Source organism: Papaver somniferum, chromosome 8 (assembly GCF_003573695.1).
Source record: "Papaver somniferum cultivar HN1 chromosome 8, ASM357369v1, whole genome shotgun sequence".
NCBI classification, from domain to species: Eukaryota; Viridiplantae; Streptophyta; class Magnoliopsida; order Ranunculales; family Papaveraceae; genus Papaver; species Papaver somniferum.
In genome coordinates, this window is record NC_039365.1 from 159,072,637 (window position 1) to 159,216,095 (window position 143,459).

The 143,459-nt window shown below is 35.3% G+C and overlaps 7 protein-coding genes, 1 long non-coding RNA gene and 2 pseudogenes across 10 annotated transcripts; 4 read left to right on the plus strand and 6 right to left on the minus strand.

Annotated features, from left to right (window-relative positions):
* Nucleotides 1-4,874, plus strand: part of LOC113306656 — a 5,951-nt pseudogene extending 1,077 nt beyond the window's left edge.
* A 6,495-nt stretch (nucleotides 4,875-11,369) lies between these two features.
* On the minus strand, nucleotides 11,370-13,214 carry LOC113301235. 2 transcript variants are annotated; one of them, XM_026549994.1, is made up of 2 exons: nucleotides 12,582-13,212; nucleotides 11,370-11,765 (listed from the first exon to the last, which is right to left on the minus strand). In XM_026549994.1, exons 1-2 carry the CDS (start codon nucleotides 12,975-12,977, stop codon nucleotides 11,745-11,747), a joined length of 417 nt encoding a protein of 138 aa, XP_026405779.1. In that variant the 5' UTR covers nucleotides 12,978-13,212; the 3' UTR covers nucleotides 11,370-11,744. The 2 variants fall into 2 exon arrangements, with proteins under 2 accessions (XP_026405779.1, XP_026405778.1); XM_026549993.1 differs by having other exon boundaries at nucleotides 11,731-11,868; nucleotides 12,582-13,214.
* An 11,637-nt stretch (nucleotides 13,215-24,851) lies between these two features.
* Nucleotides 24,852-26,156, minus strand: LOC113306300. Its single transcript, XM_026555253.1, has one exon. The coding sequence runs from the start codon at nucleotides 26,154-26,156 to the stop codon at nucleotides 24,852-24,854; it is 1,305 nt and encodes a 434-aa protein (XP_026411038.1).
* A 595-nt stretch (nucleotides 26,157-26,751) lies between these two features.
* On the minus strand, nucleotides 26,752-27,462 carry LOC113306301. Its single transcript, XM_026555254.1, has one exon. It carries the CDS (start codon nucleotides 27,460-27,462, stop codon nucleotides 26,752-26,754), a length of 711 nt encoding a protein of 236 aa, XP_026411039.1.
* Nucleotides 27,463-38,583: 11,121 nt separating this feature from the next.
* On the plus strand, nucleotides 38,584-38,683 carry LOC113307132 (annotated as a pseudogene).
* A 22,625-nt stretch (nucleotides 38,684-61,308) lies between these two features.
* On the plus strand, nucleotides 61,309-64,898 carry LOC113303702 (cell division control protein 2 homolog A). Its single transcript, XM_026552760.1, has 9 exons — nucleotides 61,309-61,469; nucleotides 61,576-61,629; nucleotides 61,740-61,924; nucleotides 62,483-62,603; nucleotides 62,982-63,155; nucleotides 63,624-63,787; nucleotides 63,887-63,974; nucleotides 64,072-64,125; nucleotides 64,484-64,898. The coding sequence occupies exons 2-9, from the start codon at nucleotides 61,621-61,623 to the stop codon at nucleotides 64,565-64,567; spliced, it is 879 nt and encodes a 292-aa protein (XP_026408545.1). The 5' UTR covers nucleotides 61,309-61,469; nucleotides 61,576-61,620; the 3' UTR covers nucleotides 64,568-64,898.
* A 671-nt stretch (nucleotides 64,899-65,569) lies between these two features.
* Nucleotides 65,570-68,590, minus strand: LOC113303703 (trihelix transcription factor ASIL1-like). Of its 2 annotated transcripts, XR_003337705.1 has the most exons (3): nucleotides 67,025-68,590; nucleotides 65,902-65,955; nucleotides 65,570-65,795 (listed from the first exon to the last, which is right to left on the minus strand). XR_003337705.1 is itself a non-coding variant. In XM_026552761.1 (2 exons), exon 1 carries the CDS (start codon nucleotides 68,244-68,246, stop codon nucleotides 67,026-67,028), a length of 1,221 nt encoding a protein of 406 aa, XP_026408546.1. In that variant the 5' UTR covers nucleotides 68,247-68,590; the 3' UTR covers nucleotides 65,570-65,795; nucleotide 67,025. The 2 variants fall into 2 exon arrangements, 1 of the variants encoding a protein (XP_026408546.1); XM_026552761.1 differs by lacking the exon at nucleotides 65,902-65,955.
* A 31,458-nt stretch (nucleotides 68,591-100,048) lies between these two features.
* On the minus strand, nucleotides 100,049-101,002 carry LOC113306302. Its single transcript, XM_026555255.1, has one exon. It carries the CDS (start codon nucleotides 101,000-101,002, stop codon nucleotides 100,049-100,051), a length of 954 nt encoding a protein of 317 aa, XP_026411040.1.
* A 28,732-nt stretch (nucleotides 101,003-129,734) lies between these two features.
* Nucleotides 129,735-131,889, minus strand: LOC113304577. The gene is made up of 3 exons (XR_003338246.1): nucleotides 131,022-131,889; nucleotides 130,687-130,905; nucleotides 129,735-130,043 (listed from the first exon to the last, which is right to left on the minus strand). It is a non-coding gene; the product is annotated as an uncharacterized LOC113304577 (long non-coding RNA).
* A 6,196-nt stretch (nucleotides 131,890-138,085) lies between these two features.
* Nucleotides 138,086-138,712, plus strand: LOC113306303. The gene has a single exon (XM_026555256.1). It carries the CDS (start codon nucleotides 138,086-138,088, stop codon nucleotides 138,710-138,712), a length of 627 nt encoding a protein of 208 aa, XP_026411041.1.
* The last annotated feature ends 4,747 nt before the right edge of the window (nucleotides 138,713-143,459 follow it).

Consider the following 143,459-nt stretch of genomic DNA (forward strand, 5'->3'; position numbering starts at 1 on the left):
TGTCAGTATGAGTTATCAATGGAATAAGTAGACAGCTAGCTTGACCTTTCGATAGTGACATAATCATAATTCCTTGGTATAATCTGAACAGAGTTGGTCCTAAGTTATGCTGCAATTTCTAAGTGTAGTTCTTTTGAATTTTGTTGAAACAGGTACATTGTCAGGTTAGGGTTTATAATGGACGTGGCATCAACCTTGCCATTTCAACAGCTGTACGGACTCTTCAGAGGTCGTACAAACAGAAGTGCTGTTTTCGGTTTCCTCAATCTCCTTCGTTTGTGGCGGCTTCGCCGTGCTAGCAAGCTTTTCTCAAGGTCTGAATAATGTTTCTGTTAGACTAACTAATACAGCATATGAGCTTCAAACCAACCATAACATGACAAAGTAGTGGCACAAAGCTTCTCCGTCTAATTGGCTTTCTCTGTTTTTTTCTATTCATGCCTCAGGATGGAGAAAGACACGCGTTTCAGCTACCACTGGATAAGGATAGTTAAACTCATTTTTGTAAGCTTTTCTGCAGTAAAATAGGATTACAGATGCTTCACTAGAATTTAAGTGCAGAAGCAGAATATATGCCATCAGTTTACCTAAGCTGGAACTAGGAATATACTCATGTATGGTTTGTTTGCAGGTGACCCTATTTGTAGTACACTCGGTAGGTTGTTTACAGTATTGGATGGCTATACATTACCATGATAAACACAAAACATGGCTTGGTGCTCAAATAGGGAATTTCGAGGACATAAGTATTTGGAAACGCTATAATTATTCTTTGTATTGGACTATTACCACTCTTACAACAGTTGGTTATGGAGACCTGCACGCTGTGAACACTACGGAGAAGATTGCCAACACATTTTTTATGTTTTTTAACATCGGTCTTACTGCTTACCTTATCGGTAATATGACCAATCTCATTGTTCGCCGTGCCATTGGAACTTTCGCCATGGTAAGAATCAAATTTCCTTCTCCTTTGATCATTCTAATTGCGTAACATAAGCCATCTGAGCCACGCTCCTGTGCACCTTTATGAAGTCCACGTATGTCAGTAAATACTACTTACGATTTTCTGTCTATATGAACTAATCTAACAGCTAAATATCCTCAAGACTGCTTTACTGCAGTTTAGTTCGGTACAGTATCCTTTCAAAGAATCTACTTTCTTCCGATGTCCCTAGGAAGAAACACAACTAGACAACCTAAATTTCAGCACTCTGCTGTATAGAAATATTGTCACACATTATTCATTTCATGAGTTCCATGCTCTTCTAAAAGTAGAGCTCAATGTACTACTTAAACTACAAATAAATAAATAAACCAAGCAAGAGGTATGTTAGTAGTATTCTTTCTTATGAGCTGCTTTAACCTAAGAAACTGTTTTACAGAGAGATGAAGAGCATCACATAGAAAGATTTGCTAGCACGAATAGACTTCCAGAGGCCTTACAAGAGCAAATGCTAGCGCACATTCACCATAAATATGAGATGCTGGAGTGGCAGCAAGGTGAAGAGTTACAAAATCTGCCCAAAGCATTAAGATCCAGTATAGGTCAACATCTTTTCAAAAAAACTCTTCAGAGAGCTTACTTTTTTTCAAAGAAGTTTCTGATAGCCTTATTGTCCATTTGGTAAGCACTTCTATATGATTACACTGTCATCATTTTATTGCAACTTTACCTATAGCAGTAACAGAAATAAATCTTTTCACAGATTACTGAAGTAAAAGCAGAATATTTTCCGCCAAAAGTTGATATCATTTTACAAAATGAGATGCCAAAAGACTTCTATATCATTGTTTATGGACAAGTGGTAATATATACTATCTCCCTCTTAGAAACCTAAAACATGGCAAACTTTCCCTGAGTGCCAACTTTAACTAATGTCTCTTAATGTGCAGGACTTGTTAATTTACAAGGATGGAACAGAACAGGTAAGCTTTAGCATTTTCTGATAGTTCTTTCCACATGAAAGTATACATATACCTATACTAGATGCATGCAATTGTTTCAAATACCTTAAATTAGGTATAGAAATAAAGGTTTTAAATGTTAAATTGGTGAACCAACCTTGCACAACAACCTTTCATAGAGTAACTACAGGAAACTCGTCTTTGTGAGGTTGTTATATACTTAAGTCACACATATTAAATCTTAACAATGAAAGAGTATCCACAAGGAAAGAAAAACAATAACAGCATTTATACTGACTCACTATTGAGATAGTCTTACCATTATAGTGCGATAAGCTTTCACCACCAAGTAAGTTTGTAACACCAAAAAAGTACACGAAGAATCAGAGTCACGGGAAATGGAATTTGATTCGAAGTTTATACCTTCCCTTGTGAAAAGAGCACAACCTTAAGAGAACTTAGTTAAGTAAAATCTGTACAATAGTACTCCCTCCTTCCTCTTCTGAGTGCAAAACATAGTAAAATATGGAAGATTACGTCTGAACCGCATATTAATGGCTGCAGTCTATATCATTCAGCTATAACAGAGTTCTGGAACAAAGGATGGATAAAAAAAAATGATGAGTGATTTAATAATAGGTCTCAACAAGTATGCTAAAGTTGTGTAATATATAGAAATGTATGCAAAGATCTATACTTAGAGCAGCAAAAGCGCAAAAAAAAGAAAAAAAAAAAAAAGGAAGAGTTTGTATCTGTATAGTATTGCTACTGAAGCAGGGAAACATAAGTTTAGATTCAAGCAAAAGAACTGGGAGACGGATATTTCTACTAGAATGATTATGAGTTCCATTTTATGTTAACTTTGAGTTGTTTTGCTTTTTACAGATTTTGTCAAAATTAGGCCATTATGAAATGGCAGGAGAAATTGCAGTGCTTTTCAATATCCCACAGCCGTTTACAGTGAGAACCAAGAGGTGTACCCAAGTTCTTCGAATAAGTCATCAAGATTTCAAGGAAATTGTGCGGCAACATGACGATGATGGACAAACAATCATCTCAAATGTCACTGAGGTTTGATATTCATAGAAGAAACATGATACATAAGTACACGAGTATCTTTACCTAGTTCACAGAAATAGAGCATATATTCGAACATAATAATTTTATTATAATGGTTTCAAATTGTACAATTGCGGAAATAGTTAACATTGTCCAGATTTATCATCTTATAATCTAATTCCTCCATGTTCAGCATTTGAAGGACTTGGAAACAGAAATACGAGATGAAATTCCATTTGTAACAGAACTGCTTGGTGACCTGAATCATGCAACTGAGGTAACATAGGCAAATCAGTCTACAGTATATATGACACTTCAGAATTTTGGGAAGAATTTATGTGCATTCTTTTGATATTCATAGTTCTCTCTTACCTTGCTTCACGGCATTGGAACATAAAAGTTAAAACATCTAGCTCGTATAGTGACAAATGTTAATTATATTTGATTGTAGCAAAGCATTTCAAAGGACAAAGTACATGAGCCTGACGCATCATCAGTAGTTCATGATGGAAGCGCCAAAGGTAAAGGTTTCATACTAAAACCTAGTAATATAGTGATGTAATTATGCCAACTCATATGGTACAAAAGATATGTACATCCCATGTCATACATTGACAACCACCTGAAGAATTGAATTGATTAGTTATAACCGTCAAACACAAGTTCCCACTGGCCTCATAATACCACATAGTACCCACTACTCATTAAGTGAAGATGTTGTGAATTTGAATTACTAACTGGGAAACTTAACTACTCAAACAACGGATAACTGCAACATTCAGTTTGGCTTCACCTAGGATATTGGTTTTTAACCTAAAGGTGAAGATAGTACCCGCAGTTCTGAAAAGTTTAGGACTCTAGCCAATACAAGATAAAACCAAGTATGTGAACATCTTTTAAGCATGATTACCTTGACCATAATGGATATAGCTCCAAGGAAAGGCCAACTAAAACCTAATTCATAAAGCTCCTGACACGGAAAACCTACTATCAGAAACTATTCTTACTAGTTGTTCCACAATTTCTAATTGTACAAGTTGAGGTACAGTAATTCAAAATGAATTTTACATGGAATGATAGTGTGTGTATACACATATATCTGGTTCAGATTGTGTTTCTGACTTACAGTTAAATTGTAAGGCACGGCCTCATGAGCCACACTTCCATATATTAAGCTTGAAATATCTAAACTATATTGTAACATTATGCAGGAGCATCATTATGTTCTACTAGGCCACGTTCACTCATGAGGTTGGTAATCCATGGGCATCATCCTAACAAAACAGATACAGCAGAAAGCAGCAAGCCTGGAAAACTTATTCACTTGCCAGAAACAATTGAAGATCTTTTACAATTGGCAGGTAAAGCAGATTCAATAAACTTTCAAGAGATTCTCAATGGCCAATTTTACACACAAATAGGGAAGTACAGAATTTTCGTCAAGTAAAAACCTATTTCAACACATATTTAAGCAACTGTTCACAGTGATATTGAGAAAGGACTGCATTTCTAGCTCATTCGCATAAGCATCACAAAAGCAAACACAAAGCCATATAAGACTATGGAGATGCTAAACGGCCAGCATTGCAGTTTCATAACTGAAAGGCCTAGTGTGCAGGTTATGCATATCTAGAATGAAACATGTTCATTATAATACTTTGAAATCAGCACCTCAAAAATGTCTTTTCATTTGCATTAATGATGGAATATAAAACTAACCAGTTGCATAATTCAGTGAATACCTAGAAAGTTTAACCATGTTTACTGGTTGCAGAGAAAAAATTCGGTAAAACTGGGAGCCAGATTATAATGAATGATGGATCAGAGGTGGAAGAGTTGAGCGTTTTAAGGGAGAATGATCATCTGTTTTACTGTTAAGAGACAAATTATTATGCTTTGTATTATTCCACATGTATAATTTCTTTGCTGGAGTCAGGAATGTATATTAGTGTAACTAACCATAATACTACTACTTGTCGTGAAACACTTCACTACAATAAAATGTAATTCTTCGCAGCAAAGGATAATAGAAATGATGAGAAATGTAACTTACAGTGTTGTTCAGCATATCTAAAGCCATGTAAGCAGCTTTCTGGAAACGTTCTTTTTCTTCGTCCAACATCTTCTTCTTCTCGGTAGCAGAATCCTTGCACTTCTCAATCTCTTCCATTATTCCACTTGAGCTTTGATCTATTTCACTGTTTTTAAGTTACGTCAAAAATCTAATCTAAAATTTTAAAACTGTTAAGTATAAAGCTCTCGTTACATTCGACTTAAACTGAGCCTCTACGATTCAGAGTCTGTGACAATAAAGTATAATCTGAAACTTTTGATTATGCAATTGGAATATTAGATAACGGAAGGACCAAGGATACAAATCATACAGTTACATGCAAGTATGATATCTGACTTACTTAGTCATCTTAAGCATGCTCTCCATTGCTACTTGCACTTGTTGTGAGACATCTGCAATCATCAAAACAAAGCAAACAAAATAACATCAAACACTACACCAGTCACCAAAAGTAGATTAAGAAACTCAGGGAATACATACTAGATACTTGTCTAATTTATCTTCTATATTATAAGGGACAAAATGGTTTTTTTTACTAATAGACGGAGATCTACAGTTTGCACACATAAAGAATAGCCAAAATTGAGATACATATTTAAGTTATTCAACTGCATTTCTGGCATATAAAGAATGGTCCAGATTAAGCTAAATATTTAAGATTTTCAATCCACATTTTAGGCATATAAAGAATGGTCCGGATTAATTCACATATTAATTTTCCACATTTTAGGCATATAAAAAATGGTCCAGATTAATTTACATATTAATTTTATTTAAGACAATGAATGTAGATTTTTAATGTCATTTATTTGGGAGTTATACCTCACATTTAATGTCAAACCATTTCTTTTATTCTAAATTAACAACTATATTCATCCTTTGCACAACTCTACTCTCAAGGTATGATTCTTTTTTGTTTTGGTTGATTGAGATAATTTTTGTTAGCTTTTCTCTTTAATTTTTGTTAATTTTTGTTAGCTTTTCATCCTTTGCACAACTCTATTTCCAAGGTATGATTCTCTGTTATTTTGCTTGAATTGGATAATTTTTTTTAGCTTTTTTCTTTAATATTTTGTTTAACATCAATGGATTCATGGTACCTCGCGCCTAATATTTGTGTCATTTATGCAGTTTAATTTCTCTAGATAATTTTTGTTAGCTTTTCTCTTTAATTTTTGTTAGCTTTTCATCATTTGCACAACTCTATTCTCAAGGTATGATTCTTTGTTGTTTTTCTTGATTTAGATAATTTTTGTTAACTTTTCTCTTATTTTTTTTTAAACATCAATGGATTAGGGGAGCCTCGCGCCTAATATTTATGTCATTTATGCAATTTAATTTCTCTTTGTTACTCTTCGTTAATATTGTATTTTGTTATCTCGAATTTTTATTTTATTTGTAGTCAAAAGATACTGATCAGATACAATTGCTATCTATTCATTTTTATTTTTATGTTAGGTTCTTTTTAATACCATACCACTTAATTTCTATTTTTTTACACTAAATTTTTTATTTTTCCCTGGATAGGAAATTGTCCAATTAGACTTTGACTTCTTCCGGCCAAAATCATAGGATTTACATGGAGTGAAAATAAATGACGAAGAAAACGATGGTTCCATTGTTATGTACTTAACTTGGGTCGGTAAATAGCATTTTTTAACTGTATTGCTACTGTTGTTAGAGAGTTCGTACTCTTTGTTGGATTAGAGCCGTGTACATGTTCGTATCAAATGGATTAAAGTTTCTTGATTATGTGTGTGTGTTATTCTTCAAAAATTTTGTATTTTGTGAAACTTTAAATTACATTTCTTCATATTTATAACCTTTTGATGGTTTACAAAATGAGTATTTTTTTTATCTTAAAGTCTTCCTGCATAGTCAAATAATGATCTTTCATTTTCTAATTTCAAGAGATTATTTTTAAGCAATGAAGAAAGCGGTTTAGAGAGCAATACAATAATACAATTTTTTTTTGTGTGATGTGTCACTATATCTATATGTGTCGGGACTACACAAATTTTCATTGCATGCATTTTATCATTGATGCAAATGAAGAAGTTTTGGTATTCTAGAAAGGTACAAGTCTAATTTTTGCTAGAAGACGTGGTTCATATGCACATATGCGATTGCGATGACTAAATTGTCGAGTTTTTTAAAGATTATCTTGGTTTAAGAGAGCTTAGTGCATAGGAACTCATCTACATTTTTCATCTAAAGATACCAGGACTAATACTTGATCCATTACCTATCTTTTACTATGTGGATATCATCTAATACTTAAGCTTCTTTTATTTCATTGAAGATACCAAGTAACCAAAGTCGGTACAAATATCTTACACTTTATAGAAGTTGATTTAAAAAATATCTTAATATTCAATTATATTTTCATGTTCATTTATGCTAGCAAATTATAAAATTATGGATGTTTTAGGTCTCTTATGTACTCTTAGGTTAAGGTGTAATATCAGTTCCATTTCCAAGTTTTCATACCATTCATATTTATACAGGGTCTCTTATTTACTTCTAGATATTAAACGCATATGCTGATAAAGAGCAACTCTCTTATACATGTATCATATTAGAGGGGGAAATTTCTTTTGTTTGGATATGCAATTTTATTTAATGCGAGTCTTTCACTACTAAGTTAAGACAATAAGATTGTATTATTAATTTGCAAGGAAAATCATATTTGGCATATGATATATGCAATATCATCACGCGCGTCATTTTTCACCGCTAAGAAAGATTCAAGGACGCTTCGTATCACAAATATCCAAGGGAATGTTGTAGGATTTAATGTTTTACATTTTTTTTATTTTTTTGTGACGTTGTAAGCTGAGCGTTTTTCATATGTTAGTTTAAATCATAAATGTATAGTTATCATTCTTTATCAAGAGATTTCATATTACAGTATGACTTCTCTCAAACCTAGAATATTGTAGGGAATGCTGACGTTTAATGGCCGTAAATTATATTTACCCAACTGATTAATTTTTTTTACCATGAGTTCAAGTATTACTAATGTGTAACCATGCCAATTATACATTTATACAAGCACAAAGTCAATATTCGTATTTTAAAACAGTTAGAGGTTCCAAAAATTAATGTAGATATAACACTTTTTAAGGATATGAAAGAAGGATTCCCAACTCAGATTCAACTTTTTGAATTTCAAAAAAAAAATTACTAATTTTTTTCGCACAAAATGACAATCTATCTAAATGATGACTGAACTGCATTTGTAATTTGGAATGCAATCGACAAGCTACTTTTATTCAAACCTGGAATTTCTACGTGTTCCCTCTTGGGACATTAGGTTTTCAAGTTTGTTGGTATTATTTGCAACAACTATGAATGGATGGTTATCTCAATTACCATAAATGAAAATGGGTGAAGATCCCAGTGTACACACTTATATTGGATATCTTAATCACCAAAAAAATATTTTTTGTTGTATATATCTCAGTGTACATCCATGTGGACATCCTAACAAGAAACCGGTCTGGTTAATGTTAATAGTATCGATCAAAGCTTCGAATTCAGTTTGAGAAAGATTATAGTTCCCCCAGGGTTCCCACGGTCAGCTCTTGGTAGTCTCACAAGAAAAAAAATATCTAACCAACACAAAAGAACTCATAGCCCCGTGCCGTTACGGAACGGGTAACATCACTAGTAGAAAACATAGACCAATTAACTAATAAATCCAACCATATTTGGCAGGAATATCAATATTTCAGGAGTTTATAAATGCACTTCTGTGTTGAATCTCGAAATCTATGTACATCGACAATCTAATGACATTATTTCTAAGCAAACACATTGAATTTTCTTCATTTATTAACAAAATCCTCACAAATCTAAGTAAAAGAAGTAACTATCACTATTACATATCAGATTTCAACCATAAATTTATAAATCTGATACAGAGCACAAAATCCTCCTTAATTTGACGAACTTGGGGGTGAAATTTTCAAAATCTAAAGCAAAGTTCATCAATGGTTCCCTGATTTGTTGAATCGTTTGAACTTTTCAAGATCAACCACTTCACTCTCGACCGTAAAAAAATTGAGCAAGACTTCGTACAATTTAAAGAACTTTTAACGATAATCACCAGAAATTGAAACATCAAACGAGAGTAATGCGAGGTTTTTTGAATAGGATGGTTTACCATAGATGAGAGATGAGAGATGAGTATCAGCTGCTTCTCTTTCTTATGTAACTACTAGAGCTAGGGTTTGTGAAGGAGACGACATGATTGGTCAAGATTTCCAAGGATTTTTGGAGAGAAAAAAAAAATGACAGGAACTGAGAGATGAGAGATGAGAATTCCCAAAAATGGATGTGCAGGTACGATTCTGCTTTTTCTTTTCTTTTTTGGAGGAAAATTAAATGTGTGGTGGGGGTTAATGTGCAGGTACGATTCTGCTTTTTCTTTTCTTTTTTGGAGGAAAATTAAATAGAAGTTTGTAGATGTTTCGCGTGAGCAGAAGAGTCCGGGAAGGGAAAACAGTAAAGTCGAGTGAGATGTTACAGTATTAAATTTGTTAACTAATATGGATCTTGATAGATTTTTAGATCTTCTCCAATGGCACATCCGTGTCCTACATGGATGGGTAAAATAAACATCCTTTGGATTGAAACTTTCCTTAAATATAGGAAATTCAAGAATATCATCTCCAACCGTGGAAGTTTATGAGAAAGTGGTGTTATCGTTGTCTTATATTGATAGGATGGGCAGTTTTCTTTCTCTTTCGCAGGTAAAATAAAACTCAGTCCCGCCAGATTGTGAATAGATCTTCTCTATAAAATCAGGGTGGTTCTTTTCTTCTTCTCCATTCACTACCAGAACTGCAAGTTTTAGGTTTGGTAAGTTTTTCCTTTTTTTTTAATGGGCGTTATTGTAGTATATTTGTTACCAGATGTTGTAGTCCCTACTTATCTTTATTCTTTCTATATCAATCAGATTGTTTTTGATTCAAGTATACATCTTAGATGCTTGGGATTTTGATTGTATGGAGTTCTAATGAGTTTTACTTTGGTATGCCGGATTTCAAAGTATGATGAGTGTTGTTGTTTCTTCGACACAACCACAAAAATTTCCTCCTCCACAAGCACAGAGTCTTGTTTCCCCTTCACAAGCATCGGACGTTGGCAATCGGTCCAAAAAGAAGCGAAAAAGTAATCCTTCAACAACTCGATCATCCAATCCTCCTCGCCGGATTTGGAAAACTGATGAAGACACTGCACTAGCCAATACATATCTCTACATTAGTGTGGATGCAATAATAGGAAGGGACCAGTCAGGTGATATAATGTGGAAGCGCATCTTGAAAGTTTGGAGAGAAAATATGGAAACTTATGATGAGGACCGCAATCCTAATGATCTATCCTGCTGATGGGGTATCATACAAGCTGTAGTTAATAAGTTTCATGGATTGTATGAATCACTCGACAAAAATCCGCAAAGCGGAACTTCAATCGAACTAATGGTTTGAATTTTTAAACCTTTTTTTATACTGTTGTCACAATTACTGCTCATTACTGCCCATGATGTTTACGGTGACATTCTTTATGTTCGAAAAAGTATACAGCAACTGCCTTCACAGTGACACTTGTTTTGGTTTTAATGAGCTATTTAATCCCGTCAAGCATTTTATCAAACAGTTAGGAGTAAGGCTTAGTGAATCTGTTCCAAACTTGATTACAATAGATCAACAGCCAGAACAAACAAATTCCTTGCAACATTGAGAATACATCATAAAAAAATCCCATCCAAGTTAAACATTTACGTTATTGTGGGTTTGGATGTAGAATTTTAAAGGCGGAATTTATGGGTCCATGGGATTTGGTGGAATTACGTTTCCTTCGGTATGTTTGGTTGCCCAAATCCCTGGAATCACATTTCCCATGGGATTCAGTTTTCCAACAAATCCTCCATATGGAGTCCGACTCCTCCCCCCTAAGATTTGTTGGGAAACTTATCGTGGGATTTATGGACCCACTTTTTTAACTTTAAATCTCATATATATACAATTTTTAGATTCTAAGGGTAATTCCAAACAATATATGAACTTTAAAACAAGATAATTCTATGAATCATAGGAATTTTAAATGAGTTACCAAACACACGGGAAATTTACATGAATCCTAGAATTTGTAATCCCATGGAATTGTAAATCCTGGAAATCTTGAATTCTGCAAACAAACTTACCATTAATGTATTGTTGATTTGGGAAGAATCGCACACAATTAGGAAAAAAATTAAAAACCATTATTCACCAATTCAACAAAATAATCTAGTAACAAAATATTGCAAATATTAGGGAAATCGAGAAACTTACATTGCATGAACATCGGGTATCTCGAATTGGGTATAAACTATCCTAGATTATACTAACACAATTTCATCTACTGATTTTGATTGATATGACAGAGAAACCCTTCTTCTTCTACTGATCTTCTTCATGTTATGCTCTCGTTATGTAAACCCATTATAGATGGGATTTACTTACAGAGAATTGCAAACTCGAGTTTGGCTAATTTGGAGAACAGAAAATTTCATAAACAAATATGAAACAAATCCGTTAAAAATAAATTTGAATTTATATTATCGATGACATGAAATGATTAAATCCTGTATTAGAACCTCTGAATCTAGAGGATGGGCTAGATGATTTAAGCCAAACCGCCCGCCACGTAATCTTCACATATTCTCTTCAAGTTCCTGTTGGAGATAATTTTTAGGGAAAAGTATCACAAGCCGTAGAAAAGGAACCTAACATCCTCCCGTTGGAGATGCTCTTAGTCGAGAGACTTTCCAAGAATTTCTAGAGAGAGAAAGCGAATGAGCAACTAAGAGACGAGAAACAAAGTGGAGTGCAGGTTATGTTTGGAATCGATCACTAGCTTCTACAATTATATAAGGAAAGCATATGGTAGCTTGTAGCTATGGTTAATTATGCACTTGTAAACGGGGACGGAGCTAGGAATTCGAAATACGGAGGCCAAGTGAAAAACATAAATTCAAGAGGGGTAATAATGAATTCTTTCTTAGAAACAGTGGTAAATGTACAGGATATTTAAGCAAATACAAAGCATTTAGGGGGCCGGGAGCCACCCTTGGCATCTGCATAACTTCGTCCCTACTTATATATGGGTATAAGGCCAAGCATGATCAGTTATTTCGCTTAACTATAGATTACTTGGAGCAAAACATAAGTATTGCGGAGCATCACTTCGCCTTAATGTGGCGAATGTGTTTGGCTAGGGGTGCACATACCCTACCCATATTCGTCAATCCTACCCTACCCGCCAGTGTTTTAACCGTATCCTATCCTACCCACTATTTGGCGGGTAGGATAACGGGTAAAGATTTTCTTAACCGCCGTTAGATAGGTAGGGTGACGGGTAAAGCTCGAAATTATCCTACCCTACCCGCCTACCCGCCTATTTATCTAACAGCCGTATAGATAAACATGTCCTTCTAGCTTATAAGCTGAAATGATAAACATGTAAAAAAAAATGAAGGGAATTTGCAGACCTCGTTGTCTTCTGCATAAATCTGGAATCTGAATTTTTGATTCTGCTGATGATGTTTTTTTCTGTTTCCTATAATGAAAATATAGATAGTAGCTGCAGTGATTCCTAGAGAACAGAGAGCTCCAATTCCAGTTATCCTCCACTTCCAAATATGCAAACCACCACCGTTGTTCCTTTCTTGTAAGTTTCTTTGATCTTTTTTCATACCCAAATCCGAACAATTCTTCTTCGACGCCTCTTGATCATCATCAATTTTCTTATTCTCTATGAAATCTTCTTCTTTATCCTCAAATTGAATTGATCCTCCTGATTCAATTCTTGGTGTCTTAATTCCTGTAGACCCAGCAGACTTTGTGGGGGAGTCTAATTTCATTTCCACGAATTCGTTCTCCTTCATTTTCTTAAAAAAGACTTTTGAAATCTTCTCCAACTAGTACCAACTTTGGAGTTTTGATCTAAACAACAGGAACTTGAATCATCTCTCTTATTATTATCCGTTCCTCCTCTGTTTTTTCTCCTCCTTACGGGTAGTAGTAATAAAAAAGAAAACGGTTATACCCGCCACCCTACCCTATCCGACCCGCCAGAGAATGGGTTTGGTAGGATCTTACCCGTTTAATGGCGGGTAGGGTGGCGGGTAAAAATTTTCTTAACCGCCAGTAAACGGATAGGATGGCGGGTATAGGCCATATCCTACCCACTCTACCCTTTGTGCAGCCCTATGTTTGGCATCGCTAAAGAGTAGAACAGATTTGTTCCTCGTTGAAGCTAAGCGATGAGTCACAAAAATACTTTATAGAATGTATGGTTAAATAAGAAAGTGCAATTGGGGGATACTTTTACTAATTGGGGAATATAGGAAAAAGATAAAAACGGGATTTAAATAGTAAATCAAAGTCGCCCATTATCCATGTATTTTAACTAATTCCTAATATACTCCTCATTAATCATGTTTAGTGCTTAATTATAATTAGCTAAGTTAAAAGATTAGTTTGATAATGTATTTTAATAATGATTAGTTTGATAAGAAAATTTTTTAAGGTAATAGGAATTCGGTTAAAAAATGAATACTCACAACTTACAAAATGCCGACAAACTCAATGCCAAAAAATGGGTACTCCAAAATTACAGTCGGCATTGTAAGTTATTTATCGAGCACGCCGACATCATTTTTAGGCATGGTCTTCAGCACTTCCGCCATGGTCTCCATTACTTCCGGCATGATCTGCATCACTAATACAATACCGGCGATGTAAAAAAAACAAATCATTTTCGGCATGATCTTCATCACTTCCGAATGTAAAAAAAAAAATTATATCCAAAATAAGGAGCCGACATAGAAGGAGAAGAGAATTTGAAAGGGAGTAGAGAATATATAGAATTTAAAAGGACGTGGGGTATGGTTAGGTTTGATTTATTTTTTATTTTTTTTAAATGTTAGTTTCATATCCCTCATTGTGCGTCCTTAAATAATTCCTAATTTTAGGGATTAAAAACATTATAGGGTAAATCGAATTTATCTTTTTGTAAGTCGATCCCCTCTCTGATAGTGAGGTGGAATGTCAACCTCATTACGCTTGGCTATATTTAAGCTATATCCAAGCGAAATGCCCAACAATGCTTGGCCTAAAAGAAAATCCATCTCTTATGGGATATGTAATTCTTTTAATCCTTATTCCCTATCCCATAGGGAAGATGAGAGGTGACGCATTAACTGACCGGTGAACCACTCATCGATCCATTTTATCTCTAATATTATAAATCGACCAAACTTTTAATCGGTGTGCATTAACCGATTGGTGAGTCATTCACCATTCACCAATGACTTATATTTAATAAATTGTCAAATTTCTACCATTCACTAATAAATCGTTATTTTTAACTTTTTTGTTCTTAACCGACAGAAGAGAGAAAAATATTACTTTGTTCATAACTGGCGAGTAAGTTTGTTAATATCCAAAGAAAATACTTTTTTTGTGATTAGAGTAACGATTGCTCATGTTGTTATTTCGGGAACGACATTAAATGGGGAAGAGTTCTTTTGAACTTGTGCTTAAACGTAATATCTTTGTGTGGAGAGCGGAGATGGAATTGTAGGAGATTCTTGTACTTATACGTCTCCTTGGCGCAAACCTATTTTTCTTGGTGAAATGGTCTAAACTAAAAGTTGGTATATGTTATCTAGTCTTGACACTCTTTTAATTTAATTCATTATGATCCATGTTTTTTGCTTTTGACAATTTTTTTGACAAAAATGGGGAGAATTATGTTATGGGCATCCCTTATCGTGATAGGGCCATAATAGTGAGCGACTCTCGCACCACTTCCAAATACATGGTGCCCCTTAACAGCTTTGAGGAAATTCTGATGCATGTGAAAGAAAGAAAATCTGTTAAAATACATCCCGTTAAAAATTTCCATGTGGCAGCCTCAGGGACTAGGAAACTTAATTTGGAGGCGAAATATCGTCTTGGAAAACATTTGGAAAAATCGGAAATTGAACTCAAACCGTATGAAGCTGCTGGTAGATTCAAAACGATTATGACATAACTGCAAAATGAATGGAGTGCAGGCAGAGAGCGGGAAGAGGTTAAACGGCAAATGGAACTGGATTTCAAAGCTGACAGAGATATTAAGAAACATCGAAAGTTATTAAAAACAAGTCTTCTCTTAAATATAGTCCACACATTTATTATCTATATATAACGCATTTAAAATAAGTATTTAAGATAACCAAACAGACCTTTATAATCATTGGACATAGCCCACGAAATTATGTATAGTTATTATATATATAGCCCATAATAAAAAGATAATCATCAAATCCCTAAATCAACATCAAAAAAAAAAATATCATGATTGAGAAAAAAAGTAAATTATGTAAGATATTTAACATAGTTAATGTTTTTTTAAAGAATAATCAACACACTCAATTAATTTTAGTTTAATTATGATTGAGAAAAAAAAATCATCTTTTAGATTATTTTTTTTATATATATTATGTTTATGGAGTTCTAGAAGAATGGTCCTAGGAAAAGATTCGATTGCGTTGTGGTGGAACTTTTTTAAGGGAACAAATAGAGTATACACCCCGATCACTTTTGATGTAATGATGATTAAGATAAATTTATTTTAGAGAAAATAATAATTAGGGTTTATTTTGTTTTTGGTAAAAAGTAAGAATTGGGGTTTATATATAATTGTTCAATTTGTGAGAATACTAAAAGAACAATTATAATTAACTTTAAGTATGATTAAGAAAAAAAAAGTTAGGGTTTATTTTGATTTTGAGTAAGAAGGACTTACGTTTAATTGTTAGAAGAAAACTAAGACTTGTTTGATTTTTCATTTTAACTTAAACTTTTTGGATTATGGTTAATAAAAGTGTGGACTATATTTAAGAGAAGCCAAAAACAATAGAAGGGAAAGCCAAGAAAGATATAAACTCTTCCTTTATCACCGCAACTCTTGAAGGTGGAGTCCCCAAACTTCATCAATTCTCAATCACATAAGAAGATGTTAAGCCTGTCACTATGTTTGCTTTTTCTGGGAGTGTCATACCAGACAGTCGTACTCATCTCACCAATCATTTGAATACCCAACTCACTGATCAGATTTCTTTCTTAGATGCCGCAAAACTTGGTCAATACTGCCTGAGTCATGTAACTGAGGTTGCCGAAGACAACAAATCCGGTGACGCCTCCGTTGGAGGATGGAGCACGATGTGGACCCTTCAGAAGAAAGATAAGAGAATTGATCTTCCTGGTGTGAAAATGAGAAGCACACACAAAACACTTGCAAGTATACAAGGTCAAGATTTATAATATAGTGATGAGTGGGGGTTTGTCCACAGGGAGAGGAGCATATAAGAAGTCTTCCTAGGCTAACAATGGTGACAATGCACTATGGCAGTGAGCAAAGCAAGGGAAATGGCATGAACCAAAGATGCAAGGTAAAGCAATAAAGAAGCAGTTAAGAACCACAGCAGGGAAAGATAAGCAAAGAACCAAGGCTTGGAAGCCAAGGGCAAGGGCAGGATTGTGCACTGACTTCAGTGCACAGAAGCTACAAAGTGCAAGAAAATAAAAGGCAAGAAAATTAACTGAATTGCAAACACACAGGACTGAAAATGCAAGTTACTGAAAGGGAATTGGTGGGTAAGCCAAGGCTTATGATCCACCTTGTGTCCTAATCAAATGACATGTTTCTAGGTTATGTTTGTTCCTAAGCATACATCTAGAAATAGAAGAATACTAAATTGCTCACTAGTTTGCCCCTAGCATTGGCTGTCTTTTGACAGTACAGCCAATCACAGGCTCTATGAGCATTGGTATCTCCCATTTGCTCAAGCAAAACAGTGCATGGAAGTAACTATCCTAGCTTCTAGTCACTTGACAGTGCACAAGGCTTCAGCTGAGCCTTGGCCTGATGTTGTTTAGCTCATGCTAAACATGGATAAAGCAATAACATTCATCATATGTAATAATTCAAACACAACTAGCAACATTTGAGATAACTAAAAACATATGCAATTTTCAACTGTTAACTGATAAGCAACTGAAATTGAAATTCATTAAAATTTTGTGGCAAATTCTCTACTGGCTAGTCCAGAGAGATACACAGTGTCTTTCACACACTTCACACAACACCAATTTATACCCAATACACATTTTTTGGGTTTTCCCCCAATTTTCCCCCAAAATCAGTAGAACTAGGGTTTGGTGAAATTGATTTACCTACTGTTGATGAGATACTCGCTCCATCTCGTCGACCCACTCTTCTCCTGCTTCTTCTCGTTCCTCCCATGCTCCAATTGATGCTTTAATCATCACTTATATCCCCAATTTCTCACCTAGGGTTTCAGTGAGCAGAGAGATGAGAAATTGAGGTTATTAGTGATGCTAAAGAGATGGTACGTGATGGTGATGATGGGATTAGGTAGAATAGAGTTGGGGAGAAAATAGTGGAGTGATTTGGGGTGAGGTGGTGGTACGGGGTATGGTGGTTCTGCAGAGGGGGGTGATGGAGGAGATGGGTTCGATGGAGAAAGGGAAGGGTGCGTTTGTTTGAGGTGTAGGTGCTCGGTCACTAGGGTATGAGGCGGGTCCATCAAGAGATGATGTTTCGTGAGATGGGCCGTGGGATGTGAAGCTGGTAGGTGGATCGGATGGTTCCTCCTGAAGAGGTTGGTAGCGACCGTCAGATTTTTTGATACAACGAAGTTAACGGCTCTAGATGGGGTTAGGTGTTGTAGTGTAAGGCGGAGATATCAAACGTTGATGAACAGCAAGGGAGCGACCGTTGGATGCTTCTGAGAACTGATCTGATGGCTGAGAACGGAGGCGTTTTTGTGTGTAGAAAATGAGGTTGTGCGCACCATTCTTCGCGGCTTCCTTGCGTGATTTCTCCCGGCTTTTCACTACTTCTCTGCTCTTTTCGCTCCGCGACTCATCCGAACTTTATTTATTACCTAAAAATGCAAAATTAATTAATAAAAATATTTATTCTTGAAAACAATGAAAATACAGAATATGGGATAAAATGTAGAATTAATGCATAAAAGATGAGTTAAATGCCAACAAAAAGGGGTAAATATATACAATATTTGGCACTCATCACTTCCTTACAGAGTAATGAAGGAAATCGAAATGAGATATGATACTATATATGTATGCTATGATCTTGGAAAAATTCCTATTAGGTCTTGATTGCGAGAAGAGAGACGACTGTTCTGAAAAACTCATGACTGAAGACCATGTTTTCTTTTCTCTCTTTTGTTTTGATATCAGTTATATAGATTTTATTTTGATATCAGTTATAGCTTAACATTTTGCAACTTCCTTGTTGACAGCCTCGAAATTTCAGCACCATTGGAGTTATTTCCTCTATTATTCCACCATTCTAGGAAACAAAATATATTCAGAATTTCTTTTCTGTTTATAATCCCATTCGGTGGGCAATCATGGGAAAGGGCCTTCGAGATCTTTCCAAAGCAAAACATTGTTTCCATCTCTCAGTTTTATAGAGTTAGATGCTTTGGAATGTAAAACTAAGTTCACAAAATTGGTCAAATAGCCCCAAAACAATAATTTCTGGGAGAAAAAGACATGTAAAGTTTAATACTGTTTAGATTCTCAGGAATTAAAAAGATACTTTTCAATTATTCATTTTGGATATTACACCCAAGATTTTACAAATTAATATTTCATAATAGACTAAAACATCCTTATATAATTATTAATATAATACACAAAAATTAACATGATATAACTGAGATAAAATAAGCGAGGTTGTTGTAACTCAGTTGAACAAACATGTTTTTTTGAACTAAAAGACACAGTTGGAAATGGCTTGACATCTTGTAGACATAGGTTGGTCGTCGTTTTCATCTAAATAGAGAAAAGGAAAGAGATAAAAAGATCTAACTCGAAACTCAAATGATATGAATCAGTAAGAATAAATCGTATTCTTTTACAAGACAAACCACATGAAGATTACCACCATCAAAAGGATTGTAAAAAGACAATTAAGGAGGAAAAATGATCAAATCAGCAGGAGAAGGATAAGGGAAAAGTATTACTTCTCCAATGATACAATTTAGACTACACGCTGTCAGAAAAGTATAAGCAAGCATTAATGGGTGAATTTATATATTGATACAGTGAACAAATGACCAAGAAAAGAAAAACAATCGGAAAAGTAAAGTACAATTCTACAAAACGTTTAGACTACCACCAACTAATCTAAGATATTTGAACTTCTACCGCAAAACATCACCACTTTAATATTCACCATCGGACCCGGTTCGTGTCATCACCGGTCCTACTTTCACGACCATATAAAGATTTAATTTCAGAGTATTGAAATATAATGAGCTTTACAGTTCCTATAAAAATCTATGAAACATAGATATCAAACATGAACTATTTTAAACAAGATGAAGCCAATTTCAACTCAAATTAAGGTAGAATGAAACCAGTTTCAACCCAAATTAAGGCAGAATGAAAACCTTTTCATCCTCAAATCTAAAACAGGATGAAAATCGGTTTCATCCTAGTTTAAAAATAGAAAAAAAAATTCAATCCAATCTAAAACATGATGAAATTGGTTTCTTCCTAGTTTGAAAATACAAAACAAATTCAATCCAATCTAAAACAGGATGAATCGGTTTCATCCTAGTTTAAAAAAAAAATCAATACAATCTAAAACAAGATGAAACTGCTTTCATCCTAGTTTGAAAACGGATGAAACCAAATTAAACCTAATCTAAACCATACGTAGCAACAATAAGATGAAAACAAATCATGTAACCAATCAATTATTGACTCAATCAGTGATTATTGAAGACAAACCATACTCAACCAATTTTAAACAAGATTTTAAATTGGTCAGATTTGGGATTAAATTAAAAAAAAAAAACGAATATGTTTATGTTTCAACCTATAGGTTTGCTAAGCTATAGATCCACGAAATTCTCTAGCAGCAGTATCATACGCTTTAGATCCACGAAATTTTGTTAGCAATGGATTATCACAAGACGTCGTTAGATCCATAACTCATACCCCATTAGAAATCGGAAAATTAGTCTTAGCTTTAGATCCACGAAATTCTCTAGCAGCGGTATCATAAGCTTTAGCAGCTTCTTCAGCTGTATCAAAAATACCCAACCAAACTCTACTTTTCTTTCCAGGATCTCGAATTTCTGCTGCATATCTCCCCCATGCCCTCTTCCTCACTCCTCTGTAGTGTATTTCCTTAACAGTCTCTGTAGTTTTACTAACTCCGTCTTCCATTTTCTCTGATCTTGGTGCCATTTTTTCGAGATTTTCTTAAAGAGGTTTCCGTTTGATGTAGAAGAAGATGATGAGAGGAAAAGGGTCAAATTTGGTTGGTTTTATAGAGTTTTTGTTTGATTTAGAAGAAGATGATGAGAGGAAAAGGGTTCAGATGTCCAACATAACTTATATCTTATAGGTTGGATCGCACCAAACACTGATTTTTAGGTCTTTTCGTTTTTACCTCCTCTGATACCAATTGAAAAGACGAGGGTACCCAAATACACCACAATCTTTTTGTTTCAACCTATAAGTCCTCTTACCAAGTGCGACCGTATATGGACAAAGTGGATACAATACAACAACTTCGATATTCACACTTTGTGTGATTGTCTATGCATACGAGATCGAGAAAATACGACAACCAAAGTGTGATTACTTGATAATAGGTTCGGACTTAACCAAACTATATAAGATCACTGTCAAGTAAATCGGAGTTAACGTAAAGTGCAGTTTACTATAATTATAGTAAAACAATTATAATGCGGAAAGATAAAGTAAATAGCACAAAAAGATTTTGTTAACGAGGAAAACTGCAAATGCAGAAAAACCCCTAGACCTAATCCAGAATTGAATATATACTCTCAGAATTAAGCCGCTATACAAAATCTAAACCAACTTTGTATAGTTGAGACCAAGAAAGTACCCCTAGTTCACTCAATTTCCACAGTATCCATGCGCTTCCGACTTCGATGAGTCATGCACTGGTACAATTCCTTTGGATTGTATTCCAAACATTAAAGGAACAATGAATATGTATGGTAACAACAGTTAGATTCTTTTCAAGATAAAGATATCTTAGGTCATATGCAAAGGATCTTCCGTTTAATCTAATAAACTCCTTGGCCTGGTTAGATGAATCCAATCTCTATTACCGAAGTAATAAGATTCGTATTTACAAAAATCAAAATAGATCTCAAAGAGAACTATTAGTTGATGCCGATCTCACGCAACTAATCAATCGAATAAACCTGATTCTAGTTGGATCCCACCCGATCAAGGTTTGTGCACACACAAATATACGAAAACCAATAAAAAATCTTCTTCGTCTTCAAATATTTTTTAATCTTCAATTAAACCTGCACAACACCACTTGAATCTTTTGTGATCAATCACATACAGAACGGAGTCTGTTAACAATGGATTATCACAAGATGTATTTAGATCTAACAACAGTTCTAAAGATCCCGTCGATATTTCGATCTAGTTTGAGTGAATCTTATATCAGAAGAGAAGATTCTCAAGAATAAACAAACTAGGTGCAATCAAAGTTTCAACAACCGCTAGTCAATCAAATCAATCGAAAACTAATAACACTGCAATTATCTAGTTTCCCACCAACGGTACTCGTAGAGCTTCTTGATCCCACAAAATTCTTTAAACGAGCGGTCGTTAGAGATTCCACCTAAGTAGGATACTTTCCTCTCCGAATAGACGGCTCCACCAGAAACAACAATAAATGAAGTTTGTCTGGCTCTTAGGATGGTTTGCTAGATCCACGCAGTTTTTTTGATATGTTTTATTAAGCAAAAATATAGGATGGTTTGCTAGAAATACAAACTTAGGTATTTATAGACCAAGGAAATTTGGACACCAAGGAATTTCCAAAACCGAAAATATTCTCAAGATATGCAATGAATAGCAAGATTTGATTTTCATAATAAATGCTTATCAAATATTTCTGAAATCTCACTATAGAAAATCTCTAATTAGTAAATGCATATTTACTAACTTTTATTTTCTAGAGCTACACGTTAATTGCTAGTAACTAAAGTATATAAAACTAACAACCTTAATTAAAATATTCTTAATTTATTTCAGGATCCCCTTGAGTATTAAGGAATATATTTGAACAATAAATGATAAGAGTTATTGTTCGTGTTCAATGTATGTTGACATGTTTTTCATTGTAAATCCTTATTTCATATTCACATGGATTTACATTCTTGAAATCGGTCATACCACACTTCCAAACAAGTTTAGAATTGGTTTCCCTGTATTCCAAGACTATTATGTGATTGGTCAATTACCAAATCACATACATGGGTTCAATTGGTTCTACCAATCACTAGGATCGGTTATACCTACTTATGGAAATACTTGTGATCGGTCATGAAAATGCGGGGGTCTAACAACCACACCCAACAATTTGTTTGGAAATTTGAGAGGATTTACTCCAATATACTTTCTAGAGAATCAACTAGACAGCGAGACTCAATCTAGAGAATAGTATATCAAAGAGTTTAATATCTCTAACTCTTAATTCAATTCGCAATCAGCAAATAGAAATTTGCGAGCCCGATTGAATATAAGAGGAGTAACTTGAACGGTACCAAAGACCAATGTTCAAGTGTCAATCAACTTAAATCAACAACCCAAGATCGGATATTCTAATTGATTGAACTTAACGCACAACCCGTGATATTTCAATTATATAACAAAATATAATGCGGAAAAGAAATAACACAGACACCAGAATTTTGTTAACGAGAAAACCGCAATGCAGAAAAACCCCGGGACCTAGTCAGCGGTGAATCCATAATTTCAAGACAGGGGTAGCAAACATAACAATACACAACAAAAAGATCTATCAAAAAAAAATTCCACATAATAGATTGTGTGTTACTATATGTAATAATCCGGCCATTGTTAATCTTCATGATTAAACACAAATTTGAATAATAACTAATAACCTGGTGAAACCGGTAAATCGGCAATAACCTCATTTACTAATTTAACTCTTCTAAATTAGTTGGGGATGGTGATTTCAATTCTAATGTGCTTCATCAAAAGGTATCTCATAAAAATGATGTTGTTCAAGACAGTGTCTTTTGAAAACCAATATGGAAATATCTCTGTATTGTGTTTCTAATAACAGGTACAAGATGTCTTAATTGTGCAGTCACCTCTAATTTAAACCCCAATATAGTGCATATTCATAAGACATACTTGGATTACTTATCCAGCTACAATAATCAACATAAGAAAAAGCAGACAACCATGTTATAGTCTATTTAAGATTATGGTTCTTATATCCAAAATACAGCTGACATATGAATTGGTCTAACTCTTTGCAATGACACTGGAACATGCAAAAAAGATGAGGTTGGATACCCAATATATCAATTTTAATGCAAAACGTGATTATACTAAAACCCTCGAAATTTGATATGAACCTAATTTTAATTTAGATAGAAACTAAAAAATCAAATTGACAAAAGATGGTACTTGAAGTTGTGTAAGAAAAACACTAACAATCAACAACACTACCTCAAATATCATTGAATTTATCGGACTTACTTAATCAATTCATGGAATTGGAAAAGAAGAGAAAAGAATTAGTGGAGGCGTAAACTTTTCTGTGGGCTTGGATAACTAAGCCTATTAGTGGAGATTTGTGAAAGCAAGGGTTCGCAAATGCACACCCTTTCTTCACGATAGCTCCGCCACTGGACCTAGTCCAGATTGAACACCACACTGTATTAAGCCACTACAGACTCTAGCCTACTACCAATTAATTAACTTCGGACTGGACTGTAGTTGAACCCTAATCAATCTCACACTGATTCAAGGTACAGTTACGTTCCTTACGTCTCTGATCCCAACAGGATACTACGCACTTGATTCCCTTAGTTGATCTCACCCACAACCAAGAGTTGCTGCGATCCAAAGTCGAAGACTTGATAAACAAATTTGTCTCACACAGAAAAGTCTATAGATTGAATAAATTTGTCTCTCACAGAAATACCCAAGAGTTTTTGGTCTTTTGATAAACCAAGGTGAACATGAACCAATTGATAAACCGGTCTTATATTCCCGAAGAACAACCTAGTATTATCAATCACCTCACAATAATCTTAATTGACTAGCGAAACAAGATATTATAGAATCACAAACGATGAGACGAAGATGTTTGTGAAAAATTTTATCTTGCTTATCGGAGAAATTAATCTCTAGTCAATTATTTCAATTGAATTCAATACGATAGAATCGGGCAAGATTAGAACATGCAACTACAAAGAAAATAGTTGGGTATGGCTTCACAATCCCAATGAAATCTTTGAAGTCGTTAACCTACAGGGTCTCGATAGAAACCTAAGATTAAAGGAGAATCGACTCTAGTTTATGCAACTAGTAACACACAGGAGGTGTGGGGATTAGTTTTTCCAATTGCTAGAGTTTTCCTTTATATAATTTTCAAGTCAGGATTTGCAATCCAGGTTACCTTGGTAACAAAGCATTCAATATTCACCTTTTTTTTTGCTTAATAATCAATTTTATTAATATCCAAAGAAGTTAAAAGGGATTACAACCAAGGAAAGAAAAAGCAAATACAAAAAAGTAAACAAAAATGGAGCCATTAGTATGGCATATACTTAGCTAATCCTATAATATGTTTGATCTGGATTTTTCAGGCTACTTAAGAAGGTTGACTGTCAAAAATGATTTTTTTCTCCCCTGTTTAGGGTTGATCCTTTCTTTGTTGTTTTATCAGCTGAGAAGTTTACCTCCCTGTAGTTGTGTATAAAACTCCACTTTGTCATAACTGAGCATATCTTTCTCCACCTTGCTATTGCAAACCAAGGAAGTTTATGAGATGCAAAAGCCTGAATCACTGCCTTTGAGTCTGTTCTTAAAACAATATTGAAGAATTCATTATGTATAGCCCATTTCCCTGCTATGATAACTGCATAAATCTTTGCATAATAGTTTGTTGATATCCCCAGACCACCTGAGATTGCTATAATGAATTCACCAGTGCTATTTCTTCCAAAAATCCCATATCCAGATGCACCTGGGTTTTCTCTAGAAGCCCCATCACAACATAACAATAGTTGCCCCTGTGCTGGAAGTGAGAAGAAAACTTCTTTGACAGTCATTCTTTTAACTCTTCTTGATTTTAAACCAAAACTCCTTAGCACCTGCAGATCATATTGACTGTTCCACGTCACTGCCTTTATTCTTACTTCACTGTCTGAAATGGTATTCAATATTTTTCTTTTTATGACCAGTACATCACACTTTCCATTATCATATAAGCATTCATTTATTAGGAACCAGAGTTCTTTCATTGTTATAAATGAAGCCAATCTCCAGGTTTCTTTTATTGCATGACTTTTTTGGTTGGATAATTGCAATATATCTTCAAAAGATCTTGGATTTCTGAAACTAAAAATGCCTCCAAGCCACTTCCAGATTATTTCACTAAAATTACAGTACCAGAGTATATGTTCTCTTGTTTCCTCTTCATTTTTGCATAAAATGCACCTTGAAGCTATATTGAACTTTCTTTTCTTCATATTATCATCAGTTGCAGTTATATTTCTAGCTAACTTCCACAGATTACAAGATATACTTGGATGAAATGAGTTATCCCATACCTGTTTAGTCCAATGTATTTGATGAAATTTCTGTCTAATGACTTCTACTTCAGAAGATATTGTGAAGTCCCCTGTTACTGTACCAGTCCATATTCTTCTGTCTCTATCACCATTTAGAACACGTAATTCATTTACTCCAATCATCTCCAGAAGTTCAGTAGGTAAGATCCATTCTCCATCTAGTATAAAGTCTGAAACTTTCATGTCAGGAAATTGCTTTATGTAGTTATTTTCAGGATATATTTCTTTCGATGTTTTCTCCATCACCCATTTATCATTCCATGCAGATATGTCCTTTCCATTCCCAAATAACCATCTTGTATGCTCTTCCACTTCATTGAATATCCATTTTATACCCATCTATATTGAAGATTTCTTATAGTAAGTAAACCATTCCCCCTTTTTATTCTTGAATTTAGATTGAAAGAATTTAGACCAATCATCTGATTCATTTTGTATTTTCCAGCATAGCTTCATTAAAAGAGCTTTATTTATCACTTCTAATGTCCTCAACTCAAGTCCTCCTTCAACTATTGGAGCACAAGTATTATCCCACTTCAATGTTATTATTTTTTTGGTTGAAGGATCACCTGACCAAAAAAAATTTATTATTATTTTTTCACACTCTTTTATTACCCTCTTTGGCCATTTATACACTGACATTGAATAAATTGGCAAGCTGCAAAGAACAAATTTGACCAGAATGAGTCTTTCTTGGAACGATAGCAATTTTCCTTTCCATCCATCCAATCTTTCATGCATCATTTCTACCACATTCCATACATGATATGATTTAATATTACCTGGTACCAACATCACACCCAAGTGTTTGTCTGGGAAATCAACCAATGTTTTTTTGAGGAAAAAGGGTATATATTAAGAAAAAATATGTACAAAATATTTACATAGGAGTAAAAGACTCCTAACCCAAAAAAAGACAAGAGACTTATCACAGCTACATAATCTCATCCCAATGAAACAGAATCTGGTTCATAGAATAACCATTAAAAACTTCAGACGAAGAACTCCATAAGCATATATCTATCTTAACGGAATACTCCAAATCGTCATTTGATTTCGATCTTCCACCATGAACTCTTCGATTTCTTTCCAACCACAGTTCCCAGCAAAATGCAAAAGGAACTAGGTGCCAAACCTTTCTTAATCTCTTTGGAATTCTATTCAAACTCCAGCTTTTCATAAAACTTCTTAAGTCTTCATTGAAAACCCATCTCAGCTTCACAGAGTTAAGAAACATATCCCACAACCCCTTTGCCCAGCTATAATGCAAGAAAAGATGGTCCTGACTTTCTACGTGAGAATTACAGAACACACAGCTATCTGAATTGACAGTTACCCTCCTGCGCCGCAACATGTCTCTAGTCGGAATTGATTCATGCATAGCAGCCCACATTAGAAAAGTTACTTTAGGTGGATCACAATTGCTTCTTATAGTCATCTCATACTCCCAATTGTCTTCAACTTCATCCAGTTTGTTGTATAGAGCTTTAGCTGTACACAAGCCATCAGTAACGTCTTCTTCATCTGGTGACAACACAATGTTCCTCAGGTCGTGCTTGATCTCAAGAAGATCAATGCTTTCAGCCGGGTCTAACGCTTTTGAGAAATTGAAATTCCAAGAGTTTTCTTTTATCTCAGCTACCATGTTGAACTTCTGCCTACTGATTTTATATAACCTTAGATATTTATCCTTTAGATATCCTTTATAAGACCACCAGTCATGCCAAAATCTCACACTTCTTCCATTCTTTACACAGATGTTAACAACTTCATAGAAATCTTTGTTCCCTTAAGAATATCAAACCACATACTTATTTTTGTTGCTTCCTTAGTCTGTATAGGTACTATGCATAAGCCATCATAATGAGTTTTCTCACACAGAATTTGTCTCCACAGCGCCATTTTCGCAACAACATATCTCCCATGCTACTTATCCAGTAACGATCTGTTAATATGTCTTATATTTCTAATGCCTAAACCTCCCTTCCTCCTAGATTTACATATTTTTTTCCCATGAGACCCAGCTCATCTTCCTCTTATCATCATCTTCCCCCCAAAGAAATCTTCTCATGATATTATTCAGTTTCTTCTCCACTGACACAGGAAGATAAAAGACAGATAGAAAATAGATTACAATGTTCTGCAAAGAACTTTATACTAAAGTTACCCTTTCTACCTTGTTGAGGAATTTTCTTTTCCATGGAGCCAATTTCTTTTTCATCCTTTCAATAACTACATCCCATATTGCCACGTTTCTTTTACTAGCACCAATTGGTAATCCCAGATACGTAATAGGGAGAGCATCCATCCTACACCCCAATTCCATAGCTAACTACTGCGCCACATCATCTGCACCTATGCTTGTCATGGAGCTTTTCTCCAGATTTAGCTTTAACCCAGTCAACACTTCAAACAACACCAAGATAATTAAAAGTCTTTTTATCTCCAGTTTTGAAGCATTTAGCAATATGATTGTATCATCCACAAACTGCAGATGAGAAATCACAGTTCCGCCTTGTGCTACTTGGAATCCACCAATTCTGTTATCATTAACCGCCTCTGTCAGGAGCATAGAAAGAACTTCCACCACCAAAAGAAACAAAAAAGGTGAAAGGCTCACCTTGTCTAATTCCTTTAGATGGCTTAATTATATTTGTTGCTTCACCATTCACAAGGATTGGAAACTGCGCTCCTGTGACACACCAGCCAATCTAATTAATCCACTTCTCACCAAAGCCATTTTCCCTAAGAATAGCAAATAGAAAAGGCCAATTGACATTTTCAAAGGCTTTTTCCATGTCTATTTTACATAGAATTCCTGGCTTATTCTGTCGTAATCTACTATCAATGCATTCGTTAGCTATCAAAATGCCATCCAAGATTTGTTTATTCTTCATGAACGCTCCTCGAGCCTTGGAAAATAGTTGAGGCATCACCAACTTCAATCTCTCTGCTAGAAGTTTGGAGATGATCTTATAGAAGCTGCTAATCAAACTCAAAGGTCTGAAATCTTTAACTGTAGTTGAATCTTCTTTTTTCGATATCAACTTCAAGAAGGCCATATTTAATCTCCAATCTAGTTTTTCTTTACCATGAAATTCGTTAATGGCAGCCATTACATCGTGCTTAAGAAAACCCCAACAAACCTTGTAAAACTCCAAACTGTAGCCGTCTGGACCAGGTCCTTTGTTTGCACCACGTTTCTTAATAGCTTCACAAACTTCATCCTCATCAAAGGGTCTCTCCAACCAAGACTGCATACCTGTTTCAATTTTCTTGAAGTTCAAATTTTCAAAAGAAGGATTAACTGAAGAAGTAGCAGTAAACAAGTTTGTATAATAATGTTGTTTACTTTGCATTCCTCTGCAATCTGTAATCTTCTAGCTTCAATTTTACCTCCAATTAAACATTTACTCTTCTCCAAATTTACTAGTTGTCCAGAAGATGATATGCTTGCAGCAGCTTCATTAATTTCCTGACATTCCTTTTTCTGCATTGATGAAGAGGAAAATGTCATCTGCAAAAAAGATATGAGATGGTTGTATCCCCTCTCTGTTTACCATTGCCTTTAGTCTTCCATCTTTAATCATTGTAGAAATATTCCTACTAATAATATCTTCAGTTATGACAAATAAGAGAGGTGAGAGAGGATCACCCTGTCTCAATCCTCTCTCAACTTTAAAATAACCTTCCGGTCCTCCATTAACTAGCACAAAATTTTTAGTTGATTGTACTAAAACCTTTAACCAATGCAACATTTTATCCGTGAAGCCAAATATACTTAACACTTGAAACATGAACTTCCAGCTTAGTGAGTCATATGCTTGGGTGATGTCTAGCTTCAATCCAAAGTTTCCTCCCCTTATTTTGACTCCCATCTCATTAATAATATCAGATGCTAAGGAAATTTTCTCATGGATAGTTCTACCCTTTATAAAAGCTCCTTGCCGAGGTGACACTATCTTGTGTATAAATTTCCCCAATCTTGTTGCCAGAATTTTTGTGAATATTTTGAAACTAAAGTTCATAAAGCCAATTGGCCTGAACCGTTTTTTTTTTTTTTTTGCATTATTCACTTTAGGAAGAAGCTTCAGAAAGTTAGCATTTAAACCCGAGGGTATAAATCCTCTCCTCCAATAAAACTGAATAGCCTTTATTAAATCTGCACCAATGATATCCCATGAACATGTATAAAACCAACCTGCAAAACCATCTGGTCCAGGAGCACTTTCTGGATTTAGTTCAAATACAACTCTTTTTATTTCTTATGCAGAAGGAACAGAATCCATAATGCAGTTATCTTCATCAGTCACCACTTTTGGTATATTATCCATGATACCCTCTTCTATATTTACCTCCTGATTCTTGAACTTGTCTTCAAAATGATTAACTAGTTCCTCAGCAATTTCCTTTTGATCAGTTATAATATTACCAGTTGTATCTTCAAGTTCAGTTATCATATTTCGAGAATGTCTTATCCTCATATTAACATGAAAAAATCTAGTATTTGATGCTCCATCTTTCAACCACATCACTATTGATTTCTGCTGGATAATTTCTCTCTTCTGCTGCTCAAGGATTAACTGCTTACCTCTTGTAGTTACAAGTTTGTTAAGCAACAAAATATCCTCAAGATTATTATCAGATTCTATTGTTTCTTCATTAACTTCATCTTCAGCCAGCTTCAAATTTTTATTTACATCACCAAAAACTGACCAATTCCATTCTTTCAAATCAACCTTTATTCTCTTCACAAAAAAAAAGGATTTCCTTCCATGTATTGTTCCCAAGACTTTTTAATAACTTCCAAGAAATCAGGATGAGATTTCCAAACCTTTAAAGCTCTAAATAGAGTATTACTTGGTTTTGGAATACCAGCATTAGACCCATATAATGTATTATGATCAGAAATATTTCTTAATCCTAATTTGTATCCCCAACTTGGAAATTTCTCTAACCATTTCTCATTAAAAACTGCTCTATCAAGATTACACAAAATCCTTTTTTTTCCAGCTCTGTTATTGCACCAGAAGTAATCCAAACCTACTTTAGGAGCCTGTATTAAACCACGTTGATGTAGGAAGTTATTGAATTCTAACATAGCTATCCTTAATGGTCTTAAACCACCTTGTTTTTCTTCCTCTTTCATTATGGTGTTGAAATCCCCCATTGCTAAACATGTTTTGCTTATTATGCTAACATCCACCAATTCCTCCCCTAAGCTTCTTCTATATTTTGTTAAATTTTCAGCATGAATACCAGTAATCATTATATCTCCAACTTCCACTATTATAGCTTGATCAGATAAAGAAATAATATTAGGTTTCTGTAATGAAGAATTCTAAAAAATCCAGATGTTCCCTTTCCTGTCATCTCTTGAATTATGTATCACATCATAGTGCACTCCTGGTAACTTCAATTTTTTAACAAAATCAGCAGAATAATAAACTTTTGGTTCTGCAATAATTACTAAAGAAGGATTAAAAGACTGTACTAAATTCCTAAGTTTGTCTTTGGCCTTCATTCTTCTCAGGCCTCTGACATTCAAGAATATTACTTTCATTTAGAATTTAGAGAATGAGAAGTATTTCTTCTCAAAGTCTCTTTTTTACCACCATTAAGAACTAAATTTGCTGCTTGTTGTCTAGTAGTAACACTACCACCTTGTGGTAACTTCTGCTTTACTTTTGGCCCATTATCATTTTTAGCTCCTTGTCCCACATGTGGTACAATAGAACTGACATTATTAACAGAATGAGCACTTGATGCATTACTTAAAATGTTTTCTACTGGAAGAGCAGGAAATTCAACATGAGAGTTAAAAGACTCTTCAGTCAGGTCTTGTAACACATGAAATTTACCTGAGTTTTTATTTTGCCCTTGAGTTGTATCAGAAGTATGAATATCAGAAGTTATTTGCACTGGATTTGTATCAGTAGTATTATTAGCAGGTGTACTTGGTTCACCCATCTCATTTGTTGAGTAGCATATATCAAAACCAGAAGTATTTTGAGTCTGTCTCTTGGGGGTAACTTTTCTCCAAACTTTCTTTTGCTCTTTAGGAAACACTGCAGTGTCTTCACCTTTGTCTTGTTCTCTTTTTTTTTTCTACATTCTGCAGTAAGATGACCAACAATCTTGCAATGGTAACAAAATTTAGGTAGATTAGGAATGTTAACTGCTTGTTCAAACTTTGCATATTTAGATTCCACACAGATCTTGCTTGGAATTACCTTAGCCAAATCCAATTCTTCCAAGATACTTGCATAAAATCCTACTTCCTTCTTGAGAATATTTTCATCAACTTTAATTGGTTTCCCTAAAGCCTTTCCAATATGAAGTAAGATTTTCTCCTTCCAATATTCAATACTCAGACCTGGAAATTGAACTCATACATAAGCCATTGATGTTTTAAGTGATTCTGGTTGAAATTTGGTTCCCATTTCCTAATTTTGAGATTATGATCTTCCACCACCCAATCTCCATCCTAAATATACTTCATATCAGATTCATTCTCTAGTTTAATAATGAAAAAGCCTTTTACAATTGGAATTAATTGAAATTTACCTGAAGTACTCCATTGTCTTCTTAAAGATGATTTTGCTATAGAAAATTATAATTTCACCAAATCTAATCTGCCAATTAAATTGAATTTCCATTCTTTTAAGATTTCATCAATATCATCACCAGGAATGAAAGATAAAAATTCATCTACCTTATTTGTATCACGATTAAGAATTTCTTCAGATTTATCATCTGTTTTTGTTTGAGATCTAGAATCAGTTTCACCTGATCGGTTACCTCTTATTTCCGATATTGATACTTATTTATTTAATCGAAACATGGATTATTATTACCACCAATCATTGAAAAAACCTAGAAAACCACCTGAATTAATAATGAACCTTACGAAAATCGAAGAAAAACGAAGAAAAAAATTACCGAGTCAAACCGATTTTTTCTCCTGAGTCAAAACCGATTCGCAAAGAACTACAACATTCATTGAACCAACTCTTCCACTTTATTTTTTTTCAATATTCACCGTTATATGAAAAACCTGATTCAACCAAGATAATATCATTCAACCGTTAGATCGAACTTAGCTTGTTACACACAAATGAAATGTACCCTTATTTAGGTTTATGTAACTGTACCTAAACGTGTACACCATGTTGGTTCAAAAATAGTTAACCGAGGTTAGCCATATGATTACTCTCATATCAACCTTATTCATCTTAACCATAACTAGTTCAAATGACTCAAATGAAACTAGTTAAAAAGTTGTTCAATTGATATATTCCCATAGAATTATACAAGAACACAACTGAAGCAAAATTGGTTTGATTCACTCAAATCAATCATGAAAATTATAGCCACGGTTTGCAAAGATTGCGTTCTTTATTATATAAATGTTTATGTTCATGTTCATAACCGATTTTAGAACTTTAACCTTCAAGTATTCAAACGGGTACGCATACTTGAAATACCCGGACTAAGATTGGGTTTCGCCAGTACGCAAACGGGTACCTGATGTGATTTGTAGATAGTGGTAAAAGTGGTTCGATTCTCAGACTTGCGAAGGATAAAATATAGACTTAAATTCTAAAACTAAAATAGAAAACAAACTAAAAATTGTCACAAACTCAATCAAAGATGATATCAATATTAAAAGAACACTGAGGCTAAGATTCCACTATTTTCCAAGTTCAAAGTGATTTAATCCCAATATTTATATTTATGCAATTTTCTCGTTCAAGTTGATTCTAACTTATTGCAACTAGTAGATTCTCAAAATAACAAGTGTAAATCCAAAGCATAGAACATCAAAAACCTAGGTCCAAGTATGTTCTATCAAAAGAAATCACAATTGCTTAACAAGGATCATTCAAACAATTTTCAACCAAGGAAAATAATCATAAAATAATTGAAAATAAATAAATAAAATAGAATATACCACTTCTTGTTGGAAAAATAGCTTCCTTTATCGCCTCAGCAATGGGGTTTAGCTCCTCATATTAATCACTTGCTCAAAATAAATGTTTGTTGCTCAAAAGTTGATTAAAGATGAAAAACTATAACACTGGATGTTTGCAACGATGTATTGGCGTTGCAAGACAAAGGACTGACTGTTACAAAGAAGTCACTGTAGCAGCGTTACAAATTTGAGACACTGTTCTTATTTGCAGCGGATGTTCTTCAGCAGCAGCAGCAGCAGAATACGGTTTCCTGCAACTTGATCAATATGGCTCTGTAGGGTTTCTAACTCCTCTGCGACTGCTCCAATAACTTCGTTCTCTTTTCTGGGACTTAAACACACCTTTTATACTACTCAGAAACCTTAAAATAGCGATTAATTCTCACTTTTTCTTTACGTGCAAGTCACGGCAATAATCTCTTCTGCCGACTTCCCTAGCCAATTCTGAGCTTTCCCGATTGTCTTAAACTCTTCCTTAGATAGAATACTACCTTAGGAAAAAATTTCACGCGTTTAATCTCCCTGAATTACCAAAAATCAACCCAAACAGAGACCCGTACAAAACTCAAACTCTGTTTCCTTATTTTGGATTATCCAGCCCAATTTGATTGATTCCAGCGCACATACCAGGCTTGTTTAGTTGAATCACGTCTAGCCAATCAAATTTCAGCGATTGAATCTCACTCAAACATCTTCGAAATCCAAACGAAAATTTGGTTGCTCACTGGTTATTTCTCCCGCCAAAAAAATATTCGAATTTTGAGAAGAAAGTGACCTCCCCCTATCATGTGCTGGTATCCCTTTAGCAGCTGCCTGGAAATGGATGCCCCTTAATAATTAGGTCACCTCTTATCCAAAGTGAGAGTCCGTATAGTAATTTTCTCCCACGAGCGCAAAAACCACTTTTTTAGCCAATTTCGCCGCAAAAGCTTATTTCTCCAAAAATACCTACAGGGACATAAAAAGCCATAATAAATACAAAATCGGGCACTAATAATATATACAATTGAGATTATATAAGACACAAAAATGTGCCTATCAAATACCCCCAAACTTATTATTTGCTAGTCCTCGAGCAAATCAAATAGAAAATAAAATCCTAACTCACTGTCGCAGGCATCGTCGATTGCATTTAGCGTATGCAATAAGCCTTTAAACCCCTAGGTGGCCCTAGTGGCCGAGTTATAATCTCGGGAGGGCTTACAAGAGATATACCCACAAAACCTTTACTCCAGACCTTAGCTATCTACGCAGAACCTTTGAAGGCACTAAAGAATCTCCTTGGTTGGCATACTTATTGACTACAGGAGGAAGTACCCTGATGCGAAATTCCAATTGTTGTACACGAGTTTGCACTCAAGCATACTAAAATTCATATAAAGTGACAGAGCTCTACTCAAATAGTTGCACTATGGACATCAATATCCGGAGTCAAAACTAATCACATGGATAGATCAAGAAGATGGATATAGAAAAACATAGATGGTTTTGATGTTTACTAAGTGAACGGCGTTTCCCATATCTGTCTGAAGGCCTCCGCCAAAATGAACCTATCCTAATGGATTGAGATATTAGTCTGACTAATATCAACACACTGGCATATACAAGGGAACCAGTGGTCGATAACCTAACTCTAGGTCAACACAACTGGCATATACAAGGGTACCAGTGGTCGACTTTATTGAATTTGTTCCTTTTGGTCAAATGGTCTGGTCTCAATTTTTTTTTTCATGGTATCTCAATCACTCTAATTCACCCTAGCATTGGTAACAACTTGAATCGTGGGCCCCACCTATCACTTAGAGAAACATAGTTTAAAAAAAAAAATAGAAGTGAAAAGGACTCAACGAGATATGGTGAAACTATCATGTTATTTCTAACACCTGAGCTCTGTGCTTTTATGAATAGACTCTATAGATGTTTCCATCTAATCAGATTGGTTCCTCAACTCCTACAACCAAGATGCTTCCATCCACTTAGATTGGTTAGTGCCATCCTGAATACGCATAAATCTCTAGGTTCTGGAGTGTATTTATTTATTCTGCAACTAAAAAGTTTCTCCGATACCCCCAAACTTAAATCTAACATTGTCCTCAATGTTCTAAAGATGAAATTAAAAGCATGAACAAGGAGAAACAGTTACCATTGAAGCAAAAGAGTTAAGGAAAGATATTACAATGTTGCATGAGATTGGGTTACCTCCCAAGAAGTGCTAAGTTTAAAGTCTTCAGCCAGACATCAAGTTTCATAAAATGGATAATTACTTTTCAAATCATATATCAGTAGTCGAAATAACTGTGGGTCATCAAAACCAAATAAAACTGCCACTAATATGAAACAACTGCACAGGATCAGAAAAAATAACATAAGGAGCACAACCTCATTGAAAGTTTCTTGCAAGACAACTGGATTGGGCTTCATATGAATGTCTTGAAAAATAGATTCATCCGAAAAACGGGACTTTAATAGCTGGATTTCCTCCTGGATAGTATCAGGAGGATCGGTTGAGGAGTCTGAATAGACTCAAGTGATACCTCATATGCAGTAGGCTCGAGTCCCAAGTTAGGGACTTCTATTTGACGATCACTACCCCCAAACTTAGAATTTTGGGTGTCTCTAAATAGACTAGTCACAATATTCCTAACTTCTAGACCATCAGGTTCCTGAAAAAGGTCAATTGCTTTCTCTGAATTATAATGGGGTGGTTCATCCTCTAAATTCTTTTGAGGTATACTAGCTATAGGACTTATATGTTTCATATCTTGTATGGTCAACCCTAGAGTTTCTTTATTTTCTTGAAGCACGATTTCTGGCCTGCTGTCCTGATCGGATGCTATAATCACAAGCAAAGTCTTAGATGGCCATAAGAATGCAGATTTAGGGTCCAACTTAGGAGGCTCTTCTAAACAAGGGATTAAGGTAGACTCAAAAGCTTGTAATGGTTCGAACCTAGCTTTCCATTTATCAGTATCTAACATAGGAATAGAATCCAACATAGCATTCACTTGTTCAATGTTGCTATCTTCGTCGAAATCCATGTTAAAGTGGGCTAGACAACTCTCTAATGGATCTTCCGATGCGATATTTGGTAATGACTCCTGAACTAAGGTTCCTATCATGTTCACCTCTTCAATGCACGTGTCATCTAGCTCAGAATGCAGCTTATTGACATTAAAAATATTTAACTCAATAGTCATATTACCAAAAGATAGATTCATAATACCATTTCGACATTTTATGATCGCATTAGACGTAGCTAAAAATGGGCGACCTAAAATCACAGGTATCTGGTTCTCTGGGTCAGGGACAGGTTTGGTATCTAAGACCACGAAATCCACAGGATAAATAAACTTTTCGACCTCAATAAGAACATCCTCGATAACTCCTCGAGGAATTTTGACAGACCTATCAGCTAACTGCAGTGTTATCTGAGTAGGTTTCATTTTACCAAGACCTAGTTGTAAGTACACATGATACGGCAGTAAGTTCACACTGGCTCCTAAGTCAAGTAAAGATTTTTTTACCCGATGTTTACCTATTGTGCAAGCAATGGTTGGGGAACCTGGGTCTTTGTACTTTGGAGTGGTAGTGTTCTGAATGATTGAACTTACATGACTAGCTAAAAAGGCTTTCTTATGGACGCTAAGTTTTCGCTTTCGCGTACACATATCCTTAAGGAACTTGGCATAAGCAGGAATTTGCCTAATTGCATCTAATAAAGGAAGGTTTATGGTAACTTGCTTAAAAACCTCCAATATGTCATTAAAGTTCGATTCCTTCTTTGTTGGTGCTAACAGCTGGGGAAATGGGGATCTAGGCACAGGATCAGACCTCTCAGGAACTGAGTCAGCATCATTGGAAATTTTATCAGTCCCCTTAGTTAGCGGTCCTGAGGGATGAGATCCTGAGGGGTGAACTACAGTATGTTCACTATTGGGCATGTTTACCTGAATGTCTACTACTCTACCACTCTTAAGGGTTCTAATAGCATTCAACTGATTCGATGGTTTTGCACCTACTTCATGAGATCCTCTAGGGTTGGGTTGAGTTTGACTAGGAAACTTACCTCTTTCTCTTAAAGACTCATTTATATGACTAACCTGGGTTTTCAACTCGGAAATAGCCTGAGAGTTAGCCTGACCTGTTCTCTTATTTTCTTCTATACCTTGAGAAACAGATTGCTGAAACTGCATAGTGTCACGAGTTAACAAAGCAAGAGACTCTTCTAAACTCATAATCTTCTTATCCGGAGGGTTCTGAAACTGTGACGGGGCTGAAGGATTCTTAGTATATCCAAAACCTGGGGGAGCTTGAGAGTTACTAGACTGACCTTGATTCTGGCCCTTAGACCAAGAAAGGTTGGGATGGTTTCTCCAGCCAGGATTATAGGTTTCTGAATATGGGTCAAACTTCTGACGGTTATCGAATCTAGTGTTGTTATAAAGAGCATTGGCTTGCTCTTCAACAGTATTGCCTTCCCAAAAAGGCTCTATTCTACCACTAGTATGACCCACTTCTAAAGCTTCTAACCTTTTTGCTATAGCAGCAATTTTGGCATCTGATTCGTAGCTTTCTTCTACCCTATTAACGTTTCCTCTGCCTAGAAGAATTGTTTTCTGGGGTACCCTATTACTTTCCCATTGTTGGGTCTTTTCGGCGATTTCATGCAAGTATGTCATCGCATTATCAACTGTTTGGTTTTCAAACCCACCTGTACACATGGACTCTACTGTAGTTGTGGTGGGATAATCTAAACCCTCATAAAGGATCTGAACTAACCTAACCTTTTCTAAACCATGATGAGGACATTGGGCTAATAAATCATTGAACCTTTCCAAATACCTATACAAAGATTCTCCCTCCTGTTGTGTAAACGTGCAGATTTGCGTCCTAATAGACGAGGTTTTGTGCCTAGGGAAAAACTTGTTCAAAAAGGCGGATGTAAGTTGTTCATAGGTTTCAATTGATTCGGAAGCCAAACTATACAACCACGATTTGGCTTTATCTTTTAAGGAAAAGGGGAATAACCTGAGTTTTAAAGCATCATCATCAAGGTTTCTAATTTTCAGGGTACTACAAATTTCCTCAAAGTCCCTAACATGGAAATAGGGGTTTTCATTTTCTTTTCCTAAAAAGATTGGGAGCAACTGTAAGGTTCCAGGCTTAAGTTCATAATTTGCTTCAGTTTCAGGTAACTTGATACACGAGGGACGAGTAGTCCTAGTAGGATTCAACAAGGCTTTCAAAGTTGCCATTTCTGGCGCTATTGGACTATCAGGGATTTTCTCTTCAAACGGACGTTCAAAAACGGAATCTTCACGAATCGGACTCTCTAAATTGAGGTAATCAAGACGCTTAGAACTACTAGGTTTCTCTTTAACAAATCTACCTAGGGCGTCTCTTTTACGTTCAGGCATGCAACAGAATAAGGAAGGGAATTCTATGCAAACACAAAACAAGGCTGACTCAACCAAATCAAACCTAAATTTCTAGCAAACAAAAATCATGATGGCTCCACTTAGATTGTCACTAGACCAGCTTCTATTCTTTCGAAAAGGAACTCGTTACAATCTGAGCAAACCCCTCTGGAATCAATCCGAGTCAAAGTAAGTTGAATCAAGGCGAGGGAAGCTCAGTGGAGCTTTGATACCCAAGGCCTCACCGGTTACAAGGCGGCGCAGTCACGCATTCAACTCACAGAAACCGTCAAGAACTTCGAAGTATGCTCAAAAGAGTAACCAATATTCTTCGAACGACTTTCCTATTAAGATCGTTACCCTATAGGTCTCGTTCTAGTCAAAATTTTAGGCTTAGGTTCGCGTTTGGTTTCGTGTTCCTAAGGAGGGCAAGAAGAGAACGGTGATGAAATCTGAACCCTTATCTTGTACGGCCAGTCCTTGCCCTTTACTAGGAATTAAAAGAAACCGTATTCAAGTCCTCAGCATATATTCACCTTAAGGAATACAGTAAACCCGCTGACAGGGGATTCGCGGGTGTTTCGAAAAACTTACCTCCCGTACCAGACGGGCGAAGAACCGCTGAAGTTGATTCGGGACACAACTCCTATGTTATGTACGAACCCGAGGGGCCGAGGTGATATCGTAATCACCGTCCTTCCCTGCACACAGTTTGTATTTAAACCAACCCTTCCTTAGGGTTTAAAAATAATAATGTCCAAAGTCCAATGTCCAAGTGTCCAAAAAGAAAAGAAAAATTACAAAAATAGCAAACCCTAATACAGTTCTCTCTCTCTCTCTCTCTCTCTCTCTCTCTTTTTTTAATAAAGAAAAATAAACAAACCCTAAAAAAATAAAAAAAAAATCTAAAAAGAAATTGTCTTCTTCTTCGTTCTTTTCGCTTTAATCTTTCGCTCCAAGTCTTTATGCTTTAAGTTCCAGTCTTTACGAAATCACCAAACTCCTTGGCTCAATTCGCTTTATGATCCAAAACCTGTAGACAAAAGATAAATACCCAAAAACGTAAAAAAGAACAAAAATAATAAAAACCTAAAAAATTAAAAAAAAAAAAAAAAAAAAAAAAAAAAAAAAAAACTAAGTCTAAAAACCCTAAAGCAAATCCGCGTCGGCGGCGCCAAAAATTGATGTGATTTGTAGATAGTGGTAAAAGTGGTTCAAGGTTCGATTTGCGAAGGATAAAATATAGACTTAAATTCTAAAACTAAAATAGAAAACAACTAAAAATTGTCACAAACTCAATCAAAGATGATATCAATATTAAAAGAACACTGAGGCTAAGATTCCACTATTTTCCAAGTTCAAAGTGATTTAATCCCAATATTTATATTTATGCAATTTTCTCGTTCAAGTTGATTCTAACTTATTGCAACTAGTAGATTCTCAAAATAACAAGTGTAAATCCAAAGCATAGAACATCAAAAACCTAGGTCCAAGTATGTTCTATCAAAAGAAATCACAATTGCTTAACAAGGATCATTCAAACAATTTTCAACCAAGGAAAATAATCATAAAATAATTGCAAATAAATAAATAAAATAGAATATACCACTTCTTGTTGGAAAATAGCTTCCTCTATCGCCTCAGCAATGGGGTTTAGCTCCTCATATTAATCACTTGCTCAAAATACATGTTTGTTGCTCAAAAGTTGATTAAAGATGAAAAACTATAACACTGGATGTTTGCAACGATGTATTGGCGTTGCAAGACAAAGGACTGATGTTACAAAGAAGTCACTGTAGCAGCGTTACAAATTTGAGACATTGTTCTTATTTGCAGCGGATGTTCTTCAGCAGCAGCGGCAGCAGAATACGGTTTCCTGCAACTTGATCAATATGGCTCTGTAGGGTTTCTAACTCCTCTGCGACTGCTCCAATAACTTCGTTCTCTTTTCTGGGAATTAAACACACCTTTTATACTACTCAGAAACCTTAAAATAACGATTAATTCTCGCTTTTTCTTTACGTGCAAGTCACGGAAATTATCTCTTCTGCCGACTTCCCTAGCCAATTCTGAGCTTTCCCGATTGTCTTAAACTCTTCCTTAGATAGAATACTACCTTAGGAAACAATTTCACGCGTTTAGTCTCCCTGAATTACCAAAAATCAACCCAAACAGAGACCCGTACAAAACTCAAACTCTGTTTCCTTATTTTGGATTATCCAGCCCAATTCGATTGATTCCAGCGCACATACCAGGCTTGTTTAGTTGAATCACGTCTAGCCCAGCAAATTTCAGCCATTGAATCTCACTCAAACATCTTCGAAATCCAAACGAAAATTTGGTTGCTCACTGGTTATTTCTCCCGCCAAAAAAATATTCGAATTTTGAGAAGAAAGTGACCTCCCCCTATCCTGTGCTGGTCTCCCTTTAGCAGATGCCTGGAAATGGATGCCCCTTAGTAATTAGGTCACCCCTTATCCAAAGTGAGAGTCAGTGTAGTAATTTTCTCCCACGAGCGCAAAAACCACTTTTTTAGCCAATTTCGCCGCAAAAGCTTATTTCTCCAAAAATACCTACAGAGACATAAAAAGTCATAATAAATATAAAATAGAGCACTAATAATATATCCAATTGAGATTATATAAGACACAAAAATGTGCCTATCAAATACCGAACTTTCAATCCCAGCAGAAATTCTCGGACATCAACCTGTACGCCAGTACACAAACGGGTACGCATACTTAGGTTCCCAGATTTCTCAAACCAACAGGTACGCAAATGGGTGTGCATACTATGGTTCCCGGACATGGATTACATATGTGAAATAGTGTAACATGACATATCCAATAATGGTTAGGTGTTCTAAAATCTTATTTCAATCATTAAAACTTTCTTAGAGGATGACAATAGCGGTTTTCACACACTATTAGCATCAAAGCAATTTTCAAGTTATTGAAATAATCCTAACGAAATATTCCAAGACTACACCAAATGATTGTATCACACAAACCATGTAAGATGTTACTCGGCAATTTTCACATGATGTAAGATGAACTTGGTCGAAGCGGAAGCTTGCCAACACATATTTCGATAAATATATAAGCGAGATAAACTCAGCTCGAAATCTCAAATGTGTATATAAAAAACTATATCGTAATACGACTTATGTCTCAATATAGGAGATGGAGTAGAAATAGACTTTCCAAGTGATAGATGAGTTTAGGTCTCCACATACCTTTTGTCGATGAAGTTCCACAAGCTCCCCTTAGTAGTTCTTCGTCTTCAAATGATGAACGCCGTGATGTCTAATCTCAACTACGCAATCTATGTCCTAGTCTGAGACATCTATAAATATGCTAGAAATCAAGACTTATAGTTTTGATCACTAACATTGACAAACATGCTTGAGATAGCAACGCATGCGAGTTCGACCGAGCAATGCTCTAACAATCTCCTCCTTTGTCAATTTTAATGAAAAACTATCAATACATATGGATTACAAAATAAATAAATAAAATTAGCTTCTCATCCAAATGCTTGATCTCCTTGGATCTTCAACACGACTCGAAAACTTCGTCACTTCCAAGTACTCCATGATTCTAAACGTGTTCAACTCAACATCATAGTTGTTGAAGATCCGTAGCAGTAACAATGAGAAAACAAGTGCTCTTGATCATTGTTATACAGTGTCATAGTATTATTACACATCATAAAAGTTCAATTGTATCATAACTTTGACAACAATACTATGGTGATATGTATCACTCCCCCTTAGTCAATACTTCATCTCAAAATGAAAACCACTCCCCCTGACATAATGATCCGTAAACCATATGTTTTTGCAGTATGAAACTACACATTAATTCTCCCCCTTTTTGTCAGTATAAATTGGCAAAGGTACTAAAACTAGTGGGATCCTCATGAAATTTTCATAGAGATACTTCATGACCAAAAGAGAATAACATACCAACTTATTTTGATGTAATCATAAAACCGAAGCTAAATGCATTCATCAAGGAGTTTATAAAGATACAAGATAACCCTTATGTTATTCCAATACTGCACTCCCTACAAAGATTTGGTAATTAAGCACAAGTTCAATTAAGAACTCTTCCCCATAAAATGTCATTCCCGAAAGAACAACAAAGGCGACCTTGCTTTTACAAGAAAAGAAGGATTTCTAAAGAACACTCGGATACTTGACAAAAACACATCTATTAGAAAAAAATGCAAACATGAAGCAAAACCACTATGGGAATTCCAAACTCAATTGCCCAACAGATTGAGATAAAAGCAGGGGAAAGAGTTATGGAGAACTAATAAACTAGAACAACACCAATAGACTGCCGTAGGTGTTGAAATGTGGCAATGTCTAATGGTTTGGTGAGAATATCAGCCAATTGTTGTTCAGAAGGCACAAAATCCATAGTAATGATACCATTTTCATAAAGATCTCGAATAAAATGGTACCTTATGTCTATGTGCTTAGTCCTTGAGTGCTCAACATGATTCTCAGTGATGCAAATCCCACTTGAGCTATCATAAAAGATCTTCATTATTCCGAAATCAATTCCATAATCAGCAAGCATTTGTTTCATCCATAGGAGTTGAGTACAACATGAACCGGCATCAATGTATTATGTTTCACATGTTGAGAGAGATTGTGAATTTTGTTTCTTGCTATGCCAAGCTACAAGATTCATCCCTACATAGTAGAATCCCCTTGATGTACTTTTTTTTGTCTTCCACGCATCCTGCCCAATCAGCATCTGAATAGGCAGTAAGGTCAGTGTTAGTATCAAAAGTTTAGGAAAGACCATACCTGGCAGTGTGATTAATGTAACGTATGATCCTCTTTGTGGCGGCAAGATGAGATTCCTTTGGATTTTCCTGAAACCTATCACAGCAACCAACACTAAAAGCAATGTCAGGTCTCATGGAAGTGAGATATAAAAGACTTCCAATGATAGATCGATAAATTTTTTGATTCATATTTACACCTTTCTCATCTCTATGTAGTTTACCCGTGGTAGGCATAAGAGTAAGTTTTGGAGTTGACTTATCAAGACCGAATCTTGAAACACGAATTTTTGCATATTTTTCTTGAGATAAGTAAATTCCATCCTTGTGTTGTTGAATTTGTAAACCCAAAAAGAATTTTAATTCACCAACATTTCTCATCTCAAACTCCTTGCCAAGAGAGACTTGAAAATCTTTTGCAAGTTTCTCCGATGTTGATCCATAGATGATATCATCTACATAAACTTGAGCAATTACAACATATTTCCCACTCCATTTGGTAAACAAATTTTTATGAGCTTCACCTCTTGAACAACCTTTCCCAAGAAGGGAAGTAGTTAGTTTTTCAAACCAGGCACGAGGTGCTTGTTTTAACCCGTACAATGCCTTGTTGAGCTTAAGGACATGATCGAGAAAATCAGGGTTTTCAAATCCATTAGGTTGAGGGACATAGACTTCTTCCTTTAAGTTTCCATTTAGGAAAGCGTATTTAATGTCCATTTGAAACAGCTTAACCTTAAGAAAACAAGCATGAGCTAATAATAATTGAATGGACTCAAGGCGTGCCACAGGAGAAAAGGTTTCGTCAAAATCAATTCCTTCAATCTGTGAATATCCCTAAGCGACAAGTCTAGCTTTGTTTCTGACAATGGTGTCATATTCATCAGACTTGTTCTTAAATATCCATTTGGTACCAACAATATTTATATTGGGGGGGGGGGGGGAGACAAGGTACGAGTTTCCATACATCTTGTCTTTGGAATTCATTTAAATATTCATGCATTTCATTTACCCAAAAGGGATCACTAAGAGCTTCATCAATATTCCTAGGATCCACTTGCGATAGATAACGACCAAAATTGCAAATATTTTGAAGTTGACCTCTCCTCTTGGCAGTAGAATCCCTACCTCCAATGATATTGTTAGTATCATGATTCCTTTGAACCCAAAGGTGTCGTAGACTGACATGTTATTGTTCAAAAGGAATAGCCTGACTAGAGCTTTCCTCTTCATCACTAGAGACATCAGGATCAGAAACCGTTGGAACAACTTCTTCTGATTCTGACGTTTCTTTGATTTTCTCAATTCTTTCGGTTGGAGGCAATTCATCAGGAGAGTCATCATGAGGAAAATTACTTAGATCATCAATGATAACATTTTCCGATTCCATCATGACTTGGGTTATGAGATTAAAGACTCGGAAACCACGACTGTCAGATGCATAGCCAAGAAAAATACCCTCATTGCTTTTCGAATCAAACTTCCCTTTCTGTTCATGATCCTTTAGAATGTAACACTTACTGCTGAACACTCCGAGATAGTGTAAGTTGGGTTTCTTACCGTACCACAACTCACAGGGAGTGTTTAAGGTCTTTGACCGTAAGTAAACACGATTGATCAAATAGCAAGCCATAAAAACATCCTCACCCCAAAACCTTAACGGTAAGTTTTTGTTATGGAGCATTACCCTTGCCATTTCCTGAATATTTCTATTCTTCCTTTCTGCAACTCCATTTGCTTGCGGAGTGATAGGTGGAGAGTATTGTTGAATAATTCCCAAAGAGTCACAGTATTCAAATACTTTGGTGTCGTTGAATTCTATGCCACAATCGCTTCTAATTTTCTTTAGTTTACGACCTTGTTCATTATGGATTCTATTAACAATAATCTTGAACTCACTGGGTGTTTCATTCTTGTGAGCTAAAAATGCCACCCAGGTGAATCTGGTATAATCATCTACCATAAACAAAGCATACTTCTTCCCAATCACTGTAGTTTGTTGAATTAGGCCGAAAAGATCCAGATGAATTAAATCAAGTGGAGCTTTGGTGAGAATATTTCGAGATGATTTGTGTAGAACTTTCGTTTGTTTACCCTTTTGAAAGACACCACATACACCTTCAACCTTAGAATTGATTTTGGGAATGCCTCTAACAAGTTCTTTGTTAATGATTTTAGTTAGAAGACGATAATTGATGTGACCAAAACGCTCATGCCAAAGGTGTGTAGATTCTACCTTAGTCAAATTGCAACAATTACTGAACTGAGTATCTAGAAGATAACAGTTATTTTTTCCACGCGATACTTTAAAAATCACTTTTCCAGATTTGTCAACAATGTCACATCCTTTATCATTGAAGACAACTTTATGGCCTTTGTCACGGATTTGACTAATAGAAAGAATATTAGCAGTCATACCTTTAATGTATACGACATAATGAATTTCAGGAACGCTAGGTAACTTGATTGTCCCCTTCTTTCTTATCTAGCAGCAGCTATCATCTCCAAAAGTTACTGGTACACCATCAAAATCGCTTGAGTTGATAAACTATGAGATATCTCCAGTCATGTGCCTGCTACACCCACTATCAAGGAACCATTGAAAGGGTGATGTTGACTTGAGAGAAAAAGCTCCCATACTAGCACTACTAACCACTTTAGGATTTCTTGTTAGTATTGAATGTCTTTTAAGAGACGACAAAATTTATATAGCTTTCTTATGAAGATCACCAACAAACTTTAGTCTTTTCTTGAAAGACAAACACACATGATGAAAGTGATTACGAGAACCACAAAACAAACATGTACCAACATCATAAACCTTGTTCGAAGAGTTCTGAGCACTTTCAGGTTTCTCAAAGCCTAGACCTTGCTTATCACCTGACTTGCGGAAATTCTTCAAAGAAGAATTAGAGGCGTCATTTAAAACCTTTGAAAAAGACTTTACAGACTTCAAATCCTTAAGCTTTGCAATTTCTGCAGTAATATCAGAATTGATCTGGATTTATTTATCTAACTTTTTCTGGAGGTCAACAACCTCTTCAGAGCGTTCTCGAGGTTTAGGTTTTTTGATATAAACTTTGCAATGAGAACCATCAATTTCCCTTATCCATCGAAGTTTTTTGAGACACAAGAAATTGATGATTTTTCAAATCAGGATTCTCAACCTTGTCGATGGTTTCTAGAACACTCTCGATGTTGAGTTTATCCATTTTCGGTGAAGCGTTTTCAGAGACAATATTATCCATCATCAGATCGCTACAAACACATACTTATGAGGTCTTTAATGTGTTTGCATGCTCTGATACCAATTGAAAATGCGGGGGTCTAACAACCACACCCAACAATTCGTTTGATAATCTGAGAGGACTTACTCCAATATACTTTCTAGAGAACCAACTAGACAGTCAGACTCAATCTAGAGAATAGTATATCAAAGAGTTTAATATCTCTAACTCTTAATTCAATCCGCAATCAGCAAATAGAACTCTGCGAGACCGATTGAATATAAGGGGAGTAAGTTAAACGGTACCAAAGACCAATGTTCAAGTGTCAATGAATTTAAATCAACAACCCAAGGTCGGATATTCTAATTGATTGAACTTAATGCACAACTTGTGATATTTCAATTATATAACAAAATATAATGCGGAAAACAAATAACACAGACACCATAATCTTGTTAACGAGGAAAACGCAAATGCAGAAAAACCTCGGGACCTAGTCCAGATTGAACACCATACTGTATTAAGCCGCTACAGACTCTAGCCTACTACCAATTAACTTCGGACTGGACTGTAGTTGAACCCTAATTAATCTCACACTGATTCAAGGTACAATTACGTTCCTAACGTTTCTGATCCTAGCAGGATACTACACACTTGATTCCCTTAGTTGATCTCACCTACAACCAAGAGTTGCTACGACCCAAAGTCGAAGACTTGATAAAAAAATCTGTCTCACATAGAAAAGTCTATAGATTGAATAAATCTGCCTCCCACAGAAATACCCAAGAGTGTTTGTTCTGTCTTTTGATAAATCAAGGTGAACGGGAACCAATTGATAAACCGGTCTTATATTCCCAAAGAACAACCTATTATTATTAATCACCTCACAATAGTATTAATAGACTAGCGAAACAAGATACCGTGGAATCACAAATGATGAGACGAAGATGTTTGTGATTACTTTTATCTTGCATATCGGAGAAATTAATCTCTAGTTAATTATTTCAATTGAACTCAATACGATAGAATCGGGTAAGATTAGAACACGCAACTACAAAGAAAATAGTTGGGTCTGGCTTCACAATCCCGATGAAGTCTTTGAAGTCGTTAACCTACAGGGGCTCGATAGAAACCTAAGGTTAAAGGAGAATCGACTCTAGTTTATGCAACTAGTAACACACAGGGGGTGTGGGGATTAGTTTTCCCAGTTGCTAGAGTTCTCATTTATATAGTTTTCAAATCAGGGTTTCCAATCCCGGTTATCTTGGTAACGAAGCATTTAATATTCACCGTTAGATGAAAAACCCGATTCAACCAAGCTAATATCTTTCAACTGTTAGATCGAACTTAGCTTGTTATACACAAATGAAATGTACCCTTATTTATATTATGTAACCGTACCTAAACGTATACACCGTGTTGGTTCACAAATAGTTAACCGAGGTTAGCCATATGATTACTCTCATTCAACCTTATTTATCTTAACCATAACTAGTTCAAATGACTCAAATGAAACTACTTAAAGAGTTGTTCGAGTGCTATATTCTCATAGAACTATACAAGAATACAATTGAAGCAAAATCGGTTTGATTCACTCGAATCAATCATGAACATTATAGCCACGGTTTCCAAAGATTGCATTCCTTATTATATGAATGTTTATGTTCATAACCGATTTTAGAACTTTAACCTTCAAGTATGCAAACGAGTACGCATACTTGAAATACCCGGACTAAGATTGGGTTTCTCCAGTAAGCAAACGGGTACGCGAACTTTCAATCCCAGCAGAAATTCTTGGACATCAACTTGTAGGACAGTATGCAAATGGGTACGCATACTTAGGTTCCCGGATTTCTCAAACCAATAGGTATGTAAACGGGTGCGCATACTATGGTTCCCGGACATGGATTACATATGTGAAAGAGTGCACAACATGACATATCCAATAATGGTTAAGTGTTCTAAACTCTTATTTCAATCATTGAAACTTTCTTAGAGGATGACAATAGACGTTTTCACACATTATTAGCATCAAAGCAATTTTCAAGTTATTGAAATAATCATAAGGAAACATTCCAAGACTACACCAAATGATTGTATCACACAAACCATATAAGATGTTACTCGGCAATTTTCACATGATGTAAGATGAACTTGGTCGAAGCGAAAGCTTGCCAACACATATTTCGAGAAATATGTAAGTGAGATAAACTCAACTCGAAATCTCAAATGTGTATATAGAAAACTATATCGTAATACAACTTATGTCTCGATATAGGAGATAGAGTAGAAATAGACTTTCCAAGTGATTGATAAGTTTAAGTATCCACATACCTTTTGTCAATGAAGTTCCACAAGCTCCCCTTAGTAGTTCTTCGTCTTCAAATGATGAACACAGTGAAGTCTAAGCTCAACTACACAATCTATGTCCTAGTCCGAGACATCTATAAATAGGCTAGAAATCAAGACTTATAGTTTTGATCACTAACATTAACAAACATGCTTGAGATAGCAACGCATGCGAATTCGACCGAGCAACGCTTTAACAGGTCACACCAGTCACTAGGATCGGTTACACCAGTTACAATGATCGGTTCCATATTCTCGTGGTATTGCTTGTGATAGGTCACACCAGTTACCAGGACCGGTTAGCAATTACAAGGATCAATTACACAACTCTCTGTGATCGGTCACACCAATTACTAGGATCGGTTACACCAATTACGATGATCGTTCACACTAATTAAAAATATCGATCATACCATCACATGGTGATTACTTAAGATCGGTTACACCAAATAATAAAAACCAGTCATACCAAATTATAAGTCAGGCATTGTGATTAGTTATACCAAGATACATAACATAGACGATCTAGGCAACGACGTAAGGCCCCTAAATTTGTAGGTTTTGCAAATTTATTAACGTTTAATAAAAAAGGTTTCTTTAGATAGAAATTCTTCTGGTACAATGGAAAAACTCTTTTTGTCGGTATTTAAAATCCGAGTTCAACTCTTATGTTAGTTTTATTCAAGTTTTTCAATTCGGTATTTTTATCGGTAAATAATTCTTTAAATTATTTAATTTGCCTATGATACTCTAAGTTTTATGCAAGTCTCATAATTATCTAAATTTGAGGAGGTCCCCAAATCATATGCTGCGACCATATAACAACTGTGAAAGTTCTTAGAAATCTCAATCTCATTTCTTTTTGTTATCATGTTTCATTACGACTTTCTTGATTATTTTTGTGACTACAAATTAAACGAAATCCTATATGTGAGGATGTGATCTCCCCCTTTTTAATGTGAGCAAGAGAATATCAATTCTCCATCCTTCATAACCGTCAGATCTCCTACATTAATTTTGAACCATCAGATATAGGAATATTTCAAAAAAGACTTCCGTCACAAAATTGTTCTCCGCCGTTGGATTATTAAATTTCATCGTTTTTATCAACTGTTAGATTTTAAAAGAGTGATATAAAGAATATTTACAGGGACATAAGAGTAGATGCCCTTTTTATATATTTTAAAACTTCGTATCTTTCAAGTTACAGGTCGTATTTTGGTGAATTTTATATATTCAGAAAGCCTATTAAATTATCCACGCAACGAGCATAAATAATGATATCAAATTTTTGTTTTCAAACTTTTTTAAGTTTCTCCAAATTTTTATATGCTTTTTCCTCAAAAGTTAGACATGGTTTAAGAATAAATGAAAAAATTCTACAATTTTTTTTTATTGAACCGCAAGTACATAATAAAAAACAACGAATAATCTACGGGTGAAAAGTATAACATATGGTGTCGAAGCACCAACGTATTATTTGCAAAGTAAGAAAAAATAACATTGATGACGTGCAATGCACGTGCTTACTACTTGTCAGATACTCCCTTCATCCACGTCATATAGGCGGAGTTTTACTTTCTTTTTTTTTCTTCCATACATTACGCTTATTTATGATAATAGTATACTAAAACTAATCTTATTTTCCTAGTTTTCGCCATAAAAGTAAGGGACAACTTAAAAAAGCAGATGAATTTTTATAAAACTCATGTTTTTCTTAGTCTAAGGTATTTGATTTCTCAACCTATATAACTTGGACGGAGGGAGTATAAGACAAGAACAATTAACAAGTGCTTGGGCCTCTAAACGGTAAAATTAGAAACGACCATACCGCATAAAATAACAAATAAAGCGGCTTGGGGAAGCCTTGATTCGTTCTCTTTCCTATTTCTGCTCTGCAACTCTATCTTAAAACAAGCGATTACCAAACAATTATTTTCATGGGTTGCATTCATCTTCTTCATTGTTGTCTCAATAACTGTTGATTTTCTACCCAGATTTTAATTGAACTTAAAATCGGTTAGAGTAATATAGATTATGTATATATATATATTTAAATAAAACAAAATTGCATTATTAGCAATTAATGGCAGGTTTTCTCCTGTATTTTTATATTGCGATAGATATGGTATATCATTGCCATTATCATTTCTTATAACAGGCACATTACAAGGAAGATCAATTTTCGAACGTGTTGATCGAACCGGAAAAGATCAACAAAATTCAAAATCGATTGGAGCAATTCATGTATATTAGTTCTTCGTGAAATCATTTAAGTTCTACGGCGAACGTTTTATACAGTGATTTCAAACCATCAAGACATCAAATTCCTATCAAATTTCTTTTCGGATTATGAATATTCAGTATTTTTAACATTCTTTGTCTCTTTAATTTTCGAATCACGTAAATCTTGTACTTTATATTTTAATTTGTGTATTAATGTAATCGATGTTATTGTAAGCAAATTCTCATATTATTGAAAATTCGAAGCACTAACCTTAAAAAAAAAAGGAGGATTAATTGGAGGATATAAACTAAGTGAGAGATATTTTTACTGTAGCTGCCGGCACAGTTTTTCAATGAAATCGGCATGGTCGATAAATTATCGGCATTGAAAAACCATGCCGGCAGCTATAGTGAAATATCCCAATTAGTTTATATATCCCCAATTAATTGTTCAAATAAAACGCGAGACCATTTAAGCTACCGCAGGCAATAAAACAGACAACAGTTTTGCCCCCTAAAAATCCAAGTTAATGCGCAATAAGTCACGTATAAAAACAATCTAACCGGTCAAAAATATTAAAGACAAAATAAAAACATGTATTTAGCACGTGATCCATTAAAGAGGAAAAAACAACAAAAATATCATTTCTCTTATGAAGTGATATTACTAACCAAACTCACTATTATATATTAACTCACGATACTGATATAGTAAGGCTACGGTACGAATAGTGTATACACTACTAATTAATTAACACAAGCTACTGAACTAACTACTAACTTTGAAAATGAAGGTTGAAAGCAAAGGAAACATTTCATTTCTGAAGTTTTGTTTCTTCTTACATCCAAAAAGTACAAGCTGCTCGGCTATTTATAGCAAATATGAAGGGCTAATACATGGACACATGCTAGCAGTACTTAGAGCTCGGGCTATTGATACTTATCACAAGTTTAGGCGGTTTTATCTTAGCCGCAAAGTAATCCAGTAAAAACTGGAATGTTCACGATAATCAAAAGAGGTGAGGAGGTGAGGATTCTCTCGAATGCACTGGAGTAATTTTGGGTGGAGATAAAATGGTGGGCCATCCTTTATCTCATGCTTACATAAAAATTTCAGAAAATTAAAATAGAAAAGAAAAGAAAAGAAAAAAAGCCTTATTCACTCGTTTCCTTCATCTTTCTCCCATTCTCCCCCACTTGAGAGAAGAAGAAGAAGGAAACAACATCAACTAAGAACAGCACTAGCAGAAATATTTCTACTCATCTAGGTAAAACAATCTACCAATTGGTCGTCCACGCTTCAGGCGTGGCTTTGATGACTCGTTTGCTGCTGAGCTCCCAATTTGTCCCGTCGGTACATCGATCCGAGCTGGAGCATTTCTAGCAGGCACATAGGATTTTGTAATTCGACCAGTATCAGTAAATGCATTAGGCATTTGGTTTGCAATATTTTGCAGATGTATAATCTTTTGCACCTCAATTTCATATTGATTAGTGCAAGGGTCAAGATGAGACAGACTTGGTTTGTACCAAGATATTTCACGTCGTTCTTTTGACGGCTTATCATCTCCCCCTAACGGCGGGAAAAGTGTCTCATCAAAATGACAATCTGCAAATCTAGCTGTAAAGACATCGCCTGTTAAAGGCTCTAAATACCTTATAATAGACGGTGAATCAAAACCAATATAAATACCAAGGTGACGTTGTTGTTCGAATTTAGTGCGTTGTGGTGGTGCAATAGGCACATAAACAGCACAACCAAAGACACGTAAGTGCAAAATATCTGGTTGCTTTCCCAAGACAAGTTGTAAAGGGGAGTATTGATGGCTAGCAGTTGGTCGAAGTCGGACTAAAGCCGATGCGTTCTAAATAGCATGTCCCCATGAAGAAACTGGTAATTTAGTCCTCATAAGCATGGGTCGAGCAACCAACTGAAGATGCTTTATAAAAGACTCAGCTAATCAATTCTGAGTGTGCACATGTGCTACAGGATGCTCGACATCAATACCAACAGAAAGGCAATAAGCATCAAAAGCCTTAGATGTAAATTCACTAGCGCCATCAAGCCGAATGGACTTAATAGGAAAGTCCGGAAAATGGGCTCGCAACCGAATAATTTGGGCAAGCAGTCTGGCAAATGCAACATTACGTGTTGATAATAAGCAGACATGAGACCATCTAGAAGATGCGTCTATCAATACCATAAAGTATTGAAATGGTCCACAGTGTGGGTGGATAGGCCCACAAATGTCACCATGTATCCTCTGTAGGAATGTTGGTGACTCAATAATAACTTTGGTTAAGGATGGTTTTATAACCAGTTTTCCTAAATATAATAAAGCCCCTTTCAAGGTCAACGAGATAATCAGATACATCCAAGTGGGTATCACTGGTACTAGGTGCACTGGCTTCAATTAAATTTGTCTCTATGTCTTCGGCAGGTCGCTTCAGGGACGCCTGATAGAGCCTAACAAAATGTTCCGGCGTACGACAGGTACGCTGCCAGTGATCAGTTAAGCCACACCGATAGCAAACACTTTTCTGAGGAGGTTGACTAGAAGAACCCTTTCCCTTTTCTTTCTTCGGCTCCTTTGGTTCCGCAATTTTTAGCGGTCGTTGGTACGGCTGGTAACGGACACCCTTTCCTCGTTCATTTTTATGGCCCCCACGTTGGTTTCCTTTACCATTTCCATGTTTTCCTTTGTTACCATGATTATTTCCTCGTCTAAAATGCGTAGCAGCGTGTGCTTCAGGCACCGCTGCGGAACCAACAGGACGAGCTTCATGGTTTCTTAACAAAAGCTCATTATTCTGCTCTGGAATCAACAAACAGGAAATTAGCTCGGAATATTTTGTAAATTTATGCTCTCGATATTGCTGCTGCAGGAGCACATTCGAGGCATGAAAAGTTGTAAATGTTTTCTCTAACATTTGTTCGTCACTGACATTTTCCCCGCACAATTTTAATGTCGAGATAATTTAAACATAGCAGAATTATAAGCTGCCACTGATCGAAAATCTTACAGCCGCAAGTTCAACCAATCATTCCGAGCTTTTGGAAGTATGACCAACTTCAGGTGGTCAAACCGTTTTTCTGACAGTTCCATAAAGTAAATGGATCTTTAACTGTCAAATATTCCCTTTTCAAATCATCGTGGATATTATGGCGAAGGAAAATTAGAACCGTAGCGCGGTCCTGGTTGGACGCGTTGTTTCCTTCCGTAATGGTATGCCCGAGGCCTTTAGCTTCCAAATGAAGCTCGGTATCAAGTGCCCAAGAAATATAATTATTTCCTGAGATATCGAGACCTGTGAATTCGAGTTTAGTTAGATTTTCCATTTAAAGAAAGTAGTAAAAGAAACAACGACTACCTATACTCCCTTTAGTTTTAGTTGTTGAACGGCAGCAACTTGACCGTCGACCGGCGAGCGATTCGTGCTGATAACGTCTTATGAAGTGATATTACTAACCAAACTCACTATTATATATTAACTCACGATACTGATATAGTAAGGCTACGGTACGAATAGTGTATATACTACTAATTAATTAACACAAGCTACTGAACTAACTACTAACTTTGAAAGTGAAGGTTGAAAGCAAAGGAAACATTTCATTTCTGAAGTTTTGTTTCTTCTTACATCCAAAAAGTACAAGCTGCTCGGCTATTTATAGCAAATATGAAGGGCTAATACATGGACACGTGCTAGCAGTACTTAGAGATCAGGCTATTGATACTTATCACAAGTTTAGGCGGTTTTATCTTAGCCGCAAAGTAATCCAGTAAAAACTGGAATGTTCACGATAGTCAAAAGAGGTGAGGAGGTGAGAATTCTCTCGAATGCACTGGAGTAATTTTGGGTGGAGATAAAATGGTGGGCCATCCTTTATCTCATGCTTACATTACACTCCCCCTTGGACCACCATTTTTAAGATGTTGCCTCATTAAAACCTTGCATGTAAAACCCAGTAGGACAAAACCCGGACGAAGGAAAAAGAGTACAACAAAAGTCTTAGAACGGTGTTGGACACGCGTATGCTGCCTCGTTAAAACCTTGAAAAGGAAAACCCAGTGGGACAAAACCTTGGCGAAGGAAAAAGAGTACAGCGCGTTATAGTCCAAAACTCCCCCTGAATAAAACCTCCATTAATTTGTCTGCTTGTACATGTGGCGCATTCCAATTCCATATACCAACTTCCGAAAAACTTTAGTCGGCAGAGACTTGGTGAATAGATCAGCATAATTCTCACATGATTGTATCTTCTGGATATCAATCTCGTTATTTTTCTGGAGGTGGTGAGAATAAAATAATTTCGGTGAAATGTGCTTTATTCTATCACCCTTGATGTAGCCTTCCTTCATTTGTGCTATGCACACCGAGTTGTCCTCACAAATTGTTGTTGGCACACTGGTTATGGAAGCCAGACCGCAAGAGCTTCTGATGTGTTCGATTAATGACCGCAACCATACACATTCTCTACTTGTTTCGTGGAGAGCAAATATCTCGGAGTGATTCGAGGAAGTATCTGGGATGATCTGCTTACAGGAACGCCATGAGATTGCAGTACCGCCAACGGTAAAAAACGTACCATGTCTGAGAGATTCCTTTGTGCGGATCTGATAGATATCCAGCATCCGTATATCATGTTATCTGTGCACAGTCTAAATAATCTTTCGAGTAGAACAAACCCATGTCATTAGTACCACGAAGGTAACGGAAAATCTGTTTTACCCCTGTCCAATGTATTTTTGTTGGCGCAGAACTATACCTGGCTAGTAAATTTACTGCAAAAGAAATATCGGGCCTGGTACATTTAGCTAAATATAATAAAGCCCCAATTGCACTTAAGTATGGTACTTCCGTACCAAGAAGTGCTTCATCCTCCTCTTTAGGACGAAATGGATCTCTTTTAGGATCAAGAAATCTAACAACCATTGGGGTGCTAAGAGGATATGCTTCGTCCATCTTAAATCGTTTCAATATTTTCTCTGTGTAAGTGGATTGATGGACAAGAAATCCACTCTCATAATGCTCAAGTTGGAGGCCAAGACAAAATTTTGTTTTACCGAGATCTTTCATCTCGAACTCCTTCTTTAAGCATTCAATTGCTCTGGAGAGTTCATCAGGAGTTCCAATCAAATTGATGTCATCTACATATACAGCTATTATTGCAATTCCAGATTCTGTCTTTTTAATAAATACACATGGGCAAATAGGATTGTTTACATATCCCTCTTTTATTAGGTATTCACTGAGGCGATTATACCACATTCTCCCGGATTTTTTCAATCCATATAGAGCTTTATTTAATTTTAGTGAATACATATGACGTGTTTTCCCTTCAGGTAATTTGAATCCTTCCGGAAGTTTCATATAAATATCTGTATCTAGCTTGCCATATAGATACGCAGTGACCACGTCCATTAGATGCATGTCAAACCTTCCATAGACTGCCAGACTAATTAAATATCGAAAGGTAATTGCATCCATAACAGGGAAGTATGTCTCTTCATAGTCAATCCCAGGTTTTTGTAGGAAACCCTTTGCCACTAATCGTGCTTTATAGCGAACGACTTCATTTCTCTCATTACGCTTTCTTAAAAACACCCATTTGTAACCTACAGGATTCACATTTTCTGGTGTCTGTATTGGGCGCCCAAAAACGTTGCGTTTAGAGAGAGATTCCAATTCATCTTGGATTGCCACTTTCCATTTAGGCCAGTCGTCTCTTTGTCGACATTCTTCTATAGAGTGTGGTTCAATATCATCATTATCTGTGGCGATTTCAGTATCTACTGAGAATGAAAATATATCGTCGACAATTATTGTATTACGATCCCACACTTCTTTGTCGCATGCATAATTTATGGAAATTTCCTCATTCACAGGTACCTGTGTCTCAGCGGAGACTTTATTCTCTTCAGGAGGTTCATCAGAGAAAGTGGATCGTTCTTTGATTGTCTCTTCAGGAGCACTATCTGTAGCCTCTTCAGGAGCACTACCTTTGATTGAGACGGATTGGCTCTTCCTCTTTCGAGGGACAGAATCTTTTGAACCAATTGGTCGTCCACGCTTCAGGCGTGGCTTTGATGACTCGTTTGCCGCTGAGCTCCCAATTTGTCCCGTCGGTACATCAATCCGAGCTGGAGCATTTCTAGCAGGCACATAGGATTTTGTAATTCGACCAGTATCAGTAAATGCATCAGGCATTTGGTTTGCAATATTTTGCAGATGTATAATCTTTTGCACCTCAATTTCAGATTGATTAGTGCAAGGGTCAAGATGAGACAGACTTGGTGTGTACCAAGATATTTCACGTCGTTCTTTTGACGGCTTATCATCTCCCCCTAACGGCGGGAAAAGTGTCTCATCAAAATGACAATCTGCAAATCTAGCTGTAAAGACATCACCTGTTAAAGGCTCTAAATACCTTATAATAGACGGTGAATCAAAACCAACATAAATACCAAGGCGACATTGTTGACCTAATTTAGTGCGTTGTGGTGGTGCAATAGGCACATAAACATCACAACCAAAGACACGTAAGTGCGAAATATCTGGTTTCTTCCCCAAGACAAGTTGTAAAGGGGAGTATTGATGGCTAGAAGTTGGTCGAAGTCGGACTAAAGCCGATGCATTCTAAATAGCATGTCCCCATGAAGAAACTGGTAATTTAGTCCTCATAAGCATGGGTCGAGCAACCAACTGAAGATGCTTTATAAAAGACTCAGCTAATCAATTCTGAGTGTGCACATGTGCTACAGGATGCTCGACATCAATACCAACAGAAAGGCAATAAGCATCAAAAGCCTTAGATGTAAATTCACTAGCGCCATCAAGCCGAATGGACTTAATAGGAAAGTCCGGAAAATGGGCTCGCAACCGAATAATTGGGGCAAGCAGTCTGGCAAATGCAACATTACGTGTTGATAATAAGCAGACATGAGACCATCTAGCATATGCGTCTATCAATACCATAAAGTATTGAAATGGTCCACAGTGTGGGTGGATAGGCCCACAAATGTCACCATGTATCCTCTGTAGGAATGTTGGTGACTCAATAATAACTTTGGTTAAGGATGGTTTTATAACCAGTTTTCATAGGGAACAAGCAACACAATTCATATCCTTACTTAACAAAAGTTTCTGGTTTTGTAACGGATGCCCATGAGCATTTTGTATTATTCTACTCATCATGGTAGAACCTGGGTGTCCAAGCCGGTCATGCCAAAGCTTGAATAATTCAGGGTCATTAAACTTCTGGTTAATGACAATATGAGATTCGACTATTCGAATTCTCGTAAGATATAACCCATAAGAGATGGCCTTAAGACTCTCCACAACGTGCTTCTGGCACGAGGCAGATGAAGTAATATACAGGACTCCATATTATGCTCATCCGTTGTTTCAAGGTGGTAACCATTACGCCGAATATCTTTAAAACTCAACAGATTCCTTTGGGATCTGGTAGAATATAAGGCGTCTTCAATAATTAATTTTGTACCACCTGGTAGAATGATACACGCTCTTCCGGAGCCGTCTATCATATTACTCGAACCCGAAATGATATTCATATTACCCTTAAACCTCTTCAAGGTTATAAAATATTTATGGGTTCGAAAAATTGTGTTTGTTGTTCCACTGTCAACCAAACAAACATCCCCATCGTCCATTTTGGATAGATTACTTCTGGAATCCATATCCTTCAACACAAATAGACGAGAGAAAATTAAACAACAATACTACCAAAATGTCCACTTATATTACACCAAAAAAATGTGGTATACATCACCAAGAAGAACACACCCAAAATTACAACAAGAGAAAAGAAAAAAAAAACATACAGAAAACACAAGGAAATATACTACAGGGAATAAGGAAGAAACAGTTCTACAGCTCATCAAAAGAAAACTGACTAGGCTCGCCACTTTCAAGGTCGACGAGATAATCAGATACATCCAAGTGGGTATCACTGGTACTGGGTGCACTGGCTTCAATTAAATTTGTCTCTATGTCTTCGGCAGGTCGCTTCAGGGACGCCTGATAGAGCCTAACAAAATGTTCCGGCGTACGACAGGTACGCTGCCAGTGATCAGTTAAGCCACACCGATAGCAAACACTTCTCTGAGGAGGTTGTCTAGAAGAACCCTTTCCCTTTTCTTGCTTCGGTTCCTTTGGTTCCACAATTTTTAGCGGCCGTTGGTACGGCTGGTAACGGACACCCTTTCATCGTTCATTTTTGTGGACCCCATGTTGGTTTCCTTTACCATTTCCATGTTTTCCTTTGTTACCATGATTATTTCCTCGTCTAAAATGCGTAGCAGCGTGTGCTTCAGGCACCGCTGCGGAACCAACAGGACGAGCTTCATGGTTTCTTAACAAAAGCTCATTATTCTGCTCTGGAATCAACAAACAGGAAATTAGCTCGGAATATTCTATAAATTTACGCTCTCGATATTGCTGCTGCAGGAGCACATTCGAGGCATGAAAAGTTGTAAATGTCTTCTCTAACATTTGTTCGTCACTGACATTTTCCCCGCACAATTTTAATGTCGAGGTAATTTTAAACAGAGCAGAATTATAAGTTGCCCTGATCGAAAATCTTGCAGCCGCAAGTTCAACCAATCATTCCGACTTTTGGAAGTATGACCAACTTCAAGTGGTCAAACCGATTTTTCAGACAGTTCCATAAAGTAAATGGATCTTTAACTGTCAAATATTCCCTTTTCAAATCATCGTGGAGACGATGGCGAAGGAAAATTAGAGTCGTAGCGCGGTCCTGGTTGGACGCGTTGTTTCCTTCCGTAATGGTATGCCCGAGTCCTTTAGCTTCCAAATGAAGCTCGGCATCAAGTGCCCAAGAAATATAATTATTTCCTGAGATATCGAGACCTGCGAATTCGAGTTTAGTTAGATTTGCCATTTAAAGAAAGTAGTAAAAGAAACAACGACTACCTATACTCCCATTAGTTTTAGTTGTTGAACGGCAGCAACTTGATCGTCGACCGGCGAGTGATTCGTGCTGATAACGTCTTATGAAGTGATATTACTAACCAAACTCACTATTATATATTAACTCACGATACTGATATAGTAAGGCTACGGTACGAATAGTGTATACACTACTAATTAATTAACACAAGCTACTGAACTAACTACTAACTTTGAAAATGAAGGTTGAAAGAAAAGGAAACATTTCATTTCTGAAGTTTTGTTTCTTCTTACATCCAAAAAGTACAAGCTGCTCGGCTATTTATAGCAAATATGAAGGGCTAGTACATGGACACGTGCTATCAGTACTTAGAGCTCAGGCTATTGATACTTATCACAAGTTTAGTCGGTTTTATCTTAGCCGCAAAGTAATCCAGTAAAAACTGAAATGTTCACGATAGTCAAAAGAGATGAGGAGGTGAGATTTCTCTCGAATGCACTGGAGCAATTTTGGGTGGAGATAAAATGGTGGGCCATCCTTTATCTCATGCTTACATAACAATTTCAGAGAATTAAAATAGAAAAGAAAAGAAAAGAGAAAAAAAGCCTTATTCACTCGTTTCCTTCATCTTTCTCTCATTCTCCCCCACTTGAGAGAAGAAGAAGAAGAAGGAAACAGCATCAACTAAGAACAGCACTAGCAGAAATATTTCTACTCATCTAGGTAAAATAATCTATCAATAGATCTAAGATTTTCATGTTCATTGATTAAACTTTTACTTGTTTTTTTTCTTTCTTTTTTTACGTAATTTTTTCGTTGAATTTTTCAGTTGTGAGGTTAAGGATTGTATTGAAGGTTAATAGAAGTAGATCTTATGGATCAGGTAATACTAATTTGTTTATTTTTTTAGTAGGGTTTAACGTTTTTTATTTTCATTTGGGGTTTTAATTGAGGTTTTAATTGGGGTTTTGGTAATGATTTTTTGGTTTGTAGTATGAGAAAGTTGAGAAGATTGGAGAAGGAACTTATGGTGTAGTTTATAAAGCTCGTGACCGTGTAACTAATGAGACTATAGCTCTTAAGAAGATTCGTTTAGAACAAGAAGATGAAGGTGTTCCAAGTACAGCTATTAGAGAAATCTCTTTGTTGAAGGAAATGCAGCATGATAATATTGTCAGGTATAATGTTATATTCAATTCATTGTACTTTCTAGTCGAATTACAATTTGTTGAATAGAATAGAATTGGTGTTGATGAAGGCGTGGGGTTATTATTCTAGTTGTTTAGTGTAAGTATAATTTTGCAGTTTTGGCAGGCTGTTTATGGAGGTGTACTTATAAGGGAATTGCGTGATAGTTTCGAGGCTAGGATAATGGTAATCTAGGATGGTATGCTATGTTTACTCTTATGTGCAAGTATGCACAATGTGGATAGACTGCTGTTTAAGAATGGATAGACTGCTGTTTAATTCTTATGTTGAAGTGTTGGGCAACTGTCATACAGGATACAGCAGTGTGCCTTGTATTCGAAATGACACAAATTGCACTCTCCTTGACCTTGTATGCTCTTGGTGACCTTGTATTTAGATGGTTATTTCTTATAGATCTTAAGTGCTCTTGGTTTCATATTGATTTACGGTTATAAGCTGATAACACTTCTTTGTCAGTCATGCTGATTTTACTTGTGTATTGATCATGGTTCTGAGCATAATGTTTAGTAATGTCTTGAATAAAACAGGCTGCAGGATGTAGTTCACAGTGAGAAGCGCTTGTATTTAGTTTTTGAGTATTTGGACCTGGATTTGAAGAAGCATATGGATTCGTGCCCCGAGCTTGCTAAGGATCCACGTTTAGTAAAAGTGGGTGAGATCATTCCTTTTAACTTACACATTCTCCGCTCTTTGTTAGCAATAGCATTATAATAGCATGAGTTGAATCTGTTGTCAAACTCTGTAGCTATTTGAGTCATGGTTTTGAGTTTAAATGTTTTTGTCTTAGTTATTGTTAGTAATTACCAAATGGAAATATGTATGATTAGCTTTTGAGAATGCCTTATTCATTACCCTATGACAGACTGTCCCTAAAACTTTATATTGTATATACCATGTTTTATGGATAAGTAAGTTGGTAAGAAAATTAATATTGTATTTTGAGGATAAGTAAGCTCGTACTTTTCATGGAATGTTGGGATGCTTCCACTCATGATTTAACTCATTGTTAATTTTATTCTTCTGCAGAGGTTTTTGTTTCAGATTCTCCGTGGTATCTCTTACTGCCATTCTCATAGAGTTCTCCACCGAGATTTGAAACCGCAGAACTTACTAATAGATCGTCGTACCAACTCACTAAAGTTGGCAGACTTTGGATTAGCCAGGGCATTTGGTATTCCTGTCAGGACTTTTACTCACGAGGTAATGTGTAGCGCCATTTAAAAAATACAATTTCTGCTTTTGCTGTCAGCAGGATGGTATGCCAAATAATAATGCTAGAACTCGCATCCACACATATTTTTATCAGATTAATGAGGTTCATTTTAGTTACTTCTTTCATATCTCTATTGGGATGTATGATGTAAAACTTGAAGGGGTTATATGTGATCAGCATTTATAATTATGTAATGAGCAATTTTTGCTCTATTACAAATCTCTGTTGTTTATGATTTTCATAAGAATGCTCATGTTTTATCCCCTGATATTGAAATGAATTTTGTATGAGTACCCATATTAAGTGGAATCAACTCCCTGCCTCCCTCTTTCCTTCTGTGAGGATTCTAGACCATTGTAGATATTATTGTCCTAAACACGGGAACTTCGTAAAGATTGCAGTCTACAAGTATAGCATACTCATGGCTTTCTAATTTTGTCTGGAAATCCTTTCAGGTGGTGACCCTATGGTATAGGGCACCTGAGATCCTCCTAGGCTCTCGCCATTATTCAACTCCTGTTGATATCTGGTCAGTGGGTTGTATATTCTCTGAGATGGTGACCCAGCGACCTCTGTTCCCAGGAGACTCTGAGATTGACGAGTTGTTCAAAATTTTCAGGTTTCATAGCTCAGTTACAACTACCCTTTTCCCTGAACTGTATTGCATAATTTCACTAATATTGGGCTTACCTATTTACTTGTGGTTCTTTTTTCATAGAATTATGGGCACTCCAAATGAGGAAATTTGGCCCGGAGTGACATCTTTACCTGACTTCAAATCTGCCTTTCCTAAGTGGCCTGCTAAGGTTATACATTTTGATAGTTTCTCAAGTTTTTTTGCTATCTATGATCCTCCTAAATATGTTTACTGGTTTGAATAGTTTTCCCACTTGTAATATGCAGGACCTGGCAGGTGTGGTCACTAAGCTCGATTCTTGTGGAATTGATCTTCTTAATGTAAGTTAATCCGGGCTTCCCGATATCCTGTTAAAAGATACAACTATAAAAGAAAGCACATAGATAATGAAGTATTTAGCTAGAGTTACGGCATCACCATGTATAGATCAATATCACAAAAATAAAATTGTGCCAAAACTTTCAGCTAGAGTTTTAAGATTGGTGGTTTTAGGCTCCCAGGTTGTTGAGTGCTCTGATCGTTTGTGACTGTGATGATGAATAGAGCATCTGTTGGATCACCTCCAATGTGTGCCACGAACTGTTGTCTATGGTGTAAACCAAAAGCGATTTTGAATTTTTGCTAGTAATAATTGGCAGTCATGCTTCTTATTAATATGCTACCCTGTGCTTTGTTCAGAAAATGCTTTGTTTGGACCCAAGTAAAAGAATTACAGCTCGAACTGCTCTCGAGCACGAATACTTCAAGGATATTGTACTATGATTTCATCTTCCCCCGTCTTCATCGCTGCAGTAGTTCTGTCTCGGCTGAGTATAATCATTTTACAGGTAGAAAAACTGATATTTTGATTGTGTGAGAATTGTGTGTTCCTTTTTGCCCATTTTGTGATTGTATTCTTTCATGAAGCTGGTTTTAGTCAAAGATATATAACTGGCATTCTTTTCTTTATTTTTGGGGTTGTTTGCCATCTTGAGATTGTGTACATAGATGACATTTCATTTTCGGACCTGCAGCGAATTTGATTTTCTCAATCATGTTACTCAGTATTCATCTGTTGTTGCTTTTAAATCAAAGGATTTACTGATTGAGTTAACTCATTCGAATTTGATTTTCTCAATCGTGTTACTCAGTATTCATCTGTTGCTGCTTTTAAATCAAAGGATTTACTGATCGAGTTAACTCATTTCTTTTCGGACATAGTTTTCCCTCCCTTTGGCTGGGGAAGTATTGGCCCGGGGTTGTAACGTGCAACTTATTTTCACAAATTTAGGGAAGAGTTGTTAAACTACTCTCAAACCTTCAAAGCCTCCCTATGGGTAAGTTACCCCCGGCCACCAAGTCTTTGGAAATTACTTGCAGTTTTCAAAGCTTATTTAAAATTTAGCCCATCTTAGCTTGGTAGTTGTACAACCATAAAGACATCAAAGTCGGATAACCAGATTTGTTAGTTCCTTGTATAAAGCATGATGTAAAAAAACTCGGCTGTTCTCCATAGAGAGCCACGGCTCATTTTGGGAGTGCAAAAAGTCACTATGACCCGCAATGGTTGGGTTTTCTGCAGACATCAAGAACCTTATTTCTGTAGGCAGTCTAACATAGCAAATGTTGGGGTTCGAAAACCTGGCCTCTATGCAAATCTATATTTCAATACCAGCTTCTGTTTGTTAACCCCTTACTACTGGTCAAATTAGTAAAATGTCTCTCTTTGTATACGTTACCTGCGATTAATAACATGTTGACAAGAGACCAAAAAAGGAACAAACGGAAGGGGTAACGGCAGGTAGCACTACATGGAAAATGAATTCAAATAAAGAACAATGCAGACAGAGAAAACGTCAGGGAGGCTCCCAAACTTCAACTTTTACTACAACATGTTGATAATTTACTAGTACTAGGACTTCGATAATGAATACATAGTACAGTAAACTTAAGATTGTTGCCAAAGCATCTCTGCAACAAAGTGATTTCTTCCGCATATTGTCCTACAGTCCTGAAATAGGAAACAACAAAACACATTCATTTCTCTTCTTCAACCCCAAAAAAGACAGAATTAGTGTGGATGGGGACATATAGTTGGAAACCCTTTACAAACTTGCCTCTTGTTTATATGATCAGTAGAAGCAAACATGAGCTCAAAAAATAAAGACAATCTGATGCAGGCAAAGGTAAAAAAGAATTAGCATGATCAGTTTTCGATGAACTGGATGGATAAACACTAAATTCACTGTTTCAGTTATTCCATCAGCCAGAAGTACATCTACCCTAAGGTTGCAACTTAATTTATGTACATTGTACCATGGCAATGACCAAAAGAGGGTGAGGTTGACATGTGAGGTAAGAGCTACAGGCCTACTGCCTGGCGAAGAATCATAATTCCGTCAAACAAAACGTTAAGTTTTTATCACGTTTATCACGTATAGGCTAGTCCGGACCCCCAGATTTCTAATTCTCCTGCTCGAGAGTCAAATCTTTTCCTACCCAGACTAGAGCAGGTTTCGAGGTGGGTTTTCTGTAATTGGAAAAATCGTCTTTCTGTGAACAACGAGATTTACTTGTTAAAGCAGTTTATACACGGGCATGCACATTATACATAGACAGATTACACACAAGCACATAGATCTAGTCCGGGGGTGATTCAATTCTAAGAACACAGATACCAACATTTCCAATGTATTAAGAGCTCTAGTGTTTTAGCTGACGATGCTTAATCATGTAAACCATGCACTCTTCTTCCAGGGTTTTATTCAAACGTTACAACTAAACCAGAGTGACCTAACCATATGAACATCAACCAACCATAAATGAATAGCAAGTCAGTTGGAAGGCATGCAAACAATGTTGTTCAGATGGTGACCTTATTTTGGAAATGCTGGTAAAACATATCATAATTCAGAACCCCTAATCATGGGTATACTGAAGTTACAAGACAAACGAGTTCTTAGAAAAATGATAGCATTTTCTAATAAGAAAGACTGACATTGCATATCGGGCAATGCTTTCATGTCACTCATGAAAAACTGGTTCTAAACAAAAGAAAATTAGACGAGGCAACTTTTCTACTTATCATTCGCCTAGTTAGATTGCATATTTGGCAATACGAGTGCATCGATTTACAAAGAAAACAAATTCAACAAAAGTTTCCTACATAACTACAATGAGATGGAAATAACAAAAGTTTAAAGAACTTTAATATGAATAAACTTTAAGCAGGGAACTTACATCAGTCGCTCATATCCCCGGTGGAAGCGCTTCCACCAAACTCCTCGTCATCTTCATCCCTCATTTTTGCTATCTCTGCTTGGGCTCGCTCCAAAATTTTCCTCCTATGCAATTCTAAATCTCTATGAAACTCCATTCTCATCTTCTCCAATTCTAACATTTGCTGCCTCTTACTATTCTCAATTTTTGCGTGAATATCACCAAATTTCTTAATAGAATCTGCTAGCAACCTAAAGGAAGATCTCTCAACGCCATTCTCCACATATCTTGCTTTTTTAGGAGGAAGGCCATCCGAATTATCATCATCGGCTTCTGTTGATTCAGAGTTCCCTGGACTGTCCCTCATCTCATCCAATCCATTCGAGTGATTCAAATAAACCCTAGGATTCGTAAACACGTACTCACGAGAATCCATGCCACAAGCTAATCCAGGCTGCCTTGGAGATACATTCATCAACATATCCATCTTCTTAAAGTAAACCCACTTACAGGAACTATTATTATTGCCAGTTTCCTCTATCTTGAGTTTTTCCTTCTTGTATTTCTTCTTCAATGTATCCAACCGGTTGCGACATTGAGTATCAGTTCTTACAACATTCGATAGCAATGAAACCTTCTTAGCCACTTCAATCCATTCATCTAGCCGAAGACTTTTCCTTCCAAGCTGAAGAAATTTATCTCCCCAAGTATCTAACAGAACAAATGTTGCATGTTCAGTCCAATCAGCTGCAGCATTCTTCCGGCCACCATACGAAGATTTTGGAACAGACATTGCAATTGCAGATGGCTGCGGTACTACTACACGCGGAGCAAACTCATAGCTTAATGACAAATCCTTCAATTTTCGCTTTTTACCATTCCTTTCTGAATCCTCATCGTCATCCATCCCATTATCATTACCACCTCCATCAACATTATCATCCTCGTCGTCGTCATCAGTGTCATCCTCATCCTCCTCCTCGTAATCATCATCATCACCACCAGCATGATCTTGTTGCAGTTGCTCTTGTTCATCTACTTCCTCAACTTCTTCCTTTACCCTTTGAACAACATTTTCTTCTTCTTCCTCCTCCTCCCCCACAACCTCCACTTCCTCACCCTCATCTTCCTCTTCTACTTCTTCTTCACCATCATCACCACCTTCTTCATATTCATCACCCTCCTGCTCATCATAAGGATACCTAGCTTCCTCTTCTGCATCATTCATTTCTCCCCGATCCATAACTCAAACAGAAATTCTTTCAAAACCCAGACTTTCCTTCTCAAAAAACCCTAATCTCTCAGCTCAAACAAGCCTAATTAACCAAAAAAAAAAATCGTACCTTTGAGTAAGAGAAACCCTAACTTATCCCTCTTTTTTTCTTGAAAGACAAAATCATCGAAGAAAAAAAATGAAACCCTTTAGCAAGTACAAGAAAACTAGAGAAACCCCTAAGAAAAAGAAGTTAATCAGCTAGGGTTTCTGGTGATTTGATTATGGGTATTTTTCTGGTGATAGTGAGAAGAAAGAAGAAAAGTAAACAAGAATCCCATCCCTGTGCACTTTTTCAGCTACTGTCCGTCACAGATGAAAAAGAATATGAAATGACTAAATTTCTTTAAGCCCCTATAGAAAATATATTTTCTTAAAAGTCCCTAATGTTATCACCAAATTCCTAGTCGCATTGATGTGGATGTAGTTGAGCATTGATTGATCCAACTTGTTTCCAAACTTCAAAGTCGGGAGTTTGCTTCGTGATGACCAAGAATGCTCGAATAGTTTGGCTTTTGGAGTGTGGAACAGGCGCAAACCCTACTGTTCTTCCCCGTGGTCTGTCTGAATTATGCATCATTTCAAACTCTAATGCTCATGCTCTGATGCAATATGTACATTGTGACACAAATGTTGCCAATAGTTTGTTTGGAAAACACTTCAAAAATTACTTATGTCAGCTTTGCATGAAGTTTTTGTTTCATACTTGTGGGATTAATTTCTGCTTATGTTATTCAAACAGGCTATAAGTGACTCAAAATTCGTATTATTATCTTCTTCTTTTTTTTTATAATCATACCATTTAACAAACGTTTACATGATGGTTTTTAAGAAAAAACAAGTACATCATAAACATGGAAACAAATACAATAAAAGGTGCAAAACGGGAAAAAAATAATCGCCAAGAGATAGAGCGATCCATAACGATAGCACCTAAATCTTGTATGTCGAGATTGGAGAAGGAATAGTATTCGAAATCATAAGTCGACCATTTTGATTGATTTTCTTCTTGAAAAGAGATACTCTTATGAGAGGGGGTGATTTGCCCAAAAACTCATGCGTGAGAAGCCCGAAAACCTTACATCTATTATTTTGTTGAAGAAGAATTTGATCTTGCCCCTGTTAAATAGTTGATGTATTTGTATCCAAAAAACCAAATCACGAACAAATCTATAGAAAGAAACACTATCAAAGTGCATATAAAATCGTCCTAATAGCAAAGAAAGAATTGTCCTAATAACGAAGAAAAAAGTCGCCTTAATAGCGAATAAATTTATTAAAAACAACGAAATAGCTTCTAAAAACCAACAATCTTTGCTCATATCTAGCCCCAAAAGGACTAAATTTTATCAAAGGAGGAAGAAAGCAATAAGTTTTTTCTAGGTTTTTTAGAAGAGGGTGAGTGAAAAGAAAGAAGTGAAAAAGAGATTTTTTTTTCTTTTAATTGCATTATTATCCAATTAATGACAATCTTTCGTGTTATCTGAAATTAGCTTATGAAACCAAATCCACGTAGTAACTCAAACAACAGTCAGGCTATCACAATGTTTATCGCAATATTTATCGGGTAACCCCAAAAATGTGCCACATATTCAAATATGTTACATGACCCGAGATCTTCCATGTAGACTTGATTTACATTGTGAACTAAAATCTACATTATAATTTAAAGTGTTCTTTTGTAGCTTGAACTTTCCTTTGCGATTCAAAATTTATTAAGCGATGAAAATCTATTCTCCTATCCGGTATCGTTTAAATACCCAAGTTTACTTCTTTGACAGAAAAATGTTTGTGATTTGCATTGAGATCTAAAATTTTCATGTGATTTGAAAAATGTTTCATGATCTAATATCCAGGCCTCATCCATAAAGTTGCATCATGATTTAAATTTTGTACCCCAAACCTTCTGTGACATAAAATTTACGCTAAATCTAAAATCCTAAATTTTATCGCCCTGATTTAGAATAAACTGTCACTCAAAATTTTCTTAACAACCCAAAATCTAATTTAATTATCAACGACTACGTGAAATCTACATAGTGAGACAAAATTTTCCATTGCAACCTAAAATTTGTATGGCATCCCTCGTGACCCAAGTAGTTGGCATGACCTTGACCTAAATTCCATACATCAATCCCAATCCATCTTTATGAGTCAAATTTTCCAAGTGAAGTAAACCAAAATGTATCCCAATAAAAAGATGAGGGTACAAGGAATCCACCACTTTTTCAGTTTAAAATATATATAAATACTCTTTGAATGGTGTTACAGAGAAAGAAAATACCTTAGAATAGACAAGGATGATTAGCATACACTTGCTTGTACTTTAATTATAAATATCAAATTTATAATGCAAAACAAAAAATAAAGATATCTTATAAACGAATAAACTAAAAACTCGTAGGAAAAACTCCAGGACCTGGTCCAGATTAATTACTCACGAAATTAAGTTGTTACACCTCTGCCTACCATGCAGCTTCAGACTAAATCTTAGACTAATTCTAATCGACACAGACCAAACCAACCAGTTACCTCACTTCAGTAGTTTTCTTATGCCCATGAATTTTCTTGTACACCAATGTTCTTTTTAGATTTTGTTGTGAATCTCCTAGCAGAATATTTGCTATCTTTAGAATTTGATCATGTGAATCTCCTACAAAATGCTTGTTATCTTAAGGAGTTGCTCCTCAATCTATCCAAAATACTATCGACATCATGCCTCAACATGATGATTAAATTTCCTTTCGATTATCAATTTGATACTGAAAAAGCGGGGGTATAACAACCACACCCAATAATTCGTTCGACAATCTATATTGACTAAACTGCAATGTAATTCCGAGAGCACCAACTTAAAAGCGAGACTCAATCAAGAATTATATCAAAGAGTTTTTATCTATTTCTCAATACAATCAGCAAATCAAACAGATAGAAATCTGCGAGCCTGATTGATATGAGAAATAACTTGGACGGTACCAAAGACTAATGCCCAAGTGTCAATCAAGTTCTATCCAACAAACAAGGTCGGATTTATCAATTGATTGAACTACGCACAACCTGTGATATTTCAATTATATAAACAAATATAATGCGGAAAAGAAATAACACTGACACCAAAAAATTTGTTAACGAGGAAACCGCAAATGTAGAAAAACCCCGGTATCTAGTCCAGATTTGAACACCACGTTGTATTAAGCCGCTACAGACTCTAGCCTATTACAAGTTAACTTCGGACAGGAATGTAGTTGAGCCATAACCAAGTCTCGCACCGATTAAGGTACAATCGCGTTCCTTACGCCTCTAGAACCACGCCGATTCTGTGCACTTGCTTACCTTAGCTGATCTCACGCACAACTAAGAGTTTCTATGACCCAAAGTAGAATACTTATAAACAAATTTGTCTCCCACAGATATGTCTATTCTTTATTCGTTTTTGTTTCGTCTTTTGATAAATCAAGTTGAACAAGAACCAACTAATAATCCGGTCTTATATTCCCAAAGAGCATCCTAGAAATATTAGTCACCTCACAATAACCCAACTGGTTAACTGGAAAAGTTATTGCAGAATCACAAGAGTCTAAGACGAAGAACTGTTGTAGTTACTTTTTATATCTTATCTATCGGAGATAAATCTCGAGTAAATCTTAGAGAAGATAAAACTCAATACGGTAGAACAAGTAAGATCAGAATATGCAACTATAGAGAAAATATTTGGATCTGGCTTCACGAATCCCAAATGAAGTCTTCAAGTCGTTAACCTATAATGGTTTTGGAAATACTTAGGTTAAAGGAGAATCGACTCTAGTTTGAAACTAGGACACATGAAAGTGTTGGGATTAGGTTTTCTAGTTGCTAAAGTTCTCCCTTATATAACTTTTCAAATCAGGGTTGCTTTCAATCAAAGCTAAGATAACTCAGTAGCAAAGCATTCAATATTCACCGTTAGATGAACTCCTGATTTAAGGTTCAAGATAAGTCTGCTTAGGAATAAGGCAATCAATCTCCACTATTAGATGGTCTTAGCTTGTTACACACAAATGAAATATACTTATATTTGGATATGGGTTACCGTACCTAAACGTGTATATTGAGTTGGCTTAATAGCAATTAACCGAAGTTATCCATATAAACACTTTTGTCTTAGCCGTATTCATCTAACACTTCTAGATCAAATATGAAGGTCAATCAATCATGAAAGATAATTAAATGAATCTAATTGTGTTTCAAATATAGTTGTTCAATTGTTCACTATCTCATAGAAATATATATGAACAAATCGAATCGAAATCGGTTTAATTCGTAATCGTACAAAGTACTTATACAAGAATCAGTTCATGAACATTAAGCCAAGGTTTGCAAAGATTGCATTCCTTAAATCATAAATGTTTTAGTTCATGAGTATGAGAATCATACATAACTGATTCTAGAACTTCACCACTGTGTTCGCCAATCAAGCACGCGAACAGCAGCTTCGGACCTTTGGCTAGTCAAGCCGTTCGCGAACAACCGTTCCGGACCCAATTCAGGTAAACCCGTTCTCATACTAGGTACGCAAACAAGAGTTCCGTACATTTTCAGGTAAATCCGTTCGCATACTAGGTACGCAAACAAGAGTTCCGGACCTGAATCATCACAATACAGTTTGCATACTAGGTATGCATACCATGTTGTATCCAGACATGGGTAATCGTTATAAACTCTCATTTCAATCATTGAAACATCCTTGGAAGACGATAATGGTATTCTTACACATACCATTAGATTCAATTACTTTTCAAGTGATCGAATGATCAATACGAAACTTCCCGAGCTAACATCAAATGACCGTGTCACACAAATCATATAAGATGTTCAAGTTAATTTTCGCATGACCATCTTATGACTTAATATTTAGTTTCCAACAAATAGATTTTTTCCAGCTAAAATTGTCAAGAAAATTATGAACATACCTAAAGCAAAAAGAATCCAACACATATTTCTAGAATAGAATAGACTTCTGAGTGATAGATAAACTCGGCTCAAAATATCAAATGTGTATAATGTAAAAGTCTATATAGCTATACGACTTAGTCTCATTAGAAGATAGCATAGAATATAATAGATTTCCGAGTGATAGATAAGTTTTAGTCTCCACTTGATGAAATTCCTCCAAGCTCCTCAGTAGATCTTCGTCTTCAATTGGTGAACGCCGTGAAATCTAAAGCTCAAATACACATTATATCCTAATACGAGACATAGCTATAAGTAGACTAGAAATCGGGTATATAGTTTTGATCAACTAAATTTGACAAACAAGCTTGAGATAGCAACGCTTGAGAGTTCGACCGAGCAGTGCTCTAACAATCTCCCCCTTTGTCAATTTTAGTGAAAAAAATATCAATACATATGGATTACAAAATAAATAAACTTTGTAGATTCTCATCCATCATGCTTGATTTCCTTCGCTCTTCAATATTCCTTGAATTCTTCGCTACTCCAAGTACTCCAGCGATTCTGGACGTGTACATGAAAAATCGAGGGTCTAACAACCACACCCAATATTTCGTTAGGAAATACTATGGACTAACTCCATTATAATTCCAAGAGAATAAACTAAACAGTCAGACTCAATCAAGGAGAATATATCCAAGGGTTATATCTTAGTTTCTCAACACAATCTGTAGTCGAACAGATAGAAATATGTGAGCCTGATTATTATGAGAAACAAACTTGAACGATACCAAAGACCAATGTTCAAGTGTCAATCAATTTTAATAAACAACCAAAGGTTGGATTTACTAATTGATTGATCTTCGCATAACCTGTGTTATTTCAATTATATAAATAAATATAATGAAGAAAAGAAATAACACAGACACCAGAAGTTTTATAACGAGGAAACCGAAAATGCAGAAACACCCCGGGACCTAGTCCAGTTTTGAACACCACACTGTATTAAGCCGCTAAAGACTCCTACTAAAAGTTAACTTCGGACTGGAATGTAGTTGAGCCATAACCAATCTCACACTTATTAAGGTACAGTCGTGTTCCTTACGCCTCCGAATCCTAGCAGGACTCTACGCATTTGATTCCCTTAGCTGATCTCACCCAAAACTAAGAGTTGTTACGACCCAAAGTCGAACACTTGATAAACAAATCTGTCTCCCATAGAAAAGTCTATTCTGATAGATAAATCTGTCTCCCACATAAATAACTACGAAGTTTTTGTTTCGTCTTTTAATAAATCAAGGTGAACAGGAACCAATTGATAATCCGGTCTTATGTTCCCGAAGAACATCCTAGAAATATCAATCACCTCATAATAACTTAACTATATGGTAGTAGAACAAGTTATTGTGGAATCACAAAGAATGAGAAGAATAGCTTTGTGATTACTTTTTATATCTTACTTATCAGAGATAAATCTCGAAACAATCTTAGAGAAGGAAGTACTCAATACGATAGAACAAGTAGGATCATAACACGCAACTACAGAGAAAATAATTGTGTTAGAGCATTGCTCGGCCGAACTCGCAAGCGTTGTTATCTCACGCTTGTTTGTCAACTTTAGTTGCCAAAACTATAAGTCTTTATTTTTGGTCTACTTATAACTATGTCTCGAACTAGTATAGAATGTGTAGTTGAGATTTAGACTTCACGACGTTCATCAATTGAAGACGAAGAACTACTAAGGGGAGCTTGTGGAACTTCATCAACAAAAGTATGTGTAGAGTAGAACTCATCTGTCACTCGGAAGTCTATTTCTACTCTATCTCCGATTGAGACAAAAGTGTGTATAGATATATAGACTTTATATTATACACATTTGATATTTCGAGTTGAGTTTAACTCGCTTACATATTTATCGAAATATGTGTTGGTAAGCTTTCGCTTTAACCAAGTTCATCTTTATTCTTGACGAAAGTCAAAAGATGATCATGTGAAAATATCCTGGTAATATCTTACATGATTTGTGTGAGACAGTCATTTGATGTAGAATCAGAATTAATGTTTCGTATTGATTTATTGATCAATTGAAAATTTCTTTGAAGCCAATAGTTTATGTGAGACAGCTATTCCCGTCTTCCAAGAATGTTTTAATGATTAACATAGAGTTTAGAACGATTAATTATTGATTGGATATAGCATAGTATGTGTACTTGTATGCTAACTGTTGCAAGTTATTCTTAGTCGGGGAATCATAGTATGCATACCCGTATGCGTACTGGTTTGATAGTTGAAGTCCGGAAACTTAGTATGCATACCCGTATGCGTACCGGCTAAAAAGTTCAAGTCTGAGAATTCAACTGAGTTTGGTCACGTACGACAGTATGCGTACCCGTTCGCACACTGGCGAACCTAGACCAAGTCCGAAATTCTAAGTATGCGTTCCCATTTGCATACTTGAGTGGGTGGAGTTCTAAAATGGGTTTGTTCATGAACAAATACATCTATATATTAAGGAATGCAATCTTTTGCAAATCGTGTCTATAATGTTCATTAATTGATTCAAGTGAATCAAAATCGATTCTGCTTCAATTAGGTCTTGTATACTTCTATGAGAATATAAACAATTGAACAACTCTAAAACTAGTTTCATTTGAGTCATTTGAACTAGTTGTGATTAAGATAAAAAAGGTTGATATGAAAGTGTTCATATGGCTAACTTCGATTAACTATTGTTGAGCCAACTATGTGCACATGTTTGGGTACGATTACTCATACCTAAATGAAGTCAGATTTCATTTGTGTATAACAAGCTAAGTTCGATATAACGGTTGAAAGATATTAGCTTGACTCTAATTAGGTTTTCATCTAACGATGAATATTGAATGATTTGTTACCAAGGTAACATTGATTACAAACCCTGATTTAAAGACTATATAAGGGAGAACTCTAGCAACTGTGAAACTTAATCCCCACACCTCCTGTGTGATATTAGTTGCGACTAGAGTCGATTCTCCTTTAACCTAGGTTTTTCCTAAAACCATTATAGGTTAACGACTTAAAGACTTCATTGGGATTCTGAAGCCAGGCCCAACTATTTTCTCTGTAGTGGCGTGTTCTGATCCCACTTTGTTCTATCGTATTGAGTACTATCTTCTCTAAGATTTTCTAGAGATTTAATCTCCGATAGGTAAGATAAAAAGTAGTCACAAACATCTTCGTCTCATTGTTTGTGATTTCATAATATCTTGTTTCGTTTCCATACGATTAAGATTATTGTGAGGTGATTGATATTACTAGGCTGTTCTTAGGGAATATAAGTTCGGTGTATCAATTGGTTCCTGTTCACCTTGATTTATCAAAAGACAAAACAAAACTCGCAGGTATTTCTGTGGGAGACAGATTTATCTATCAGCGTGATATTGGTTAGGGCTCCACTACATTCTAGTCTGAAGTTAACTTGTAGTAGGCTAGAGCCTGTAGCATCTTAATACAGTATAGTATTCAAATCTGGACTAGGTCCCGAGGTTTTTATGCTTTGTGGTTTTCTCGTTAACAAAATTTCTGGTGTTTGTGTTATTTCTTTTCCGCATTATACTTTTATATAATTGAGATATCACAGGTTGTGTGTAGTTCAATCCATTAGATAATCCAACCTTTGGTTGTTGATATAAATTGATTTACGCTTGGATATTGGTCTTTGGTACCATCCAAGTTATTTCTCGTATTAATCCGGCTCACATATTTCAATTTGTTCGATTGCAGATTGATTTGAAAAATTGAGATATAACTCTTGGATTATTTTCCTTGAGTGAGTTTGACTGTATAGTTGATTCTCTTAGAAATATATTGGAGTTAGTCTATACGGATTTCCTAAACGAAATATTGGGTGTGGTTGTTAGACCCCCGGTTTTTCAATTTTGATTCTAAAAGCGATGAAGGTATCTTTCTTGGCTATGCATCTGATAGTCGTGGTTTTTGAGTTTTTAATCTCAGAACCCAAGTTATGATGGAATCTGCAAACGTCATCATCGATGATCTGAGCAATTTTTCGTCATGATAGCTCTCCTACTGAATTACCTCCAACTGAGACAATTGAGAAAGTCAAGGAAATTCCAGAATCAGTAGAATTTGTTCCAACATTTACTGATCCTGACATTTCTAATGACGAGGAGAAAAGCCCTAACCAGTATATTCCTGTTGAACAAGAACGTGCTCCTCCTCGGCACCTCTGGGTTCAAATAAATCATGATACTAACGGTATTATTGGAGGAAAGGATTCTACAGCTAAGACGAGATGACAACTTCAAAATATTTGCAATTTTTTGTTATCTATCGCAAGTAGAATCAGAAAATATTGATGAATCTCTTAGCGATCCCTTTTGGGTGAATGAAATGCATGAAGAGTTAAATCAATTTGAAAGACAAGATGTATGGGAGCTTGTACCTTGTCCCTCCAATATCAATATTGTTGGTACCAAATGGATATTCAAGAACAAGTCTGATGAATTTGGCACCATTGTCAGAAACAAAGCTAGACTCTCGCTCAGGGATATTCACAAATTGAAGGTATCGACTTTGACAATACCTTTGCTCCTGTGGCATGCCTTGAGTCCATGCGTTTGTTATTAGCTCATGCTTGTTTCCTTAAGGTTAAGCTATTTCAAAAGGACATAAAATCTGCGTTCCTAAATGAAAATTTAAAGGAAGAGGTCTATGTTGCTCAACCTAAGGGATTTGAAAATTCCAAATTCTCAGATCATGTCCTTAAGCTCAAGAAGGAATTATATGGGTTAAAACAAGCACCTCGTGCCTGGTTCGAAAAACTAACTACTTTAATTCTTAGGAAAGGTTTTTCGAGAGGTGGAGCCGATAGAACTTTGTTTACCAAATGGAGTTGGAAAGATGTTGTCATTGCTCAAGTCTATGTATATGATATCATCTATGGATCAATATCTGAGAAACTTGCAAAAGATTTTCAAGTCTCTCTTGGTAAGGAGTTTGAAATGAGCAATGTTGGTGAGTTACAATTCTTTATAGGATTACAGATTCAACAACATAAGGATGAAATTTACTTATCTCAAGAAAAATATGCTAAGGATCTTGTGACAAGGTTCGGTCTTGATAAGTCAACTCCAAAACTAACTCCTATGCCCACTACTGGTAAACTACATCGAGATGAAAATGAGTAAGTGTGGATCAAAAACTTTATCGATCTATCATTGGAAGCCTTTTACATCTCACAGATACTTGACCTGATATTGCTTTTAGTGTTGGTTGTTGTGCTAGATTTCAGGCTACTCCAAAGGAGTCTCATCTTGCAGCTCCAAAAAGGATCATGCGATACATTCAACACACTATCTTGTGTCTCTTCCATACGATTAAGATTATTGTGAGGGTGATTGATATTATTAGGATTTTCTTCGGGAATATAAGTCTGGTGTATCAATTGATTCCTGTTCACCTTGATTTATCAAAATACATAACAAAAACTCGTAGGTATTTATGTGGGAGACAAATTTATCTATTCAATAGACTTTTCTGTGTGATACAGATTTGTTTATCAAGTCTTCGACTTTGGTTCTTAGCAACTCTTAGTTGTGGGTGAGATCAGCTAAGGGAATCGAGTGTGCAGAATCCGACGTGGTTCAAGAGGCGTAAGGAATGCGGTTGTACCTTAATCAGTGTGAGATTGGATAGGGCTCAACTACATTTCAGTCCGAAGTTAAATTTTAGTAGGCTAGAGTCTGTCGCGGCATAATACAATGTGGTGTTCAAATCTGGACTAGGTCCCTGGGTTTTTCTGCGTTTGCAGTTTCCTCGTTAATAAAATTTCTGGTGTCTGTGTTATTTTTTTTCCGCATTATATTTTTATATAATTGAAATATCACATGTTGTGTGTAGTTCAATCAATTAGATAATCCAACCTTTGGTTGTTGATATAAATTGATTGACGCTTGGATATTGGTCTTTGGTACCATCCAAGTTATTTCTCATATTAATCCGTCTCACAGATTTTTATCTGTTCGATTGCAGATTGATTTGAGAAATTGAGATATAGCTCTTAGATGTATTTTCCTTGATTGAGTCTCACTGTCTAGTTGATTCTCTTGGAAATATATCGGAGTTAGTCCATACAGATTTCCTAAACGAAATATTGGGTGTAGTTGTTACACACCCGGTTTTTCAAGTTGGGTCTGCTTCAGAATCCCAATGAAGTCTTCAGGTCGTTAACCTATAATGGTTTTAGGAAAAATCTAGGTTAAAGGAGAATTCACTCTAGTCACAACAAGTATCACACAGTAGGTGTGGTGATTAGGTTTCCAAGTTGCTAGAGTTCTCCCTTATATAGTCTTCAAATCAGGGTTAGATAAATTTACAACAAATCAATCAATATCCACCGTTGGATGAAAACATAATTTAAGATTCAAGCTAAATTTGCACACCAAGGCAATATCTCTCCACCGTTAGATGGTCTTAGCTTGTTACACACAAATGAAATATACCTTCATTTAGATATGGGTAATCGTACCTAAACGTGTATATTGAGTTGGCTCAACAATAGTTAACAGAAGTTAGCCATATGAACACTTTTGTATTAACCATGTTCATCTTAACACTTCTAGATCAAATGATAATCAAATGAATCTAATTGTGTTGCTCATGGAGTTGTTCAATTGTTTATATTCTCATAGAAGTATACAAGACACAATTGAAGTTTATTCTAAAGAATCAGTTCATGAACATTTTAGCCACGGTTTGCAAAGATTGCATACCTTAATATATAAATGTATTTATTCATGAGTATGAAATCATACCTAGCCTATTTTATAAGTTAACCACATAAGTTTTCAAACGGGTACGCAAACTTAAGTTCTAGACTTGATCTTTTCCGACAGTTCGCAAACAGGTATGCATACTGTCGTTCCAGACCAAATTCAGGTGAAACAGTTTGCAAACGGGTACGCAAACTTAGTTCCTGGATTTTGACAGTTAAAACCGTTCAAATACAGGTATGCATACTTGGTTCCCGGACCCACATACTCCCATTTCAATCATTTAAAAATTCTTAGAAGATGACAATAGTTGTCTCACACAAACTATTATCTTATAAGCAATTTTCAAGTGATCGAATGATCAATACGAAACATTCCGAGTCTACATCAAATGACTGTCTCACACAAATCATGTAATATGTTACCAGGCGATTTTCACATGATCATCTTTTGACTTTCGTCAAGAATAATGATGAACATAGTTAAAGCAAAAAGCTTTCCAACACATATTTTGAGAAAGATATAAGCGAGTTAAACTCAGCTATAAATATTAAATGTGTATAATGTAAAGTCTATATAGCTATACGACTTAGTCTCAATAGGAGATATGATAGAATAGACTTCTGAGTGATAGATGAGTTCAAGTCTCCACATACCTTTTGTTAATGAAGTTCCTCCAAGCTCTCCTTAGTAGATCTTCGTCTTCAATTTATGAACGCCGTGAAGTCTAAAGCTCAACTACACATTTTATCCTAATCCAAGACATAGCTATAAGTATACTAGAAATCAAGACTTATAGTTTTGACAACTAAACTTGACAAACAAGCTTGAGATAGCAACGCTTAAAGATCCGTAACCATAACAATAAAAAAACCAAAGTCCAATTGCACCATTGTTTTTAAAGATCCGTAACTCATCGTTGTTGTTATACAGTGTCATAGTATTACTATATATAATCAAAGTCCAATTTCATCACAAATTTGAAATAATATTATGGTGATATGTATCACTCCTCCTTAGTCAATACCTTATCTTACAATGAAAACCAATCCCCCTTACATAATGATCCGTAAACCACATGTATTTAGTGTGAACTACCAAATAATTCTCCCCCTTTTTGTCAATAAAAATTGGCAAAGGTACGAAAACTATGGGATCATAATGATATTTTCAAAAAGATACTTCATGACTAAAATATAAACATATCAACTTTGTTTCGGTGATTTCACATAGTCAAAAATTAGTGTACTCATCAAGGAGTTTATAAAGATACAAGATAACTCCTACAATATTCCATAGCCGCACTCCCCATAAAGATATGACAATTAAGCACAAGTTCAATTAAGAACTCTCCCCCATTTGATGTCATTCCCAAGAGAACAACACGAGCGACCTTACTTTTACAAGAAAATAAGGATTTCTTTGGACATTAACAAATTACATGGATTTGTATCTAGTAAACTCGAATAAATTAACCATAAGAAGACCTTATTGATTAATTCAATCGGAAACACTCAACATAAGAAAACTTACGGAGTCATATCGTACTTTCACATAAAAGTGGATCAGGGAAAGATCAATACTGTGGATTTTTTAAAAGTTCATTCTATCATTTATCAATATTTGCATAAAGACACAATAGACTTAACTTTTGAGCATATATGAGATAAGCACAGTTCACGAACGTAAACACTTATATATATCATAAGAAATTGCAATATATGAAATCAAAAGATTAAATACTGCAAAATCATCATCCAAATGAATTTAGAATTTAAATAAATAAATCTACAAACATTGCAAGATGAAAATCGTTGAAATATCTATATGTAATCACAAAAAATGTTATTCCAAACCATAGTCATCCTTCTTAAACATAAGAATAAATTCTCATAAGAAGTTTCCTAGACATAAATAAACTCTAATCCTAAAAATCAAAACAAAACTGTAATAAAATCAAAGTACACTTTCGGAACCCTCATGGGTTTTAAGACCTTTGAGTTTGTGATTGACATCGTATACTGCTTCTTTGGAGAAGAAATCCTCATTAATTGAGAAGGTTTTTAACATGCGTCTTCATGAAAACAAGGTCAGAATTAACCTTTTTCAACTCAGTTCGTAACACATCGATAACTTTCATAGTATCAATGAGCTGCAGTTTTGCTTCCTCAAAGTATTTAAGAAAATCATGAACAACTTCAACAGAAACCATCTCATCATGCTCTACATCTTGATGGGTATATGCATAGTAGCATGAGATATCAGGATAATCTTCGGAGTTATGATATTTGACAAGATCATCTTCTACTGATGTTCTTTTCTTCTTCCCTTTGGATCCGTAACCAACACCCTTATCAAGAAATCCTTTTGTAAAATCACAAGTGCAAGAAGGAGAAGACATTCTTGATAATAACATAGAGTGAGATAACTCAACTCAACGTGATAGGTATATAAACGATTTTTAAGGAATATATTTTTAGGGTTTCAGAGTCGGTTCGTGACATGTAACAATGGGTACCCGTAGAAACATCAAATTCAACCCACAAAAGGAACTTTAGACATGCTGCAGAATCCCATCCACAAAGTATAATGGTTACACAACAATATTTTGCTAAGTGAATATTTTTTTCACAAATCTTAGCTCAACAAATTTTATGTTCTCACAAGATAAAAATTTATAGCACAAGATTAGCACAACAACTATTTGTAATCAACTCAAGATACAAAAAACAAAACTTTGGAGTAAAATCTATCCAAAACAATCATGAAAGATAATCAGATGAATCTAATTGTGTTTCAAATAGAGTTGTTCAATTGTTCACTATCTCATAGAAATATATATGAACAAATTGAGTCGAAATCGGTTTGATTCGTAATCGTACAAAATACTTATACAAGAATCAATTCACGAACATTAAGCCATGGTTTTCAAAGATGCATTCCTTAAATCATAAATATTTTAGTTCATGAGTATGAGAATCATACATAACCGACTCTAGAACTTCACCACTGTGTTCACCAACCAGGTACACGAACAACAACTCCGAACCTTGGCCTAATAAAGCCGTTCGCAAACCCGGTTCGCAAACAAACGTTCCGGACCCAACTCAGGTATAACTGTTCGCATATTAGGTACGCAAACAAGAGTTCCGTACCTTCTCATGTAAATCCGTCTGCATACTAGGTACGCAAACAAGAGTTCCGGACCTGAATCATCACAATACAGTTCGCATACTAGGTATGCATACCGTGTTGTATCCACACATGGGTAATCGTCCTAAACTCTCATTTAAATCATTGAAACATCCTTGGAAGACAACAATGGTAGTCTCACACGTACCATTAGCTTCAAGTACTTTTCAAGTGATCGAATGATCAATACGAAACTTCCCCAGCTAACATCAAATGATTGTCTTACACAAATCATATAAGATGTTCAAGGTAGTTTTCACATGATCATCTTTTGAGTTAATGTTTAGTTTCCAACAAATAGGTTGTTTCCAACTAAACTCGTCAATAAAATGATGAACATATCTAAAGCAAAAAGCTTCCAACACATATTTCGAGAAATAGATAAGCGAGATAAACTCGGCTCGAAATATCAAATGTGTATAATGTAAAAGTCTATATAGCTAGACGACTTAGTCTCATTAGAAGATAGAATAGACTTCTGAGCGATAGATAAGTTTTAGTCTCCATATACCTTTTGTTGATGAAGTTCCTCAAATATCCACAGTGGATATTCGTCTACAATTGGTGAATGCCGTGAAGACTAAAGCTCAACTACACATTTTATCCTAATCCGAGACATAGCTATAAGTATACTAGAAATCAAGTATATAGTTTTGATCAACTAAACTTGAAAAATAAGCTTGAGATAGCAACGCTTGCGAGTTCGACCTAGCAGTGCTCTAACAGATGCAATCAACAGAACTTGTATGATGAAAAAAGATCAGCATGGATCATGAATACGTGAAACTTTTAAGACAAGGTTCTTCCTTGAACAAGTTACTCTTAATTACCTTTGAATAACGAAGGTACCCAAATACACCACAATCATTTCGTTTCAACTTATAACTCTGATGTCTTGTGCGATCGTCTATGGAAAAATTTAAACAATAGGACAACAAGATATTTTCTTTACAATAGTTACGGTACTTAAAACGATTGACTATAGGATCAATGTCAAGTAATATGTATTAACGTACAAGTATATTTACTTTATTATAACTAAACAATTATGAGAAATAAAGTAAATAACACAAACAAGATTTTGTTAACGCGAAAACCGAAGATGCAGAAAAACCCTGGGACCTAGTCCAGTTTTGAATACTCCCAGAATTAAGCCGCTATAAAAAGAACAAAACCAACTTCGTATAATTGAGACTAAGTAAACTGCCCCTAGTTACTTAGTTCCCTCAGTATCCCTGCGTCTTTGACCGTTTGGTCACGCACGTGAATATCAAGATAGAAATCACTATCTTGAGTTGCTTTACAAAGTACAGTCTTATGTACTCAACTCATTTTGATCGTATTCTAAATAGTAAAGGAAAAAATCGGTCTGGCAACCACTCTATTAAATCTTTAGTATATATATATGTTGAGTCAACGACAAAGGCTCTTATGTTTAATCTAGTAAACTCCTTTGTCCGGTTTAGATCAATCAAGATTCTTATTACCGAAGTAATTAGATCTAGATTCGCAATCAATCTAAATAGATCTCAAAGAGAACTATAAAGAGACGCCGATCTAATCAACTAGATATTCACAAGTCTATCAAAGATAAACAAGACCTGGTTGGATCCCAACCGATCAAGATGTGTGCACAAAATTCACAAGATACGAAAACTAATTAGATAAATCTTCTTCGTGCTCAAATCTTCAATTATCTTTAAATTACCTGCACAAAAAAACTTGAATCCTATTTTGATCAATCACGTGCAGAACGGAGTATGTTAACAATGTATTATCACAAGATGTCTTTAGATTTAACAACAGTTATACAGATCTCGTCGATACTTTGATCTAGTTTGAGTGACCCTTATGTCAGAAGAGAAGGCTCTCAATAATAATCAAACTAGGTGTAACCAAAGTTTCTACAACCGTTAGTCAATCAAATAAATAATAGAATTATCTAGTTCCCACCAACGGTACTCGTAGAGCTTCTTGATGCCACAAAAGTTTTTAAACAAGCGGTCGTAAGAGATTTCACCTAATTAGGGTAATTTCCTCTCCGGATAGACGGATCCACCAGAAACAACACGAATGAAGTTTGCTTGGCTCTTAGTATAGTTTGCAAAAAATGCAAACTCAACTATTTATAGACCAAAGTTATTTGGACAACAAGGAAATTCCAAAACTGAAAATATTCTCAAGATATGCAATAAGTACCTACTTTCGGTTTTCCTATTTCTAATTAATGTCAAACAATATTTCCGAAATCTCTCATAAAAAAAACTTCCAATATTAGTTTAGCACATTACTAATGTTCCTTGTTCTATAGCTATGTTTTAATTCTAGGTCAAAAAGGGATCCTATTGATGTTCATGGGTTAACTAGTTCCTCGACATCCGGTGGTTAAACTGGGTTAAAGTGGGATCATATGGGGTGATGGGAAATCAAAACATATAGAATCGAAAATCATTATTAAAAAATTCTCAACATTTCGGTTTGGGATCACCTTGAGTATCAAGGAATATTTTTGAACAATTATGAATAAGAATGTGCACATGTTCAAATTATGTCGACATCCATAAATTTCCTATGTTAGCAAACCCTAATTCCAAACTCACACAAAACCGTGAAGTAATATGTGAACTTGATATTTGGTTTTGCATTTGGGACCGGTTCTACCATGACACCTAACATAGGTTAAGTTTTGGTTCACCAAGTCTCCAACATAGGTAGGGATCAGTTCCATCCTGACTCCTAACATAAATTAAGAAATCGGCCGTACCAAGTTCCCAAAATGGGTAGGGATCGGTTCCACTATGATTCCCAACATAGATTAAGAATTGGTCATACCAAATTCCCAATATAGGTAAGGACCGGTTCCACCTAGACTCTCAACATAAGTTTAAGAAGCGGTTATACCAGGTTCCCAAGATAGGTAAGTATCGGTTCTACCTTGACTCTCAACATAGATTAAGAATTGGTTATACCACATATCCTACCATACTTATGATTCGGTCATAAAAGATATTCATGAGAAACCGGACCAACATACCCGTTGATTTCCTTTAGATTACGAAACAAGTTCATATATGTACTTCCTTTAAACAAATGTTATAAAACATTGTTTCCTAGGATGAAATCACATCTATATCCCGTACACACAATCAAGTAACAAATTACATAAATTATGTTGACGTTGCACTTACGAAGTTCAAAAGATAAGCATTGTACTTTGTAATTTAATATACTTCATTGACACTTTGATCATAATAAAATGACCAAGTCTAATACTAGAGTTTCACAAATATATAACTTCGCATGTTATGTTTTCAATCAAAAGTGACTTGAAAGATACATTAGGAATGGAAATAATTTCAAGTCAATATTACTATCCTCAAGTGGAAGGATGATGTCTTTGTTGTAGTCGTTACTTCTTCCCATTCTTCAGGTCTTCAGAGTAATACTTGTAAGTTTCAATATTCCTAGACTTTGTAGTCTATCCTAAACGGAGTTGACTCTAATAATTAATCAAGCGACTCTAGATGAGTTTTGATACTAAAATATGACAACCAACCATGACATACAAACACTTGGTGGGTTCAACCGATCTATGCTCTAACAACCTTAACTACAAGTATAGGCAGTGAACCACCCAAGCGAATTGTAGGTACTGAATAATGGTCTCTCATGTCGAAATCTAATAATACGACAAAGTGAGTTTTATCCTCAGATTATAAAAGATGTTTACCGAATTTAATTAACCGTTCCTAAGTGGTCTTATATCAGAAGAGAAAGACCTTAGAATAAACGAAAACTTAACATCAAGAAAGTTACAACTACTGAAATCTAAATAAACTGAAAATATATTAGTTTCTCTTCTACCTAAGTAGAGATAATTCTAGGTATCTCTATCCCTGAAGAAGATTTTTAAAGTCGCTTCCTGATCCTGAAGGTTCAAGGAATAAGCAACACCTCTGTGCAAGTTTACTACATGTATTCGCGTAATGGGATGAAGATGTAGTGTTATAAAGAGTCATTGTTTATAGTTTTTGATCAAGGTTATTATCTTCAAATTTAAGTTAATTTTATATTTTGATTAAGATAAGTAAGTTTCAAAAATACAAACACATTGTGTTTGTAGTGATCTGACTCTATGGACGGCAGTAATATCTCTGATAAACGCGTCACCAGAAACAAAAGTTCTGTTTCCACAATGTCTATTAAAGATTCGTCAATATCAAATATAGATAAACCTAGTGTTTTGACGAAACAAATAGACACTGACATGTGTTATCCCGATTATCCTTCAAAAAAGTCTATCTCCGACGAATGGGAAGCATCTGAAGAGAGTGAACTGATTCTAAACCTTGTTAGAATCCAAGTTGATAGGTTTAATCAGTTGAAAAACAATGTCAATGTTCTTCTTGGTATAGTAAGAGACTGTGACTCTAAAGGAAAAGCTCATTGCAAAGAAAATACTGAAGTTCAGTCTTCACGTATCTTACTCGAGGCAAGCCTCAAAAAGGATGCTTTGGAAAGCGAACATTGCTTGAGTAAACTCTCGATTCAAGGATGTTCCAAGAAGTATACTATACCATCTACTCTATCACAACTGAAAGAGTTCCAATTTCAGAAGTAAAACCGGAATCCCTTCCTATTGGAAAAGATGTGCCCATAGCCTCCTTTAATCAAGGATGTTCCACATCACATGGAAGGAAGAAATCTCCAAACGATGACGTTAAGTCTGTACTATCTAATCATCCTCGTGATCATAAAGTATGTCTCTTTTGTGATTCAAAAGGGCCTGTTAAGCAAAAGAGAAACTCTAGGTTGAATAATAATTCCTTTGTTCGACTTCAACACACCTTAGACTTAATCCTCAAAGGTGTAACTGACATTCGTATGTCTAAACCAATTGGTTTTAGTACTCACCCTGTGTATTCTACCAGGAAAGTCAGTTCGATGAGTTCCTCAAATGCTCAGAAGCATAACAGACGACTCAACAAAAATCGTCTAAGAAGAGATCCAGAATTCTCTTCTGTCAAAAAGGGAGACAAGGCTATGTTTGATGTGAACAAGGTATCAGAATAAGGGAGCAAAAATGATGATATGAGAAATAACCTAAAGGTGATAATTGAAGGTTATAAAGAAGTCGTCAACATGATGTCAACTTCCTCCAGTCAAAATTCTTATGGTAATAACTCAAACTATGTTTTGTATTTTGATGACAGTGAGTTTTATGATAATTTCTCACATCAAAAGGAATTCTTTCCTAGATTCGAAAGGAAAAAGAGACTCAACCATAAACACAATTCATTTAATGAGATTAGAACTCATACTTGTGTTAATTAATCACAAGGATTGAAAACTTACTCATAAAAATCCTGTTGAGTAAGATGTGTTAATAATCAGGTATACTGTTGGCAAAATTACTGTCTGTTTAGTTGAGCTATTTTCTTATTGTCCATAGCTAAACTATTGTCTGAATACAACTTTTCTTAAGTATTGGTTGTGTCTGATGTTGTTCTTCTTTTGTTTTCATTGCAACTATGTTGCCTGCTACTTGTGTGATCTAAATTGGTTCTCTATGGAGATATAAAATTTATTGAGCAAAAAATTCTTGTGATAATTTTCACATAGCAGAAATTCTGTCATGATGTAAAAATACGACATGTTGCGTACCTTTATTATTGGGTCAAGTTGTGTTCATATGGATACCCGTGTTACTGTCACGAATCAATTTTTGGAAATCCTAAAAGTTACTTTCCCTAAGAAACCATTTAAATACCAATTCCTTGAGTCGCGTACTCATACTCTGGGTTGTTTTGTGGTTTGTCAAGAATGTATTCATCTTCTCGCTCTGGTGATTTTGCAAGAGGATTTCTTGATAAAAGTATTGGTTTCGAGTCCAAAGGGAGGAAGAAAATAACCCTTGTAGAGGATGATCATCCTAATGCCTCATGTTATTATGCCTATACACATCAGGACATTGAGAATGAGGATATGGTTTCTACTGAACTGGTTCATGATTTTCTTAAATACTTTGAGGATGCAAAATTGCAACTCGTTGATCCTTTGAAGAGTCTTGATGTATTAAGAACTGAGTTGAAAAAGTTACGACCGACCTTGGTCTCATAAAGACACATGTTAAAGAACTTCTCAATGAGGATATCTTCTCTGAAGATGCAGTGGATGCTGTCAATCACAAGCTCAAAGATCTCAAGGCTCGTGAGATTTCCGAAACGTGTATTTGAAGTCAGTTCGTGTTCGGTTTTGGTGATTTATGAGTCTTTCTTTGTTTATTAGCTTGTTGATTTTATTTTTTCTAGGAAAAAATCTTATGAGAATTTATTCTTGTGTTTTTAATAAGGATAACTAGGGTTTGGAATATCCATTATTGTGATTACACATAGCTATGTCCAATGGTTTTCATCTTCAATGTTTTTAGATTTATTTATTTAAATTCTAAAGTTTATTTGGAGGATGATTTTGCAGTATTAATCTTTATGGTTTCATATATTGCAATTTGTTACGGGATATGTGTGTTTGCATCCGTGAACTATGATTTTCTCATACGTGGTCAAAAGTTAAGTCCTACATATCTCGATATGCAAGTATTCATAAAAGATTGAATGAACTTTTGACAAACAAAAGATGAGCCTATTATGTCATTATTGATAAAAGATAGGATGAGATTTTGTTTACAAAGATTAAGTCTATTATATGTCATTGTGCAAATGATGATGAAGAATAGAATGAATCTTTGTTCATTCCGCGGTATTGATCTTCCCTGATCCATATTTTTTATGTAAATACTGTGCGGCTCCATAAGTTCTCTTATATGAGCATTTCCGATTAAATTAATCATAGGTTCTCTTGTGGTTAGTTTAATTGAGACTTTCAGATACAAATTCATATTCTTATGTAATTTTTTAATGTCCAAAGAAATCCTTCTTTTCTTGTGAAAGTAAAGTCGCTCTTGTTGTTCTTTCGGGAATGACATTTTATGGGGGAGAGTTCTTAATTGACTTGTGCTTAATTTCCAAATCTTTGTGGGGAGTGCGGCTGTGGAATATTATAGGGGTTATCTTGTATCTTTATAAACTCCTTGATGAATGCATTTAGTTTCGACTATATAATTGCATCTAAAAAGTTGATATGTACTTTCTTTTGGTCATGAAGTGTCTCTATGGAAATTTCATTAGGATCCCACTTGTTTTCGTACCTTTGCCAATTTTATTGACAAAAAGGGGGAGAATTAATGTGTAGTTCACACTACAAATACATATGGCTTTCGGATCATTATGTAAGGGGGAGTAGTTTTCATGTGAGATGAAGTATTGATTAAGGGGGAGTGATACATATCACCATAGTATTGTTGTCAAAGTTGTGATACAATTGAACTTTGATGCTGTGTAATAATACTATGACACTATATAACAATGATTGAGAGCTTTTGTTTTCTCATTGTTATGTCTACGGATCTTCGACAATGATGATGTTGCATTTAATATCTTTGGAATCATTAGAGTACTTGGAAGTGACGAAGATTCGAGTAATGTTGAAGAACCAAGGAGATCAAACATGTGGATGAGAAGCTGCAAAGTTTATTTATTTTGTATTGTATTGATAGTTTTGTCACTAAAATTTACCAAGGGGGCGATTGTTAGAGCACTGGTCTGTCAAACTCGCAAGCGTTGCTATCTCAAGCTTGATTGTCAAGTTTAGTTTCCAAAACTATAATTCTTGATTTCTAGTATACTTATAGCTAAGTCTCGGACTAGGATATAAAGTGTAGTTGAGCTCTAGCCTCCACGACGTTCATCATGCAAAGACGAAGAACTACTCAAGGAACTGGTGGATCTTCATCGACAAAAAGGTATGTGGAGACTTGAACTTATCTATCACTCAAAGGTCTATCTACTCTATCTCCTATCTTGAGACAAAAGTCGTATTGATATATAGACTTCGGTTATACACATTTGCTATTTCGTTCCGAGTTTATCTCGCTTATCTATTTCTCGAAATTTGTGTTGATAAGCTTTCGCTTTGGCCAAGTTCATCTTTACTCGTGACGAAAGTCATGTTAGTTATTTCAATCTCTTGAAAATCACTTTGATGAAAAGTAGTGTGTGAACAACCACTATATAACATCCTCTAAGAATGTTTCAATGATTGAAATGAGAGTTTAGAATATATAACCATGTTTGTATATAAACATTGTATGTGAACTCATACTTGTGTAAGTCCAAAATCCTTGAACCAAAGTATGCGTACTATCGGAAGTTAACATCCCGTGAATTTTTGCTGGTGTTTGTGAACTGAAAACAAGCTCAGTCTGGGTACTTAAGTATGCGTACCCGTATGCGTACTTAAGTGGGTTATTTTCTAAAATCAGTTTAATTCGTGAACTAAGACATTTATAAATTAAGGAATGAAATCTTTTCAAACCGTGGCTATAATGTTGATGAATCGATTCGAGTAAATCAAAACTATTTTGCTTCGATTGTGTCTTGTATACTTTTATGAGATCGAAGCTATTGAACAACTCTCTAACTAGTTCATTTGAGTCATTTGAACTAGTTGTGGTGAAGATGAATAAGGTTGATATGAAAGTGCTCATATGGATAACCATTGGTTAAATATTGTTGAACCAACTAGGTGTACACGTTTAGGTACGGTTACTCAAACCTAAATGAAGTTACATTTCATTTGTGTATAACAAGCTAAGTTCGATCTAACGGTTGAAAGATATTAGCTCGAATCTAATCAAGTTTTCATCTAATGATGAATATTGAATGCTTTGTTACCAAGGTAGCATTGATTGCAAACCCTGATTTGAAGACTATATAAAGGAGAACTCTAGCAACTGGGAAACCTAATCCCCCACACCTCATGTGTGATACTAGTTGTATAAGATAGAGTCGATTCTTCTTTAACATTAGGTTTCTATCGAGACCCTGTAGGTTAACGAATTGAAGACTTCATTGGGATTGTGAAGCCAGACCCAACTATTTTCGTTGTAGTTGTGTGATCTGATCTTGTTCTTTCTATCGTGATTGAGTACACTCGTAAGATTGGCTTAAGATTAATTTATCCGATAGGGAAGATATAAAAGTAGTCACAAACATCTTCGTCTCATCGTTTGTGATTCCACAATATCTTGTTTCGCCAGTCGATTAAGATTATTGTGAGGTGATTGATATTTCTAGGTTGTTCTCCGGGAATATAAGTCTGGTATATCAATTGGTTGTTGTTCACCTTGATTTATCAAAAGACGGAAAAAAAAACTCGTAGGTATTTCTGTGGGAGACAGATTTATCTATTACTGTAGACTTTTCTGTGTGATACAGATTTGTTTATTAAAGTCTTCGACTCTGGGTCGTAGCAACTCTCAGTTGTGGGTGAGATCAGCTAAGGGAATCAAGTGCGTAGTATCCTGCTGGGATCAGAGACGTAAGGATCGCAACTGTACCTTGGATTAGTGTGAGATTGATTGGGGTTCAACTACAGTCCAGACCGAAGTTAGTTTTTAGTAGGCTAGTGTCTGTAGCGTCTTAATACAGTGTGTGTTCAATCAGGACTAGGTCCCAGGGTTTTTCTGCATTTGAGGTTTTCCCGTTAACAAAAATTCTGGTGTGTGTGTTATTTCTTTTCCACATTATATTTTGTTATATAATTGAAATATCACCGGTTATGCGTTGTATCGATCAATTGGTAAATCCAACCTTTGGTTGTTGATTAAATTGATTGATCCTTGAACATTGGTCTTTGGTACCGTTCAAGTTATTTCTCTTGTATTCAATCAGACTAGCAGATTTCTATTTGCTTTAGTTGGGATTGAATCAAGAAATTGAGATATAACTCTTTGATATACTTTTTACTAAGATTGAGTCTGATTGTCTAGTTGATTCTCTTAAAAGTATATTGCAGTTAGTCCATACAGATTCCTAAGCGAAATATTGGGTGAGGTTGTTAGACCCCCACTTGTTCACATAGAAGTATACAAGACACAATTGAAGCAAAATCGATTTTGATTCACTCGAATCAATTCATGAACATTATATCCACGGTTTGCAAAATATTGCATTCCTTAATGTATTAGTTCATGAACAAACTGATTTTAGAACATAACCTACTCAAGTATGCAAATGGGTACGCATACCTAAGTAGCCGGACTTGGACTGTGTTTGCCAGAATGCAAACGGGCAGGTATACTGTCGTTCACATCCGACCTCAGTTGAATATAGTGCGCGTACGGTTACGCATACTAAAGTTCCCGGACTTCAACTGACTTCGCCAGTACGCATACGTGTATGCATACTATAACTCTCGGAATTCACCTAACCAACCAGTACGCATACGAGTATGCATACTAGATTGTGGGTCTTGGACTACACATATGCAAGTACGCGTACTATGTTTATATCCAATCATGGTTAATCGTTATAAACTCCCATTTCAATCATTGAAAATTCTTGGAAGACGAAAATAGATGTTTCACACAAACTATTAGATTCAAAGCAATTTTCAAGTGATCGAATGATCAATACGAAACATTCTGAGTCTACATCAAATGAATGTTTCACACAAATCATGTAATATGTTACAAGGCGATTTTTACATGATCATCTTTTGAATTTCGTCAAGAATATAAGATGAACTTGGTTAAAGTGAAAGCTTACCAATACATATTTCGAGAAATATGTAAGCGAGTTAAACTCAGCTCGAAATATCAAATGTGTATAATCGAAGTCTATATAGCTATACGACTTTTGTCTCAAATAGGAGATAGAGTAGATAGACTTTTGAGTGATAGGTGAGTTCAAGTCTCCATGTACCTTTTGTTGATGAAGTTCTACAAGATCCCCTTAGTAGTTCTTCGTCTTCAATCGATGAACGCCGTGAAGTCTAATGCTCAACTACACTTTATATCCTAATCCGAGACTTAGGTATAAGTAGACTAGAAATCAAGACTTATAGTTTTGACAACTAAACTTGACAAACAATCCTGAGATAGCAACGCTTACGAGTTCGACCGAGCAGTGCTCTAAAAATTACTTAGATAATTTTTTTAGTTTATATCCATGAAAAACTTACATGTACTAATGACAAAAAAATTGTTTCTAATATGGTATTTTGTGAAATTTAACACTCACATAATGTTTAAGATCTCCACTATATTTACTACACGTTATAGTTGCTTACGTTTAATGCATTTCACTAAATATGGACACTTGTAATTTTGGAAAGCTTTGAGTTATAACAAGCTCGTAGTACTCATGCTAAGCATAACAACAATCAATCTTAAAATAAATAAGCATTCCTAAGTTATTTTTTGCAGACAACTCTTACATAGCTATAATATAGCTTTTATTAATTTTCATTAACTTGCATAAGTAACGTACTTGAATCATCAAGGTGAACGTCCCTTAGGTGGAAGTGAGATAATGCCCTAGTATTGCTGATATAACAAAAAGTGACTAAGTAGAACACGTAAAACATCCAACCTTGAGTGACATAGGTTTTCATCGAATCATGATGAATTAAGTCACTAGTTTGGGCCTAAGAGATTTCTAGATAAACCAAGCATTGGTATGCCAAGCTTGGTTGTCAAGTTTGTTTTCAAAACTCTGAGTCGCTTGATTTGGTTACTAAAATCAACTTCGCTAGGGTAGGCTAGAAACATAGAAATGTTGATACTTTCTCTTGTTACTCATGAAGAACCTGAAGACGTATCGACAACAACAAAGACATTATTTTTCAGTTTGAGGTTAGTAATTACAGTCTTAACTTGTTTTATTTATATGTTTTGTTATTTCAAGTTTATATTCATTGAAAACATAACATATAAAGTGAGGATTACTTACAATGACTTTAGTATGATGACTTAGTCATGATACCATTACCAAAGTAGCAATAAGGAATTATATGCTAGTAATGTTTACGAATTGAGTATGTGGAATTAAGAATTATAGTTTATCTATGAACTTCTTGTTATCAACATTGCACTAGTTGGTAAATTCATTAGTGTTTAGTTTTTTGAACTTCCGGATGAATTCAAACATTAGAATTATTTTTAAAAGCAATTTCACAGTTTAAGGATCTTTTGGAACTTTTTTTGTAGTTGAAATTTGAATTCATGATCGAACCTAAGTATAAGACCGATCCCTTGAGAGGACCGATCCTGAAAATATTTAACTTGATTTTTATATTTTTGATATGTTTGTTATATTCGGGTTTCTGCAAACATCAAGATGTATACGAGTTAAACTGTGAATGTTCATGAGTGCCGGCGTAGTGACTTGAACATGTGTCGAGCTCTAATATCTTATTGTTTAAGTTTATTCCTTTGATACTCAATTCAATATCCTGAAACTGATTTATTTATTTTTTTGCTAAATCACAATTTTTATTAATAATAAAACTAGTTGAGTTTACAAAAAATGGAAGAACAAAAGAAAAGAACCAAAGATTACATGTTACAGATTTCTAACAGAACCTATAATACTTCCTATTAGGTAATTCAACTTGAGATAGAGATGGTGACTTTCCTTCATGAATTACTACTGAACCTTGGGCTAGCCTTGCACCTTGTTGTGCAAGTTCAATTACAGAAAAATTTGTTTCCTTGTAACAATGCTCATATTGTATCTCAGACAACTCTTGTTTTGCTTTAATCCATCTAGACATAAGGCACCAGGGAATGATACCTTTCCTGAAATCTTCTATCACAAATGTTGCATCAGATCTGATAACTATCTTCCTACAAGATATTTTCCTATCCCATTCCATAGTCCACACAATTGCTAATGCATCAGCAATATAGGTAGTAGCAATCCCAATCCCTCCTGAAACAGTATCTATGACATGACAATCCGAGCTTCTAGCAAGAATACCAAAACCAGCCATTCCTGGATTACCAATTGAGCTTCCATGACAACAAAACATCATGCAACCTGTATTTGGACTGAGCCATTGACATTCTCTGATAATCTGAAATCTCATCTTCCTCTGGTCAAGTTTGAAGAATTCAAGTACATAAGAATCATAATTTTGCCCCCATCTTGTACCTGTCATACTCTAACCTCCATAGTGTACTAAGCTCATAGTTCTTCTTTTGAAATTCTCCAAATTTGGTTTAATGTTATCATAAATCAGACTGTTTTTTTGAAACAACAACTCCCTCATAGTTGCACATGCTTCTGTTAACCAAGTTTCCTGAATGATTGAACTTTTTTGTTTTGCAAATTTGAGAATGTCAGAAAAAGATGTAGGAATTTGAAATTGAAAGATAGCTACTAACCATTGCCATATGTTTCTGCTAAACTCACATAGCCATAAGAGATGTTCCATACTGTCTTGAGCTTGCTGACAGATACAACATTTAGAAGCTATTGAATATCCTTTACTGATCAACTTTGCACCATCAATATAAACTCCTTGATGTATTTTCCACACATTACTAGCAATACCTGGATGTAAAAAAGGTTTCCATATTTGACTAGTCCAGTGTACTACCGGTTCTTTAGATCTTATTTTTTCAATAGCAGCAGATGTAGAAAAGATGCCTTTAATATTTCCACTCCAGATGAGCTTATCTTGAGCACCGCTTACTGAAGGTAATGAAGTTGGTAATAAAGATTGCAAATTACTGGGTATGCTCCACTCTCTATCTACTAGTAATTCCTTCACTGTCATATGCAATATATCTTTAACAGCTTCAGTATATCCAATAGAATTAATCAGAGGACAGTTTCCCACCCATGTATCAAACCATACTGAAATATGTTCACCTGTGCCTATACACCATATTATATTAGATTTCAATTCCTGCCAAACCCATTTTAAACCTGGCCGAATTGAAGATAGCTTCCATTGAGTGCTCCATTGCCCATTTTTATCTCTGTATTTAGCAGCAATTTTTTTGACCAATCATCACTAGAGTTTATTAGTTTCCACATCATCTTCATTATCAAAGCCTTATTTATCACCTCCAATCTTTTAATTCCCAGTCCACCTTCATTGTATGGTGTGCATACTTTGTTCCAACCCAATGTTTCATACTTTCTTACCTCGGTGTCACCAGTCCATAAGAAATTTCTTATTATTCTTTCACAAATCTTGATAACATATCTAGGCCATTTGTAGACAGCCATATTGTAGATTGGAATGCTACAAAGAACAGATTTTATGAGCACTAATTTATCATGAAAAGAGAGTAGTTTATCCTTCCATGTAGCTAGATAACTCTGCATCATTTCCACCATAGGCCAAACAGTAGCACTCTTAACTCTTCCAGGCTTCAATATAACTCCTAAATATTTATCAGGGAATGTTGTAAGCTCCATTTTCAGTAAGCTAGAAATCTGATTTTTCCTTAGTGGTGTACAACCATCTACAAAGCATTTACTCTTCTGTTTATTATTCAATTGACCAGAACTATCTTGATAAATGTTAATAAGATTACCTAAAGAGTCTAAACTCTGTTTGGAACCATTACTGAAGATAAAAACATCATCAGCAAAAAATAGGTGTGTTGGATACACCCCTTTTCTGATAACCATTGGCTGTAATTTTTTCATCTCCACCAGTCTGCTTAAACTCCTACTTAATACTTCTTCCATAAGAACAAACAAAGTGGGTGACAGGGGATCACCTTGTTTCAAACCCCTTACCATTGAGAAAAAACCTTGTGGCCCTCCATTCACCATAACAGATATTTTAGCAGAAGAAAAAAGTGTTCTTAACCATTCACATCAGGATTAGAGAAACCATATTTAAGAAGAACTTTGAATAAGAAATCCCAGTTCATTGAGTCATATGCCTGTGATATATCTAATTTCAAACCTACATTCCCTCCCCTTCTTTTATGCTTCATATTATTTACCAATTCAGAGGCCATCATTACTTGTTCATGTATGCTTATTCCCTTAATATAAGCAGCTTGCTGAGTAGATACTAACTTATTCATTAAACCATTCATCCTTGTAGAAATAATTTTTGTAAAATTTTTAAAATTGAAGTTGCTTAAACCAATAGGCCTGAATTGGCTTGACTTTTTTGCATTTTGAACTTTAGGAATAAGTACTAAGAAATTTGAATTCATATTCTTTGGAATGTATTTCCTTCTCCAGCAGTATTGAATTGCACTCAGCAAATCATTTTTTATGATGTCCCAGCAAGACTTGTAAAAAGCACCTGAGAAACTATCTGGTCCTGGAGCTCCATCAATATTCATATTAAATACAACTTGTTTAATTTCATCTAACTCAGAAATAGCTTCTAGCATACTTTGATCTTCTTCCGTTATTAATTTAGGAATAACTTCCATCAATGAATCATCTATATTTACTTCTTGAGATTTATACTTTTGTTGAAAGAAATGAACTAAAATGTCTGCAATTTTTTCTTGATCAGCAAACATGTTTCCATTTTCATCTTCCAATTCACAAATCATATTTCCTGTTTGCCTTATTTTAACATTTGTATGAAAGAAATTTGTATTAAAAGAACCTTATGTAACCCATTTTGTTCTTGATTTCTGCTTTTGAATTTAGATCATTTTGAGCTAAAACTAACTCTGTCAGTGCTTTCTCATCATGAGGATTACTATCAGATATTTTCATTTTCGCCTTAACCAATTCTTCAGCTTCCTTAATTTTAATCTGAACATTCCCAAATACTTTCCAGTTCCATTCTTTCAACACTCCTTTTAATCTCTTAAGTTTGTGCATGAAAACAAAAGCAGGATCTCCATTTACTGGCTCAGTCCAACTGTCTACAACTACTTTCATAAAGCCTTCATGTTCTAACCACATCTTCTGAAATTTAAGAGGAACATTACTGGGTTTTGGAATATTAACACAACCTCCCATCAATGGTGAGTGATCTGAAACTACTCTCACACCTACTTTGTAGCGCCAATCATTGTATAAATTTAACCATTGCATGTTGAATACAACTCTGTCTAGATTACAGAGGATCCTTTTTTGCCCATGCTGAAAATTTGACCAAGTGAAATCTAATCCAAATTTAGGAGCTTGAATTAATTCACAAGAATCTAAGCATTCATTAAAATCTAGCATTTATCTTCTTGAAGGACAATTGCCACTAACTTTTTCTTCTATTGAGAGAATTGAATTAAAATCCCCCATAATTAACCAAGGTTTTTTTAGGTCACTTATTAGTTGCATTTCTGACCAAAGAAATCTTCTCTGCACCATATTGACATGGGAATGAACACCTGAGAAAACATCACCCATTGCCACAGTAATCATTTGACTTGATATAAAAACTACTCAAGGAGTTGTAATTCAATTGCTCCAAAATAACCATATATTACTTTTATGATCTTCTGAAGCATTGTGAATCACAATACTCTGCATACCAGGAAGGTTTAACTTGCTACAAAAAGAAGAAGTACACTTAATTTTTGGTTCTGCCATCCATAATAATGTTGGCTGAAATTGATTAACTAAACTATGTAACTTCTGTTGGGCCCTAGCTCTCCTAAGACCCCTTAAGTTCCAAAGGATAACTTTAATTGTTTGGTTTGGGTTTTTTTTGGACCCCCCTTACCAACATTCCTTCTAAAATTATATTTACCTGCTACTTGAGTTGAATTTTTATTAGCTGAATTGTTCTTAGGAATTTAAGTAGCTTTACTGACCTCAGTTTCAGACTGCTTACAACCAGAAGAATTCAATACTGAAGGCCAAGTAGTGAATGACACAGATTGACTAGTTACTTTGCCTGAACCGGCATTCACAAATTTAACTTCACTCTTTTCCAATTCAGTAACCTCATCCATTTGAATCATTTTCTGAGGATCCATTTCTGCTAAAATTTCTTCATCAACACTTATAACATCATCTTCTTTTTGCTCACTTTGATTTAAGGAACTAAATCTTCACCACCATATATATTTACCACTCCTGAGTTACTAGCAGGTTGAAAATTGATAGATGGAACTATATTGGATACTAGTGAATCTTCTTCAAGGAATTGATTACCAGCAGCTCTAGATGTACTGCCATGTTTCTTTGCATTATTGTTGCTATGTACCTCAACTTCAGACCTGTCACAAATATCAAATGGTATATGAGCACTACCAGTTCTGGGAGTTTGTTGCTGAATATGAGTTGTTGTTGAGTTATTCTTATTCTTAGGCTGAACAATACTTGATTGCTGAATATTGTTCTTCTCAACTCTGCATTCTGTGATAAGAGGTCCAACTATTTTACACGTTGAACAAAATTTAGAACAAGCTGGAATAGAAATACTTTGAAAGAAACCTCCATATTTAGTACCAATCCAAATTTTGTTAGGAACAGTATTTGCAAAATCAATTTCAACCAAAACATTGGCGTAATAACCAACCTCACATTTTGTTGTAGCTTCATCTAATTTGATGGGTGTACCAATCTCTTTACAAATTTTGAATAAAATCTTTTCACTCCAAAATTCAAGTCCTAGTCCTGATAATCTAACCCAAACCATGGCTTTTGAAGTTTTCTGACTTTCAGGACGAAAATTAGAGATCCACTTTTTTATTTGCAAAACTTGATTAAGAACTTCCCATTTACTTTCCTTGATATATTGACGATCCACCTCATTATCCATCTTAATCGTAAAGAAACCCCTTCCTAGTGGAATTAGTTTGCAATTACCAACCAGCTTCCATTGTTGACAAAGAATAATAGTAGCATCGATGAATTTGATCTGTCGTAAATTTAACCTTCCAATAAGAGAGAACCTCCAAGGATTCAAACTCTCTTCAAATAGATCATCAGGTAACTCAATTGAAGGAATACACTGAGTATCATCTTTCTTATTAAAACATAACATATTTGATTTAAAAGATTCAAAACCGGTGGTTGTTGGATTAGAATCCATAAAACCACCAAACTTAATGACAAATCATTCATAGAAAAATGTATGTGAGAAGGATTTATTGTTAGATTTCACCTAAAATTAATGGTTTGAGCACGAAAAACGAAGAATGAAGAGAAAAAATTCTCCTGAGTTAGTCGCCCGATTCGTAGAGACCGAGTCAGACAATCCCTAAAACAAGTTCTTGGAACTCTCTTTAATCTTCTTGAAACTGATTTTTCAATATCTATTTAGGTATCAAAATTATATGCTTATCATAACTCACAGGTTTGCATATATCTAGTTACTATATTAGTAAAGTACATGGATATATGTTAGCTATTATTAGTTTTCAACTATGAGTGGCATCGGTTTAATAATCAAATTGGGAAATCAAACTCTATTGCATATCTTAAAGATTTTCGAAACTGGTGGTACCTTGTCTTTCAATTAAGCATTAATCATAATACGGTAAATAATCATACAAACTCATCTCTCGACACACAACTTAAGTGATTGTGCGGGAATCCAACTTGTTAAGAGATATGAGTAATCTAATTAGGTGAAACATCTTATGTTGCCTCCATTTAAAGTTTTCTTTCGGATCAAGAAGCTTTTAGTAGTACCGTTGTTAGAGCATAGCTTGGTTGAATCCACCAAGCATTGATATGTACCAAAACTCATCTAGAGTTGCTTGATTAAATATTAGATTCAACTTCGTTTAGGTTACACTAAAAAGTCTAGGAATGTTGAGACGTACAAGTATTACTCTGAAGACCCGAAAAAAGTGAAGAAGTAATGAATGCAACGAAGACAACATCCTTCCACTTGAGGTTAGTATACTGGCTTGACTTGTTTCCATTCCTAATGTATCTTTCAAGTCGTATTATATTGAAAACATAACATGCGAAGTTATATTTATAATACTCTAGTTATTACACTTTGTTATATCATTATGATCAAAGTGTCAAGGAATTATATTGAATTACGAAGTATAACACTTATCTTTTGAACTTCATAAACACAACATCAACATAATTTATGTATCTAGTTACTTGATTATGTGTGAGATATAGGTGTGATTTATTCCTAGGAAACTATGTATTATTACATTGGTTTAAGGAAGTAGATGCATGAACTTGTTTCATAATTGAAAGGGAAATCATAAGTGTGTTGGTACGGTTCTTTATTGAATATATTTAGATTACCAATACAAGATGACAAGGTAGAGCCTATCTTAACTTATGTTGAGAATTGAGGTATAACCGTCCATAGCCTATATCGTGTGACAAGGTGTAACCGATCCTAACTAGTTTTGGAAAGCAAGGTGTAACCGCTCACAAGCCACATTGGGAAACAAGGTGTAAACAGTCACAAGCTATATTGGGAAGCAAGGTGTAACCGGTCACAAGATATTTGGGAAGCAAGGTGTAATCGGTCACAAGCTACATTGGGGAGCATGGTGTAGCCAATCATAACTTATCTTGGGAAACATGGTGTAACCGGTCACAACTTATCTTAGGAAGCATGGTATAACCGGTTACAACTTGTACTGTGAGTCATGGTACAACCAGTCAAACTTATATTGTGATTCATGGTATAAGAGCAAAATCGAGTTTCCAAAGTTCACACATTTCTTCATGGTTGTGTGTGAATTAGGAATTAGGGTTTGCTAAGATGAGAAGCTTCTAGATGTGTACATTATTTGAACATGTACATAACTGTTATCATTAATTTTTCAAATATATTCCTTGATACTCAAGCTGATCCCAAACTGAAATATCGAAAAGCATTTAATTATGATTTTCAAATATATATGTTTTAATTACCAACAATTAAAGCGTATCCTCTGGAAAAGGTTATTAGTTAATGTATTAAGATAATAATAGAAGTTTTCTAAGAGAGATTTCGAAATATGGTTCGGCATTTAATTGGAAATAGAAAACCAAAATTAGGTACTTTAATGAATATTTTTGAGAATATTTTCGGTTTTGGAATTTCCTTGTTGTCCAAACAACCTTGAACTATAAATATGTTAGAGCACTGCTCGGTTGAACCCACCAAGCGTTGGTATGTCAAGATTGGTTTTCATATTTAGTTCCAAAACTCGAGTCTCTTAATATGTAAACTACAGTCAACTTCGATAGGTTAGACTAGAAATGATAGAAGTATTGTTCCCCAGTTACTCACAAAGATCTGGATATGGATTGAAGACAACAAAGACATTATCCTTCGGCTTGAGGTTAGTAACTACGACTTGACTTGTTTCATTTCTATCTTGTGTCTTTCAAATCTTTTAGATTGAAAACATAACATGCGAATTTATATTATTGTGATCAAAGAGTTAAGGAATACAATACGAGGTTTATTGCTTAACCATTAAACTTTGTAGATAAGACATCGACATAGTCGTTTGAATGCTATTGTGATTATGTATGGGTATAAGGTGAAGATTTCATCCTAGGAAACAATTTTTTACATGTGTTTTGAGGAAGTAAGTTCATAGACTTGTTTATGAATCGAAAAGGAAATCGCCAGGCGTTATTGGTGTTGTTATTCATTGCATATCTTGTGAACAACCAATATGTGTGATTTAGTATAACCGCTCATGACTTGTTTATGTTCTTGGTAAAACTATTCACAAAGGCCTGACTTATGTATTGATATGACTTTTATTAGTGAAACCGATCTTAAGTAATCACCTGAGATGGTATGATCGAGTTTGTGATTTGTGTATGACCGAATCTGGGTAAAGGGGAACCGATCCTAGTAAGAGGTGCAACACATCACAAAGGGGAATCGATCCTTGTATGAGGTGCATCAAGTTTGTAGCATAAAGGGGAACCGATCCTATGGACATGTGCAACACATTTTTAGGAAAAGGGGAACCGATCCTATGGACATGTGCGACACATATAAGTTAGATACCATATATATGTGGGGAACCGATCCTATTACCTAGTCAACCGAATTTTGGAAAACTAGTGTGACTATGCACAATACTCACATGGAGGTAGAACCGAAACTTGTTTTGGTAGAACCGTTAAACCCATGATTTGTGATTGAGTATTCTTGATCAATCACATGGTTCTTGAAAGTCAGATGAACTAATTCTAAACTTGTTTGGAAGTGTGGCAAATCGGTTTCAAGGTTGTAAGTATGAAAGAGGACTTACAAAGTAAGGATGTCAACACACTTTGAAAACATGCAGTAATGTTTATCTTTAATTGTTCAAAGTTATTCCTTAATAGCTAAAGGAAGAAAATCCCATGATCAAAACATGAATAAGTTAAGAATCTTTTAATTAAGGTATTAATTTTATTTTTGGAAAATAAGAATTAATAATGTTCATTTACTAGTTGAAGATTTTCCAAAGAGATTTTCGGTCATTATTTTGGACAGAGCATTACCAGGAATTATGGAAACCGAATTTGGAATTATATTGCAAATCTTGAGAATATTTTCGGTTTTGGGAATTCCTTGGTGTCCAAACTTCCTAGTCTATAAATACTTGAAGTTTGCATTTCTAGCAAACTAATCCTTCGTACAACAAGAATTATCTCAGTTGTGCTGCTACTGGTGAAGCAGCCTATTCGGAGAGGAGAGTAACCTAATTAGGCGAAATCTCTTACGACCACTAAGTTTAAAGACTTCTTTGGGATTGATAAGCTTTATTAGTATTGTTGGTGGGAAACTAGATGATTGCATGAACTCATCATATTAGTTATTATATTTCAGCATTACATTTTTGATTTATGATGATCATCCTTTTCGATTTCCTTAAATGTTATTGACAACCATGAATACATGCATGTTTCTATAATATGCATATGTTTATCGGAATTTCAAGTTCAGGCAAAAAGTAAATCTTCATCGATTTATCGCCAAAATGATCAATTTTTTGAAACTACTCAAAATGGATAGTGGTTCCTCGAAATCTGAAGATGAGGTCATAGGTTTGATCCTAATCTATGCTCACAAACATCCTCTTCCAATCCCCCATGACTAAGCTGTGGTCGGGCCACACACATTTTTGTGTGGCCCATCTTAATATTTTGACACGCGTATTTAAATTAAAAACCTTCCCCCTCTAAATTCCCAAAATTGCTTTACTTTTTGAGAAAAAGTAGGAAGTTAAGACAAACAGTTAGGTAATAAAACTGTTTTGGAAAAAAAAATCATACTTTACAAAACGTGTCATCATACTTGAACACCGCTCATACATCTCACATGCTTACATGAATTCCTAATAATAATTTTATCTAAACTGAAAAAGTGTTTGATTGAATCCGAAGAAACACTATCTTGAATCCAAAGCTACCTGGAGCCTTGAAAATCTATAAATAGAGAGACTCTTGCAATATGATTTCCTAATTCCCATACTTGTGTCCTAATTGCTAAGCTAGAGTCGTTCTGTATACCTAGGTTCATCATAGAAATTGTATTATATGAAAAAGCGGGGGTCTAACAACACCACCGAATATTTCGCTTAACAATTTGTATTGAAGAACTCGAATATACTTTTAAGAGAATCAACAAGACTCAATCAATTAAAAGTATATCAACGAGTTTATATCTCTCTTCTTGATTTTATTTACTCAAGCAAGAACTGTGAGTTCAAATCAAATACAAGGAATAACTTGGATGGTACCAAAGACCAATATCAAAGGATCAATCAATATCAATCAACGACCAAAGGTCGGATTTCCAATTGATTGATTCAAACGCACAAGCTGTCTTCCACATATAAACCCTAAAAGGTTTTGTTCCGTCTTTTGATAATAATCAAGGTGAACAGGAACCAATTGATAATCTAGTCTTATATTCCCGAAGAACAACCTAGAGTTATCAATCACCTCACAACAATCTTAATTGTATGGTAGCGAAACAAGATGTTGCGAAATCACAAACAATGAGACGAAGATGTTTGTGATTACTTTTAATATCTTGCGTATCGGAGATATCAATATCAAGCCAATTAATCTGATTGTACTCGTACGATAGAAGATGCAATATCAGATCACACAACTACGATAAAAGTAGTATCGGCATGGCTTCACAATCCCAATGAAGTCTTTAAGTCTTTAACCTGGTTTTAGAAGAAAAAAACCAAAGGTTAAAGGATAACCGACTCTAATATGCAAACTAGTATCACACGTGAGGTGTGGGGATTAGTTTTTCATAGATACTAGAGTTCCCCTTATATAGTCTTTCAAATCAGGGTTTGCAATTAAGTTACCTTGGTAACAAAGCAATCAATATCCACCGTTAGATGAAAAACTGATTTAGATTCAAGCTAATATTTGTCAACCGTTAGATCGAAAACTTAGCTTGTTACACACACTTGACAATGCACGCTTCTAGGTTTGTTAACCATACCCAAATGTATGCACTTGTTGGTTCAACAATAGTTAACCAAAAGGTTAGCAATATGAGCATTCCATATCAACCACGTTTTTCTTCACCATAACTAGTTCAAATGATTTCAAATGAACTAGTTAGAGAGTTGTTCAATTGCAAGGAAATCTCGTATACTACACAAGACAAAATTGAAGCAAAGATGATTTGATTCACTTGAATCGGTTCATGAACTTTTATAGCCACGGTTTGCAAACTGCATTCCTTAGTCTTTTTAAGTTTAAGTTCAGAAATCATCTTCAGATATATAACCTTCTCAAGTTCGCAGACTAGGTTCGCGGACTTAAGTTACCGGGCAGAGTTTACAAACTCCAGCAGAAATTCTCGGGTATGAGAACTTCGCCGGTTCGCGGACTTAGTTTCATGCAAGTAATTTGCCAACTCCAGCAGAAATTATCGGGTTTGAGAACTTCGGAAGTTCGTGGACTTGGCTCACGCCATTCTTCTGGTTTTCTTGATCAACAAAGTTCACAAACTTTGGTTCAAGGAATAGGACTTATACATAAATGTGTTTCCACAACAATGCTTATGTCCACCATTAGTTATGTAATCTAAACTCTCATTTCAATCATTGAAACATTCTTAGAGTACGTTATATAGTTGTTGCACTATTTCTCGTCAAAGCAATTTTCAAGATGATTGAAACATATCATGACTTTCGTCACATGGTAAAGATAAACTTGGTTAAAGAAAAACGCTTACCAACTCATATTTCGAGATATAGATAGGCAAGGTATACTTGGCTCGAAATATCAAATGTGTATAATCAAAGTCTATATATATAGCATACGATTTCTTGTCTCAAAGAGTAGGAGATAGAGTAGATATACTTTTGAATGATAGATAAGTTCAAGTCTTCACATACCTTTTTGTCGAGAAGTTCCACCGGTTCCTTGAGTAGTTCTTCTACTTGTATGATGAATCGCCATGAAGTCCTTGAGCTCAACTACACTTTCTATCCTAGTCCGAGACTTAGCTATAATATACTAGAAATCAAGACTTATAGTTTTGATCACTAACATTGGAAAACATGCTTGAGATAGCAACGCATGCGAGTTCGACCGAGAAATGCTCTAACAATCTCCCACTTTGTCAATTTTAGTGACAAAACTATCAATACATATGGAATACAAAAAAGATAAAGAAACTTTAGTAGCTCCTATTCCACATGGATAATCTTCAACATTCATCGAAATCTACGTCACTTCCAAGTACTCCAATGATCCCAAAGGTTGTAAGTTTAGCATCACCGTTGTTGAAGATCCGTAGCTATAACAATGAGAAAACATAGTTCTCGATCATTGTTATACAGTGTCATAGTATTATTATACAGCGTCAAAGTTCAATTGTATCATAACTTCAACAATAATACTATGGTGATATGTATCGCTCCCTCTTAGTCAATACTCCATCTCACATGGAAATCACTCCTCCTTACACAATGATCCAAAAACCATATGTATTTGTAGTGTGAACTATGATAGACGCATTTTTTTGTCTAATTTGTCCTCAATGTCCGTATTGTTGGAACTCTATTTTTGTACTAATATTGTGTTTTTATGTATTTTTAGGAAATAAACATTTTTGGAAAATTCGGCTCGAAAAGTTGCCCGGGGCACCCTTGAAGGACAATTGTTATTCGGACTCTCACTATCGGTTAAGGGGCACCTCAATGGACACCTGTTATTCGCACCCCAGTTCAGGATAGGGAGACACCCTTTCTTCTACGTTTGAAAACTGTTTTTTGGCGGGAAATGGAATTCTCAACTGGCAGAAGTTTGATCACAAAAATGAAGGGGTTACGGGTCGATTCAATGGCTGAAATTTGATAGAGAGATGTGATATAGGTTAAGGAACACATTTTGGGCAGTGGGTTTGATCGGAATTGGCTGGAAAACGCGTGATGATTCACACACCCAAAACAGAGCACGTGTACTGTAACACGAGCAAAATTGAAGTTCTTGTGTGCATGGAGGAGTTTTACTAGCGTTGAAAGAGTGCTGAGACGTGGAGAAGGCTAACTAGAGCGTGCAGGATTAAATCTAACGTGTGTAGAAGCCAAAAATGGAAATTATTGGCTTCTACATGGGCAGCGAGAAATTACGAGATTAATGGGAGATTATACGGTGTTATGGTCAGATATTTTTGTTCTAAAACACTATAAATACAAGTCTAAAGAGTTTAGCAAGTTATGAAGAGTTTGGGGGTCTAGCCAGAGCCGAGAGGAGCGAGAAAAAAAAGTTACAGAGCTTGTCTCTGTTGCTGCCATTAAAGGAGAACACGAAGAACAAAGCACCAACATGGCAGTCGTTCATGCTACAGTGGAAACAACAGGCACTTGTGGGTCGTAGTATTCCGTATACTACAACACTTTTCAAGTATCGTTCTTTGTAACGGTGTTTGCAACAATTAAAAACGTTGCAAACACCCGATTTTCATTATTTTCTCCTTTTCATCATTTGTACACCTCCTTTGAGCAATAAAATCAACTTTTGAGCGTGTTTCCAATATGCGGAGCTAGAACCCATCACTGGGAAAATGGAGAAAGAAACTTTTCACGATTGTGGTAAATGAATTAATTCTTTATATGACTTTTTGCATATTTACTTGTTTAATGATTTCTATTAATTATTTGTTATTTTGTCTGATGTCGCATGCTTGGTTTAATTTACTTTTGATGCGTCATGCTTACGACTTACATATAATGTTTTATGAAATCTAGTTTTGGCAAAGAATTAGAGTCACAACTACTTTTGTTTGAGCTATATTGTCTAGAGTTAATGACTAAACCACAAGAATATAAAAAAGTGTGAAATCATGCGTCCTAGTGTCTCTTCATCCTGTTAATAAATTTTTGTATAAAATCATTTATTTATTATTTTAGAAAACTTTAATCTTTACAAGTCCGAGCAACGAACTCTTATTTACCGCACGAAAAATACTACAACAAACTACATATTAATTCTCCCCCTTTTTATCAATAAAATTGGTAAAGGTACAAGAACGAGATCATAATGAAATTTCCAAGAGAGACATTTCATGACAAAAAGAAAAAAAATACATACCAACTAATTTAGATGCAATCATAAAGCCGAAGCTAAATGCATTCATCAAGGAGTTTAAAGATACAAGATAACCCCTCTAAAATTCCACAACCGCACACCCCTCAAGATATGACCATTAAGCACAAGTTCAAAAGAACTCTCCCCCATTTGATGTCATTCCCGAAGGAACAACAAGAGCGACCTTAATTTCGAAAGGAAAGAAGGATTTTTATTGGATACAAAAACCATGAGAATGATTTCCTATATCCAAAAACTCAATCAAATTAATCACAAGTAAACCCATGATTAATTTAATCGGAATACGCAATCAAATTAAACACAAAAAGTGATCAATTCAATTGATTATGCTCAACATAAGAGAACTTATGGAGACACGAAAATACTCAGCTCGATTAATTACAAGAGAACCCATAATTAATCTAATTGGAATACACAACCAAACTAATCACAAAAGTAATCAATTTAATTGTCATTTGTTTTGTTCGACATAAGAAAACTTACGGAGCAATAACTAAATAACCAAGCAAGATGATTAATTTAGTTCAATATGCTCGACATAACATATCTCACGGAATAACAACTAAGCTAAAAAATCAACTTGGTTGTATAGCTCAACATAAGATATATTACGGAGCCTCACAGTAATACATAAAATATGGATCAGGGATGATCAATACTGCGGAATACACAAGGATTCATTCTATTTTCCATCACTATTTGCATAACGATATTTAATAGACATAATCCTTGAAATCAAAAGATTTTAACCTATCTTCCATAAAATATTTGACTATATAGGCTTAACTTTTGTATTTGTCAAAAATCCATTCATTCTTTTATCAATACGTGAATACCGATCACGAACGACTTTACTTTTGACAAAGTATGGGACAAACATAGTTCACGGTCATAAACCCCAACATCCCATAACAAATTGCAATATAACAAATCATAAAGATTAATACTGCAAAAACATCATCTTCCAAATAGTTTTTAGAATTTAAACCAATAAACCTAAAAAAAGAACAAGAAGATGAAGATGAAAAATGATAGCTATGTGCAGTCACAATCATCGTTATTCAAATCACTAGTTATTCTTCCAACTAAACCAAAAAGAAGACATACTAGGCAACAATATCTTTGAGAAATTCTTTATCATTCCTGAACTCCTTGTCGTCAACAGCCATTGGAACATAAGGTTCATGAAGATAGGAGTTAATATCAACAAACCGTCTTGGTTGATGATATCAAACCAGGGATTTCTGAATTTCCAAAGATCTTAAAGCGCAAGCCTTTATTTCGCGAATCTCCTTTCTTACTTCCTTCAACTCATCAAGAACATCAGAAAACTTCTGAGAGTTGGAAGGAATAACCATTGGCTTTCTTGAATTCCTCCTCTTTCTTTTCAAGGACGGAGTTACTCGAGATTTCTCTTTTTCCTTGATTGAAGGCTTAACAATCATGTTGACATATTTTCCATCCAAAGACATGATGCTCCGAGAACAGTTAACAACTGGTTTTTGTGAGTGGAATTCACAATCTCATCAAGCAGTCTTAAGATATAAAGGATATCAGAGAGGAAAAAGGAATGTAGGGTTCGCAACCTTTAAGCAGGTTCATGCACAACCAACTCTAAACCCTATAAAGAGTAAAATTTTCGATAGTAACCCTTTATTAGATAGACAGGAAAAACAAACCTAAGAAAAAAAACTTTTCCTAAAGCCTGAGCGGTACACAATCTTATCTCTTTTGAACAGGCACATGAGACAAGATTTACCAATCAACACAATTAATTTTTGCTGTGGTGAACGATAATTTTTCCACCATTTTCCTCTTGAGAGGAATCCCCTGACTTCTGTCTATCAAAGTGATTTGACCATACCTTATTTTCTAATGGCCTCATTTTGTCTTTGGAAACCAACCTCTTAGACGAAGATACAATCTTACATACCTCAGTAGTCTTCTGAGCAAGTTTAAGCTTCATTGCCAATCGATTTGCTCTTCGTTGAAGTTTGTTGGCGTGCCTCACTTGATGTTTGTACTTGTAAAATCTTGATAGTTCATGACCTATTTGAGAACAAAATCAGCACGTCAATCTTGGATAGTATATAGGCATCTGTGGTGTGAAAGCAGCTAGTCACATAGTAGATCCCGAAACATTACAGACAAAGTTTCCAAAGGATGGGTCAATTGATTCTTCCAGCTTGATTGGAATCTCTTCTTCACCGAAACCATCAAGGTTGATATATGTATTGATACAATTATCAAAATCAATGTTCTCATATAGAAGACAAACACTTGATTTCTTATCTTCATCAGAATCATAGATCTCAGACATCTTATCAAGTGTTACAGAAAGACCTTTGTTCCCAGTGTATTTTCTACGATTTGGGCACTCGTTTTCAAAATGAAAAAAACCTTTACACTTAAAACACTGTGACATATCCTCGTCATCATCCTCGTCAGCATCCCTGTTTTTAGGAGGAACGCGATTGTGAGGTTTATCTGATGACCTGGGTTTGTCTCTTGAAAACCGTTTACTTATCTTCAATAGAAGATCCCTAAACTGTCTTGTGATCAAGGAGACTGATTTATCAAGATCTTCATCCGAAAAATTACCTTCTGACTGATCATCCTCAGAGACATAAACACGTTTACTTTTATCAAGTAATTTAGTGTTCTTTTGTGATTTGAAGGCAACATCGTTTTCCGATTTTGGATGTATGCTCATGATCAAAGATATTTAACTTTCCAACCAAAGTATTTCTGGAAAGATTATCAAGGTTATTTCCCTCAACGATGGCATGCTTCTTAGACTCGTATCTAGATGGCAACGATCTGAGAATTTTCATCACAATGTCGTTTTCAGGAATAGTCTTACCCAATGCAAAAGATGCATTAACAATTTCATACACTCTGTGATTAAACTCATTAAATGTATCTTCATCTGCCATACGAAGGTTCTCTCAATCAGAATTAAGGTTTTGAAGCCTAGCTTCCTTTTCACTGGAGTTACCTTCAAATACGGTTTCTAAGATATCCCAAACATCTTTATACCTAGTGCAATTTGACACATGGTGCTGAAGATTTGGGGTAATGGCATGTATGATGGCATTCAAACCGTCGAAATTTTTCTTTGCAGAAAGTATCTCGGCAGGACTATATTCACCAATATTCTTGGGAACGTTTACATCTCCAACTGCCACAACGGGAGCATCATGGCCATTAACAACATATACCCATGATTGAAAATCACGCGCTTGAAGAAAAGCTCGCATAACAATTTTCCACCATAAGTAATTAGAGTTATCGAAGACTGGTGGTAAGTTAATAGAGATAGCACCTCTGTCCATAGAGTCAGATCACTACAAACACACACTTGTAAGGTCTTAAACGTGTTTGCCTGCTCTGATACCAATTGAAAAGCGGGGGTCTAACAACACCACCCAATATTTCGCTTAGCAATCTGTATGGACAAACTTAAATATAATTTTAAGAGAATCAAAAAGACTCAATCAATTAAAAGTATATCAATGAGTTTATATCTCTCTTCTTGATTTGATTTACTCAAGAAAGAACTGCGAGTTCAAATCAAATACAAGGATTAACTTGGATGGTACCAAAGACCAATATCCAAGGATCAATCAATATCAATCACCAACCAAAGGTCGGATTTCCAATTGATTGATTCAAACACACAACCTGTATTATTATAATTATATAAGCAAATATAATGCAAAAATAGAATAACACAGACACCAGAAATTTTGTTAACGAGGAAACCGCAAATGCAGAAAAACCCCGGGACCTAGTCCACATTGAACACACACTGTATTAATCAGCGATAGAAACTAGCCTACTCCAAGCTAACTTCGTACTTGACTGTAGTTAAACCCCAATCAGTCTCCCACTGATCCAAGGTACAGTTGTACTACCTACGCCTCTGATCCCAGCAAAAAATTGCGCACTTGATTCCCTTAGCTGATCTCACCCAAAACTAAGAGTTTCTACGACCCAAAGTCGAAGACTTGACAATAAAAAAATCCATCTCACACAGACAAGTCTATCAAAGGATCAATCTGTCTCCCACATATAAACCCTAAAAGGTTTTGTTCCGTATTTTGATAATAATCAAGGTGAACAGGAACCAATTTATAATCCGGTCTTATATTCCCGAAGAACAGCATAGAGTTATCAATCACCTCATAACAATCTTAATCGTATGGTAGCGAACAAAAGATGTTGCGAAATCACAAACAATGAGACGAAGATGTTTGTGATTACTTTTTATATCTTGTGTATCGGAGATATCAATCTCAAGCCAATAAATCTGATTGTACTCGTACGATAGAAGATGCAAGATCAAATCACACAACTACGATGAAAGTAGTATCGGTCTGGCTTCACAATCCCAATGAAGTCTTTAAGTCATTAACCTGGTTTTAGAAGAAGAAAGCCAAAGGTTAAAGGAGAACCGACTCTAGTATGCAAACTAGTATCACACGTGAAGTGTGGGGATTAGTTTTGCAGAAATACTAGAGTTCCCCTTATATAGTCTTTCAAATCAGGGTTTGCAATTAAGTTACCTTGGTAACAAAGCAATCAATATCCACCGTTAGATGAAAAACTGGTTTAGATTCAAGCTAATATTTCTCAACTGTTAGATCAAAACTTAGCTTGTTACACACACTTGATAATGCACGCTTCTAGGTTTGTTAACCGTACCCAAACATATGCACTTATTGGTTCAGAAATAGTTAACCAAAAGGTTATCCATATGAGCATTCCATATCAACCACGTTTTTCTTCACCATAACTAGTTCAAATGATTTCAAATGAACTAGTTAGAGAGTTGTTCAATTGCAAGGAAATATCGTGTACTACACAAGACACAATTGAAGCAAAGATGATTTGATTCACTTGAATCGGTTTATGAACTTTTATATCCACGGTTTGCAAACTGCATTCCTTAGTCTTTTTAAGTTTAAGTTCAGAAATCATCTTCAGATATATAACCTTCTCAAGTTCGCAGATTTAAGTTACCGGGCAGAGTTTACAAACTCCAACAGAAATTCTCGGGTATGAGAAATTCGCAGGTTCGCGGACTGAGTTCGATTCTCGGGTTTGAGAACTTTGGCAGCTCGCGGACTTGGCTCACGCCATTCTTCCGGTTCTCTTGATCAACAAAGTTCGCAAACTTTGGTTCAAGGAATATGACTTATACATAAATGTGTTTCCACAACAATGCTTATGTCCACCATTGGTTATGTAATCTAAACTCTCATTTGAGTCATTGATACATTCTTAGAGGATGTTATGTAGTTGTTAGACCATTTCTCGTCAAAGCAATTTTCAAGATGATTGAAACATATCATGACTTTCGTCACATGGTAAAGATAAACTTGGTTAAAGCGAAAATCTTACCAACTCATATTTCGAGATATATATAGGCGAGGTATACTCGGCTCGAAATACCAAATGTGTATAATCAAAGTCTATATATATAGCATACGACTTCTTGTCTCAAAGACACTACACCAAATTCCCGGACTAGTAACAGCAATTCGTAATGGCTTATGAGCCGTTACGAATTTCCAGTTACTAATGGCCGTTACGAAAAATTCGTAACAGGTGGAAGCCGTTACTAATTTCTTAAAAAATTTTAACAGGGCTAAGCCGTTACGAAATTTTTTATACGCGTGCCGGTCACACGCTTGGTCACACTTGGGTGGTAACACCTTCAGAATGTGCATGTGCCATTCACATGTGTGGCATTATGTTTCCACCCACGATGAGTTATACCAGATGATATTTCCTCCCATGCGTGTGCGATTCACATGCGTGCTTTTGAGGATATCTCAGCACTTAGACAAATCGAGATTTCATTTTCAGTTTTTTCTTTTCTCTCTTCTGCTCCTGTTCTTTCTTCTCCTCTCCTCTCCTCTCGTCTCGTCTCCACACTCGTTAATTTTCTGATCTTTGAAGAACTGTGTAAGATTAACGAGTTTAGGTTTCGATTTTAGTTTCGATATGCATAAGTCATCATCAATTTTTCGATTTTAGGGTTTTACCATCTCTTAATTCAGGTTTTTGGGTTTCATCTGATACCAATTCTTTTTTCCATTTCATTTTAGGGTTCGTCGGGTTGGAGCTTTCAAGAACTGATCTTGAATCTCAGCTTTAGGTAAATGTTTCTTCTTTTTGTCTGTTAGATTTTCTCTTCCTTATCTTTTTCTTCTTCCCTGTAGAATCACATCTGTTAATCAAGTTCAGAATTTCAATTTCATCATCTGTTAATCGAGTTTAGGGTTTCGATTTCATCATTTGTATTTCATCTGTGTAAGTCTTTCGTCATATGTTTTAGGGTTTGTGTTATTTCGATTTTAGGGTTTCAGTTTGTTAATCAGATTTAAGGGTTTCAGTTTATTAATTTGTTTTAAGGGTTTCAGTTTGTTAATCAGTTTGAGGGAGTTTCACTTGTAAATAAGGTTTGTTTACAGGTACTGATTGGTTTCGGTTTTGTTATACTAGGGTTGGAAATGATATTCCTAAAATTGAAGTACGATTTGAGAATCTGTCGGTGGAAGGGGATGTGTTTATTACAAATAGAGCACTTCCTAATGCTTTTTTGAATACTATGGAGGTAATTTTTATTTCAATTTCTTCCAATTATCGATGCCTAATTGTTGCACTTCCACTTATTAGTATTAGCCAAATATGAGCCTGCCTTCATTTATAGAAAAAGAAAATGAGTTTCTCTTTGTATATTTGTATGCAACTCACTTAGGAAAGAACTCGACTTAATGTGGCAGGTCATTAAGGAGTGTGTGGAAGCAGAAGCATGGTTGAGAGAGAAGCAGCAGCAGCAGGAAGACTCTCTGCCTAAATATGCTAACCTAGTTTTGTTGTCTGCTGACTTTAATAGGAATGTAGAGGCCCTTGATAGGTATCAATTTACACTTGGTCAAGAATTAAAGTTAGTAGATGTTGTTGTATTAACTTATGCATGTGATAGACCATCCACTCTTGATGGTTTAAGTACGTTTTGGTTACCAGAACTTCGTAAATTGGAGGTTTGTGTTTTCTTTTCTATTATTTTCATTTGATTATTCTGGAATTATCGTGTTGAGTTGGATTTCATTTCTAGAATCATGCCATACACTGTTCTCATGGCTAAATTTTTATGTTAATTGTGACAGGTCATTGATTACTGTACTCTTCCTCTGGAAAACCTAGTTGTTGAAGGACGGCGTGTCATTATTCGTAATATGTGGACTGAATGTATACAAGGAACAAAGCAGAATGTAGAGGTGGATAAGATTTTATTTTCCTCTCTGTTTTATGATTATCTTTTCTCCATTTCAAAGATTTATTGTTCTGAAGATATGAAATTGTTTGAAACTCTTGTAGTTTGGTAATCTGCGATTGGTACTGCACTTGACGAGTCTCGTGATTCGCTGAGGTCCGCCATTTTATTGGATGGGTCTTTGTTTGAAACTCTTGTAAGCAAGTTTGGCTTCGTGATTTATTGCCCCATCCACTTTCTCCTAAGTAATGAATATATTTTGTTTGTTTCGTTGGAACAGGTTTTGCAGGCCAGTGATGACGAAACCCAAGCCTGCAGCGCCAAAGCCACTTACTCCAGCAGAATCACCATCACCTCCACCACAAAGCACAGCCGAACCCCAAATCGATGGTGCTGACGTCGATGCGAGCGCAAGGGAGGGTGAATTCGCTGCAGGCGAGCCGATGGACACAAACAAATCTGAAACTGCTCCTAGTCCTGCACAAGTTTTACATATAATCATGGGTTTTTACAAACTGGACAAGGTCTTGATTCAATCTCCACTACATTTGAAAAGTTTTGCAAACTCGTAATTATTTTAATTTTGATGTGGGAAATCATGAACTGATTTCAAAATCTTATAATAAGTTTAATTTATGTATTGCCAGCCTGATGTGATTGTGAACTGTGCTGCGTTGTCTCTACCTCGTGTATGCGAAACAGATCCAACAACATCCATGCCTATAAATGTACCATCTTCTGTGGAGACCAAGTATGCACATCTGATAACCTTGGTCCTTGTTTGATTAGTTTCAGGGGTTTTAGTCTTGAGTACAGTTATTGCAATAGTTGGACTTATTTGTTTTTTTAGTAGTCTGATTATTTTTTGTGTGTATGTTACCAAAGGGCTCAGCTAGATTATGGGGAAGGTGGCAGTGCTTCTCATTACGGGGAAGCTTACAATGATAGGTTTGTGAGTTCCATCTTAATGCTAGTAGCTGTATTTGGTTTCTTTTAAGCACATATTTATAATACCCCGCTATGATTTAGGCTTGGGAGATCTCACCTGGGGTATGGTGCTAGCAGCAGAAGTTCCCTCTCTGCTCAGGAATCGCATGGGATTTATAGTAGTCGTCAGAGTCTAGGTTATAGTGGAGGTAGGGAGTTTAATTATTTTTTTTTGGTGTTGTTTCGAGTTCGAGTCTTTTCTGGGTGGTCTGAGTGTTTACCAATTGTGTGTCTGATTCCTATTTACATGAATGATATGGTGTCAGGTTCTTATGGAAGCAATGATGTCAGTGGAATGTACACCAGCTGCGCTGGTGATTATATCTCTCGTGGAACTGATGTATGCATTAAAGCTTTTACCAGTTCTGTAGTTTAAAGCTTTTCTCTTGACAGCTTATATTTACTTGTGTTTTGGTGGCAGGTTGGCAGTAGCTCTTACTCGTCATCACTATATTCCAGTCGCAGCTTGGGTGGTAGCAGTTACCTTGGAGGTGGTGGTAGTAGTAGTGGTTCTGGATCATATTATTAAGGTAAGTCGATCAATTCCGCATTATCAGTAGTTTGTTTTGTGAATTGGTACCTAAACCTTAGCCGATTTAGTAACATTGGAAAAGAAACCTAAGAGCTCAAGATTTTTCCTTGTCTTATATATTTCGTGATGATTATGTCTGGTGGTATAAGACGGTGCTCCTTTGTAGTAGTCCGACTGATCATGGAAGTATAGACGGCTCTCCGAGATTTTAGCTGGGGTATGTGATTGAAATAATTGCGAAGTATTGCGCTGGTAGGAAGTGAACTGCAGTTGGGTTGTCATCAGATGGAGTAAGTATAAATTGAACCATAACTTATTTCTCTAAAATTTCTTTTGGTTTCTGTGCATCTACTTTTGGTCCTGAGAATTGACTTTGTAATTGCAGACTTTGCGAGTTGCCTGGCTCAGCTGACGATAATTTTATGAGAAGCTTCTAGTATCTGGTCTCAAAGTGGATGGGCTAGAATGAGAATCTTGTTTCCAACCTTTTCCAGTGGTTAGTAAATTTTCTATCTGATGTTACACCTATGCTTGTTTGTATTTACTTGCTGCGTATTTTGAACATTATTTCTTCCAGTTTACTTGTCATGGTAATGCAACCTGTTATATTATGCAGGATTGCCTACTGCCTACATCGAGTTTTTTGATGCCCAAGCTTTCAACGAAGCAAGCCTGCAAAGGATATATAGCTTAGTTGTGGTTAATCGAAATGATGCTCTATTTGATCAGAAAGGGTGGAGAACAAAGCAGCTTCAAGATTTGTAAGTTGCAGTTAATCAAGTTTTGTAGGCAGTTAGTAAGTTTCTATGTTCCATTAGAAATTTGGAGCCTTCCATGTATTCCCTTAGAAATCTGATACTTAACAAAAAAAAAAAAATTGGTACTTAGAGAAATTTTAGTAAAATTTGGTACTTACAAAAATTTCAATTATTTTTTGATATGAATGTGATATGAATAGATTGTTGAGTGTGGATGATGAATATATTGAAAGGTGTATGCAGGGTATTGCATTTAGAATTCCGGCTTATTTCCGGCGGAAAATGAACTGTCAGTTAGCCTTGACCTAGTCAAAATAGGTCAATATTGACCAATTTTGACCAGGTCAATGTTGCCTGGCAGTAATTTTTTGATGTTACAAAAAGTTCGTAACGACTAAAACCTGTTTCAACTTTCTGAGTCGTAACGGTTCTGGTCTGTTACTAAACTGCCACGTAGTAACGGCTCCTACATGTTACGACTGCGTTGTTGCAAAAAATTCGTAACGGCTCTCAGCTGTTACCACGTGGCATTTCGTAACGGCTCAGCTCTGTTACGAACGTCGTTGCGACATAAAATTCGTAACGGCCTCATTGTTGTTGCGAAAAAATTGTAATACGCCCTTTTGAAACAGGAGAGGGCCGTTACAACCCCGATTCGTAACGGTTTGGTTCAGTTTCTAATCCAAAATTTGGTGTAGTGAGAGTAGGAGATAGAGTAGATATACTTTTGAGTGATAGATAAGTTCAAGTTACACATACCTTTTTGTCGAGAAGTTCCACCGGTTCCTTGAGTAGTTCTTCTACTTGTATGATGAATCGCCATGAAGTCCTTGAGCTCATCTACACTTTCTATCCTAGTCCGAGACTTAGCTATAATAGACTATAAATCAAGACTTACAGTTTTGATCACTAAAATTTACAAACATGCTTGAGATAGCAATGCATGCGAGTTCGACCGAGCAATGCTCTAACATTATAGGTTACAACTTTGAAGACTTATTTTAGGGATTCGTGAAGCCTAGTCACACTATCTTTTACCTGATAGTTTTTGAATTCAGATCTTGTTCTTATTGATTTTTAAGGTCTTCGTAATCTTGGATCATGAATGAGATAGATATAAATCACAAAGACCTCTTCGTCTCAGACTTTGTGATTCCTCAAGATAGGTATCTAAACACTTATTTGATCTGTTTGGATTGTTATTGAGAGGTGGTTAGTAATCCAGGATTCTCAGCTAACTGAGTGTAAGTATTCCGGATTTATGAGGTACACTGAATTTTGTCTAATGCAAACAAATTTCCAAACCTTGATTGAAACATCTCAAAAGGGAAATCAAATAGGCTTGTTTGTTAAAGGCAGATTGGTATTAAAAGTCTTCACTGAGGTTAAAGTAACTCAAAGGCTGTAAAATACGTCAGCTAAGGGAATCAACTGCGTAGAATCTTGCGAGGTTCAAGAGACGTAAGGAACATTATTGTATTTGAATTACTTGGAGGGTTTATGCAGTCTCATCTGTAATCTAGTCTGAAGTCACATCTTAGGATAATGTCTACAGCGGTTTAATACAACGTGGTGTTTAAGTTGGACGAGGTCTTGGGTTTTTCTGCAGGTGCAGTTTTATTCGTTAACAAAATTTCCGGTGTTTTGCGTTTTTCCTTTTCCGCATCATATTTTTTTTCTTTATAATATAATTAACACAACTAGTACGTGAATCAATATAGATAATTTTAGTCATTATTATTTGAAAACAAAAACAAGACTTGTTCTTGTTGAATTCATATCTTGAAATATAAATTGCAAGTTTCATACTTGTTATGATTCAGATCCTCTTAATCCGGATATGACTAGATTTATCTTGGATATTGATTTTTAAGAACGTCCAAGAACTCTTCTACACAATCAAGTATACGAACCTTTGGTCTATACATATATTGATTGTGGAAGTGAAATAGATAAACTATATATACAATCTTCTTTAAGGTTCTTTGCTTGACCTACTTATGATTGTATTATGTTTTGTCCATAAAGGTTACCGAACGAAAAGGTTGTTGGTGTATTGTTGGATCATATATATCAATATGTACTGTTGGTCATATACTTTTCCCTCATACCTTTTGTTACTGTTTTTTGCCGGAAGTAGATTTCTTATTGTCACTATTTTTTTAGTGGATCTTCTCGGTGTTTTTTTGTTATTATTTTTCAGTATATTGATGATTACAGTTGAATTTTGCTATTTTATTTTATCGTTTCATTTATTTAGTTTTTTATGGATGTGTTAGAGCATTGCTCGGTTGAACCCACCAAGCGTTGGTATGTAAAGGTTGGTTGTCATATTTTAGTATCAAAACTCAATTAGAGGCGCTTGATTAAATATACCAGAGATTCAACTTTGTTTAGGTTAGACTAGAAAGTCTAGGGATGTTGAGACATATAAGTATTACCTTGAATATCGTGAAGACGTGTAGACTACAATAAAGATATCATTCTTCCACTTGAGGTATAGTGATACTGACTTGACCTGTTTCCATTCTTATTGTTGCTTTAAAGTCATTTAAGATTGAAAATATAACACGTGAGGTTATATTTAATACTTTAGTATTAGACTTGGTCATTTTATTAAATCAAAGTGTGAAGGAAGAATATTTGATTACGAAGTATAACATTTATCTTTTGAACTTCGTAAAAGTGACATCGGAGTAATCCATGTAAGTTGTTACTTAACTATGTATTGGATATAGGTGTGATTTCATCCTAGCAAACTAAGTTTGATTACATATTTTTAAAGGAAGTACATATACGAAACTTGTTTCGTAATAAAAAGGAAATCAATAGGCGTTTTGGTCCGGTTTTCATTAAAGATTAATTGGATGACCAATTCGAACCTATGTAATATTTTTTGTAGAACCAATCTTGACTTATGTTGAGAATTATTGTAGGACCAATCGTTACCTAGTCTAGGAAATGCAGTAGAACCGATCTTGACTTATGTTGAGAGTCTTGGTAAAACCAATTCTTATCTATTTGGGATACATGGTAGAACCGATCCTTACCTAGATTGGGATACTTGGTAGAACCTATTACTACCTATATTTGGAGACATGGTGGAACCGATCTTAACCTATGTTAGATTTAATGGTTGAACAGGTCCCGAGAGCAAAACCGATCCTTCGTATTCACATATTACTTTACGGTTCTGTATGAGTTTTGAATTAGGGTTTGCAAAATGGGAAAGTTCAAGATTTAAACATAATTTGGACATGAATACAATTCTTATCTCTTATTGTCCAAAGATATTCCTTGATACTCAGGGTGATTCCAATCCGAAATATTGAGAATCTCTGAATTAAGAATTTTCGATTATATGCTTTTAATTTTCCAGAAAAATCAAAACATATCTATTGGAAAGTTGTATTAGCTAGTTAAGTGCTAACTAATATTAGATATTTTCTAATGAGAGATTTCGTAATTACAGGTTGGATATTAGTTGGAAATAGGAAAACCGAAATTAGGTACTTATTGCATATCTTGAGAACATTTTCGGTTTTGGAATTTCCTTGTTGTCCAAACAACCATGGTCTATAAATAGTTGAGTTTGCATTTCTTGCAAACTATCCTAAGAGCCAGGCGAACTTCATTCGTGTTGTTTCTGGCAGAGCCGTCTATCCGGAGAGGAAAATACCCTAATTAGGCGAAATCTCTTACGACCGCTCGTTTAAAGACTTCTGTGGGATCAAGAAGATCTACGAGTACCGTTGGTGGGAAACTAAATGATTGGATTGTTATTTTAGTTTTAGATTATTGATTTGATTGACTAACTGTTGTTGAAACTTTGATTGCACCTTGTTTGATTATTCTTGACAGCCTTCTCTTCTGACATAAGGGTCACTCAAACTAGATCAAAGTATTGACGTGATCTTTATAACTGTTTTTAGATCTAAAGACAAGTTGTGATCATCCATTGTTAACAGACTCCGTTTTGTGTGTGATCGATCATAAGTGGATTCAAGTTTGTGGTGTGCAGTAATAAGAAGGCAATTGAAGATTTGAAGACATGAAGATTTTTTTATCAGTTTTCATATCCCGTGATTTGTGCACACATCTTGATCGTCTGGGATAAGACTTCGATCCAGTTTATCTTTAATAAATTTGATCATATAGTCGTTTAGATCGACAACTATCATTTGATGGTATTTTCCAATATCAAAATCTAATAGTTTTGAATCCGAATCTAAGTTATTGATTTGGATTGATCTTACACGACAAAGGAGTTTACTAGTTTAAATGGAAGAGCCTTTGTGAAAACTCAACGAATCTTTTTACCAAAAGATAATTGGAGTAGTTACCAAACACCTTTGTTCCTTTACTGTTTGGAATACGATCAAAAGGAGTTGAGTGCTTAAGACTTTACATCGGTAAAGCAACTCAAGACAGTGATTTTTTTTCTTGGGATTCACGTGCGTCACCAGTAGGTCGTAGACGCAGGGATAATAAGGGAAATAGTAACTAGGGTTAGATTATTTGGTCTCAAATATACGAAGTTGCCTTTGTTCTTTGTATAGAGGCTCAATTCTGAGAGTATTCAAAATTGGACTATGTCCCAGGGGTTTTTCTGCATTTTCGGTTTCCTTGTTAACAAAATCTCGCCATGTCATTTACTTTACTTCCGCATTATAATTATTTTATTATAATAAAGTAAATTACACTTGTATGTTACATCCTAATCACTTGATATTGATCCTACAGTAAATCGGTTTTGGACCGTAACTATTATCAACTGAATACCTTGTTGTTGTATTATCTCGAATTTATCCATAAACGATCACGCTTGGTATCATACTTATAGGTTGAGACGAAAAAGTGCGGTGCATTTGGGAACCCTCGTAATTTCAGGATGATTTGATGAAAATGATATGAAAGTAGGTCTGATTATAGAAATAATCTGTTGCAACAAATTTGTTTTGGGATTAAATAAGATCGTGGAAGAGAGGGGAAGAACGTGAGGTTATTCACATGTTTGGTTGTAAGGTAGGATGGTCATTCTTAGTTTTAAATGATTTTTGGACCTCCGGCTAAATCTTTTCTCCTGCTGGACCTTAGATTAAGTTATTGATTGAACCTTAGACCATGTAGAGTTGAGCATGGATGGTATGGACGGTTTTCACCTCATCCGCATCCAATATAATTCATTAAGGATTTACAATTTGGCATCCGCGTCCTATCCCGCATCTAACGGATTTGCATCAAATGGATATGCGGATGGAATGATTGGATGTCGGTAATCCAATGGATTTGTTTTGTAATTAAAATTATAAATTGGAAAAAAAAAAGAAAACTAACAAAAATGACTTGAATACAAGTACCAATAAATAAATAAAAATTTCCTTGAATTCGCATCTCAACCTCAAGCCCAAAATGTTTTGATGGAAGAAAATAACGAGGATATAAGTTTTTCATATAACGGGCTATTATAGATACTAAACTAACCACATATTTTATAAAAATACCAATAAACATGTTTAATCTAATGGGTGCGGATGTCTAACGGATTTATAAGACTGCATCCGCACCCAATCCAAAATTCGCTGGATTTCGAAAATTACATCCAATCCATTAGTGAACGATTTGGTATCCATTCGCAAAAATACCATTGGTTCGGATGGCGCATTTCGGGCCAAATGCTCAACCTTAAAACCTGGGGCGGATGCGATGCAGAGCAAGTGTACACACTTGCTATCCCATTCCGCTGGACTTCCAAGCCTAAATTTCCAATCCTAGTTTATCTAACGTGCCTAATATTGCTTTCCAGTTACTCCTAATAAATTCTTGCTTTCCTTTTGCCTAGTTTCTGACTCAGCCGCTGCCCTGGACCAAACAACAAATTTACCATTTGCAAATTTAGTCACAATGTATGCATGAAAACCCAAATCAAAATACTGAAACAGTCATGCGATTTCTAAAGAAAATGCTTGTCCAAGTGGCCTAGTTAAACTTTTTTTTTTGACTCAGAAAGGCAAAATATATTGAGAAAAAAAATAAATTCCTTACCAAGTAGGTACAGAAGAGATAAAAAGGTACAAAAAGAAGAAGAATCTCAATTATAATTATAATATAGTTTCTAAGAAAGAAAGTAAAAAACAACCAAAACTACTGAATAATACTCCCTCCGTCCCATTATTAGATGACCTACTTAGTTTAAAATTTTGTCCCACCATTAGTTGACATTTCTAAAATTATTCTTTTGATTGATTATCGTTAGTATAAGAAATGTTTATAATTTGATATCCATGTTTATACTCGTTACGTAGGTGTTTTGAAATGCTTTCCAATGATACAAAGTTTACGAAAATCCATGGTATAGTTTGAGAGATAAATCATTTCTAAATTTTAAAAATTATTATCCATAAGGGTATAACTGAAAAAAACACTTAAAAATACTCCTTCCCATTCCTTTTTTTTAAGAATTGTGCAAACTTTAACTAAGTCATCTAATACTGGGACGGGGGGAGTAATAGCTTCCCAATTGTACAGAGTTGTTTCCAAAGATATCCCCGAAACAACTAAAGTTGGAGTATACATCTCAAGCTGGATTGTTGGAGTAGAAGTCTATCTATGTAACAATTCAAGTTGGAGTATAGTCTAGCGATTACTCTACGTTTAATACGAGGGAAAAATACGGTTTAGTCCAAAATCCCATTCAAATATACTAGTTAGTCCTAACCTATTCAACTAGGTAAAAATTAGTCCTTTTTAATGGAAAGTACACAAATAACCTTCCTGATTTACAATTTAGTCCAAATATTTGTAGTTTAGTCCAAAATGACTCCTGATGATGTCAGCAGTTTTAAATAATATAAAAAAAAATTAAATCAATTTACCTTTCGAACCGCTTGTCCAAAATTCGCAAACTTTATATATTCGGAAGGAGCTTTCCGAGAGCTAAAAAAAGAGTACCCATATGACTATATAATTCTGACTTTAAAAAAAAAACTTAGTTTACATTGGTGTACAAACATGTACACATCTACAAAAATTCAGAAAATCCAAAGGCACCAGCTTGTACATTACACACAACTTGAATCTTGTATATTACACACAACTTAAATCTTTCACCTAAGAAAAAATTTAGCCTCATCTACGGAAGCGAAGCCACTTAAATCTTGTGTATCCCAACAAGGCTCATCCTTGTGCGTATTAAAATCATCTTATATGCTGCCAGTGTCTCACATGCACCTGATCATTTAACATGTTCATCCCCACAAACAATTGCAACTCTAACTCTTCTGCCACCTTCGCATGAATTACTCAGTGCAATCATGGGAAATTCGACGTGTTTGCATTTTTCCCCAATGAGCTCTTACATCTGAGCCTATTGAACCAGTTATAATATTTCTTCTCTCTTCATAACAAATACAGGTAATCAGATTAGTCCCCATAACAAACAAATTCAAAAGAACCCAAACATATTTTAACAATTTCACCATACAAAGGCACTTTCATAATACTAGTTACAAGCTCTTATAGAACTAGGCACTCATCTGTTTCACAAAGATAGGCATATTTGTCATTTAGAGCTTAGTAAAAATGATAGGTATGGTATGTTTATTTTGGGTGTGGTCAAAGAAAAATAAAATATGCTTGTTTCTAGGATGAGAATGGCAGTGAAATCCACCATCTCAGATCCTAAAAAAGGCTTGTTTCTAGGATGAGAATGGCTGGGAAATCAACCTGCACTCATCTTGTTACAGGTGCACCATTTTATACACTTGTATTACAGGTGCACAATTATGTACACTTATAGAATGATGGTAACCTGAATGCCAAGAGACAATGTCAAGCTAAATCGGAAACTCTGCAAACGATGCACTACCAGAAAAGCATCCATTATTGCATTTAAGAAGATCACTAGCCTTACACATTATAATTCTTCTGAGCATTATGTAAGATTGACCTGTTCTTGTATGTTTCCTTCTTCATTACCTTGGCCGCCAGCATCTCAAAATATTTCTCTTTTTCCTTAAAACAAACGTCCTGACATTCTATGGTCTTTCTGTGCATACATCCTGTGAGTAAGAAAAGAGTTCATCAAACAAAAATTCAAATAAAAACAAGAAACGGGGTCCGTAATGGTAGTAATAAAACAACATGTAGTAGTGATAGAAACATAATGTTCTCAAAATACAACCAGGCAAACACTACTGAGCCTTGGCAAGATATGCTGCTTCAATATTTTGGCTTCGAGATAGAAAAACTAGTGAACAAAAATGCACAAATGATATGAATACAATCATATATGAGAAATTCTAAATTGATACAAGTATGTTTAACACTTTTATAATCATGATGTTTGATTGTATCAATATGTACACTGAAATTTGATTAGAAGTCCTAGAGTGGGCTATTATCTACACATGTTATTTCTGTCACATGTGTACAACAATATACACTTATATATTACAGGTGTACCAATATATACACATGCAATTTTTTTGACAACAAACAATTAACGACTCTTAAATATCAGTTGAGCACTAATTCAGGTGTACATGATTTGCTAAATCAATTCAAGTGGCCATTTATTTTGTTGATAACATATACAAAGCTTAGGTACATGTTTAGAATGTCATGTGATATTCGTCACAATGGACAATCACAATTTGAGTTCAACTCACCAAAAGCAGACCTTGAGCAGCTTCATTGAGGTTAAGATCAGATGACAGCTTCTGGGGAGACCATTGAGGTTAGAAAATAGATTTATCATCTGATACTAAGATGTGTTCGATGACTCAAAAATTATATTTGTGTAGCAAGGAAGCCCAACTCTTCGCTTAGTTTCTAAACGAAGATACCTAGACAAGCAACGTAATCCATAATGACAAAAAAATAAGCAAGACATCAAGCAACATAATAAAGAAATGGCATTTGTACTGCATCGTGTATAACTGGTGTACAATCAAATACACCTTGAGTAGGAAGTACAAAACAAAAAAAAATTAAATGCATGTTTCTGGTGTACAAGAAAATATACCTTGTAGAGCTAGTAAAAAAATATGTAGTACACATAAAGTACACCTTGTAGAGCCAGTACAAAAATTGACCTTGCCTTAGTAGAAGTCTCCAACAAACTTCCTCTAAACCTTCTTGCATTCTCCACAACTGCAAGATTCCCTAGCCTTAAACTGTCCTACATAATTCTCCTAAGCAACACTAGAAATCCTCCTTAATTCACCAGGGATAGTACCTTTCTGATCATCGAAATTAAAAAAAAATAAGAGAAAAAAATCAAAGGGTTTCAATGAAAGTATAGGTACCACAGGGCATATACATAAATTCCTTTCAAATGCAAGTATAGGTAACAACGTTCATAACATATTCATACACAACTAAGAAACCATGTGCACGCAAAAAATGAGTTAAAATGTCCTAACAGTTAAAAGCATCACTTGGTTCCCTAATTATGAAATTACAGCTACATGTTACTATTGAATGGCATTATTAACGTAATCTGATACTTTATGGAAAATTAAACTTGAATAAAAAACTGTTAATAATTAGCATGTGTACAACTATGTACATATTAACAATCCACAGGTATACAATTATGTACACTCTTCAACAAGTGTACAATTACGTACACATTAACAATAAACTGGTGTACAACTATGTACAGGTTAACAATATATGACGTGCACGTCCCTACAAGGGGAATGAACACAAACTAATACTTCAGAGATAGAGAGGTACCTGAGGTGTATTCGCTTGAGATTGTTCCCTCCCCCCGGAGTAGAAACAAAATAGAAAGCTCTATAAAGTCAGGCACTATGTATAAACATAAGCCTGGGTTAAACTTCTGTTACTGTAATTAAATTTGGATCTTTTACTTCATTAATTTCCAATTAAAAGAAATAACAATTAAAATCTCTGCTGGAAAAACTCAAAACTGGTCTGCTCTTATGTTTTATCTAGTATCTATTCGCAAAACTCGTTTACTGAAAGTTACAGATTTTTCCAAATAAAAGAACTATCGAAGTTAGAATCAGAAGTTAGACAAACATGTGTTTTCATTGACACCCCCCTCCTCGCTTAAACTATGAAGATGGATCAAGTGAATTCTAAAAACATACACAAAGAACCAAGTTGTAGCTAGAAAAGAGAGAAGAAAGATGCTATTTCCGCTATTTAGCGAGGTAAAAATGGTATTTGCTAGTATATCTGAATATTATATGTTATTTCCACTAAGGATTGGACATTTCCAGCAACAAGGTTTTGATAATTTTAGGCATGTCTCTGAGTATTTCCAGCGAGTATTTTTATTTATGTTCTTAAGAAATATGAGTAAAAGCGACCGTCTTAGTGTTTAAAACAAGATCCAATTTCTAATTAATATGTGTACAATGGTGTACCACTACGTGTTTGATAGCACAATGATGTACCATTATGTGCGCACTAAAAATAAATATGTGTAAAATTACGTACACATAAACAATAACCAGGGTACAACTGTGTACACATTAACGTACACATTCAAAATCCACATATGTACAATTATGTAACATTAAGAATCAATAATAAATTACTTAAGATAAAGATCACTCGTATAATACAAAATGCAATATTTTCTAACTGTTCATTTAAATGAGGGAAGTCTAGCTCAGCTAAAAGGAGAGAGACACTGCTCATCTTCATACATAAAAGATTAAGAAAGTGTTTGTTAAATTTTACTGAACATATTAATATGTACAATAGAAAAATGACGGAAAATGTGACCTGATGGCAAAGTTACCAATTGTTAATACTTACAATGTCTAGTGTCTGGTTTAAAATGTTAACTTAATGAACAAACAATGAAGATCGTAAAAGAATATTACTTACCCATTCACCAGGGTAGAGGGAACGATAATATTTGGAGAACTTGTCACATTCACCAGCCTCTTCACCTTTGGAAGCAACACATCTGCATATCATAATGAAAGACAACCATTGTTTAGAAAATATTGACTAGAATGTAGAATAGGCAAACAGAATAAACAGTACCGACAAAACTCCATGTAGCGAGTAAAACAGTGTCTAGACTGATCTGTTCCCGGGAATCGGAAATCAACAGGTAGCGTTTTCAATTAAAACAAAGAGAATAAATCATAAGAATATCAACATACATGAGGATTGAAAAACAAGGATAAAGCATATGCTTTTGAACTGCCAAAAAACAAACTAAAGTGACCTATTCTTCTGGAGCAGAAACAAGAAAACCAATGAGAAAAACATGATTTCTTAATCCCAAATATTCACGAGTTCAAGACTATAATTTCATCTTGAAGGGAGAGATTCAGCATCAATACTATCCAAAAGATTTCACAAGGCTATATAGCATGTTTTTCGTAGTCTACTAAATGCAATCTTTAAATCAAAGCCATTACAACTTTTAAGAACATAGAACAATCAAAATAAGTCTAAAATCCATAAACACTGGACCACTAACAACTACAATAAAATCAATTCAATCTTAGTAAACCAAATAATCAAACATCTTATGAGCAAAAATAAAATGAAGATACAGAAATATTATGTGTCTTTGCTATGATCTAGTAAGTAATTACCTTGTCATGTATTTGAGAAGGTTGTTAAAGAAGCTTCGTTCAGAATGTTCAGCATAAAAGTGAGTTGCACTGTCTTCATCTAATTGAATAGTCGTCTCAAGGAGAATACTGAAATTGAAATCCAGAATCATCTTCTTTATGGATTGTGTCTAGCTGCCAGAAACACCATATGGTTTCATCATCGCCAGCGTCTTCTCCTTCTCGATACTTGTTCCATATCTATAAAATCAAAAATGAAAACCGTAGATTGAAGTTATGAAATCTGATTTCGTGAGTTTAGATCGAAATCATAATGAAGATGGAGAAATTAAAGTAAATAGAAATTGAAACCCGACCCTGAAAAGTAGAGAGATCGAGATGAATAAGAAGAGAATCGAAGAAATCTTCTTCATCGCCACATAAAATTCCAGAGAAGATGAAGAATGAAAATGGAATCTTGTCAACTTTTCTCCTCGATTGCGAGTTAATCTTCGTACATATGTACTAACAATAACCATTTGTTTGATTCTCAGATTAAAGTTTCAGAAGTCAGAGAGATTAGATTTTACTTTTCAGGATTTCTTCTATGCTCTGGAAAGCTCGCTCGACATGAAAATGAAGAAATAAAACCTACGATAGTAAAAAATTATACCCGACGGGTATTTTTGTCAATAAAAAATGTTGTTTTGGATTAAGTCGTTCATGAAAGGACCGACTCATTCGAGATTGGGCAAATTTGGACCTCTTAGTACTAAACTTGAGGGAGCAGGACTAGATTGTCCAAAACCCATTAACTTTGGGACTAAACATAAATTTCTACTTAATACGATGTCAACACACACCCAGGAGTCCAAGACCACTTAAAAAGTAGTAAATGAACTCAAATTTTGCATTTATGATGACCAAAATTGTTGTCGATCGATACTAACATGCACTCCATGGTAGCCGCATTACAACCGTCACACGACTAATGCTGCTAACCACACGACGCGTTACACACATCATATCCATATATCACCTAAAATAATACACAACGTGACAGGTAAAGGTGTTTTTACTTAACAGTCGTCGCAAATAAGGCAGAGTAGATGAGAACCAACTAGACTCTTCTTCCCAGAAACAAAAACAAAGAAAGAAGAAGAAGGGAAAGCAAGCGAGGTCATAGTTCATTTAATTTATCCAAAATGTTGCAGTTCTTCTTCGCAGTGGCTTTCTCAGCAGTTCCATTAACATTATATGTACCACCAGTACGAAGCTTGAATCTATTCGTTGAAACAATGGAAACTGCATTAAGACACACGACTCTATATGCTAATAGAGTTTATCCTCGTTTGAGACATGCTTGTTTGAGGATCTTAGCTTCTGTTCGTCGTTTCTCAAGGTAGATAATAATACTACTATGATAGATCTTTTACAGTTTCAGATCTTCTTTATCTTTTTCATTATGTAACTATTTTGTAATTTTGAGTTTTTTTGGTTTTGAAGAAAAAAAGTTGGGTACTTATTGCTATGTGTATGTATGGGATGTATGTATGTAAGTATGGATGAAAAATCTGATCTGTGTAAATGGAATGGTTTTTTTGAGTGGTAGGATTAATTGATTTCATTGAGAATAAATAAAATTTTAAGTTGACTGAGTTTGTGGATTTGATTTGATTTGATTTAGGCTGAAATTGACTTTAAAATTTAGGGCAAATCTTGGGTGGTGTTTGTATGAATGTTTGGGAAATTAGGGGAAATTTTGGTTCATTTTGAATTGATTGATCCTGATTAGGGTTTATGCATTTTGATTAAGGTTATGAGTTGTGGGTAATATTGGATTGAGATGTACCCGCTTAATTGAACTCTTTTTTTGGAAATAATTCAGGGTTAGTTGTTATCCTTATCATCACATTTTTATTTAGAGCTTATCAATGGAGATTGTCTAAGATATTATCTTTTCGCCAAATTTAGGTTTTTTTCTGTCTTTTCGGATCATAACAGTAGTATTGTGGGATCCACATCTTTTAGGATAGGGTTTCTTTCAAGAAACATAATTTGCCAACCAGATATTCATGATCGTCATTCACTTTTACATTACTTTGTTCTCTTTACTCCACCAAATGGGTTTTTTCTGTTACACCAAATTTTGCTGCAGTGTTTGAAATGAGGTGAGGTTTTAGCTAGTAACTGGATGAGTTGATAAAGATACTGCTGCAAGATGTGGTGAAATGGTGGTATTTGTGGATGCATTCACTCTTTGTATAAGATATGGCAAAATGTTAACTGGGATATGGTGCTGCCTATGTTGGAGAATTGTTTTAGTTTTTAGTCTCTGTTTCGATGGAGGGGTGCCGTGTTGAGGAACTACGTGTTCACTTTTGCTTGGCCATATGCGCGGAACAAGTTGCTGGAAATCCAATTAAGTCCCCAATTTTGCTTATTAGGATTTAGCACACTGTCTTTTGGAAACACTGTCTTCCTAAGTTGCTAGACATCTAATAGTTTTGAGATATATGGTCTGGCTGAGCTGCATACTTGCATTCTAATCTGGCCTGGTCATTAGATGAACAGTGCAAAAAACTTTATTTGTTCTGTCATTTTATCCCCGCCTGTAGACTAGTGAGTGCAAGTTCTTGAGTTTATAGTTTATAGGGTGTGGGAAGGCATCATGAAATTGTGATTTCTGAGGTGTTCTTGACAACGGTGTGCTGATCTTATTTTATGCTGGGATCTTTATATTCTATACATGTTGAGTAATGAAAATTGAATGGAAATGAAGAACCAGTCTTTGGGGAGTATATGCCAGTTTATTCCTTCTGATTTGACTAGCAATAACAACTTTACACTGTGGAGTGAGTAATTCAAACAACAAGATGATTTTACACTTCACGGTAAGCAATTACGTAGGATAGGATGAAACCAAATTCAGTAACGTTTCTTCCATGCACAAAATTAAGTTCCATTGGAAGGTTTTGTAAATTGTAATGTTAGCATCGAAACTCCTTGTTTGTTTGTCCTTTGCACTAAGAGCCATCCTCAATTCCGCGGACCCATGTGGCACAATCATCACCTAGAGTACTTGAGAAAAGAAGATACAGAAAGATGATGGTATGGTTGGAAGATCATCAAAAGCAGATATTGTAGCAGTGGTTGGAGAATCAGGCGGGGTTCGCAATGATAATGCTTTGCCTATATTTATTTTGGCGCCCACATGATTGATAAATGGGATACCAGTATTAGCATTAGCGAGGATGATATATTTCAAACAAAATAATCATGACGATTGGTGTTATAAATCCATATAAAATAAAATAGTCATGACCACTGAATATTTGGATTGGTATCGCAGTGCTGATACTGGTATTCCCCTTTATCGATCATGGGCGGCAAAGAAAAATAGATTTCGTGAGGTGGGATTAGAACCCATACCCGTTTTCGTGTGGAATTTTTTAATGAGACCCTTTTTGATAGGGTACAGAGGACAAATGACTTGTGGACATGTGTTTTTCCCATTATTTATTCCAACAAATAGTGTTTACTTATTTTTTCTGTGTCATTTTAACAAATAACAGGTGACGGTGCTTATATAGTTATATGTAACTCAACATTAACAAAATTAAAATTTTCTTCCAAATATAAAAGATAACAAATAATTCTTCACGGACGAGTAAAGAAAACATCATAAAAACAGATGTTACATGGATAATAATAGGTGTCGTGATATTTAGATGGGTCCACCACACCTAAACAAGTTCTCACTCATAAATTAGATTTTAGATTTTAGTTTTGGAGAATCTTATTTGTAATGTTTTTCATTTTTCATATTCAGTGACAGTTACCAAGGGTCGGCTAGATCTGGCTTTGCCAATATATCCATTGAAAAATAAAAGCAAAACAATGGAAACATTAGTAATCCAACTCAAACGAGTATCGAAGATTTGAGAGTTCATTTTTTTCTCATAATTTTTCGTGAGTCTCAAATAATTACTATAAAAAGCAATTTGTGGTTTCCCAAACGATCTTAAACAATTCAAACAAAATAAAAATAATCTTAATTAATTTACAGATCGATGTAGACTAACAACATAACTTTTGTTAGTATCTTTAAAAAACAATATGAAATCTTACATTTATCACATAGTTATAGTATAAAACTTCCACCAAATAACATCGATATATGGTTTAATGATGAAAACAAGATGTTTCAACCACGAGATTTACCTTGCCCACCCATGCACCTTCTTCTTTTTGATTCTTCGTCATGGCACCAAACAACATCCCTCATCCACATCCTATTAGTTATATGGATTGGAAGAGGATGTTTGTGAGCGTAAATTGGGATCAGACCTATGACCTCATCGTCGGGTTTTGAGTAACCACTAGCCATTTTGAGTAGTTTCAAAAATTCTCTGATTACTTTTGCGCTGAATCGATGAAAAATTAATTTTTGCTTGAACTTGAAGTTCTTATAAACATATACATGGTATGGAAACTTGCATGCATTCATGGTTGTTGATAATATTTAAGGAAATTGAAAAGGATGAGCATCACAAATCAAAATTGTAATGCTGAGATAGAATACCTAATAAGATGAGTTCATGCTATATATATATAAAGTTATTAAATGAAAAGGTTGAAATGAGAATTTAGCGTTACAAACTATGTTATTTGTCTTGCATATTACAAGAATACGACAACACGTTGCGAACATGTATAAACGGTTCAGCGCACTTGACGCTGAGCAACTTAATTTTCTTTAATAAAAAAACGTAGTTTAACTTAGCGAGGAAATATCTACATAGAGATCATCATTTTTAAGATTTATGGATGTACACAAAATTATTAAAATGGAAAGGTTGAAATGAGAATTTTGCGTTACAAACTATGCTATTTGTCTTGCATATTACTAGAATACAACGACACGTTGCCAACATGTATAAACGATTCAGCGCACTTGACGCTAAACAACTTAATTTTCTTTAATAAAAAAATATAGTTTAACTTATCGAGGAAATAAATGCATGGAGATCATCATTTTTAAGATCTATAGATATACAAAGTTATTAAAATGAAAAGGATGAATGAGAATTTAGCATTACAAACTATGTTTGTCTTGCATATTACAAGAATAGGATGACACGTTGCGAACATGTATGACGGTTCAGCGCGCTTGACGCTGAGCAACTTAATTTTCTTTGATAAGAAAATGTAGTTTAACTTATCGAGGAAATAAATACATAGATATCACCATTTTTAAGATTTATAGATACATAAAGTTATTAAAATGAAAATTTTGAAATAAGAATTTAGCGTTACAAACTATGTTATCTGTCTTGAATATTACAAGAATACGATGACACGTTGGAACATGTATAAACGGTTCGGCGCACTTGACGCTGAGCAAATTAGTATGCTTTAGTATAAAAAATGTAATTTAACTTATCGAGGAAATAAATACATAGAGATCGTCATTTTTAAGATTTATAGATATACGAAGTTATTAAAATGAAAAGGTTGAAATGAGAATTTAGCGTTACAAACTATGTTTGTCTTGCATATTACAAGAATACGAAAACACGTTGGGAACATGTATAAACGGTTCAACTGACTTGATATTGAGCAACTTATTTTTCTTTAGTAAAAAAATATAGTTTAACTTATCGGGGAAATAAATACATAGAGATCATCATTTTTAAGATTTATAGATATATAAAATTATTAAAATGAAAAGATTGAAATAAGAATTCAGCGTTACAAACTATGTTATTTGTCTTGTATATTAGAAGAACACAACGACACGTTACGAACATGTATAAATGGTTCAGCGCACTTGACACTTAGAAACTTAATTTTCTTTAATAAAAAATATAGTTTAACTTATCGAGAAAATGAATACATAGATATCATCATTTTCAAGACTATGTAAGTATATTATTGCTCTTAGATGTTATTTTCTTCATTGCTCAAAGCATCCACCTCGAGACATCTTCCTTCGCGTTACTGTATCTCTGGGTTACAACTCAGAGGTACAATTAAGAAGCAACTTTCATTTTCTTCTTCCTCTCATGACTCTTCAGACGCACTTTATGGGCGAAGCCTCCTTATACTTTTTTGTATAGTTACGATGAATGGATTGGCTAGACTTCACCAGATTTTACTTGAATGTTTGAATTATATCAGACACCTTATTTGTAGAATGTGGTGTCTTTTAATTGTCCCAACAAAATATATTATGTAAGACCTCAGTTTCTAAGTAATAATATGGATCTGAACTTTGAGTATCTTATTGGGAGTGCTTATTCTCTTTACATGGGTTCTACTATTCATATTTTTACTTTTTGTGTTTAGATTTTAGAACTTTAGCATATTATTGAATCCGTAATAAGGACATAATTAAACCTTATTCCATTTTCATTTACTGAACCAGGTTAAGTCCTAAAAGGATTAGTGGATCCTATTTACGGGATGTTACAATAATATATAAGATATAGATGCAAACCCAGTGTAATAACGCATACTTCACACATTGTCCATTTTGATTTTTACTTTGATCCCTTGGTATATATTGCATTTGGTTTTGTTTCATTTTTTCATGTGTCTAAGATGTATTTTCTTTTTTTGTTATGTGTATGTCCTACGTGTCATGATCGATTTTCCTTTTCTTGACATGTATATACCATGTTTTATTTACATAGATATATCAAATCTAGTTTTGTTTCTTTTTTTCATGTATCTGCCTTGTGTATGTTCCACACATCATTATGATCCGTGTCCCTTTTCTTGACGTGTGTATGCCATGTCATAAAGTTCTTAATCCGAAAATTCTGAAGTTTTGGTATTGCAATTTAGCATTGCAAACTATGTTATTTATACTTTAGAATTTGAAATTTTGGCGTTATAAACTATGTTATTTGTACTTCATATTATAAGAATATGATGACACATTGATTTTTGGCGTTACGAACTATGTTATTATACTTTAAAAGTTGAAACTTTAGCGTTACAAACTATGATATTTGTACTTCATATTACAAGAATAAGATGACACGTTGTGGATATGTGTAAATGATTCAGAACTCTTGGTACTTAGCAACTCGATTTCAATTCATAAAAAAAAAATTACTAATTAAATTTACCGAAGAAATAAATACACATAGATCATGTTTTTATACTATGATGTTAACGACTATGTGAAAACATATATAAAACTTCATTTACTAAACCTGATTAAGTCTCACAACTCTATTTATGGTATATTAAAATAATTTATAAGCTACAGGTGGAAATATACTGCAATAACGTGCCTCCCATACTTTCCAATTATTCAATTGATTTTTACTTGGATACTTTAGTATATTTTTAAATTTATTTTTTAATTATTTTTCTGTCATGTGTTCACATCATATTTTTTATTTTTCAGTGGTTGTTAACGTGTAGCATGGTTGTTGGAAATTTTTCGAGAGAAGTAATCCAAAATGATAAGCTAGCTCAGGAGCATGCATCAAAAATCAGCAACATAACATTCAGCCACGTTCGTCGAAAGGATAACAGACACGCAGATGCCTTAGCATTCATATCATCAATGCTAAGGGACATAAGCACCATCGCCGTACAAATTGGAAGAATATATGAACCTTCAATAGAACGACCCATCTCAGGCACTAAGGAGGCTTTGGCCGTTCAAACTCGAGCCATGAGAGAAGCTGAGAAAGAAAAAAAAGACGAAGAAGTAAGAGAACCAGATAACGAAGCCGAAGAGTCTGACAAATATCAATCCATGTCAGACGAAGACAACGAAGATGAAGCGTGGAGGATTCCAATTCACCAATACCTAGACAGAGGTACCTTACCAGCAGATGTCAAAGAGGCTCGAAAACTTGAATCAAAAGCAGCAATGTACAGCCTTCGAGATGGGATACTGTATAGGAGGTTATTTCTTGGACTTCTGATGCGGTGCCTCTCACGAAACGATGGAAGGAAAATACTCCATGACATACACAGCGGAGATGCCGACAACCATAGTGGAAGAAGGTCCTTGGTGGTCAAAGCCAAAATGCAAGGATAGTACTGGTTAAGCATGGACGAAGACTCAAAGAACGTGGCTAAGCGGTGTGAAAGATGCCAACGCTTTTCCAGGAAGATAAAAGAACCAGCAACGGAGCTAAACTCGGTCATCAGCCCTTGGCCATTTGTCAAATGGGGGGTGGATATTGTCATACCCTTGATAGAGGGAACCTCGAAGAGAAAATATCTTATTGTGGATACGGATTATTTCACTAAGTGGGTAGAAGCGAAGGCTTTGGAAAGAATTATGGACACAAATGTCTTTAAGTTCTTGTTTGAGCAAATCATATGCATGTTCGGAATACCAGCCGTCATAATTTCTGACAATGGCAAACATGTGCAAGGAAAAAACATCGACATGTTGTTCAATTCTTTCAACATCCAGAAAAAAAAGTCCACTCCTATATACCCTAAGAGAAAAAGACAAGCGGAGGCAACCAACAAAACAATAGCGATAAACTTAAAGAAAAATCTAGGAGCATACAAGAAAAGATGGTGCGAGAAACTTCACAATGTCCTATGGGCTTATCGAACTACAAGAAGGGCGGATACAGGAGAAACTCCATTCTTGCTGACCTACGGAGTCGAAGCAGTCATCCCAACGAAGATAATACTTCCAACAGCGAAAACAGAGGCATGGGAGAAAAATCTAACAACAGACTTGATGTTGGAAAAGTTGGATGATCTTGAAGAAAGAAGATAAGTGGCCTTATAAAAGATGGTGAATTATCAACGAAGGCTAGCTCGGGAATACAACAAACGATTCATCCCTAGAAACTTTGTGGTCGAGGAATATGTGCTACGTCAGATTCCACCATATCAAAGAAAGAAGGAGTGGGACAAGCTAGCTCCAACATGGGACGGGCCCTATCATACATGACGTCGCCGGAAAAGGGTCTCACTACCTAATAACCCTAAAAGGTGAAGTATTACAACACCCTTGGAATCTAATGTACCTAAAAAAGTACTACCCGTAAGAGAATGGTGATTACTCAGGAGAAGAAAGGAACGAGCCTTAACCCACCATGTTCTATCCCTGATCAAAGGTATTATAAACCTTATTAATCAACGAAAGAAATATTTTGCTAAAGAATTAGTTCCGGTTAATACAATTGGGTTAGAATAGACACCCTTCGTCAGGATTGATGATGAGATAAGGCAAGACATAACTGCGCATATGTCAATACTCGGATCCTCAGGACGATAGTTCCCTTCATGGGGCAATAAGAAAAAGTAAGATATCCCCTATAGATATACCTTGTCGAAGTAAAGCACTCGTCGCGCTGAACGCATAGGGATATAGGAAAACTATTGCCCACGTAGGAGCCTTCGCCACCACGATACCTTCTGGACAAAGGATACTTAGGTAGGACGATGAGTTTTCCACCCAAGGTTAAGCATATCTTAGCACCTTGTGACGACTTGAATGTGCGATAAATTAGACACAATACGTCTACAAACAAAGTATTAATGCAATAACATGGATAAAGTAATAATGTTACCAAAATACGACTGATGTGTCTTAAAAAGTTGCATATAAAGAAGGTTCAAACCACCACGGAACAATGTTTCAAGAAAATGAGACAACACAAGGGCACCTCAGCTGAGGTCATAATACAACAAAGAGTTCAGTTAAGATAAGCTGAATACGAATGGATCAAGGGTAAGGAAGACGAGGAAAGACAACTCCTTCATCTTGGAGTTCGCGTTCATAAAACGCAGCATTGATATAATCAATGGTCGAATGCAGAAATTGCACCTTCATCTGAGAGGACTGAGCTTCCAGATCCGAAGTCGATTTCTGAGAAAGTTTCATCACCTGAGCACTAAGTTGATCATTAGCTTGCTGGAGAGCCTCAGCCTTGAACTTAGTGGTAGGCTTTTAAGAGTGTAAAATAAGAGCAAGAAAGAAGCCTACTTGTTATACCTGCAAGTGCACAGGGTCTGTTGTAGTAGATGTGTGCAAGTCAGGGTCGAACCACAGAGACTAGGTGTGTGTGATTGAAGGTTTCCTAGCTAAGCTAGATCTCTAAGTGTAGCAGTGGTAGTGAGTTAATGAAACAAAGGCAATGAGCCTAAGGCAGTGAAGTGACAGCAAAGAAGTAAAGGGAATCAAATAAAAACAAGAAACAATAAAGGAAAGAGGGATTTTGGGTGAAGACTAGGGATTAGATTCCACCATTTTACCTAGAATAAGTTATCCTAGTTCCACATAAATCTTGTCCCTTGTATAGTTATTAGTGAGCTTCTTGGCTCAACTGACTAACTAGATGGCAGTGGAGGTTCTATGCCTGCTGCTCATCAAAGGGTTGGGTTAGAAAGGAAGCTAAAGGCACTAAGATAATTTTAATCCTAGTATTAGTTGGGGCTCTCACACTGCAACTACCCACAGAGAAGCCACTTAGGTGTTTTAACAACTTAAAGGATGTTCTAATCACAGCTAAAGTATTCATCCTAAGTATTAATTGTCTGATTTAGAGTACAACTAGTCAGAGGATTCATAACATACAATTAAGCATGAGATGTAGCACAATCACATGGTGGTGTTCTAACTACAATGCATACATGATATGCACTGTGAGAGCAAAATGTAAAGTGCTTTGATTAAGACTATCCTAAACATTTCAAGCACAACAAGAATTATGTTTATAACTGAATGAAACTTAGCAATGGATCCAAGGGTTTCCTCATCACCCTAGCTATGAGCTTAGAACATGGAAATTACACTTGAAACAACATTGCATTCAAACAAAACATGAACTGAAGATAACACAGTTGAGGAACTGGCTAGTCCAGTCCTCTTGAGTGAAGCTCTGGCTAGCCCAGGCATGGTTTCTACAACACCCATAACATCAATTTATAGTTTTTACAAAACCCTAAATTTCTACAAACCCTAATTTGAAAATCCCTAAATTTTTGAATTGAAAATTACCCACTGATTTTGATCTGATTTTGTCTCTGACCCAGGTTTTCTTCTTGTCTTTTGCTTCATCTCCTGCGCTTCTTGTCGTCTCTGAAATACTAGCTCGAGATGTTTTACAAATCCCACACCCTAGGGTTCAGAGAAATAGGTGCGAGTTTTGTAAAATGTCTAGGCTAGTAGAGGGATGGGTTTTGGGGGAAGGACTGAGCTGACGGAGGTGGTGGCAGTGATAGAAATGGTTGCGGCAGAGGAGACAGAGGAGGAGGTGGTGTTGCAGACGAGAAGAGAGTTTTGCAGAGAATTTGGAAAGAAGAGAAGGGAAGAGATCGATGGAAATGGGAATAGGGGTCGTTTGGTTGAGGGTGTAGGTTTCTGATGCTAGGGTGTGAGGCGGGTGTATCAAAGGTTGATGCTCAGCAAAGCGAAAGCGTAGGATGAAAAGGTGATGGAATGATCCAACGGCGCGATAGGAACGACCGTTGGATGATGAGATACAACAAAACTGACGGCTTCAGATGGAGTTAGGTACTATAGTGTTTGACAGGAGCTTCGGATTTTGATGCACAATGATGAGGCGACCGTTGGATGACAAGATGGATCCAATCTGACGGCTCTCATGGAAATGGGTATGGATAATGGAAATGGATTTGGGTAAGGGTTTTGGGCCTTGGGTATGCCAAGCCCATATCTTCTTTAAGAACAATTCTTCCTCTTCAAGCCCACTTCTAGTTGATCCGGCTCTTGCAAACATCATTCTTCGCTTCCTCCTAGCGGGAGTCTTTGCTGTTCCTTTGCTCTTTTCGCTCAGTGAGATAACCAGGCTTTATTTAGTACCTAAAAATGCAAAATTAATTAAGGAAAGTATTTATTCTTGAAAACAACGAAAACACAGAATATGTGATAAAATGTAGAATTAATGCACAAAAAATGAGTTAAATGCCAAGAAAAATATATAGAAATATGCACTTTTTAGCACTCATCAAATACCCCCAAACCTGAATTTTACTTGTCCTCAAGTAAAACAAAACTAAGGAAATCCTACCTATACCACTGTTGCTGGTCTCTCGAATGCATTTAGCGTATGCAATAAGCCTTTTAAACCACTAAGTGTCCCTAGTGGACGAGTGAAGTCTCGTGAAGGTTTGCTTAGAACGTACCTACAAAGTTCTAGGACAAAATATAAGCTCAGATTCCATCAAATGTGACATGTGCAAGACAGTTTAAGCTCACAGCAAAATGGAGATGTCAATCTAGCTATCTAAGGCACAATCCTAGCACTGATAACAAATAAAGACATGTGATAAGAGTGTAAAGTGTATCTACACATGTGTAAAGAAAGATCGGACGTTATGACTACTAATCACCAAGAGATAGTTTCTCAGGCTAAGAACCAAGGTCGAAATCTAGCTAGCTGTCCGGACTTTACGAGAATTGTGAATGAGTTGGAGGTATTTCACAATTACTCGCGTTGTACATCAATGGCATACACCCTTCCTTGCTTATTAAAATAAAACAATAAAAGATGACTCTTATTTACATTGACTACTCTCTTTTATTTTTATACAAGAGAGAATGGAATTGCTAAATACTTGATTTTTTTGAATTTTTTTCTTCTGATATTATTTTTTTTTTTTTCTGAATATATACATCGTTTTTTTTTTTTTTTTTTTTTTTTTGAAGAAGGAATTGATTTTTACATATGGTAGCTCTTTTGATACATAACAAAAAGAAACAAAAAATTACATGACACTTTGCAAGAGGTAGCCCTTTTTGATGCACCCAGTTAAATTCGATGGTTGTCTTTCTTAATGTAACCTCCACCTTC

Coding starts and splice junctions, on each gene's coding strand:
- LOC113301235 (XM_026549993.1), bottom strand. CDS start 12,977: ATGAAGGAGAACGAATTCGTGGAAATGAAATTAGACTCCCCCACAAAG. Junction 11,869..12,581: donor TTTATGCAGAAGACAACGAG/GTCTGCAAATTC, acceptor TTCTCTCTCTAG/AAATTCTTGGAAAGTCTCTC.
- LOC113306300 (XM_026555253.1), bottom strand. CDS start 26,156: ATGGGTATAAAATGGATATTCAATGAAGTGGAAGAGCATACAAGATGG.
- LOC113306301 (XM_026555254.1), bottom strand. CDS start 27,462: ATGGTAGCTGAGATAAAAGAAAACTCTTGGAATTTCAATTTCTCAAAA.
- LOC113303702 (XM_026552760.1), top strand. Junction 62,604..62,981: donor AGGATCCACGTTTAGTAAAA/GTGGGTGAGATC, acceptor ATTCTTCTGCAG/AGGTTTTTGTTTCAGATTCT. Junction 63,788..63,886: donor GAGTTGTTCAAAATTTTCAG/GTTTCATAGCTC, acceptor CTTTTTTCATAG/AATTATGGGCACTCCAAATG.
- LOC113303703 (XM_026552761.1), bottom strand. CDS start 68,246: ATGGATCGGGGAGAAATGAATGATGCAGAAGAGGAAGCTAGGTATCCT.
- LOC113306302 (XM_026555255.1), bottom strand. CDS start 101,002: ATGTTATGTTTTAATAAGAAAGATGATACTCAGTGTATTCCTTCAATT.
- LOC113306303 (XM_026555256.1), top strand. CDS start 138,086: ATGGTTGTTGGAAATTTTTCGAGAGAAGTAATCCAAAATGATAAGCTA.